Source organism: Vipera ursinii, assembly GCF_947247035.1.
Source record: "Vipera ursinii genome assembly, chromosome: Z".
In the NCBI taxonomy this organism is placed as follows: Eukaryota; Metazoa; Chordata; class Lepidosauria; order Squamata; family Viperidae; genus Vipera; species Vipera ursinii.
Genome location: NC_139517.1, coordinates 21,752,083 through 21,890,456, shown reverse-complemented (window position 1 = coordinate 21,890,456; position 138,374 = coordinate 21,752,083). Strand labels below are relative to the sequence as shown.

Here is a 138,374-nt window from a genome sequence, read left to right as displayed (position 1 = left end):
TTTTAAGGATGTGTCTTTATTTTTGTAGCTGCGAAGGCGAAATGTGGCCAAGGGTGGCAAGTCGTGGTGAACCTGCGCCGCCTGGAGGTCGAAGGTCCCTCCCCATTTGGGTGGGAGGGAGAAGCGAGCAACATCAATCCGGAGTAATATTAAGAACAACAGCACGTACGCACGCACAGCTGTTTCTGCTTGCTTTTAGCATATTTTCCCTGACGTACAAGGGGCTTCTCTCCCCCCTCCACCCTCTACCGTATCCTTCAGTCCAGCCACAAAAGCGCCTCGCTTGGTGCGGTAGGAAAGGCGGAGTCCTGTTCAAGCGGCGTGAGCCTTGCGCACAAATTAGCGATTAGGAAGCAAAGCAATGTTTTTCCTCTCCCCCCCCCCTTTTTTAATAGGAAGCCCTGGATTACATTTTCCACTCTGCAGCCTGTTATCAGTTCATTTCTGTTGACTGAGTGGGGGAAACCGAAGGCAGTTTTTCCTGTAATTTCTCATAAATCTCTCTCCTTTTGTCACTGGCCATAATGGCAAATTTCAGATATGGTTTGCCATTTGCTGCTTCCTAGGACTGAGAGTTAAGGGACGCGGTGGCTCAGTGGGTTAGGACGCTGAGCTTGTCGATCAGAAGGTCGGCAGTTTGGCGGGTCGAATCCGGAGTGCCGCGTAGCAGAGTGAGTGCCTGTTACTCGTCCAAGCTTCTGCCAACCTAGCAGTTCGAAAGCACGTAAAAATGCAAGTAGAAAAATAGGGACCACTCCGGTGGGAAGGTAACAGCGTTCCGTGCGCCTTTGGCGTCTAGTCATGCCGGCCACATGACCACGGAGACGTCCTCGGACAAGCGCTGGCTCTTCGGCTTTGAAACGGAGATGAGCACCGGCCCCTAGAGTCAGAAACAACTAGCACACATGTGCAGGGGAACCTTTACCTTTACCTAGGATTGAGAGAGAGTGGCTGACTCAAGACGCCCATTTGGCTTTATACTGAAACTAGAACTCAGGTCTTCAGTTTACCCCCACTGTTCCATTAAAATTAAATTAAGCACCAGGATCCCGTCACTGATTTTAATGCATTGAGCAATTCTTTATAAAGAGCTTTAAGTAGAGGTGATCCTCAATGTATGATCACAATTAAGCCCAAAATTTCTATTGCTAAGTGAGATATTTCTTAAGTGAGTTTTGCCCCATTTTACAATCTTTCTTGCCGCAGCTGTTAAATGAATTGCAGTTAAATTAGCCAACAGGGTTGTTCGGTGAATCTGACTTTCCAATTGCCTTTTCTTGTCAAAAGGCTGACAAAAGAAATCACATGAACCCAGGACACTTCAACTGTCATAAATATGAGTCATTTGCCAAGTGGCTGAATTTTGATCATGTGACATGGGGATGCTGCAATGGTCCCGAGTGTGAAAAAACGGTCTTAAGTCACTTTTTCCGTGGTCATTAAATGAGCTATTGTAAGTTGGGAACTACCTGTATAGCTCTGTTTTTTTTTCAACCTGTTCTTTAATCCAACTTGTCAGGTAGATCTTTATTATTCCTGTTTGTTTGGATGTGAGATCTAATTTAATCTGTATTACTGGTCCCAAATTAGTTTCCTAAGAAAGGAAGGTGCCATTTGCAGCTGTCAGATGCAGACAGGAACAATTGCCTGTGGTTGTTTCCAACTCTTTATCTTTTCTTCTGGTTCAAGGAAGAGTGAATATCAGCATTTTTCAATCTTAGTCTGTTTGTTTTTCGAAGTACGGTGAGCACCAGTTTTGATGAACTCTACATTTATATTACTGAGACAGCTGATCACTAGAACGGATGTTCTGAATACCATATGTAATTGGATGGACTGATTTTGTGTGCTTGTATGTGTGTGCCTGTGAAAAAGTTTTGACTCTGGACGATTGCCTGGATGAATTCCTGCAGTGTTCTTAGCAATATTTTCCTTAGGGCTTTGCCATTACCTGCTTCCTACTGCTGAGAGAAAGTGAGTGGCCAAAGTCACCTGGCTGATCTTGTCCCTAAGGAGTGACTAGAACCAGGTCTTCTGATTAGCAGCCGGATGCCTTAAAATACTGCACCAAACTGACCCCATTTTTTAAAAAAACAGCGCTGATGATGTTACCTACCGGTAGTTAGGGTAGTGAAACGTCTGCAAGAAAACAAGCAAGCTCAGAGAGCACCAGTGACCCCTCAATATTAAATCTATCGGACTGTTCAGCTCTATAACAATTTTAGGCACATTATTTTACATTTTCCTCAAACAAGCCTTAAAACTGAGCCAATTTGACATAGACTCTAAACTAGAAAACGGCAGAGAAGTTCATATCATTACTTACATCTGTACTGTACAAGCCATTGTACATACAAAAGAAACAAGGCCAGCCACTATTAAAGGTAATCCTTGACTTAGAACCACAATTGGAACCAGAATTTCCACTGCTAACTCTGTGTGTGTGTTAAGTGAGTCACACTTGATGTTACAACCTTTTTTCTTATGGTTGTTAAGCGGATCACTGCAGTTGTTGAGTGAAACATGCAGTTGTTAAGTGAATCCCGCTACCCCTATTAACTGCTTGTTGGAGCCCAGCTGGGAAAATTGCAAATGGCAATCACATGTCCTTGGGAATTCGCAACTGTTGTAAATACACACTGGCTGCCAAGCACCTGAATGTAACCCTATGACAGTGAACATGCTGTGACGCTTCTGAGTGCGAGGGCCAGTGGCAAGTCACTTTTTGAACAGTTGGTAAACAAATGGTTGTAAGGCAAAAACTATCTGTACTGAATATGTAGCTTTATTTTAGGGTGTTGTCAGTGTAAAATCACCTTTACCAATATGAGCTTCCTGGAGAAAAAAAACCCCAAAGAAAGATCAGCTTTTTATTTCTTCTTCCAAAATAAAAAGGAAAAACAACAACACTTTTTGACTGGGAGTAAATAGGAATTATTCTAGCCATATAGCTCCCTAAGATTTCCCCCATATACCTAAAGGCTTGTATTGGCCAGTAGCTAGAAAGATTCTGGGGAACATTTTAATTCCAAATGAAACAATAAAAACATAAATGCACTGTTATATATAAGTGCCAAGCATTCGTTAATCAGCTCAATGCATTCTTCTTTGGATAACTGAAACACTGCATGGCTGAAGCATACTGTATTTATTTTAAAAGATTAACTGGGTAAAATATGCCCATGTATGTCTTGGTATAGCAAAAATTGGTTTCCAAAATAGAATGCAAAGAGATCCCAATGGGAGTAATCAGAAAAGAGCAAATAGGGACTATATTTGCTTCTGTCCTAAATTATTACTTTTTCCTTATAAAGGGATAGAAGGTTTTCATTTTTCTGAGGAAAAATGTACATTTAAGAACCATGGGTGTAGAAAAGGCTTTCAACTATGATGCTTAAAGTATGAAATCCTTTCCAAGGAGAGAGATTAAACTCTTCTCTCCCTATTTTTGTTTGATTAGGCAAGAGTTTTAACTATTCCTTATAATTAAGGCCTAGTATTTATTTATTCATTCTTTTTAAACCACTGCAATTGAAAGTGTTTATTTAAACTTTTATCTCCATCGGCAGTTCCTGGATGTTCGAGTCCCCTCTTGTGTTGCTGCCAAGGAGAAGTTTAACTGTTAACTTTTGGTCTCTACTAGCATCAGTTCTCTGCAAATGTCTTTTGCCCAGGGAAGTTGATTAAAATGCAATTACAGTATAACCTAACACCCCCACCCCCACCCCTGAAGACCATCTTTGTTCTTCCAGAAAGCTCAAGGGCTGATTTTGGCTCAGTCCCCTACCTTACAGGGCAATTGTGCAGCTAAAAGGCAGGGAGTGGGGTTGTGTCTGAAGCTTTTAGGAAGAAGAGTGTTATGTAACAAATTATAACAACTCTTTTGTAATTTCGGAAACACCTACTCTGGCCATGATCCTGTTCTCTAAAAATAAAATAGAGCCCTTAACTTCATTGCCTTGTTCTTCTCTGATCAGACTACTAAAGCCAAATGGACTTATTGTCCAAGAAACTGAATTCAGAGCCCAGTATCTGTTTCTATCAGAAATTAATGTGATAGAAATGGAAAATTCTGACATATATAATTGGAGCATAATCATAGAAGCCACATTTAATTTTAATGACATTTAAATGTAAATGAGGGGAATCAAATTCACATTTATTTAATGCTCTAGTTTTTAATTAACTCACTACTTTTGAAAAGATGGCTTCAGTCCATCACTCAAGGACCACATAAATCTTCCTGCTCGGAAAAAGAGGTGCCGGTCTGGTTTATTATGCTTAAAAGTACACCACTCACATCATCTTCAGTTTTTACCAGTCCCTGGAGGGTAGTAAAAGCAAAGGGATTAACAAACTCCCTACCCCAGTGGGATGCCAATGCTTATCTGGGCGTTTAGCTTGTACTGGGTCAAATGGCTGTCTCTGATAAAGTCATCCTTCTCCATGTCTTCGATCAAAGTCTCATTTATTTGATTTGGGCGTAGCATGTTTTGTGAACCCAATCTTTTCAGCTTCTAAACCATGCTTTGACATAGCAGGCTTTGTAAGTCCATCTTACAAATCTTGGCTTATTACTGTACAATATGTGAAGTAGACCAGTGTGCAGCTGCACCCAGAACCAACTAAGCATTGTTGTGTCTGAAGCATGTACTTTGGAGACAACTCCTTTGACTCTCAGAAAAACCTTCCTTTCTGAGCTTTCTACTTTATTTTCAGTTTGCGGTCAGTGACTGTATATTTTCCTAATCCATCCACTTAAATGCTGCTTTTTCTGACAGAACTGGGTGGGACTGTTTTGCCTGGCACATTCCTTGGACATATCTATCTGGTCAAACCAGTTAGGCCCTGTGCTGTTTGCATCCTGGTCTGGACTAATCCCAGGGCAGGATCTCTTTGAGCTACACAAATCAGTCTTGTCATTCTCTAGTTAATTAACAAGGCGTCTGATACTCTGTATACTTGGGCAAGTCTCTGTTTGGGATAAAAGGTCCCCACACTCTCCCACTCTCTCAAAACACCTTCTTTGTTTGGTATAAAAGGTCCCGCATTCACAAAACCATTCCTAAGACTTCCCTCTCAAATCTCTTGGCGTGAAACTTGCTACCTTCTTTAATGGCAACAGATAAATGGAACTGCCCAGAACTTGCTTTCAATCAGGAGCTGGAGAGTGAACCAGAACCAAAATAGAGTTCTGAGGTTTGTAAACCACACTTTGTATCAGATGCAGAGACCTGATAACAAACTGGACCAGAATAAGCAATCAGCTGAGTTAACTCTTTCTTTCCTCTCTAGAAATGGCTATTTCCATTGGAGAATCCCATACCCAAATGTAGATGTATTGTGTAGGCTGTAGCAGGTGAGGAAACAGTTAAATGCCCCACCACATACTGTACTGTATGCAGTTATAATATACATCCTTGTTGTTGCAATTAATGAACAAAAAAACTGCTGTTTCCAAGGAGTCAGTTAAAGTCAAATCTAGTTTCTCCTGAGTTCCTTGCACGTTGCGATAAGCCCTGATATATATAAATGGATAGAATTTTATTGATCTCTGGCCATGTGAAGAATGCTTTTCATTGAAAGATAAAATGCTTTGGATGGCATCATGGTTCATATTGGAAATTGCATGTATGTAGAGGTGACGAGATGGGACACTTTGTATAGTGTGAAAATAGTGGCATTTTTTGTTAGAAACTGGCAGACAATATCACAAATCGTGATCACAAGACTGCAGGCACTGCAACCTATTATAAATATGAGCAGGTTGCCAAGTGCCTGAATTGTGATCGCATGACTGTGGAGGGGCACTGCAACAGTTTCCGATGATCATAATTGTGAACGTAGGTTGGGGTCGTTTTGCAATGAGAGAGGGCATTGAAATAGTTGGGAGAAATGCATATATACATGTGCATACAGGCTGACTCTATCCACTGCCAGGAGTTCGATCCTAAATGGCTCAAGGTTGACTCAGCTTTCCATCCTTCTGAGGTTGGTAAAATGAGGGTCCAGAGTCAGTAATATGCTGATTCTGTAAACCGCTCAGAGAGTGCTATAAAGCACTATGGAACAGTATATAAGTCTAAGTGCTATTGCTTTTGCTAAATATGTCATAAAGTAAAAAGGTAAAGGTTCCCCCGCACATGCGTGCTAGTCGTTTCCAACTCTAGGGGCCGGTGCTCATCTCCGTTTCATAGCCAAAGAGCCAGCGCTTGTCCGAGGACGTCTCCGTGGTCATGTGGCCGGCATGATTAGATGCCAAAGGCGCACGGAATGCTGTTACCTTCCCACCGTAGTGGTCCCTATTTTTCTGCTTGCATTTTTACATGCTTTCGAACTGCTAGGTTGGCAGAAGCTGGGACAAGTAACAGGCGCTCATTCTGTTATGCGGTACTCGGGATTCGACCTGACAAACTGCCGACCTTCTGATCGACAAGCTCAGCATCCTAACCCACTGAGCCACCACATCCCTATAAAAAAATATAAATATGTCATAAGGTGGGCCTTAATAGTAATCCCCCCTGGATATGAATTATGAAATTCATTTCCAGCTGAGATGCAGAATTATTCTTTATTTTTATTCTGAAATCTAGTTAAATTTTGTCTTTCAGATGGGCTTTCTAGACAACCTGGCATTTCTTACTTGTGCCCTGGGAGAAATAATTTACTTCCTGAATTAAAAGCAATGCCATGTTTTTGTACTTATACCTGAAAGCTTGTTTGTAGAAAAATCTTTCAGACCTCCAAAGGCTGCTGAACCCTAATCTCATCCGTCCCAGATAGTACAGGCAACTGATACTCGGAAAACCTCAAGCTCTCCACCACTTTAGAACATCTGTGATGCTGTGTGAATTGCTGAGGCAAAACATACAATTTCCCTTACAATATTTGTTGAATTACTGTATGATTTTTCACACAGCTCCAAGATGCAGAGAAGATCTTACTGCTTTGTCTTCCATCTTGTCTACAGGAGACTGATGGAAAGGAGGCAAAAAGAGAGCAGTGAATCAGAGAGACTGAGTATACAGACAACTCTGTTGATGGTTGCTTTGTGCTTATGGGAAGCCTTTAATCATTGCAGCTGTAATCTTATGTGCACTTACCTGGGAGTAATTCTCAATGAGATTTAATCTGGAGTCGATATACTCGGGCTGTCCATTTCTCACTGCACAGTTGTGGCATGACGCATGGTTCTGGAATTATTGCAATAAGCCTGTAAGCCTTTGTGGGATTGACTGGGCTTTAGCTGCTAAGCTATGGTTCCAGATGTTTTGGTCTGTAGCTCCCATCAGCACCAGCCAGCATTGCCATTGGTAAGGGAAGATAGGAATAACAATCCAAACATCTGCAAGCACCCAAATTTGCAGAGATTCTTGTGCTTATTGTTACTTTGTGGTTCTGTTTTGGAATATATTTTTTATAAGAAGGAGGTGGGTTTTGTTTTGCTTTGTTTTTTTTTTTGCTGTAAACCACTCTGAGCTTAAGTGGAGCATGTAGGATAAAAAAAAATTCCCGTTAAATTCAAATGATCATTTTATAAAAAATCCATTTGCATGGATTAAACAGGCGACACTGTTCAACTGTTACAGAGATTACCTATTACCTCAAGCTTTTTTCAGCACAGATCTTTATATAATCATTTGAGCAACTTTATATTCTGAATTATATAGTGTGCTTGTAGTATGTTCTTCCATTGTTATAGAATCTTGAGGTTTATTTGATATGTGTGCTTAAGAAAACACGTATTTTTTATTTTCTGTAAAAAACCAAAGAATACCCGAGCTATTACAAATTTTGCATTAGAGATGGTGGATGAAATCCATAGTCTTCTGATACCCTATTCTCATTTTTATTTGAGCCAGATTGCACTTCTCTTTCCCTAGTCAAAGAAGAGCTAAGAAGACATCACCAAAGAGAAGGGGGCAAGCTATAATTATCTGTACAAGCCTGCCCAAAGATATCTTTGGCATGTGAAATTAAAAGTCCTGGTGGTACCCTGATAGTACATTGACCATGCATTGTTCTTGAACAGGTTTCACAACCTGCCTTAATTTGCCAATCGCCACAATTGTGACTCTCAATATCCCTTTTGTGGTGTCGGAGCCAAGCCTAACTTAGCCTCGGTTGTCTCTTCACACAAATACCAGATTAGCTTTGACCATCGCTTATAAATTATGTTCTTTTCTTTTTCCTCTCTGTCTTATACTCCTTCAACCCTATTCCTCCTGCACACCCTGGACTCACTTCTGGAACATTTTGTTCCTGGCCCATCAGAGCACTGCAAATTGCCAATCTCGGCTCTCCTTTTCCCCCTGTCTCTTGCTCTGTAGCTCTAAAGGAAAGCCCTTGAAGAAAACAGAAGGCCTCTAGGCATACAATGCATGGTTTCTCTTCCTTGGCTTCGTTGAAAGGAAGTGTGTGTGGGAGGGAGAGAGTCGCTTGGACTAGCTTAGGAAGGGAGGCAGCAGCCTACAGTTAATGACCACCAGAAGTGAGGGAAAGCATTTGTGTGTATCATTGTGTGCTGGAAACTGTCTTCAAAGTGATCTGGTGTGCAATTGGACGTACTGCTAGAACTTTCCTCATGGGGAAAATAAAGGGTGCAATGTGGTCATGATGCCACTGAAGGACAATTTCAGAATGGCATGGGGATATTTACCTACCTCACTTGGTCCAGGCCTCAAAGAGGCTGGCAAAGGAAACTGTGAAATAAGGCAAGTGGGGGGGGGGTAGCTTGGACACTAGGAGCATCTCTAAAAATAGGACACTTGGCAGAGCATGTGAGGCCAATGAAGACTGATTTAAAGAGACACCAGAACAAACATGGGGCGTGGGAGACACTAACCCTTTTTTATAAAATCCAAACATACTTAACACCATAACATCACATTTAATGTTTCTCCATTTGGATGGAATCAAGAATTGCCAGAGGATAACAGAGCTTACTTTGTGAGGGAGGGGTGGAGAGCTAAGGGTACTTCAGCTCCTCCCACATTTTGAAGAAAATAGGTGGTAGTGGGATAGAGAAAATAGGATTTCACTGGATTTCATGTGATTTAACTGGGTTTTCTGTGAAGAAATTAGCTTGAACCATTGAGTTAAGATATTTAAGGCTTTATGAGTAATGTTGAATTTAATTATATTTTAAACTTGGTAGTTTGAGAAAGAGAAGGTATACGTAAAATAATCATTTTAACATGGATTCAACTTTACATACTGGCTTCTGCAGTCCTTTGAGACATTCCTTGTAACACTTCTGCTCTGTTCCAATGAAATAGGCTCGTTCAAAATCAAGTGAAAGTAGCTGCTACAGATTAACAGAAATATATTGTTTTATCATAGCTTTCCCTAATCTCTTAAAGATGGTTGAATTTCAACTCAGCTCCCACTATCTTGCAATTCTGGCTAAGAACAATGTCTAAGAACAGTTAAAGTCAGGATGGAGCAGTAGCCTGTTCTAGGGCCTTCAACAATATTGCCATTTCCACTTCCCACTGCCTTAAAAAGCTTTGTAAGGTTGGTACACAACCGTGTTCATTCCCACCAATCTCAAATGTAGAAAACAGCATCATGATAAGAAAAAGGAACAGAGAAATAGGGTTGGGGGTAGCTTCTGCCAAGGGACTACTGCATTGTACAGAAGCTTATACAGTGGCACACCTAGTGGAGGACAGAGTGTTTCCATGGTAGCCAATGAAATCAATTAACATAACTTTATTCCAAGTTTTTTTTTTAATCCAAGCAGAGGATGGTGAAAAAATTAAAAATGGAGCTTGGAATATTCTTGGCTGGAAAAAAAAATGATGGCAGCTATAGCTGCCCCTAATCTACTCTTGGCTGGGAATTTGCAGAAAACAAGCTGGCTGAAATGGCCCACATGTTTTTGTGTCAACAAATGAGAAACACAACATGCTTTTGACACATGTGAGTGTGAGATGATGTCACTGCATAAGCAAAAGCTGTTGCAGCAGCAATGCAAAGTAGGCATATGTTATGTATTACTGTACGAATTAACGATATGTATTAACGATATGGTTGGTTATGCATTAAGATCTTAAAACCCATCTCTTTAAACAAGCTGGCCTGGCCTGATGGGACGGGGTGGGATTTTTATAAATGAATTTTAATTTTAATTTGTATTAATTTTATGGGCATTGTTTAATCATGTTTTAATAATTTTAATTTTTGTATCTAGTTTTTATGTATTGCCCTGTTCACCACCCTGAGTCCCCTGGGAAAAGGGCGGTATATAAATTAAATAAATAAATAAATAAATAAATAAGTGTTTAAGTACGTGAGGTAAACCGGCAGCTTTTGACAGCTGTCAAAAGCTGCCGAGGGCTAATGCGCAAGCGCGAGGGTTTGACAGCTCTCAGCTGTCAAAGCGCTCGCAAACAGCGCAGGCGCGGCTAACAGTGACAGCTCCGGCTGTCAAAATCAGCTGCCGCCGATTGGCCCTCGTCGACCGCGGGAAACCGGCGCGGTTTGGATTGGCTAGTCAGCGTGCCAGCTGGGGTATAAAAGCAGGCGCTGGAAGACTGTCAGGTGCCCGGTTCCTCACCATTAAAGGTTGTTAAACTTGAGCCAGCTGTCTCGCATGATCCTTACCTAAGACACTTCACTAGCGACAAAGGTGGGATTCACTGCCGCACAAAGCTGAAGTCACTAGCCGGGGAAAGAGAATCTCTTCTGTGGCTCAGAGCTAGTCACAGCTGAAGTCACTGAGCAGGAAGTTCAACTTCCTCAAAAACGCTCGCGAAGCAGTACCCAGATCCGGGACAGCATGGCCAACCTCGGGCATATCCGCGAGTTTGACATTTGTCACCCAGAATGTTGGGAGTCGCACTGGGGCCAGCTCAAGGGGTTCCTGCTGGTCAACAAAATCATGGACGATCGGTCCAAGGCAGCGGCACTCCTCTGCCTCAGTGGACCAGCCATGTATGATGTGGCCGTCGGACTTTTCAGCCCGGAACCCATCGCCTCAGTATCATATGCGGAACTCACGGAGGGGCTAAGTAAGCATTTCATGCCGACTAAATCTGAACTCTTCTGGCGTGTGAACTTTGCACGACGGTGCCAACTCCCGGAGGAATCAGCCACAGATTTCATAGCGGGGGTCCGGCATGCCGCACGGAGATGCCGGTTCCCGGATTTGGAGGACTGCATCCACGACCAGATAGTCATCGGGCTTAAGGACGAGTGACTGCAAAAGAAGCTGGTTGCGAAGCCCACCTTGAGTTTGGCCAAGGTATCCATGGAAATCATGGCTTACGAGGACAGCCACCGCAAAACAACTGGACGACCAGGGAATGGACCATTCGGGTCCGTACACCAGGAAGACATAGCCCCCAGCAACTTCGGGGACAACGACGTGCTGACCGATGTAGATGCCGTCCAGCGGAGGTTCGAAAAACTCCAGACCCGCCGTGACGGCCGCGGGGGCTTGCCGAGCAACAAAACCTCCAGCAAAAACCCCAATTACCAAAGGGGCAATCCCCAAGAAAACCTGCCCAGATGCACCAGCTGTGGAGGAAGCCACCCCAGGGCCACCTGCCATTTCTGTAGCGCAAAATGCCATGGCTGTGGCAAAACTGGGCACCTCAGGGCCGTATGCCGAAACCAGAACCGGGAGAATCTGCACGAGCTTGAAGTGACGTCTGCAGGTACCAATAGGGAAAGGGCCCCGGGGTCCCTAGTGCAAACCGTAGCTAGGTATAAGGGGTCACTGGCGGTCCATCAAATACTTAAACTGAAGGTCAAAATCAAAGTCCAGCTCCAAGGGGTCCCCTGCAAAATGGAGGTCGACTCAGGGTCTTCGGTCTCCCTCATTTCGTTAAAAACCTTTCGGGAAATTTGCCGCCAATGTAAGCAGCAAATTCCCTTACAACCCACTCAAATACACCTAGCCGATTTCCAAAAAGCCCCCATCACACTTAAGGGAAAAGCTAACATTCAGGTGGAGTTTAAACATTTCAAGGGATTTTTAACAATTCTAGTAACCCAAGGGAACCAAACTAGCCTAATAGGCCTCGACTGGTTCGAGGCCTTAGGAATTGCCCTAACCAGAGTTAACGCAACCCAGGCCGCAAGCCTCGAGGACGTATGCAATCAATTTGCGGACGTCTTCAATGGCTCGCTAGGGAGGTATACAGGTCCCCCAGTATCCCTAAAATTAAATTCCGAAATATTACCAATAAGATTAAAAGCCAGAAGAGTCCCATTCGCGCTCAAAAGTAAAATTGAGAGTGAACTAGACCGACTGGTTGAACTCGGGGTTCTAGAACCGGTCGAGGGCGGCACTTGGGAGACCCCTATAGTAACCCCAATTAAACCTAATGGCCAAATAAGAATTTGCGCCGACTATAAGGCCATCCTAAACCGAGCATTGAATTCGCACGCTTACCCGATCCCAGCAGTGAAAGACGTCCTCGCGGCTATACGATCAGGCGCCATCTTCGCCAAGTTGGACTTGGCGCAAGTGTATTTGCAACTACCTGTCACCCAGGAAACCGCAGATGCGCAGACTATCGTTACCCACTGCTGGGCATTCAAAGTGAAGCGCCTGCAGTTTGGGATTTTGGCAGCGCCGGGAATTGTCCAAAAAATTATGGAAAAAACCCTTAAAGGAATTCCCGGGGTCTGCCCTTACTTCGACGACATACTAATAGCAGGCGAGTCAGAAGCAGACCTAGCAGACAGATTGCGCGAAGTCCTAGGCAGATTCAGAGCAGCGGGGCTCAAACTAAAAAGAGACAAATGCTCTATTGGGGTACCCTCTGCAGAGTTCCTGGGATATAAGATCGACTCCCAAGGAATCCACCCCACCGACACAAAAATAAAAGCCATTAAATCCTCCCCCACTCCGAAAAACAAACAGGAATTACAAGCCTTTTTAGGGCTGTTAAATTTTTATCATACATTCTTGCCCCATAAGGCAACGATAGCGGAACCCCTGCATAGGCTACTGGACAAGGGAACCCCCTGGTCCTGGTCCCCCCGGCACGACACCACTTTCCAGCACTTAAAAAGTCTACTCACAAGAAATGCCACAGTAACGCTATTCAGGGAAGAACTTCCCCTGTGCATGGCATTCGATGCTTCCCCATATGGGATTGGAGCAGTTCTAAGTCACTTGACTGAGAACGGAACTCAAAAACCAATTGCATTTTACTCGAGAACACTGTCAAAACCGGAGCATAATTACGTGCAAATAGATAGGGAGGCTTTAGCGATAGTTGCCGGCGTGAAAAAATTTCACGACTACCTATACGGTCGGCAATTTACAATCTTCACAGACCACAAACCACTGTTAGGAATTTTTACATGGGATAAGCAGACGCCCAAAATTCTCTCTCCCCCAATATTAAGGTGGTCTACCTTTCTATCTGCGTATTCGTTTAAATTAATCCACAAGGCAGGGAAAGAAATGGGGCATGCTGATGGGCTTAGTAGACTTCCCCTTCCTACCAATGATCCTGCCCCCGCCCCAGTGGGCAACATCTTTGCCATTTTAGAACTACCAGAATGCCCATTATCCGCAAAGGATATAGCCACCGCCACAGCCACGGACAAGACCATTAGCAGAGTTCTAAACTGGGTCACCTCCGGTTGGCAAATAAAATCCCCTGGTCTTGAATTCCTGCCATATTTCTCCAGAAGACAGGAACTGTCTTCCCATCTGGGGTGTGTTCTATGGGGAAATAGGGTCATAGTCTCTGACAAACATAGACCCAAAGTTTTACGCACATTGCACGAATGACACCCTGGGACAGTAAAAATGAAGGCATTGGCGAGAAGCTACGTCTGGTGGCCTGGCATCGATAAAGATATCGAGGCACATGTAGCCGGATGCTACCCCTGCCAACTAACCAGACCTGCACAACCACACGCCCCAGTTCATAAGTGGGAGGCAACAAAAAATCCTTGGTTTCGGGTGCACCTAGATTTTGCGGGACCCTTCCAGGGTCAAGTATTTTTGATAGCAGTTAATAGCTATTCCAGGTGGCTGGAGGTCGTCCCTGTCAGTAGCACAACTACAGCTGCCACAGTACAAGTTCTGAGGGGGCTTTTTGCCACACATGGCCTTCTGGATGCAGTGGTCTCAGATAACGGCCCCCAATTTACTTCCCGCAAATTCCAGATTTTCACCAGGGAGAACTCTATTAGGCATGTCACGTCGGCTCCCTTCCACCCCTCGATGAATGGCTTGGCTGAGGTTATGGTGAAATCCACAAAAGATGCGCTATGTAAAATCATCACGGGAAACTGGCACCGCAGGTTGGCCCAATTCCTTCTTGCCCAGCACACCACCCCCTGCACGGCTACAGGGAAGTCACCAGCAGAACTTCGTTGGGGGCAACGCCTGGTGACCAGACTCGACCGATTGCACCCCGACAGGGCAACAGCGGATCCTGAACAACCTCTGCCACACAGAACATTTGCAAGGGGTCAAACTGTCTGGGCAAGAAACTATGGGGGAGGGAACAAATGGATTCTGGGGGTTGTAACTGAGCAAACAGGGCCCTTATCATACGTGATTGACGCTGGCGATAATTGCCCCGTACGTCGGCATATCGACCAACTTCGGCAGCGCGGCACTCAAAACATGGGGGAAAGGGACAGCGGGTCATTTCCAATGCCCAGCACCATCCCCGAATGGAATGACACCCCCTGCGCAACACCCCCAATAAGCTCGAGCAACAGCGGAAACCAGAGATCTCTGGATCCAGACCCCACACAAGGAATGGCGCATCCAGAACCGAGGGAAGGGGAACTGAATGCAGCAACACCCCTTCGCTGTTCAGTAAGAACCAAGAAACCCTCGGCATACTTAAGAGACTATGAATGGGGCATAAGTAAACGACAACCAAAAGGGGGTAACCCCACCAGTTCAGGGGAGGGGTAAGGGGTGTTATGTATTACTGTACAAATTAACGTTATGTATTAACGATATGGTTGGTTATGCATTAAGTGTTTAAGTACGTGAGGTAAACCGGCAGCTTTTGACAGCTGTCAAAAGCTGCCGAGGGCTAACGCGCAAGCGCGAGGGTTTGACAGCTCTCAGCTGTCAAAGCGCTCGCAAATAGCGCAGGCGCGTTGGCCCTCGCCGACCGCGGGAAACCGGCGCAGTTCGTATTGGCTAGCCAGCATGCCAGCTGGGGTATAAAAGCAGGCGCTGGAAGACTGTCAGGCGCCCGGTTCCTCACCATTAAAGGTTGTTAAACTTGAGCCAGCTGTCTCGCATGATCCTTACCTAAGACACTTCAGCATATGTTAAGCAGGGACTTGTACATAATGTCACTGTGGGGTGAAGCTTTCCATAATTTGCCATATTTTGCTGCAGACATTGCAGGGGTTTTTTTGTGGGGAGGGAAAGCAATAACAAATTTACTGCACTTTTATGTAAACTATGACAGAGTTAGTAATAAAGGCAATTTTGAGCCAGTTTTGAGCCAGTTCAAGGTTGAAACCAGGAGATATTGAATTCTAGTGCCACCTTAAGCATGAAATCCACCTGGGTGGCTTTGGACAAGTCTCTCTCTCAGCCCAACTTACTTCACAGGGTTATTGTTAAGGGGAAAACAGGAAGAGGAAGGAGTATTAAATATTTACTGTCTTAGGTTATTTATACAAATAATGCAGGCAAAATATCTGGACCGGGACGCCCTACGCACAGTCACTCATGCGCTTGTGACCTCCCGTTTGGACTACTGTAACGCTCTCTACATGGGGCTGCCCTTGAAGACCACTCGGAGGCTTCAACTGGTGCAGAATGCGGCCGCGCGAGTTGTAATGGGGGTTTCCCGATACTCCCATGTAACACCTCTACTCCGCGAGCTGCATTGGCTTCCGGTTGCCCTCCGGGTGAAATTCAAGGTGCTGGTTATCACCTATAAAGCCCTACATGGCCTGGGTCCGGGTTATTTGAGGGAACACCTGCTGCCGGCATCAAACGCCCTTCGCCCAGTGCGCTCCCCCAGGGAGGGTCTGCTCAGGGTTCCGCCGGTGAGAGATTGCCGGCGGGTGACACCCAGGGATAGGGCCTTCTCAGTGGGAGCGCCTGCCCTCTGGAACCAGCTGCCGGTGGAGCTGAGGACTGCCCCCGACCTCCGATCATTCCGCCGGGGCCTGAAGACCTGGCTTTTTCAGCTCTCGGGCCCAGACTGAGGAAGAATTTTTAATTTGGGGTTTTTTAACTGACTACAGGGTTAATTTAATACTTTTTAATTTGTTCTTAATTTTTGTATTTTGGATTTTTAATTCCCTGTAAACCGCCCTGAGTCCTCAGGGAATAGGGCGGTATATAAATATAACTAAATAAAATAAATAAATAAAATAAAATATAAATAAATCCATCCAGCTATTGAATTCTGCTAATATTATGACAATGGACACATCTGGAGCCTTTAAATTCTTGGGTGCCATACTCAACTGAAAAATATGAAGGGTCTAGAACAGTTATTCCCAAACAATGTTGTTTCAGATGTATTAGAATGATAAGTGAAGGGATTTTATTGTGCTTATGATGTTAGTATAAGTTTGACATTAGCAGCTATTTTATATTGTAACCACTACTAACCATTTTATATTGATATTTGCATTGTTATTATGTAATCATTGTTTTGTTATTTTGTAATCGTTGTTTTGTAGTCAGATGCTTTATGTATTTTGGAAAAGTAAAAGCCTCATGTTAAAGGGGAGGGGAAAAAGAGCTGTGGTGGAGCCTGGGTGGTTGTGTATGAGTCATCATCTTGGAATTATTTTTCTGTACCTTTTGGTTCCTAGTACCAAGACCAGATCTCTTTGTTCTGAAGGGGTATAAAAGGTGGAAGACATCTTTCCTGGTTGTTGCCTTCATCCCTCTACCAGCCACGAAGAGAGATGTGGCCACCCAAACTCTGTTTTGATCAAAATAAAAGTTGTTTGCTTGCTGAAACCTCGGCTCAGGAGTTTCTTTTGGCTCTTTTAAATTCCTGAGTAATGCTGGGGCAATTGTGAGGCTAAGTGTAAAACCTTACATCCTTTACTTTTCCAAAATACATAAAGCATCTGACTACAAAATAATGATTACAAAATAACAAAACAATGATTACATAATAACAATACAAATACCAATATAAAATGGTTACTAATGGTTACTGTATAAAAGAGCTGCTAATGTCAAACTAATACTAAAATCATAAGCACAATAAAATCCCTTCAATAACACTCAAAACATTTTTAGCCAGCATGGCCATTGAATAATTCTGGAACTCTTGTCTCAGCCCATTTTGAGGGCCCTAATTTGGGGAAGGGAAAGCCAAGGATTGTTGGAAAGGAGGAGAATCCAGATCTTGGAATTGATATTTCCTCTCTTTTAATTACCAAAGCAAAACATGGTTCCAGAGTCTAATTGTGAGTGAATTTTTCAGGGATCATAAAGGATATACAAGGAATATGGATTTAAATTTTCAAATGTCTACTGTGCAGATTGCAGGTAGTTTACATTAAATGGTTGACCCTCCCCCCAAAACACCAGCAAATATGAATTTTACAGGACATTATCTGACTCAATAGGGACGTGGTGGCTCAGTGGGTTAGGACGCTGAGCTTGTTGATCAGAAGGTCGGCAGTTTGGTGGGTTGAATCCCGAGTGGAGCATAGCAGAGTGAGCACCTGTTACTCGTCCCAGCTTCTGCCAACCTAGCGGTTCGAAAGCATGTAAAAATGCAAGTAGAAAAATAGGAACCACTACGGTGGGAAGGTAACAGCGTTCTGTGCGCCTTTGGTGTCTTGTCATGCTGGCCACATGACCACGGAGACGTCCTCGGACAAGCGCTGGCTCTTCGGCTTTGAAACGGAGATGAGCACCGGCCCCTAGAGTTGGAAATGACTTGCACGCATGTGTGGGGGAACCTTTACCTTTACCGTTTATCTGACTCAATGGTCCTCCTTTCCCAGATAGTTGTCTCCAGTTAACTGGCACCTTCTGCCCTGAAGGCTTGTTGGAAGCTTTCACTACCTTCTGAAATGTTAGCCAGAAGGGGCTATCCTAATACTGGAGTGAGACTATTTGAGCAATTGGGCTGCTACTGAGAAGACTTGCTTCTGGTTACTCTTTCCCAAATATCACAGGAAGGTGAATTTTCTGTATATCCTCTTGACTAGGATGTAATGGATTCTACCTTGCTCAGAGGCTCCTGAAAGTACTAAGAACCTGAGTTGCAAAGGGCTTTGTAGAGAATATCCAACATACTAAATTAGACTGAGAAGCAGACTAACAACCAGTGCAGGTCTTTTAATTTCAGTGTTTTTCTGCTACATCCAGGCTTACCAGTCAGCAAACAGAAAAATACATTTTGTTCTGATTGAAGCTTCCAAACAGGCTTCAAGGCTGTCCCACATTCTTTTTTAACCTACATAAGTATTATATTTGTCTCCTTTGAAGTACCCCTTCATGGATACTGTCTTGTCGTGGCAAAGGGGCTTGCATAATTCAATGAAGCTATGAGCTATGCCGTGCAGGGCCACCCAAGATGGACAGATCATAGCAGAGAGTTCTAACAAAACGTGATCCACTGGAGAAGGAAATGGCAATCCACTCCAGTATCTTTGCATTGAAAGCCCCATGGAGAGTACCAAAAGGCAAAAAGATATGACGCTGGAAGATAAGCCCCTCAGGTCGGAAGGCGTCCAATATGCTACTGGGGAAGAGCAGAGGGCTAGTACTAGTAGCGCCAGAAAGAATGAAGCAACTAGGCCAAAGCCGAAAGGACACTCAGCTGTGGATGTATCTGGTGGTGAAAGGAAAGTCCGATGCTGTAAAGATTTTTTCTCCATAAGAACCTGGAATGTAAGATCCATGAATGAAGGAAAGCTGGACGTGGTCAAACAAGAGATGACAAGACTGAACATCGACATCTTAGGAATCAGCAAACTAAAATGGACAGGAATGGGTGAATTTAATTCAGATGACTATCAGGTATACTACTGTGGGCAAGAATCCCTCAGAAGAAACGGAGTAGCCTTGATAGTCAATAAAAGAATAGGAAAAGCAATACTGGGATACAATCCCCAACATGACAGAATGACCTCAGTTCGAATCCAAGGCAAACCATTCAATATCACAGTAGTCCAAGTCTATTTTTTTATTTTTATTTTTATTTATTTTAATTCCATTTATATCCCGCCCTTCTCCGAAGACTCAGGGCGGCTTACAAGCTTAGCAGTAGCCTTCATTCTATGTATATGCCTGCTTATTAGGGCTTTCACACACCCCCAAGCGGCATTATTACAAAGTCAGCTTAATTGCCCCCAACAATCTGGGTCCTCATTTTACCTACCTCGAAAGGATGGAAGGCTGAGTCAACCTTGAGCCTGGTGGGATGCGAACCTGCACTAATTGCAGGCAGCTGGTGTTACTTAAGGAGGCATTAGCCCACTGCTCCACCAAGGCTCTTATGCCCCAACCACCAGTGCTGAAGAGGATGAAATTGACCGGTTCTATGAAACCCTACAGCACCTTATAGAACTAAAACCAAAAAATGATGTCCTTATCATCATGGGGGATTGGAATGCTAAAGTAGGAAGCCAAAAGATAACCAGAATAACAGGCAAGTTTGGCCTTGGAGTACATAATGAAGCAGGGCACAGGCTGACAGAATTTTGTCAAGAGAATACGATGGTCATAGCAAACACTCTTTTCCAACAACTCAAGAGACAGCTCTACACATGGACATCACCAGACAGTCAACACAGAAATCAGATTGACTATGTGCTCTGCAGCCAAAGATGGAGAATCTCTATACAGTCAGTAAAAACAAAACCAGGAGCTGACTGTGGCTCTGACCATGAGCTTCTCATTGCAAAGGTTAGGCTTAAACTGAACAAAGTAGGGAAAAAGCACAAGGCCACTCAGGTATGAACTAAATCATATTCCTGACGAATATACAGTAGAGGTGACAAATAGATTTAAGGAATTAGATCTGATAGACAGAGTGCCTGAAGAACTATGGATGGAGGTTCGCAACATTGTACAAGAGGTAGCAAGTAAAACCATCCCAAAGAAAAAGAAATGCAAGAAAGCAAAATGGCTGTCTGAGGAAACTTTGCAAATACCTGAGGAAAGAAGGGAAGCGAAAGGCAAGGGAGAAAAAGAAAGATACACCTAATTGAATGCAGAATTCCAGAGAATAGCTAGAAGAGATAAGAATGCCTTCTTAAATGAACAGTACAAAGAAATAGAAGAAAACAATAGAATAGGGAGGACCAGAGATCTCTTCAAGAAAATTGGAGATATGAAGGGAACGTTTCATGCAAAGATGGGCATGATAAAGAACCAAAATGGCAGGGACCTAACAGAGGCAGAAGAGATTAAAAAGAGGTGGCAAAACTACACAGAAGAACTATACAAGAATGAGCTTAACATCTCAGATAATCAAGATGAGGTGGTCACTGACCTCGAGCCAGACATCCTAGAATGTGAAGTGAAATGGGCCTTAGGAAAGCTGAGCAACAACAAAGCTAGTGGAGGTGACATTATTCCAGCTGAGCTATTCAAAATCTTAAAAGACGATGCAGTAAACCGTCTTGGAAGACAGCTTTTATCTCTTTGATTCCGAAGGAAGACCAGGATGCTACTCAAGTTAAAAATTACAGACCGATATCGCTCTTAAATACAGATTATAAGATATTTGCTAAGGTTTTGGCTAATAGACTGATGAGGGTTCTGCAACAGGTGATTCATGGGGATCAAACGGGGTTTATTAGTGGTAGGCAAATGAAAAATAATGTGAGACATATAGTTGATGTGTTAGAGTTTTTGGAAAGGCACAACCAGATCTCTGCAGCGCTAATCTTTTTAGATGCTGAAAAGGCTTTTGATCAATTGAATTGGCAATTTTTGTTGAAAGTGTTAGATAAAATGGATTTTGGGGAAAATTTTTTACAGCCGATTAGGGCATTATATCAAAAACAAACTGCCCGAATTATAGTTAACAATAGCCTGACAGCAGCATGTAATATTGAGAAGGGCACAAGGCAAGGGTGTCCGTTATCGCCCTTGTTATTTGTGTTAACATTAGAGATACTATTGGTTAAGATTCGGAATTCGGAAAAAATTAAGGGGATACAAGTTGGAGATCAGGACTATAGATTGAGAGCATTTGCAGATGATCTGGTTGTTACAGTGACCCAGCCAGAGAACTCTGTTGTGGACCTGATGGAGATAATAACACAATATGGGAATGTTTCTGGATTTAAAGTAAATATACAGAAAACTAAAATTTTGGCTAGAAATATGACAGTTTCACAGAAGGCTCTCTTAGAAGGATTAACTGGATTTGAGATTGTTAAAAGGGTTAAATATCTGGGGGTGATTTTGTCGCCCTCTAATACAAAGCTATATAAAAATAATTATGAAAAACTATGGGGGAAGATTCAAAAAGAACTGGAGAGTTGGCAAAAATTGCAACTGTCTTTGTTGGGACGGATTGCAGCAGTGAAAATGAATGTCCTGCCCAAATTTTTATTTTTGTTTCAAATGATACCGATTCTTAAGAAAGATTCCAACTTGGAGGAATGGCAGCGTGGTATCAATAAATTTGTGTGGGCAGGGAAAAAGCCACGAGTTAAACTTAAGATAATGCAGGATACTCGTGAGAGAGGTGGCCTTAAACTGCCTAATTTTAAATTATATTATGAAGCTGCTGCATTAGTAGGAATAAGCGATTGGATTAATTTGACGCAATTGAGGTTATTAAATCTTGAGGGCCATGATTTGTTGTTTGGCTGGCATGCATATTTGTTGTATGATAAAAAGGTAGATACTGTGTTTAGGATGCATATTTTAAGACAGGCATTGCTGAGAGTTTGGAAGAAGTATAGACATAAGCTAAGCAGCAAGATACCATTGTGGGCAATTCCAAAACACGCAATAGAAAATATACATGCTGGTTTCAAACATGATGTGACTACGTACAAGGAAATTTTAAGCTTGGAAAGGAACGTTTGGTGTTTGAAATCATATAGCCTCTTGCGAGAAGAGAAGGTTGTTCAAACTTGGTTTCAATATATTCAATTACAGGCCAGGTGGAAAGAAGACCAGAAAAATGGATTTACAATGACTGATGAAAATTTGACAAAGCAGATTAGAAATCAGGGACCAGCACATATTAAACGGATATATCTTGCATTGATAGAGATTGACTCGGAAACAGAGCTTGTTAAGGATTGTATGATTAAATGGGCCCAAAACATCCAGGAAGTTATTACAATGGACACGTGGGAAAAGATTTGGGTGAGAAACGTAAAATTTACTCAAGCTCAAAATCTAAGAGAGAACTTTTACAAAATGTTTTATAGATGGCATCTAGATCCTAAAAAGCTTGCAAGTATGTATCCGAATTATCAGCCTAAATGTTGGAGGTGTGGTGATGAGGATGCAACATATTTTCACATATGGTGGACATGTAAGAAGGTTAAGGCTTTTTGGATAAAAATCTGGTGGAATATGCAGAAGATTTTTAAACAGAGGATAAAGTTTTGTCCGCAACTTTTTTTGCTGGGAATAATTGCAGACGCTACAGTTGTGGACACCAAGCTGATGTTGAACTTAATTACGGCGGCAAGACTTTTGATAGGCCAATATTGGAAGAAAGAGGAGTTGCCGACCATAGAAGAGTGGACTTTAAAGGTTTCCGACCTGGCAGAGATGGCGAAGATTTCGGCCTATTTGAAAGATCATTCGCAAGAACGGTATATTATGGAATGGAGAAAATGGATTGAGTTTATCCAGAACAAGTATAGGGTTAAGAAGTTTTATGTAGCATTCGAATAAGTCTTCTTTCGTTTCTCTTTCTTTTTTTATTCTAGTTTTTTATATATATTTAATATTGTTAAGGTGTGTTTTATCCTATATAAGCTAGAGAGTGATGGATTTTAGAACTTATAGTTGTTAGTATATGGTTGTTTATGATTGCCTTTTTATATATATATACCTTGTATTTAGCTCTGGGAAGTCGGGGGGGGAGGGGGGGTGGAGGGAGGGGGGGAGGGAGGGAGGCTGGGGGGAGGTAGGGGGGGTATAGGGAGGGGGAAGGTGGGTTTTTTAAAGGAAAACTGTATTTTAAAACTTTTCAAAATCTTAAAAGACGATGCAGTAAATTTGTCAGCAAATTTGGAAAACTCAACAGTGGCCACAGGATTGGAAAAGATCAGTTTACATTCCAATTCCAAAGAAAGACAGTGCCAAAGTCCTACTTCAAACTATTGCACCATTGCACTCATTTCACATGCTAGTAAAGTCATGCTTAAAATCCTACAAGCTAGACTCCAGCAGTATGTGGATCGAGAATTAACAGAAGTACAGACAGGATTTCGAAGAGGCAGAGAAACTAGAGATCAAATTGCCAACACATGCTGGATCTTAGGGGATCAGGGGCAGCTGCTGAGAAGGCACACTTCCAATATTCTGCCAGATGACAGCATTTAAGGGAGAGGTGTGTCCACCTATTGGACCTGATGGTATGGGTAGATACCCTTAAGGAAGATGGCCCCACAAATAATCTGGCCCCATGCCATCCAGGCCTTAAAGATGACAATACTGAGCTGCATCTAGAAAGAAATGGGAAGACAGTGCAGCTTGTGCAGCATGGAGTATAACATGGTCAAATCAAGAGGCACCTAAAACTGTACATGCCACTGTTTTATGGCTCAGTTCTAGTTTTGGGTCCATCTTCAAAGGCAGTAATGTAGAGCACATTGCAGTAATCCACTGGGAAGTGACCAAGTCGTGGGTAACTATGAGCAAGGCCTCCCTTTGTGTTTTTTTTAAAAGCAGTGTATCCTGAATAAGACACTGAAGCAAAACAAGGTTTGGGCTCCTCATATGGGAGCGTGGATGTTCATGAAGGGACCAAAGACTAAGTGATGACATGTGGAACACAGTGCCGTTATGTAAATAACCAGACTTCTGTACTTGTGTCAAATATGAAAACAGAATTCCATCATTGTGTCATTTGCACTATGACCCTATGATACATAGGCCTTATTATAGATGCTGTCAGCAGGGAGATTGGATTTGTAATATTAGAAACAAATAAGTTATGCTTAAAATCCTACAAGCTAGACTCCAGCAGTATGTGGATCGAGAATTAACAGAAGTACAGACAGGATTTCGAAGAGGCAGAGAAACTAGAGATCAAATTGCCAACACATGCTGGATCTTTTTGGTCCTTTATCATGCCCATCTTTGCATGAAACAAATAAGTTTCTAAGTCAGAAAACTAGAATGTACCAGGAAAAAAAAGGGCTTCCTTGCAAAATATTTAGCATCCATTTGAAAAGTTAAGAAATCTCAGGGACTTATGGAGATTCATATCGATAACAAAGTGAAGTTGCTTAAAACCGATAAAAATACTCAACGTACGGCCACAGTAAGCCCAGAAATTTGGTCATAATTCATTGCGGTCATAAATTGAGGCACCATATGACTGGACTTGATTTTAAAACCATTTTACAGTAGTCATAAAGTGAATCACCATAGTCATTAAGCAAATCACATAGTTGTTAAGTGAATCTATTCTCCTAAATGGGCTTTTTTTTGCTAAAAACTGGCAAAAAATGCTAGAAATGGGAAAAAAAGTTACAAATTGCAGACATGTGACTGGAATGCTGCAGCTGGTCATAAAGGCGAGCTGGTTGCCAAGCTCCTGAAATGCAATCATTTGATCTCTTCGGGGCAGGGATTCAAAATTGTGAAGTAGAATCATAAGTAGTTTTTTTTTAAGTCCGTTGTAACTTCAGACATCAAAACGGCTGTTAAATGCCTAGTCATAAGTGAAGGACTACTTGTATTGATGATGTAGTCCGGAGAGAATAATCCAATAATCCATGCAGACATCTGGTGGACATCTAGTTTCTTCAAGTCATGTTTGACCGGATACGGGGTCCATAGCATATCTTTCTATTATTGGCTATCCTCCTTGTGTTTTAACAACTGCATCATAGCCAAAAATTCAACAGATGCTGTAGCAGGAAAGGCCTTGCCTATTGAATTTCTGCCTCACACACAACTGTCAAGGCTTCAGGGAAGTAAGTGCCAGGCCAACCTGAGGCAGCTGCCCTTGCAAATCCCCCTCTGTTCCTTCTTTCCTCCCACCCGTGTGAGGCTTTGGCTGGTTACTCAGCCAGTGCCTTGGGTGAGGCGTTTTCCCAGTAAAGGAACAAAAGATCCAATGCCTGGTGCTGTGAAACTGTGTGTGTGTGTGTGTGTGTGTGTGTGTGTGTGTGTGTGTGTATAAATCAGAGAGTGAGAGACTTCTCAATGCCCCTTTGTGAAGCATGGTTGGCCTGCCAAGACGTAGGACTTGCAGGCTGACAAACAGCCACCCTCTTACACTGTTTTTCAGTTCAGGTCCCTCTTGGGACTCCCCCTGAATGAGATTTGGGTCAAGGGGTGCCCTGTGGAGGGAAGACCTCTCGAAGGAAAAGCCTTTCAGAAGACAAGGAGGCTGAGAGGGGAAGCTGAGTGTGGGGAAGGTTTCCATGGCAATTTAGGGAAGGGGGAACAGGCATCCAAAAGGAACTGGCCTTGAGCCTGGAAATATGTTGGCCCAAGAGGCAAGTTTCCAGGAGCTTCTGGCCAGGGACCCATCTATTCCACCCTTGCAGCACCTCAGGCTGCCAGAGGATCAAAGCAGAAGGGGAAATCCCCCCAATTTTTCACCCTGAACCATCTGGTTGCTCTGACTTGGGGAGAAAGGGTGGAGGAGAAAAAAAGGCAGGGAATGGGCTGGGCCTAGTTTTCTTAACTAGCTTCCTCCTAAGCTTGCCAGGCATTAAGCTTGGATGGAGCTGTTTGCCAGAGGTGGATGAAATCCTCTCACTTGCAACATCCGGTTGTGCACGAGCAAGGAATTAAGTCCTGTTGCAGCCGTCCAGTCACAGGTCATCAAATCACTCATCACTCAGCCAGCGCAGCTTGCCAGCTGTGTGAATTTCACAAGCACCCAGCCTTTTCCCATTTCAGAACTCACAGCTATTCCCGATTCTCTTTGAATGCAATTATTTTCCTTCAAAGTAGCTATCCAGAGAAGGTTTTGTTCACACACAAAAGAGGTATGGTTTGTTTGTGGTCTTTGGCTAGAATAATTCTATGAGGTCCCCATATTTAGAGGCAATATCCTGATTACCAATTCCCTTGGGCCAAAAGTGGGGTTTGTAGGGGACTGTTTTTGCTTTTAGGTGGATGTTTCCTTAGATTGGATACCCTAAGAAGAATAATACTAAATTAACTGATCCTTTGGTCTGATTTAGCAGAACAATTCTTATACGCTGATGGATGATCTCTCAGGCAATTACAATACAGGTGGTCCTCAAACTGACCACCACAAGTGAGCCCCAAATTTCTGTTGCTCAACAAGGCAATTGGTAAGTGAGTTTTGCCCCATTTTATGACCTTTCTTGCCACAGTTGCTAAGTTAGTAACATGGTTGTTAAATGAATCCGGCTTCCCCATTGACTTTGCTTGTCCTAAGGTTGCAAAAAGTGATCACATGACCCTGGGATGCTGCAAGTGTCATAAATACATGCCGGTTCCCAAGCATCCAAATTTTAACTATGGGGGTGCTCAACTCTCAAAAGCATAAACAACAGTCATAAATCACTTTTTTCAGTGCGGTTGTAACTTTGAATGTTCATCAAACGAAAGTAAGTCAGACATGTCAAACTCGTGACATCACATGATGTGCAACATATCGGGATGGTTTTGCCATTGCCGGCAATGGGGAGGGTGTGGCTGCTGGATGACGCGTCCGGCCCACGGGCCGGCAGTTTGACACCCCTGGTGTAAGTCAATGACTATCTTTATTTGTGGTTCTGAAATCCACAGTTCATATCAGCACAAGCTTGATTTGACCTATACTTGGGCTGCTTGTGAAAACATCTAGCTGTGATGGAAAAGGAAAGACCACATAACAATTTCATGCTGAATAGATACTCACATGGCTTACTTTCATCCAGGTCAATTTAATTCCGAAAAGATAAGGGATGAACAAAGATTTATGATTTATTTATACCCTTTATGGGGTCAATGGCACTTAGGCTCACATAAATAGCAAAATTATAGAAATAACCCCCCCCCAATGCTGTTGCACTACAGTTCCCAAAGGCCCCTCTAGTGCTATCTATGGAAAAAATTTGGAGAGCTAGAGATACCCATGCAAGATCAGGAAATCTATAAATCAAAAGATGCTGAATAAAATTCCAACATGCTTCACCACTTAGCTGTGCTGGATGGGTCTGAAAGACATTGTGATTTCACCAATAACTGTTCACAGGTTTTCTACTTCTGCCCAACAGTATATTTCTACTATGGGCTGGAAAAATGGGTGAATAATACTATTGGGATCTGAAATTCTGTGACTGTCCAGGAATTTCTCACCTGTGTTTTTTGATAACAATTGCTAACATTTTGAGAGGAATATTTGCATTACTTGTTTTAAATATAAAAACATGACAGTGATTTTCTGTTAACGACCTTCCTAATTGGAAGATTTGGAAAAGAGGAGAATGCCATGAAGAACAGATTGCCTCTTCCTCCTGGCAGTTAAACCTCTTGTTAATGTTGAGTCCTACCCTTACAATTCATGTGTTTTTAGCATAGAGGCACTATTACTTCAGTCTTTTTAGGATATATTGACATTTCAACAGGTCCATCTTTTCCTGACAGTGTTAGAGTCCTAAAAGACATTGCCAACTCTATTAAGCACTGGGTACATTGCTGGTATTTACATTGCTGGTAAATACATAAAACATCTCATTGGTGCAGGAATATCTTGATAATGTGAACCAGAACATGTTGGTCTAGCTCATTCTTTCTGTGCAAATTTGGTGGGCAGAGATCTTGGCATAAATAAACTGTTAAACTCCACTTGATGTTTTAACAGTCAGAGAAAAGTGGCCCTAATTAAAGATACAACAGTACAATCCAATTGGTTGTGAAGCCATGCCTAAAGAACAGGAACTAATAATAAGCCATATGGAGGAAGTTCAGTGGTTTGGAGTTTGTTGTCCTTTAACATGAGCGTCGAACCAAAGTAATTTGACAAAAAATTGGGGAAACTGCGAAAGAAGGCTGGATCAAAAGTCAAGCTGAAGTGCATTAAACAATAGCATAGTACTCTTAGTAACATTTGTGAAAGACCAAAAGAAAGATGTCATTCCCATGGTGATTAGAGACCAAAGAAAGAAGGAGGAAGCAATTTGTTGAGGGAAATGTCAAGATTTTAACAATTACAATTAGCTTCCTCCCCAGAGTTTTCACACATAGCTGCATACGGATGAAAAGGTACAATAAGCAAGGGTATCACCTTGAAAAGAAAAATGAAAAAGTAAAGATGAGATATAAGCAATGTTGATGAGAGAGATCTCTGAACAGGTATTCCTGTTAAGTGCTGAAGATTCCTTGCAGCATTCATTTTTACAGGTTCACTTTCTACCTAACTAAAATATAAACAATCCAAAGTTCCACTAATGAAGATTTACAGTTCATAACAAGTTGCAATGAAATATGAGTCCTTAACATGCCGTTGCTATAAAACAACCTAAAAGCTGCGTCTTGTCTTCAAAATGTAGGATGCAAGAAAAAAGAATGCAAGAAAAGGATGAAAAGCTTTTACCCTTTTTTTTTCCTCCCAAGGGAAAAAAACTCTTTCTCTTCTTTCTTTCTTTCTTTCTTTCTTTCTTTCTTTCTTTCTTTCTTTCTTTCTTTCTTTCTTTCTTTCTTTCTTTCTTTCTTTCTTCTTTCTTTCTTTCTTTCTTTCTTTCTTTCTTTCTTTCTTCTTTTTCTTTCTTTCTCTCTCTCTCTCTCTCTCTCTTTCTTTCTTTCTTTCTTTCTTTCTTTCTCTCTCTCTCTCTCTTTCTTTTTCTTTCTTTCTTTCTTTCTTTCTTTCTTTTTCTTTCTTTCTTTCTTTCTCTCTCTCTCTTTCTTTCTTTCTTCTTTTTTCTTTCTTTCTTTCTTTCTTTCTTTCTTTCTTTCTTTCTTTCTTTCTTTCTCTCTCTCTCTCTCTTTCTTCTTTTTTCTTTCTCTTTCTTTCTTTCTTTCTTTCTTTCTTTCTTTCTTTCTTTCTTTCTTTCTTTCTTTCTTTTTCTTGTCATCAGAAGTGACTTCTGCTTTTGCTGATGTACAGTGCCATGTGGGTTTGCTTTCCTGGCAAACATTTGACAATAAAAACCAAGCTCTTGCTTTCTGTAGTTGTTCATTTGTGACATTTCCTTATTTCAGTCATTTGTCCTAGGCTAAGGCGACAGGGTCTGGCTAGCAACATGATGAAATGAAATGTGACTTTTAATATGTGGGTGAATCTAAAAGATAACTGTGGCTTAATAGGTGACTAGGCCAGCAAGAAAACACACCCATGCATGATTAAGACACACCTCTAAAGAACTGACTATGTGCGTCAAATCATCTTTTTTATATTGCTAAATATCATTTGTAACTTGCAACGAGCTTGTACATGCAGTGATCACAGCAAATGGAAGCTAAGCTTATATTCAGTAAACCTTGGAAAAAAGAGAAAGTTCCAATTTTTCAATGTTTTCTTTCACTGCTATATACGTATCTGTGTCTTACAGAGTTATGAGACCTAGTATGATATAATGACTAGAGCTGCTGAATTAGGCCAGACCCAGAGATAATGAATGCCACACCTGTTCTTGTAATAAATTTAATATCCTGAAAGGGAAGGAAAGAAAACCAATTTACTGTTTTAATATTTACATAAACATCCCTGCCTAGTTGCCTCATAGTAATTTCCAGGTGTCCAAGATGAATATAGTAACAACTATTGGATATAGATCTAATTTAAAAGTTCAGTAGGTTTAAAACAAAATGTAATGTGGCAGCTTCCTTAAAAATAGATTGCTTGGCATTGGCAAGGCCTCATCTGGAATAAAAGCCAAGTTTTGATTGCTTTATTCAAAGAACATATAAACAATATGGAAAGAGAGGGATTTAATAATGTGAGATTTTAAATGCATGAGCAACTCAGGCACAGAAAATGGTTAATAGAGGAATTAGGCATGTTTAATTTAGCAGAAAGTAAAGTTAAGCATAGATATGATGGCAGTTTTCAAGTATCTGAGAGCAGGTTATGTAGCTTCATATGCCAAAAAAGACTGAATTACGTGCCAAGAACAATTGTGCTGGAAATCATAGGTTGCACATTTATAGTCAGTAATACCAGATGTACATCATTTTCCCCAGGTCTGAAGATTCTGTGCAGAAGACTTATTTAGTATTCCTATAAGGGAAGGAAGGATGAAAAATCATTGTCACAATGAGTTGGATATCTTGATCAATTGCTTCATAAAAGAAGGCTTGGGAAGATCTATCCTTAATTTTATTACATTTATGGTTATATTCTGGTCTTGTGACCCATCCAGCTGAATGTAGAATTCAGTCATCTCTTGTAGTCTTTCAAATGCTTTTGCAAACATGAGTCCTTAATAGTCCACCTTGCATGAAAGGTCCACCTGTACGTAGTTTAGGAGGCCAACAGATTGCAGATCTGTTGTGTGGACAACACAGTTTTTCCATTTGCATAAATAAGCAAATGTGCCTCTTTGTATTAGAAGAGGGAAATGCTATCATTTTTCTAAAGAAAATCACAAAGAAAAGAGAGATCAGCTGTTCATCAGTGCTATGGATGGAAGGAAAAGAACTCACTAGTTCAGTTTCAGAAGGAAGGAAGGAGGAAAACTATTAAGGTTGCAAAGCTATATGCACTTACTTTAGAATTAGTTACTAAACTCAGAGGGACTTACGTCTGAGTAAATAAGCATGCACCGGTCCAGCCAACATAGCCTGTCATAAGGATGATTGAAAAATGGAATTGATAATATCAAACATTGCAGCAATTAAAGGTTGTGAAAGCCTATTATTTTAAGCACTCGAAACAGGCAACTCCCAAGCTTCCACACTGTTGGCATGGTTAAAAAGGTAGACTTTCCTATATCTGGCTTTCCAAATAAAGCACAAACAGCAAAGCTAAACCTCTTTGAGAACTATATGAAACTGAAGGAGATCTATCCACCAGAAGGTAGCAGGCAGGAAACCTTATCAGCCAGGTTGACAGGGAAGGTAAACACAAGCAATAACCATGGCATGTAGATGTGCTTAGCTTAATTATGATAAATATAACCAGTGCTTTTTTTGTAAAAGAAAAAGGTGCCGGAACTCACACATGTCATACAACCTGCCTTGCCTAACCTACAAGGTTCCATCCAAAAAAGGTGCCGGAACTCCGTTTTGAGCGTTCTATGAGAAAAAAAGCCCTGAGTATAACTGGAGACTTAATCATAGGCTTGGTCTGAAACTAGCTCTTTTATAGTTAAGCAGCAAATAATTAAGTTTACACAGGAGGGTGTAGGATAAGCAGCAAAGAACTGCGGTTGCAGAACCTCTTCTGTGGTGTTATCATAGGTATCCACAGCAAGGAAATAAAAAATGGCAGCTGCAGCTTTGCAAACCACGCCTCACTTCTTGTGACATGCAAAAAAGAGGTGGGGTTCTGATAGTACATACGTTGACTGTCGCTATCCCTTAGACTTATATATCGCTTCGCAGTGCTTTACAGCTCTCTCTAAGCAGTTTACAGAGTCAGCATTTTCCCCTAACAATTTGGGTTCTCATTTTACCAACCTCGGAAGGATGGAAGGCTGAGTCAACCTTGAGCCAGTGAGAATTGAACTGCTGGCAGCTGGCAATCATCAGAAGTAGCCCGCAGTACTGCATTCTAAGCAGTGCGTCACCGTATTGAACTACTTGACATTCCCTGTAGATCTCACTACCTCTTCCAGTTCTGTTTTTCATCTCCTCCTGTCTGTATTTTGGAAGTAAAGAGGCTGAAGGGAGAAAGGATCAGGTCCTTATGGGTTAGTTAGCTTGTTTGTTTTAGAAATTCAGTAGTGAAAATAACAACAGGTTAGTGCTGGCCAGCAAGAGATTGCTAGGGTATCTGGCCTTAGCTTCAGAAGAACCTTTTTGGGTGATAATTAGGACAACCCTCAGCTTAGTCCCTTAACAAGGTTAATACATAGCTTAACATGTTGAGAAAAGAATGTCTCTGATAAATGCTTCAGCATAAGTTTCCAGTAGGCCGCAACTTTCAGGTTTGAGTTTTATCTCATTGGTGGGGAACCAGCAACACCCATCTGGCAGAACCAGCTTCCTTCCTGGCTTAATCTTCCTTCAACAACATGCTAGTCCTGTTTTTAACTACAGGCTTAGGCCTTCTCTCAAGAGAAGGCTCAATCTGCATTTATAGGGACCCTGTGTAAGGCCTGGCAAACATTGCAAGCATTAGCTAGGCTGATATTTCTCTGGAAGCCACCCACCCAATCTCATCTGCAGGCCAAGGGCCCAGTGATTAGAGAAGAGAGGTCATGCCTGCTGCAGCTTAAAATGTGTAATTGCAGCTGGGCAGAGATGCCAAACCTTGACTGTGGCATCAACCACAACATCATCAATGAAGCAAGCCATAAGAGTCAGTTGTTGCAGAGAAGAGAGAAAATAAAACTGAAATGGTTAAAGAAATGTTAAGTGTGAGCTAATCCTGAGAGGAAGAGATTCTTAGGATCTGGCAAAACAATTACTAGATCAACTTCAAGTTGTGGTTAAGGGGCACATGAAGATCACCCCGTTTGCTTTTTCAGCCGAGAGGATGGATGAATTTTGTTCTAGACTGGGCACTCCCTTAGTTTCCTCAAATGTAGTGTTCTTTGGTAAACCTGTCATCCTATTTGCTAAGTGGAAGAATTATTCACACAGCTGGCATCTTCTAAGAGTTTCAGGTCTGTGGGGTTCACTGATGTTTGTGTGAACCAATAGGTATAAACAGACATTCCGGGAATTAAACATTAGAATAAATTTAGAGGAAAGCGAAGGAAAGCTTAATCCCCAAACCTCCCACTGAGCCTTCTAGCTAGTTGCCTCTGTGATTTGGACAAGTTTTTACTTTTGGTTTTGGTAGTGAATATGGATAGCATTCCTATTTATTTCCAGATTGTATTAAATGGCTGGGATTCCTACATTCCCTGGGTTAGAGTGCCACCTAGTGGCATTTACTGAACATTTCACAGCAGCAATATTTGCCTACAGTACTTTCCCCTGTTTCTTTGGTGTGTTATTCACTTAATAATCATTATGTATATTTTTTTAACTAAGAAAAAAAAATAAAAAAGATTGGTGGTATTTTTAAATATATGAATCCTTTTAAAACTGTTTTTTGTGTGTGTGTGCTTGTGCCTTTGAGTCACAATGACACCTGGCAACTGCCTGGAAAAATTTCTGCAGTTTTTCTTGGCAAGGTTTTTCAGAAGTGGTTTTCCCTTGATTCCATTCTAGGACTCATGGAGAATGACTGACCCAAGGCTACCCAGATGTCTGCATGCCTAAAGGGCAGACTAGAACTCACACCCCCAGTTTCTAACCTGATGCTTTATCCCCCACACTTAACTGATTTTTAAAAAACTAACTCAAAACTAATTTAGAATTAGGACAAGTTTAGTCTAGGAAATTACTGTTCAAGAGGTAATTTTGTTATCCTTGCAGTATTTTCGTCACAGCCAGTTTTGCACCATCAGAAATATGCTACAGAACAGTCCATATCAGCAGGGCAAACCTTATTATTACTGGAAATAAAAAAAAAATGAGCTGTCTTCTCTTTTTTATAATATATTTTATTTTTTTAGCATGGTCATCTTAATATTTGGTAAACAGTGTGTTGTTTGGGTTTACATTTAAAAAACATTCACTAACAATTGGTTTCTCTGATTCACATAATAGCTTTACTTGATTTCCTCTTCTTCCCATAATGTTCTCTTTTACCAACCTTAAGTTAATACAATTCTTATTGTTTTGATAGATAACAGTTGAGTAAAATCTTTTTTCTAATATTTTCGCAAATAATAATCACATCAATATAATATTTCTTTTCTATCTAGTCATTCTGGTTGCCTCATCATAGATCCCGTTTACAGTTCTTGTTTACATTTGTTTTTCCTGCAATGTACAAGACATTCTTACGGGTTAAGATTTACTCAAAGTTAATTACATTTAAATATTTGATTCTATTTTTTTCTCATGTAAACCATCCCATAATGTTTACCTTACTTAAGGACTAAAAAGAGACTTAGAGAAAAAAAGAACAAGAGTAAAGAGGGATAAAAAGATAGTATGCTACCGAAAGTCCATGTTTCCCCTAAGCCAGACATGTCAAACACAAGGCCCGGGGGCCGAATCCGGCCCGCAAAGTGGTTTCATGCGGCCCATGAAGCCATCCTGGAAGCAGTGAGGGAACGGCCCCCACTGCCTTGGCCCAGAGACCCTCCTTCTGCCAGAGACTCTCAGATCTGTCCCACTCCTGCCCAGGCCCCCAGAGGCACCCTTGATGCGAACAATGTAGAGCTGGCCATGCCCACCCGGTAGGCCATACGCACTCTAGCCACATCCACCCAGTAGGCCACGCCCACCCAGTAGGCCACACCCACCCTGGCCATACCCACCCGGCCCCCTGAGGGCAATCGCAGTGCTAATGCGGCCCTCAATGAAATTGAGTTTGACACCCCTGCCCTAAGCTAATACATATTTATTTCCAAAATTTTTCCATTCAATTGCTGAAATCCTTGTAATCCTTTTCTTTCAATAAATCCTGATAAGAATTCGTGAGAACTGTAAGAATCTTGCTTTGAGTTAATTTATGTCAGCCAAAACCCTGACAAAAAGTAAGAATCCATAGCTTAGGAATACTTGCATGTGATATTCCAGTGAGTGATAATTGAAGCACCAGAAGAATTTTGGGGAAAAAGTTGTGCAACATTCTGAATAAAGGTATTTATTTATCCTGGAGCAGAACATTTTGTTAGATGACCTGAATGGATGGAAGATAAAATTACAGAAAAAGTGAGTGTGTCAGGTGGAGATCCAAGAATGAATACAAATGGCAACTGCTTGGGGAGAATCTGCTTGGAAAATGTTTGTTTCAGATACAAGGTTTAAGCCCAGGTTTCTAGAGATGAACAACTGGAAAAGGAATGTTTCATAAGGTGTAATTTATTTGATTGCTTATTCTGAAAGAGTAAGAGATTTAGTGAAGGTATACAAGAGGGATGAAAAATTCTAAATGTGAGGATGACCATAATTTGATAATGTCAAAAATGGATCTTGGGAAAGCATGGACATGGGTAATATGTGAAAGAACTTAGATTGAAAGTGGTATAATCTCAGGAATAGAATAGAATAGAATGAGTATTCTGTATTCTGTAGCTTCCAACAAAATAAGGAAAATGAACTTTAAAAGGTGAAAGCTGCATGGAAGAAAATGAAAATAATTACAGGTAGTTTTTTTTAACACAATTGGGACTGCAATTCAGTCATTAAGCATAGTAGTTGCTAAGTAAAACAGTGACTGTACCTATGATCTTACTTTAGCTTTCCTTTTCTTTACAGACCTGCGAAAATTATAAATGCAAGGACTAGTTGCAAAGTTTCTCCTTCATCACTGCTGTAATTGTGAATGCTCACTATATGAGGTGGTCATTAAAAAAGATTACTTTTACAGAGTGCCATATGTGTGTGCAGTTAGCTTATAGAAAGTATGGAAAAGGATGTTTATTGAAAGGAATGAAATAAAAGAGTTTGTGGAGGAGAAACGTAAGATGTAATCAAGAAACCATGAACATAATAAGCCATAGGTTAAGTTATACGAACTGTATGATCAGAAATCCTGCTTATTCTTTGTTTCACTGGAAATGGGTTGTTAAATTTCTTAATACATTTTACTTGAACTTTTCTGCAATAAGACTTATTATGTTGTGGGCTCTGATGAGCAGGAATGAGGACACGCAGATGAGTACAGACAAACTCATACTTAATTTAAGCAGAAACTGTACTGAGAGATTGGAGTCACCCTGCTTCAATATATAGCCAGGCCCTATGGTATTAACCAATCAGATTGAAGCTATGGTTGCCACCCAAAGTTGACCAATTGCAGGACCGGAGACGTCCTGTCTGAGTTGCTGGAGAACCTTTAGTTCTCCAGCAACCTCCTGGTGATATTCCAAAAGCCCAGTACATAACACCCTTCCCTCCTAAGATCAGACTATAATAAACTTGACAATAGTCAAGGCTTATTAATCACTCCCAACAACCAAAATAGTAAAATAATAAATAACAATAATAATTGTAATGTTTTGTTTTTCCAAAATAGTTAGAACTTTACAGACGTGCGCGACCTTTACAGACGTGCCTTGTAGAGTGGACTACAAAGAGATTAAAAATAGCTTGTCAATGCCATAAACTATAAAGAGATAAAACAACGTCTAAGTGAACATGCTTGACAGCAGTTATATTTTACCCCCAATTTCTGTATGTGTTTCTTCCCACCTATGAACTGGGGCCTGAGACATTTCAGGCCTAGACCTCTGAAAGGTATAGCAACCATGGACTTGATCCTCCACAGCCTTGTCCAGGCCGGGCCACCAAAAGTAGCTTCTAGCTAAGGCTTTCATCCGTACAATGCCTGGATGGCCTTCATGTAAGGAATGTAAGACTCTGTCCCTCAGTGATGTGGGGATAATGACTCTGTTGCCCCATAGACTGCTGAGGCCATCTGCATGGCCCATTTCCTTCCCAGGTTTGTGAACTAACTTAAATTTGTATGCAGCCAAAAATATACACCATCTCAGCATTCTTGGAGACAGTATGTGGGGAGTTTGCTTATCTGTGGTGAATAGGCCCAAAAGGGATTTGTGGTCAGTGAAGACAGTGAAATCCCTGCCATATAAATAATCATGAAATTTTTTGACTCCAGCCACTATGGCTAAGGCTTCTTTATCAATTTGTGCATAATTACACTCAGCAGCAGATAAAGTTCTAGAATAGAATGCAATAGGAACTTGTTTCCCATTCTTCTCTATGTGGCTTAAGACTGCCCCCACCCCGTAGGGAGATGCATCACATGCAAGACATACGGGTTTAGACTCAATGTAATGAGTTACACTGGACTTTTCTGAAAGAAGGGCCTTTAGATCCTGAAAACATTTTTCATGTAATTCAGTCCACTTCCAAGGGGCTTTTTTTTAATCAAGTAGCCTGTGGAGGGGCTCAGCTATTGCAGCCTTATGAGGTAGAAATGTGTGATAAAAATTCAGGAGGCCCAAAAATGCTTGCAGCTCTGCTTTTGATTTTGGGCTAGAAGCCATTTTGATGGCCTTAACTTTTGACTCAGCGGGGTGAATCCCACTAGCATCGATACGGAAACCTAAGAATTCCATTGAAGAAACCCCAATACTACATTTGTTTTTCTTTAACTTGAGGCCCGCATCGCGAATCCTTTGTAACACAGCCCTGAGCCTGTTGGCCAATACTTTTGGGGATTCCCCGGCAATGAGAACATCATCAAAATAAGGACAGACACCCTGAATTCCTTTAAGTGTGCGTTCCATAATCCCTTGGGAAATGCCCGGTGCAACACTAACTCCAAACTGCAAGTGTTTGACTTTGAATGCCCCTTTGTGAGTCACTATTGTTTGAGCTGCGGCTGTGGCCTAGTCTACCGGCAGCTGCTGATACACCTGCGCTAAATCAAGTTTATCAAAAATGGTTCTCCCTTGCAAAGAGGCCAGAATATGGCTGATTATCGGGACCGGGTATACATGTTGATTTAAGGCTTTATTTAACGTGCATTTGTAGACTGTGCAAATGCGAACCTCCCCATTGGGCTTTAGTGGGGTGACAATAGGAGTTTCCCACTCCCCCCCATCAACAGGCTGCAATACACCTTGCTCTACTAACTTATCGATTTCAGAATCGATTTTATGTTTTAAGGCGAAAGGAACTCTGCGAGGTTTGACTCTTATCGGAACAATGTTAGGATCTAATTTAAAAGAGATGGGTGGCCCAGTATAAGTTCCTAGTTTAGACTTGAAAACATCTGCAAATTCCTCACAAACAGCCTTGAGGTCTGCTGTCTGTGTCCGGTTAATGCCTGTTATTTGAATGCCCAAAGCCTCAAACCAATCAAGTCCTATAAGACTTGTTCTAGGGCCCTCTACTACTATGACATCCAGGTGCCTCAAAAACCCTTTAAATTTCACCAATAAGGTGGCTTCACCCTTAACTTTAACCCGAGCATTCTGAAAATCTGTTAAAATGATGTCTGATGGTCTTAATGTGGCCCACTGCTGCGTCTGCATACAAGTTTGAATGTGTTGTGTGAAATAATTGAGACTGCCGAGCCGGAGTCCAATTCCATTTTGCATGGAATTCCTTGTAGTTCTACTGAGAGCTTAAGTTTAGGCTTAAGGGGACGACGAGCCCTGGTGCAAGAAACGCTTCTCCGGCTCCTGAAGAACCCCACACTGACTGGACCCAGGGCCCCAGTATCTTTACTAGTCGGTTCCTCCGACTGGTGCTTGGGTGGCCTGTCTCTCTGGGGAGCTCTGCATACCACCGCGATGTGCCCGGTCCTACTGCAAGCTCTACACGTGGCCGAATGGAATCTGCAGTTTGCACGGGAGTGGTTGCCTCCGCACCCTTTACATCTAGGTAAGAGAACTGCCTTGTAATTGTTCTCTCTTTGTTGATTTCTGTGATTTTGTGCGCTTGACTGTCTCTGGAGCTTGTTGATTTCGGGTTCCTCTTATTCTGATGATTCTCTGTCGCAAATGGCGACCTCGTGGTGGACGGAATCTTCTGTCTTTGGGGCTTTGTTGGGCTGTACTGTTTGTACTGCACCTGCGGCTGCTTCATCAGCCATGACCTCGTCTTGTGCTTCAGTGAATGTGAGATTTGGTCTGGCAAATAATCTCTGCTGCAAGGTTCTGTCTCTCAGTCTGCAGATGAGTCAGTCTCTCAGGTGCTCCTCTAAATTCGAAAATTTGCAGAGATGTTTGGCCTGCCTTAGGCCTGTGATAAACTTGGATGCTGTCTCACCGGGAAGCTGCACTTGGTCGAATTTAAACCACCATGCCATCTCCGACATTTTTGGCTGGAAATGCCCGGTCAGCTTCTTCTTCAGCTCAGTAAAAGATACTGCTTCGATGGGCGTTGGCATGAAGAGGTTCTCAGCTAGATCGAAAGTCACTGGCCCACATACACACAGCAACGTCGCAGCTTTAAGGCCTTCCTCTGCTATCTGGTTAGCTCGTAGGTAATTTTCTACCTGTGAGAGGTAAGATGGCCAATCTTCTGGGTGTTTAATGTCAAATTCTCTGAGTTTGCCGACCTTTGGCATTTTTCCTCAATTCTTGCGCTGCTGTTGAATCCTGCTTCCAGTCTCAGGGAACGCTTCCTCTGAGCATGTGGCTGCTAGCGTACTTTACTAGCCGGCTAGAGAGGGGGGCAGGGAAGATGCCTCTTCCCTCCAGCGAGTAATGCCGTCCCCTCTTGACTTCAGCCCTCAGGCGGAGAAGTAGGATCCCACCTTCGTTGCCACTATTATGTTGTGGGCTCTGATGAGCAGGAACGAGAACATGCAGATGAGTACAGACAAACTCATACTTTATTTAAGCAGAAACTGTACTGAGAGATTGGAGTCACCCTGCTTCAATATATAGCCAGGCCCTATGGTATTAACCAATCAGATTGAAGCTATGCTTGCCACCCAAAGTTGACCAATGGCAGGACTGGAGACATCCTGTCTGGGTTGCTGGAGAACTAACGGTTCTCCAGCAACGCATGTGGTGATATTCCAAAAGCCCAGTACATAACATCTAATATTCCATCATTTACATATAATTGGTTGGACTTTTGAGTGCTGAAACACTTTAAAAAATAAGAATTAAATTCGGAAGAGAACAGTCAGACCTGATAATTAGACAGAGGAAAATATCTGAGAGGAGAAATAGAAGTTTGAGGCGTGCCCACCTAAACAACTCTTTCCTTCTGGCCATCACAATTATTGTATAAAAATGTTTTGATGTTATTTTTATTACTACCATATGGATCGAGAACTTGAGGCTGTGTTCTGTTTCTGAACTGTTTTTCTCTGGGTCCTTGAGCTCTGTCTCCAACCAGCAAAACCAATGCTATAGTTCACCACTGTGTCTACCCCTCAATGGTTTCTACCAAGTTATCTGTCTAAATGTTCAGCAACCTATTTGTCTCTTACATTAATTTCTTTAATGTACTTTAATCATGTCTTCTAGTTGCCTTCTACTGTTCTAATAGCTTTCTTGCATCCATTTCTTCCAATATTTTCCACTGGTCTATTTTTCTCCTAGTTGCTGTGGTACATGCCATTATTGGTGAAATGCCTTTGTAACCCAGATTTTTTTTCTAAAGAAAATCTGATTAGTATGGAACAGTAGATTTGTCATTTGGAGTAAATTTGGAAACAGAATGTGAGTCCATAAATTATCATAAAACAGACTAAGAATTCTGTTGTGATTTTATAATTTTTACTCTCGCCCACCCCATTTAATATACTTTTGTAATCCGATATCACCATCACCATCACCCTCATCATCACCACAAGTGTGTAATATATCTTAGAGATTTTCCTAATAGCTGCACCATAGTGAATGTGTTGAGTTTGTTACAGCATGGCAATGAAATAATTCCTGCCCTTGTTTCTTACTCAAAGGTGGGTTTTTTTCTTCAAAAGGCAACTGGACTGTTTTTTTCTTGAGGAAGAAGAAAACGTTTCACTTCTCATCCAAGAAGCTTCATTACTTCTGATGAAGTGTTGGGGGGATGGAAGGATAGGTACTGATAGGATGTGTGTGTGTGTGTGGGGGGGGAATGGAAGGAGTGTATTTCTTTGAGGTCATCTGGCTGTTAGCACTCTCTGAGAGCTGTTGAGGTCACTTGGGAGTTTATCTGTGCCTGAATCAGAGTGCAAATGGGTGTCAAACCTTCTTGGGAGTGCTGCAAGGGCTGCATTGTAAACTGGAGATAGGTGGTGTCTTATTCCTCCCCCTCTGTTGTTCCCCCTGTGTTCTTGTGTCTGTGGATGTCCTGAAATACCTTCCATCTGGATTACTGAAGGCAGACAGTGGAGGAAGGGATGCACCCTAGCAAGCCAACATTCAGAAAACAGGTAGATGTTTGTCATAGACGTTTTTCTTCTTTCTCCTCCCCCAGTAGTATGGTGTCAGCAGTTCATTACTTTGAAGGGATGAGAGGAAAAGAGTGCTGAAACAGCTTCTAAATAGACTGATTTTCCCTGTTTATTTCATATCAAGTTAATATAATGGGAACAATTGCTTGCCTTCTATTAATCCATCTGAGCCTTGTAAGAACCCTGATAGGGATAAGAAGAAAAGAGGCTGTGGCTGCTCCCATTGAAACTAAAAAATAGGAACAGTAGTTGGAAAGCCCAAGAGTACTGCCAGCAGAAGACCACACTGTGCAGGCCCTTGCAAAATTCTGCAAACAAGGCAGGACAAAAGTCTTCATTTGGAAGCAGCCATCATCCCAAGAAATGATATTGCTAAGTAAGGGTTTCAAAACAGGCCTTCCTGTTTTTTACAAATCAGTGTCTGATTTTTATGTTGATTATGTTGATTTTTATGTTGATTACGATCATGATTTATCACTGTTGCTTGTATGTACACTGAGACAAATTCTTTGTGTGTCCAACCATACTTGGCCAATAAAGAATTATATTCTAAATAATAGCAATAGTACTTAGACTTATATACTGCTTCACAGTGCTTTACAGCCCTCTCTAAGCATTTTACAGAGTCAGTATATTGCTCCCAACAATCTGGGTCCTCATTTTATTGACCTTGGAAGGATGGAAGGCTGAGTCCACCTTGAGCTGATGAGAAACGAAGTGCTGGCAGTCAGCAGAATTAGCCTGCAATACTGCATTCTAACCACTGCATCCCCATGACATGGCTTGATTTCACAGAATATGCTAAATTTCAAGTCAGAGTGACAGAGTCATAGTCGCTTTTTACAATAATGTGATCGGTTGTTTGACTTAGTATGTGGGGGACAGTTTCCTTGCTGTCTGCTGAATCCACTCAAGTACTGAGTTCACCTGGGGATATATGACCTCTCATAGCACACCCTTATTATTCTGGATTTAACAGAATAACAAAGTTGGAAGGTTCTTTGGAGGTCTTCTTGTTCAATCCTCTGCACAAGCAGACCCTATACCATTCCAGACAAATGGCCAACCACTCTCTTCTTAAAAACCTCCAGTGACAGAGCACCCACAACTGCTGAAGACAAGCCATTCCACTGGTTAATTTTTCTCACTGTCAGGAAATTTCTCCTTAGTTCTAGGTTGCTTTTCTCCTTGATTAGTTTCCATCCATTGCTTCTTGTCCTGCCTTCTGAAGCTTTGGAAAATAGGTTGACCGCTTCTTCTCTTTGGTATTGAAATACCGCTATCATGTCACCTTTAGTTTTTGTTTGGTGCTGATATTGCAACGGTGAAGTTGGAGAAGCCAATCCCTTTCTCCTAAATAGTCTTGCCCCTCTGTCTGCCCACTTTGGTTCTTTTCCTGCAGAGATGGATTGGGGGATCACTGGCTATTCTGAAAAATGGCACAAAGAATGCCATAGATATAAAGGAAATTCAAATTATGAAGCATGCACAGCAATATTGTGATGTAAACCCTGCTTCTTTTGTTCTGTTCTTACATCCTCACATACCATTTGCCATTTAACAAAACTGCCACCTTGCTGGGGTGACTGGAAAGAACTCTCTAATATTTGCAGATTTCCATTCCAATGAAATGAAAAGCTGGGTTTTCCAGCTTTTGCCAAATCCCACAAAGATTTGAAGATTCTGCAATGGGAAATGGAATGGCTTTGAGACTGAATTATGACCATGGATAATAACTCAGTTTACTATGTGGGTGATGACAGAATCCAATTTAGCAGCCACTCATATGCTTGAATCATTTTATGATCTGCCTGTCTTATCGCTAAACTTGGCTGCGACTGAATAAACAGTAAGCCTTCAAATTAATAAGTTACAGAAACCAGGTTTCCTGCAACAAAACCATATGAGATTGGGCTTAACAGTTTCCAAAAGAATTATCTCAAGCTTTCCATGTTCAGCTGGCTAAATTCCATGAGAAAATCCATGATCCTTTTACACTCTTTTTTTCTCCACTTAAAGCTTGTCTTTATGGTTCCTTTAAAGCCTTTTATTTAAAGTTCTTTTTAAAATGTTTTCCAAAGTCAAATTCAGTGTTCACTACAGGTAGTCCTTGACTTATGACCACAACTGAGCCCAACATTTCTGATGCTAAGTGAGACATTTATTAAGTGAATTTTGCCCCATTTTATGACCTTTCTTGCCACAGTTGTTAAGTGAATTACTGTAGCTGTTCAGTTAATGACATCGTTGTTAAATGAATCTGGCTTCCCCATTGACTTTGCTTGACAGGATGATCACATGACCCCAGGACACTGCAGCCGTTATAAATATGAGTCAGTTGCCAAGCATCTGAATTTTGATCATGTGACCATGGGGATGCTGCAACAATTGTGTGAAAAACTGTCAGAAGTAAAAAAAATTTAGCGCCATTGTAACTTCGAATGGTCACTAAATGAACTGTTGTAAGTCAAAGAATACCTGAATTCATTCTTGATGATCACATTTCTTCTTTTCCCTGTGGTATTTATTGGGCAGCCAATAAATTTAATAAATAAATAAATAAGCTGTCCCCATGTATTTCCAGTGTGCTGCACAATTTTGCTAAAGAGGGATTTCAAGAGGTGTAGTAGAACCTGCACACCTGTCTGAAATAAAATATATTGTTTTTATTTATTTATATTTCACATTTCTAAACTGCCCATCTCCCTTAAAGAAGGACCTATTGTTGACAAAATCTTGCAAGGTCATAGAATTGCTCTCGGGGCAACCTTTGGGAGACTATTGCTCCATATTCTGTTTTAAGAAAAATAGAATTGATGATGACTGCCTTAACTATACTTTCCTTAGGCACATATTTTAAAGAAGGAACATAGATAGTCCTCCTTGATAAATTAACCCTAACCTTATTGAAAGGATCTGTTTCATCTTCTGATCTCCACCACTATCTGAACCCATCATATCATCTTCTCCTCATGGAGGCCTGGAAAATTCTGAAGAAAGTTGTTATTGAGTAGAATTGATTTATCAATTATGTGGCTAAAGGAGGAAGTGAATGAAGAACTTGAAGGAACTGTAAGAAACTCAATTCATCAATTTGTATTAGACCGTTAAACCAAGAACACTGTATATTAGATATATTTCCCTGTAGCATTTAAATGTCACTTTAGTTTGCAGAAGAACGTGTGTGATTGTGGATTATTTCCTGTCCATTTCCCTCAGTGCCCTCTGATATAGCTATAGATGGCCAAAGTTTGTTTTATAATTTATTTCTAGTTATGATACCAAATACTGATTTTTAAGTCAACAAAGGTCATGCATAACATTCCCCTAGTTTTTGTAGTATATTTTCCCACCTGGTTTACTGTATAAAAAAATGTTCAGTAGCTCTTCTACCAAAATTCCTTGGCAAGATATGCTTATTTTTCATTCAATCCAGTAGGTTCCACTACAAATGTCTAGCATATAAATTTCTGATTGTGCCAAGCAGACTAATTGGGTAATAATTAATTGGATCAGACTCATCCCCTCTTTTAAATGGTGGCTATAATAGTGGTCCTCAGTGAAGTAGCCGAAGGACCACTCGGACGACAGGTTACTTAACTAGGATTTATTTTAGAACAAGGCAAAGAACAGAATAACTTGTCCGGCTTTTATAGCCGGCAGCTGTCAGTGTAGTCCAATCAGGTTCGTTTCTTTTGGCGCCGCGTCTGGCCGGACCAATCACCGCCGTCGCGTCTTGACAGTTCTTCTTTCCGCGTGGTGAGTCGGCTTCGGTGTTTTGACAGCCGCGAGCTGTCAAATGGCTGCGCCTGCGCCCTGGCGGGGAACTTTGACAGCTGTCAAAGTTCCTGCGTTTCCCTGTCAGTGGTTTTTACCTCATAGAATAAAACGGAATAAATGGTTCTAACTTGTTAATAACGTTTGTACATATACATCACACCCCTTACCCCTCCCCTGGATTGTTTCCTCCCCCTTGTTGGTTGTTGGAGCCGGCCCATTCATAGTCCTTTAAATATGCTGGTGCTCTTCTGTTTCTATTAGAACGTCTTGGGGTGGTGCGTTTTCGTGTTCCGGTGGTGGTATGTTTTCTTGCTTCCCTTCCGCCTGATCTGGTGCAGGTATGATGTCTGGGGGGGTGGGGTTTGGTTGTCCGGTGGGGGAAGGTCTGGGTGGTGTTGTGGTTGTCTTGGCCTGAGCTGATCTATGTGCCTTCGTAGGTTGCCTTCAGTAGGCGTGTGTATTAAATAGGAAATGGGTCCTGTTTGTTGTAACACAGTCCCTGGGACCCATTTGTTTTTGGATGAGTATGATCGTGCCCAGATCATTTGCCCAGGTTTAAATGTACGGGGTTGGGGGGGTGATCCGGTTCTGCAATATAAGTGTCGGGATGCAGTCTATCGAGCCGCGTTATCAGTCTCCTTCCCCATCTTAGCTCTGCTGGCGTCATGCCGGTTGCCGTACAGGGAGTTGTGTGTTGTGCCATCAGGAACTGGCTGAGTCGTCGCTGCCAGTTCCCCTTTACGAACTTTTTTAATGCTTCTTTAGTTGAGCACACCATAATTTCAGCCATCCCGTTCGTCGATGGGTGGAACGGTGCAGACGTGACCAGCCTAATACAGTTCTTCATAGCGAACAACTGAAATTCACGAGAGGTGAATTGTGGTCCATTGTCTGAAACCATGGTGTCTGGGAGGCCGTGGGTGGCGAAGATCTTTCTAAGGGCTTGTATGGTGGCTCCTGAAGTGGTTTTCCTAAGGGGGATTACTTCTAGCCATTTTGAATAGCTGTCAACTATTATTAGGAAACTCTGCCCTTGGATTGGTCCTGCAAAATCTAGATGTATGCGTGACCATGGGTTTTTTGTTGTTTCCCATCTATTTCCTGGGGCTTGGGGTGGTTCGCTTCTTGTAGTTTGGCAGGGGTAGCACCCTCCCACATGTTTTTCTATATCCTTATCTATGCCTGGCCACCACACATAACTCCTGGCTAGGGCTTTCATTTTAACTATGCCTGGATGTCCTTCGTGTAAGGTGTCTAGTGTTTGTGCTATGTTTTTGTGTGGTATCACTACTCTGTTCCCCCACAGAAAGCATCCCAAGTGTGATGACATTTCGTTTTGTCTGTTATAGTATGGCTGGAATTGTGGGTGTGGATTTTTGGCTGGCCATCCTGTGATTGTCCACCTAAGAATCCTGCTCAGTACTTTGTCCTTAGCTGAATTTTTAGCTATGATTTTAGCGGAAAGGGGGCAGTCTGGAAGTTGTGATATTGCCAGAATGAGTCCTGCAGGAGCTGGGTCAGTGTCATTGCTTTGAATGGGCAGTCTGCTGAGGCAGTCTGCGTGTCCTAATTCTTTCCCTGGTTTGTGTATTAATTTGTATGAATATGCTGACAAGAAGGTGGACCAGCGCAGTATTCTTGGTGATAGAATATGTGGGGTTGTTTTGTCCCAGGTGAATATTCCTAGCAGGGGTTTGTGATCCGTGAATATAGTAAAGGGTCTGCCATAGAGATAGTCATGGAACTTTTTTACCCCTGCGACTATTGCTAGCGCTTCTCTGTCGATCTGCGCGTAGTTTTTTTCAGCTTTTGAAAGTGTGCGGGAATAAAAGGCTATGGGTCTTTGGGTGCCATCCTTGTATAGGTGACTTAACACCGCCCCAATTCCATAGGGAGATGCATCGCAAGCGATGCATACTGGTGTGTCTTCTCTAAAGAGTGTGACAGTTGAACTGTTACAAATAATATTTTTTAATGACTGGAAGCTATTTTCATGCGTTTTGTTCCAGGACCGGGTAGTGCCCTTGTCCAGGAGCCTGTGGAGAGGTTCGGCTATAGTGGCTTTGTGGGGAAGGAAGGCATGATAGAAGTTTAATAATCCTAAAAAGGCTTGGAGTTCTTGTTTATTTTTCGGACTGGGAGCTGTTTGAATAGCTTTTAATTTTTCTGTAGTAGGGTGGATGCCCTGGGCGTCTATTTTGTACCCTAGGAACTCTGTGGTAGTGACTCCGATGGAGCACTTTTCTCGTTTTAGTTTGAGACCGGCTTCTCTGAGCCGGCTCAGCACAGCTGACAGTCTGTCAGCTAAGTTTGCTTCGTTTTCTCCGGCGATGAGGACATCGTCGAAATAGGGACAAGACCCCGGGTATTCCTTTTAAGGTTTTCTCCATGATACCTTGGAAGATACCCGGGGCTGCCAAGATGCCGAATTGAAGTCTTTTCACTTTAAAAGCTCTGCGGTGCGTGACAATTGTTTGAGCTTCCGCGGTGTCATTTGTGACAGGCAGTTGCAAGTACGCCTGCGTCAAATCAAGTTTTGCGAAAATGGCGCCGGAGCGGATGGAAGCGAGGACGTCCCTCACCGCTGGCACCGGGTAAGCATGGGGGCTTAGAGCTAGGTTAAGGGTCGCCTTATAGTCTGCACATAATCTAATTTCCCCATTAGGTTTCATTGGGGTGACTATTGGTGTCTCCCAGCTTCCCCCTTCAGTAGGTTCCAGTACCCCTAGTCTTACGAGGCGTTCTAATTTGTTCTCTATTTTTTCTTTGAGAGCGAATGGAACCCTCCTAGCCCTTATTTTTATGGGTTGGATGGTTGGGTTTAATTTTAAGGAGATGGGAGGGCCGGTGTATTTCCCCAGTGTGCCATTCGAGACGTCTGCATACTTGTTGCAGACGGCTTCGAGGCTTGAGGCTTGCACTGTGTTTACCCCAGTAATGGCGATGCCCAGGGGGCTGAACCAGTTCAGCCCGATTAGATTGGTGCGGTTCCCTGGAGTCACTAAAACTTCTAGGGGTCCCTTGAATTTTTTGTATTCTACTGCGACCTTAGCCTTCCCTTTTAGTGGAATGGGGTTTTTTTGGAAGTCTGCTAGGTGGACCTGGGTTTTTTTAAGGGGAATCTCCCTATTACTCCATTGGCAGATCTCCTGATATGTTTTAAACGATATTAAGGAGACTGCTGACCCGGAGTCCACCTCCATGTTGCAGGTGACTCCTTGAATTTTTACCCTGATCTTTACTTTTGGGCTTAGACTGTGCACTTTGTCTATCGTTTCCACTAGGTCCCCGGTTGTTCCTCCCCTGTTGACATGGGTGGTTGGCCTACCTGGGGGGTTGGCCTCCAGATCATGCACATTGTCGCGGGGCCGGCTTCGGCACACTGGCTTGATGTGGCCGGTTTTACCGCAATTGTGGCATTTTGTGTTTCGGAACCGGCAGCTTCCCCTGGCATGGTTGCCCCCGCAGCTGGCACAGGTAGCCCGTTGATCTTGTCGTGGTGGCAGGGGGTTTCTGGCTCTTTGGCGGTCTGATGTGTCATTTCTTCGTTGTTGTCGTCGCTCCATCCTGCGTTGTAGGGCCTCTCCGTCGGTGAAGTCTACTGACTCATCGTCGTCACTGAAGGTTGCGTTTTCGTGGTATACGGTTGCTGGACTTTCCGGTGTTGATGTGGTTGGTTTTTTCTTGTGGTTGTATTCATAGGCCATTATTTCCCGGGTAAGTTCGGCTAGGCTCATGTCGGGCTTTGATGTAAGTTTTTTCTGGAGACGTTCATCCCTTAAGCCTATTACCACTTGGTCCCGGATGCAGTCTTCCAGGTCAGGGAAGCTGCAGTTACGAGCGGCATGCCTGACCCCGGCGATGAAGTCGTTTGCGGGCTCGTCCGGTCGCTGCTTCTTCTGGGCGAATTGTACTCGCCAGTACAGCTCTGAGCGAGCTGGCATGTAATGTTTGTTGAGCTGGTCGACCAGGTCCGCGTAGGAGACTTCAGTGATGGGCACCGGGCTGAACAGCCCGACGGCGTCGTCGTATACTGGGGGCCCACTGATGTACAGGAGGGCGGCGGCCTTTGCTCTGTCGTCGGTAATTTTACTGACGAGGAGGAAACCCTCGACCTGCCCCAGGTGTGACTGCCATCTCTCCAGATGGCGGGTATCGAATTCCCTCACACGCCCGAAGTTGGCCATGTCGTCCGGTCCTGGGCTCGCTCCGTTCGGAAGTTAAAACTTCCAGTGACAGCTCTTGGCCGGGAATTCCCTTCCTCGGCCATGACTTCAGCTCCGGAGCGATCCCACCTTCGTCGCCAGTGAAGTAGCCGAAGGACCACTCGGACGACAGGTTACTTAACTAGGATTTATTTTAGAACAAGGCAAAGAACAGAATAACTTGTCCGGCTTTTATAGCCGGCAGCTGTCAGTGTAGTCCAATCAGGTTCGTTTCTTTTGGTGCCGCGTCTGGCCGGACCAGTCACCGCCGTCGCGTCTTGACAGTTCTTCTTTCCGCGTGGTGAGTCGGCTTCGGTGGTTTGACAGCCGCGAGCTGTCAAATGGCTGCGCCTGTGCCCTGGCGGGGAACTTTGACAGCTGTCAAAGTTCCCGCGTGTTTCCCTGTCAGTGGTGTTTACCTCATAGAATAAAATGGAATAAATGGTTCTAACTTGTTAATAACGTTTGTACATATACATCACACTCAGTCTTCCCAAATAATTACTGTTGTCCAGAGAGGTAAGCAGATATGTGCCTAAAATTAGTAATCTTTAATCTACTCCAGAGGTCTACAGTCCCCTACAGTTTTGCCAAGTTTCAATTCTGCAAATAATTTATATACTTTAGAGTGAAAGCAGCCCTTGGTCTACGCATCTGAACCAAGATTAGGAATACACCTAGAATCCTATTCAGCTGCTAATTTAGATAAACATTTTTTTCTTTTTCTGCTTCAAATGAGAGAGTGCTCCTTTCTTTGCTCCCCGAATAACTTACTGTATTTGCCAGAATCTTACATTATTTTTTTGCCAAAATTTAATAAGTGGGTAAATATCATTGGGTTATCAATATATCTGTTTTTTTTAAAAAAATAATGCTTATTAAATCAACATTTTGATGCTTGACATTGACTATCCTGCTTCTTACTAGGAAAGACAATTTACAAGATGTAGCAGATTTGACAGCATAAGACAGGAACAATTTTTAAGTATTAGTATATCTGTGCAATAATTGTCTAATCTCTAAGTCTCTTTTATTCTGATATAACCATTTTCAGCCTGCATTGCAAAGACACTTCAAGATGAATAACCCCTTCATAGAAATTCATAAATATCAAACAAAAACAAAACTATGGAAAGCTTGTCACATCCTATTTTGAGAAGCTTTATTAGTTAATTCTTTCAATAACCCAGTAAGTATGAGCGGTCACACTTCAGATGGAAAGTACATGAATTATGCCATTTACAATATACTCAGGTCTACTATTCTGGCTACTGAACTAGAAACAACTATGATTTCATTCTTTATTTTTAGATTGGATAGTTTACCCTGAGTCCATACCTTCTTGACTGGAAATTATTCTATGAAAGTGTGCAAAAGTGTGCAAAAAAGCCTAAGATCCATCGACTTTTGTTTGCTTCAGTGTTTGACACACAGCATTATTTGTTAACAGTAGCAGAAATGGTGTTTTCCTAAAACCAAGCTGAAACTTCCCTTCTTGGCATAAACTTCAGCTTGGGAGTCCATAGATTTGATAGTTAATGATTCAAAAGTCTATTAACTTCATAACTAAGCAGTTTAGAAGGAATACAGCCTATATGTTGTACTCCATAATGGCAGTTATTAAAAGATTATAATCATGGTTTCAGCTGTTAACTGGCATAGCATTTATTTATGCATATTTCCCTTGAGGTAAAGAATATACATTAATTACTATCAGGCTCTCTTAGCTTGACCTGGATCTGAGCAAGTCAAATACATGAAGGCCAACTATGGAAGACTGTACTTCTGTTGATGTCAAGAAACTCATGCTCCTCTTTGTCCATCTTTTTTGATTCTTTACTCAAAGTGGGTCCTTCTCAAATTTCATGCTTCAAAGGGATTGGAGAAAAGTCCCTATTTTTATTTATCAGAAGAATCAATGTTTACGAATGCATATTCCAAAGCACTGTTGATATCACAGAATTTAAACTGCAAATTAAAAGGTAAAATTTGCAGGTGAAGAACCAGCCTTCATTTCCATGCTTTTTATGAAAGGGTTTTTTTCCACCTTGCCCATTGACTTGATATATATCTGTCTGTATCTATTTCACAATTAAACCTGTATTTATAAACAGAGTGCTTGTCTTATAAGGTACTGATTGAACAGATTGAGATTGGGAATTTAGCACGTTTGCAAACAAGAGAGCTAAAAGCTTTTAAAGCAGGGGTCCACAACCAGCAGACCTCGGACAGCCACCAGTCCTACACACGTTGGGAACTGGGTCACACAAGTGAGAGAAGCTTCATCAGTTCATGTGCAGTATCTAGGTAGCATGAGAAACCATGCCCCCCCCTCTGGTCCATGGAATTTTCCCCCCCTGCAGAACTGGTCCCTGGTGCCCAAAAAGTTGGGGAGTTGCTGTTTTAAAGGATAATTAATGTTGTAGTGAGGATGGGGGCAGCAAATCACATTTTAGCAATAACAAAGGCTTAGGATAACTCAACGCCCCCAAATCTGAGGGCTCACACTGCTTCCCAGGACTGCATTACCAGCTTTCACACACTCAGCCAGCTGATCTCCTGAAAACAAAGAAACGCGTGTTAAAACCCAGTATAATTAATGTGCTATCGTCTGCCATATCATCTTCCAATGCCAATGAAGTAAATCTGGATGCACCCCATGTTTGTTGACTTTAATTTCCAGAACACTTAGCAATGGCTACAGTGGCAGGGACCTCTGGGAACTGACCAAGGAAGGTAGTAATAGCCCATTTTCTTTGCCACGATATGGTCAATATAGAAAAAAAGGATCCTTTCTGTTAGTCACACGGCCAAAATCAAAAACATATTAAACCCTCTTAAAATATTAAAAGACAAAAACAAATTAATAGGCAACAATCAAAGTAGAAGGGGATTTAATATGTAAGATAGTCTTAAGAGAAATGAAGCAGTTCATGCACTGAGAAACCAAGAAGTGGTCAACAGGAAAGTACACACATTTAGGGCTATCAAATCTGGGCTGCCAAATTCCAAAAAACATACCATAGCACTTTCAGTTTCTCTTTGCAGCCATGTGCCAGAGGTGCTTTTTCAAAAGGCAACTGGACTTCCCTTTGTTTTTCCTTGAAGATGTTTCCCTTCTCATCCAAGAAGCTTCTTCAGTTCTTCTTCAGCTTCTTTAGTTCAGAACTGAAGAAGTTTCTTGGATGAGAAGCAAAATGTCTTCAAGGAAAAACAAAGTCCAGTTGCCTTTTGAAAAAGCACTTCTGGGACACCCATGATCAGGATGAGAATCTCCATAGACAATTTGCAGACACGAATGTTCTCTGGATTTTTTTCATATCAGATCTAATAGCCTCAGCCAAGAGAAGTTCAAGAAGATAGCAGAGGAAGTTTTGGAGAATGAATAAAGGTGGTTCTGATGTCTGAGCTCTTTAATCCAGAGGATACCAAACAGCTATTCAAGATAGCACGTTAAATTGATAAATAGAATTCATAGTAGTGTATATCCTTGACTAACTGACCCCCACCACAATTATCCTGTGAAATAGATTAGGCTGAGAATAAGTGATTGTTCTAAATTATCTAGTGAGCTTTCACAACTGAAGATAGATTTGTTGTCTTTGGTCCTATTCTAGCACTAGAACCACTAAATCCCAGTGGCTGACATTGGGGCAGGGCCCAAAGGTTAATAAATATAAAAAACAAAAACAAAACCCAGTACACTATTTAGTCAGGCAGAAGGAAACTTTTATATATGAGTATGCTATTCTTTTAAGAAAAAGGGTATTGACTTGTATGGTAATTGTACCAACGTTTACTGTAATGCACAAAGATCCAATTTTTCTACTTTAAGAGTTACTGTCAGAATCCATTTATATCACATTCATAAATGTATGTTTAAAACATTATCCCCCCCATGGATTCTGCCATCTCCCGAGGAAGGAGGAGCGCATGTGGATTCAGCCTGCCTTAGGTTATTTCAAAGACCAAGGGAACCTTTTGAACTGGGGGGAACAAAAGGGAGGGTTAGAGAAGAAGGCATCTGGCCTGTGTCTTCATTTAATTCTGTAGAGGAAGAAGGCAATAACCATAAAGATTCGAAGTTCCTTTTTCCCCACAAAAGGGATGACATGAAGTAAAATGATGGGGGCTGACCAAATGGGGTTGAGAGAAGGGGGGTTGAACCGGGAACCCATTATAAAGTTTCAATTTGTAAAACAATACTAAGTCCTGTCTTGTATTTCCACAACCAAGTATGTCCTAGTAAAAATTCCTTTTGGACTAGAACTGACTCCAAGAGTTTTTGTTTTCCTAAGACGTGGGTTGGGGTGGGTCCTGACAGTTACATTCTGTGCGATGCAGGGAGGGGGTGGGTAGGGGTGGGAGTGTCCAAAGAGAGGTCCAAAAGATTCCTCAAGGAATTATGTTCTTAATAAGGGCTTAGATAAAGTACATACAGTACATAGGAATAAATAAGGTTAATGGACACTACCATTGGAATTATATTCACCAAAGTGTCATTTCTATAAGAGGTGACTCTGTGGACACACATCCATATATTTTTCTTGGCAATAGTTTAGAACTGTCCTGACATTCTCTTCTCTTGGTATAGTTTTCTGACTTCCAGTATGACTAGCAAACCTAGTTGTTTCCCATCCAAGTACAAACCAGATTTGATATTGCTTAGTTTTTTTCATGGTTGCTCAAGGTAGGCTAAGTGGTGCCACAAACCACTGTTTCTTATCTCAGCACTGACTTCTCTTAAACAGCTGTCCACAGTATCTCACCTGCGTTCACTTGGAGCCAATGGACAGCTTTTCCCTCCAGCAGCTCCCACTCATCTTTCTGCTCTGCAGCATTCAAATGAAGCCAGAGAATAGCCAGGACTGTTGCCCATATATCTGGGGCCACCTGAAAGCAATGGTAGGGAAAAGACTCTGAATGAGCTTTACATATTACATTATTCCTGTACAGGTATGTATAATGTTTGGCCAAATGATGTTTAGTAACTATTTAACAACTAAATATTATTGTAAATGCAGGCTGTTGCAGAGAATACAGAATAGTGTGTTGAAGAAGGTAATGGATGCCATAGTTTCCATTGATAATAGTTAAATTCCATATTTTCCATTGAATGACGACCTCTCCAGCACTGTTTATTACTCAATTCCTGTTCCATTCTATGTCCTACCATAGATAAATCTTTGCTTGGTCATCTGAATGCTCTGTATTATGTATGAAATCTTGAAGTTAAGATGCTAGAGCAGACATGTCAAACTCGCAATGTCCCATGATGTCGCACAAGGTATCAGAGCTTTTTCTCCATTGCTAGCAATGGGGTGAGCATGGTTTCCTGATGACGCGTCCTGCCTGCGGGCTGGCAGTTTGACACCCCTGTGCTAAAGGCTTTAGGGGAAAAGACTGCATTCTTCCCTTCTTGTCCTCATCATGGCAAAATCAGGGATTAAATGCAGACTAAGCATCCATTGACTTGGCTTCCCACCTATTTTGACACCTCCCAAGTTCACAGAAATGCTGTTTTACCCTCTATCAATATCATGACATTTTTAGTAACAGCTTAGTTCAAGTCCTGGAATTTTATGCCTTCCAGACCTTTTCGATCACAGTACATCTAGAGGGTTCTAGGATGTGTAATATAACCATAATCCTGTATTCCATTCCTCCGAACTGTATAGCCTTTTCTAATCATAAAATGCATTCTTGCAAACAAATGAATCCCACCTGCAGTAGATGCCATAAAGTCTCCACAGACTTACATGGGCTGGTGCTGTGCCTGAGATCTCAGCCTCATTCCGATTTAGTATGGCGGCTAGGGCAGGCCCATGAGACCAGGAGCCATCTGCATTCTGCAGGGATACCAACTTCAAAAGAGGAGATTCTTCCTCCTTAGGTCTGCAAGGTTCTGGCTCTTGAATTATATAAAAAATAATAATCTCAACATCACAGCACATTGAGAACCCATCAAGGTTTATACAGTATGTATCTTCAATTTTCTATTGGTTGATTTCTTCATACTGAACATGGCATTTTAACTACTCCTCTTGCTGAACTGAGAAATTCTGGCTCGAAATATAGAGGCAAAAATCACAGCTTCAGAGGTAAATCTATTTTTTTACACAACCTCAGGAGTCTTTGTCTTTTTAGGCCTAAGAACCATATTTATCCAAAATATATTTTTTTAAACCCACTTTACCAGTATAGCTTAGTCAAGGGAAGCAATGTCTAAACAAATTTATCTAATAAACAGAAGACCTTTCACTGGGTATGAGAATAAATATTTACTTTTTTTAAAAAAAATTAATCTAGACCAGGCATGTCAAACGTGTGACGTCACGTGACATCACATGACATATTGCAACTTTTCCCCCATTGCTGGCAATGGGGTGGGTGCAGTTTCAGCATGAAGCATCTGGCCTGTGGGCCGGCAGTTTGACATGCCTGACCTAGACTACCTGTTACTGAAACATTACATTTCTAGTTTATTAATCTAAGTTGGAACCTTGGAATAATACTTTCTGTGTTATTTGGCTACCATATGGAACTTTAAAGAGATTAAAAACATGATTTTTGAGGACAAAATTTCTAGATTTCACACTTATCTGACACATTAAACAACCTGTTTCATCCCCTCTTTCTTGTCCCCCCCACACTACTTAATTTTAACTACAGGTAATTCTTGATTTACAACCACAACTGGGAACAGAATCTCTGTCACTAAGCGAGGTGGTGGTTAAGTAAATAATGTTCAATTTTACATTTTTGTCACAATTTTTAAGTGAATCACCTTTAGAGCAACTTCAGAAAAGAGATTTTGGGAGACACAAATCCCAGGTATCCCTTACAGTTTTTCCATCTCATTCTCACAAGATCAAATGTGGAATCAGAAGTGGCTGCAATATAATCCAAACCAAATGCACATATACAATATCCATCTTTCCTTATTTTCACTATAGGTTTAGGAGTTACTACTGAAACAAACTAATCCATTCCTTGTTTGACTCTTCCATTCAGTAAACAGTTTGTGAGATTGGTATTATTTCATTAGCTTTGTAAATTGATTGGCAGGAATTACCTAGCTTGCACTTCTGTGATCTGATGTTCATACCTGCTAGAGGATCACATCCGTCCTCAGATGATAGTTCTTCAACATTATCATAAAGATGTTTGCTTTCGAAGGCACATTCATCTCCAAAATCATCTTAGAGGAAAAAAAATATAAGATAAATTCTTACAGGAGAAGCCAAAGTACCCAAGACTAATTTTTTCCTTCTTGTTCTGTCCATCCATTCTTCCTTGACCTCTGGGTGGTCTAAATTTCAGCAGATGTAGGGTGATTCAGGTGAGAAGTCTGACGTTGGAACACTAACTGTTAAACTCCCAAAGAATTATTGACAACCTGGATTGTTACATTATATTATAAATTGATCTTGGTTTAAAGTTTTCAAAACTTATTTGAAACAACAATAGGCAATCTGCATTCCTCAAAATTGTATGTTGCATTAGGGATGTCCACAAGGAAAGAGGTAAAACAAATCAAGATGGTGTCTATAAGTACGTGATTGAAATGTCATCCTTTTTTACATCTATCATGATGCATTTAAAAAAGGGGTGGGGGCTTTGATTTCATGGCTGTGACTGTCACCTTGACTTTTTTGACCTCCCCGACTCCTCTGTTGTGCCCCCCCAGATTCCCCCTTTTCTTAGACTTTCTAATTAAGTGGGATGAAATACATAAAAGTCACTGCAGAAGTACTAAAATAATAGCAAAAATAAGGGACTAGAAAAAAATAGCCCCAAAAAGCCGTAATAGATTTTGTAGGTACTTACTACTTTCTATAGGTGGTAGGGAAGTTGCGGCAAAACAGGATTTGTTGTTTTTGCTAAACTGATAGACAATGCTTACTAATCTAGCAGCCACATTTTTGTGAGCACTACTTTCCAAGTTATCTTCAAGGGTCACGCTAGATAAAATGAATTTCAGTAGGCTAGCTGAGTCATGCCAGTAGCATATGTCTTATATGCATTATATGTCTTATATGCATTATTTAGCTCTTCTTCCAGTGCATCACTAATCAATTATTGCAGTTTTCATCTCCCTTCCCCCCCAATTAAATATGACTATCACTCAATTTTGTGCTTTCTGCTTTAAAGGAAAGATGCCTGCCGATTGTGGTTAAAAAAACAACAAAATAAACTGCCTGCAAGGTGAAATTGAGTATGTTCAAAGAAGTATTATTTTTCTTTCAGGATTAGAAGTTTAGTTCATTGAAGGAAAGAGGAGATGCTTTAAAGCAGAGGTGGGGAACAACGGCCCCTTTATGACTTATGGATTTCAACTCTCATGGCTGGCTCAGGAATTCTGGGAGTTGAAGTCCACAAGTCTTAAAAAGGCCATCATTCCCCACCCCTGCTCTAAAGCATTGTTTTTCAACTTTGGCACCTTTAAGTTGTGTGGATTACAATGCCCAGAATTCCTTATATAGGAAGTTGTTGCAGTTGAAATTCACACAAATTCAGTTTGCCAAGGTGGAAAAAACCCCTGCACTAAAGTATAACTTACTCTTTATAATCACTCACTCACTGAATAGCAGGTTTATAGAACTTAAAACTGCCTTTCCTCCTCCCCCAATGTCATGATATTTACATTTTGTTATCTGCAACTTCAAAATAAGACTTTCAGAGGTACAAATGTTAGGCATTGTCCTAAGGATCCAATTTTGGATTCCCAACAGTTGTTTCCACCTCAGTTCTGCCAGCCTCATAAAAATAAGAGGTTACAACATAACCCCAAATAATCTTATACAAATACTATTCTACATTTATCTGTTGTATTTATTGATACAAATGAATGCATCCAGTGGTGGGATTCAGCCGTTTCACACTGGGTCAGTAGAACCGGCAGCTAATTTTTTGTTGAATTCGGTGAACCGGCTGAATCCCACCACTGGATGGTGCCCACTGAAAAGCCCTGGCCCTTTTTTGCAAGGCTCAGAACGTGTTGTGATTCAGGGTCAGCCTGTGGGTTCGGCAGTTGGGTCGGACGACTCAGAGGAGGAGGGGGGTGTTGAAGACCTTGCTGAGGGGGTTGAAGATCTTGCTGATGATAGTCCTCAGCCAGGCCCCTCCCACTTGGTCACCACGGAGACCCAGCTGTGTGAGCCTGACAGTGTGGATGAAGATGACCCACAGCTGGCCCTGTTCAAGGACGCCCGACGCAGGAGGCAGTCAATTAGGAGTAAACAGAGGAAGGCAATGGGGCTTCTCGGAAGGAGGCAGAGAGAAGCCACGCCCTGAACTCTATATAAGGGGAATGTTTGGGAGGGCTGGTTTGCTGAAGGCAACGGCTCGGATGGTTCATGTTTGTTAAAGCTCCTGTTTCTTGGTTCGTGTCTTGTTTGTTTTTGTAGCTATAAATTTGGCAGGCGTTATTCTAGCCTCTTGCCGTTTGTAGAGGGGTTGTCCCTGCCGTTTCTGCAGGGCCGGTAGCAGGCTGGTACAGAACAGAACGGCCCTTCGGAAGTGCATGGATGCCATTTCCAGAAGTCTTTATTTCCATACAGAAAATAAAGGAAGTCAATGAGAACAGCATTTCTTTGGTTTGCACAATGACCAACATGAATTACTTTGCCCGATGAAAAAATAACTTGCCCACCTGAATCTTCAAGGAGGTCGCATGCCCATTGATTGTTAAATGATGATGGCATGGCACAGCAGAATAATCCTAATGATGCCTGGAAAACTGCAGACATTCCAAAGTAAAGCAGAGTACAGGAAAAACATTTTGCAATAGAAACTGTATTAAGACAAGATTAATTTTTCCTTCTCTTTGTGCCCTATTTTTCCATGAATTCTAGATGGACTAAGTCAGCATTTCTCAGCCATGGCAATTGTAAAATGTGTGGACTTCAACTAGTCAGGAGAAACCTACGTATAGTATCTTAAAGTTGCTAAGGTTGAGAAATGCTAGCTTAGATCCCAGCAAATGGAGTGTGAGTTATGCAGCAATTTTGAGGCTGGAATACAGAAAAGTTTCCTGAGAACCTATTGGCAGCCTGGATTATCTACCTTACTTCTTAGAATGGCTAGAAACCAGGGGACATGAATTCTAGTCCCACCTAAGACACAAAGCCAGCTGGGGGACCTTGGGCCAGTCACTCTCTCTTAGCTTTGGGAAGGAGGCAATGGCAGATCGCTTTTGAAACTTTGCGAAGAAAACAAAAGACAATAATCAGGAGTCAACACTGACACAAACACACACACACACACACACACACACACTTCTTAGAATGAGATTGTAGCTCTCATAACCTAGGAAAATGGGGAATATCGGTTAAATTTATGTGCTTTATGTGGCTTCATTCATCATTGCCCAATCCTTGTACCAGCCATTAATCATTAAATTCAACCCTGAGCCACTAAAAGGCTGCCTTTTCCCCCCCAAAATGGAGGTAACTTTCCCAAGAAATATTTGCAGCTGCCTACAAGAGAAATTCAGAAAGATTCCTGGAAATGGAGGATGTAAGGAAAGAGGAGATGGTCTAATTTAGAAAACATTACATCCTCGATTTACAACCACAATTGAGTCCAAAATTTCTGTTGCTAAGCCAGGCAGTTTTTAAGTGAGTTTTGGCCTATTTTACGACATCTTTTGCCACAGTGGTTAAGTGAATCATGCAGTCATTAAGCGAATCTGGCTTCCCCCAATGACTTTGCTTGTTAGAAGCTGGCTGTGAAGGTTAGAAATGGTGATCACATGACCCTGAGTCAGTCCAACTGTCATAAATGCCAATTGCCAAGCATCTGAATTTTGATAGCATGACAATGGGGATGCTGCAATGGTTGTGAGTGTGAAAACTAGTCATATGTCACTTTTTTCGATGGTACTGTAACTTTGATTGGCCACTAAACAAATGGTTGCGAGTCACCGACTACTGGTATTGTATTCCTTTCTATAATATTACAATCAATAATTCCCATTCAGAATTGGAAAACCAACAGCTCAGGAAGGAGGTAGAAAACCAACAATCCAGCTAGGTCATTACAAGAATATGATATGTTGACGATACCTGGCAATCAATAAGAGTGGATACCTGCCACTTGCTCCACCAATTGCTGGACTGCTAAAGTCCCGGGAGCGATAGGCTTTTTAACAGAAGCTCCACCAGGCAAGACTCCAGACTATCTGAAGAAACTCAGCTGCAAATCAGTCCCTCATTTGGTTCAATGACCACTCAAGGCCTGGGACTGATCCGCCATATTTTGCTGCCAACTCACCTGAAAGGGGGACATCTCGGTGGAGGAGAGCTCCTTGAACCGGCTTGCCCAGCTCTGTGTTCACACCCACGTAAGCCGTCTGGGAACACACCACCCCAGAGCTCAGGCTTGTCTCTAGTGCCAGGAGCTGCTTTTCTTCAACCTTCTCCTTGTCCTCCTCTAATTCCTGTAACAGCGCCTGAGCTGCAAGACGGTGAACAGGGAGCCTGCAAAGAAAGGAGAGGGATGGGCAGAGAAAGGTCTGCCATCACGCCACACACCAAGTCTTAATTTGTTGTCAGCTCCTTTTATATCGTGGGTTTCTCTCCGGAGGATCAGCTGACAGTAAATATAACAAAGTTAATAATGACTAAGTGCTTGTGTTGGATTTTAACTCAATGAAGCTGAAAATCTGGAGCAAAAAACCCCTTTCCTTGTTGTCTCTTCCCTGAAAAGAGAAAAGGCAGAGCCTGAATGTACCCTTGGAGAAGCACTTCTGTAGCCTGGAAGTAACATAAAAGAACACAAGTGGTTTGTTTTGCATTGGCTTGGGCTATTGGGCTTTAGTCAATATGTTCTTAACTATGTTTTCACAATGAAAACTGCCAGAACAATGATGAATCTAGTCAAATCTCTGGGTCCTTGGCTAAAGGTTTGTGACTCCAGAGGGCAAGAGGTGACACACACATCTAAGCAATAAAGTTGATCAAGGTGGTGGCTTCCTACTTTCACTTGGCATTAACATACAAAGGACACGTCATCTCCAAGGGGAAATGGCTCTGCTAGGTGAAAAGCACCTCTCTCTGAATCAGCAAAACGGCTTCATCTTTTTCTTGGTTCATAAGCTACTCCTGGCTGCATTGTATGTGAAGAGATAGCTGGGAGTAGGACATGAAGAAACTCTGTGAATCTGAAAAAAGAGGCATCTGCTTCAGGAGTCAGAGAAATATTTTGGATGTGCTCCCACTGACTCATTCATGTGCCTCTTTTCAAGGGTTTCCTCAGCCTTGGGTTATACCTGTCTGTCTTCTCAAGTTGGAGTGAGAACTTGGTTGTTTCTGTGGAAGTCTCATTTTGGAAATTATACCGAACAATGGCTGCCCCCTCCATGGAGCCCGACGCCTGTATAAAAACAAAAGTTGTAAAGGAAGGAAGGGGGAAAAAAGGGAAATTCTTTCCGAGGATCAGGACAATTCTAGGATTAGAGCTGCTGAAGGAGGGCAGCACAGGGTATATAGTCTGCACCACAGGAGGGAGGATTTCTCAGGTTGGTGGGCCTCAGGTGGATCACTTGCCTGAAGTTGCCCCCGGATCTGGGCATAGATGAGGCAGCGCTGACCTTGGAAAATGACCTGAGGGCCTGACCCCACCAGTGTGGCCTCAAGGCCAGAAGGCAACTCCCAGTTCAGAGAGATCCCCGTCATTGCTGGCTGAAGGGCCTTCTTCAGACTTTGCAAAGCCTGCAGGAAACAGGAATCTTATGAAGAAGCGGTATAAGATTTCAGGATGCTCTGAGAAATAAAAGGCAAAATTTACTTTGAAAATATTAAGGTTGTCACTGCTCTAGCTTTGAGATTATAAAATAGCTTCTGCAAAAACAATCAAAATTTTGACTGCACAGTGTTCTATTCTCCCACTCCTCATGATAAACAGTAGCTTTTGGCTGCAAAGAAGGTAAATGCAGATTTATGCTGCAACTGCAGAAGATTAATTTTCAAATAATTATTCAACTGTATTCTGCTTTGTACAGCTCCACCTTGAATGCCATGTCCAGTTCTGGCCTTTACTCTTTAAGCAGAAATGAAAGAACTGAGCAAATTCAGAGGAAGATAAGAAAGAAGATAGGGGAATTAGCATCTAAGCTCTGTGAAGGCAGACTGAAGGCGCAGAGTATGTTTAGAACTCAGAAAAGATGGTTGAGAAGGGATACAGTGGCACTCTTCAAATACCCGAAAGGGATTGCAGAATTAGTGATGAATTGGGTGGACTTAAAACATTTAAATAAATGTATACATTGCCTTGAGCTCCTAAATGAAGGAAACAAAGAAGACATTATCTTTTATTCCAGAATGCAGGGTATGAAATAGTGGATTTAATTACAGGAGGACAGATTCTGATTTGAAGTTAGACAAAACTTTCTGATAGTTAAGAGCAGTTCTGCAGTGGAATCAACTACCTAGAGAAGTAAATAGGCTTCTGATCATTTGATGTGTTCAGATGGAGGTGAAGCAAGATGTTTTAATGAGGGCACCTGCTCTGAAAGGGAATTGGACTGAATAGCCTAAACAGTACATTCTGTGATTCTATGAATTATATCTTGCAACTTTGGTTAATACTGGACAACCTATGCCTGACTGGGTCATTGTTTCAGAAATATTTCTAGCATACAGATAGATTTTATCCCATCTGATGGCTTCCAGTTCAGAAAGAGATGTCATACAGGTAATCTTTGACTAACAATCACAACTGAGCCCAAATTTTCTTCTGATAAGTGAGATAATTGTTAAGTAAGTTGTTTGCCCCATTTTATGACCTTTTTGCCATAGCTGTTACGTGAATAACTGCAGTTAATAACATGATTGTTAAGTGAATTTGAGTTCGCCACTGACTTTGCTTGTGAGAAGATCACAAAATGTTATCACATGATCATAGGACACTGCAACTGTCATAAATATGAACCAGTTGTCAAGCATCCAAATTGTGATCACAGGACCATGGGGATGCTGCAATGGTTACAAGTGTGAAAAATGGTCATGTCACTTTTTTCAATGTCATTGTAATTTCGAACGGTCACTAAACTTATAAGTTGACTGTTGTTAATTTCCAGGTTCCAAATAACAATGACAAGGCTGTATATCTGCTACCCCAAAATATGTTCCTATATTTGTGCCTCATATAGAACATGTATTATAAATCAAAATAAACAGTGGGTTTTCACATTAGTTCTTGTTAGCACTAAAGAACTGAATCCATGTAATTTCTGATGCCCCCCTATATCTCAAAGATATTAAGCCACTGCAGCTGAAATATTAAAAACATATAATAATGTGGCAGCATAAAAGATGCTAAATCCTGGAACTATATATCAGTGACATGCAGCAAAGCTAAAGCCCGTGAAGAGGAAGAGACCTGACCTTGGCCTGCATGCGTTCTTTGCCAGTGATGAATTCGGCACTGCCTCCACCCGCTCGAGCAATGCCTTTGACCAGGGATGTGGAAGCCCCTTCCCCAATGCCAAAGGAAAAGCACCTGTTTGGTGAGGAAGGAAGAGGGCAGAAGCTGATGGAAACTAAGTGACAAGAACATCAAGAAAATAATTTCAGCCTCTCTTCTAACCCGTTCTGTGTGCCTCTGACATTTAGCCATGCTGGCTACATAACCATGGAAATTGTCTTCGGACAATGCTGGCTCCCTCAGACAAGATACGGAGATGAGCATGTGCACTAGAATCGGACACGAGTGACAGGGAAACCTTTACCTTTACCTTTTCTTACCTGTGGCAATGACTGTTACGTCGAACTTCAGCAATGACCTCATCTGTATTGAACACTTCTCCATCAGTGAACACAAAGATCTGTGGAGATAGAGAGCAACTTGAAGTGAAAACTGTAAAGGGCAGAGAGAAGAAGATTGGAAGCAGACAAGAAGAAATGTAATTTGAACTTCCTATGGCTAGTCAAAGAGACAACAGGACTGGAATGAAGCCAAAGCTTTCCTAAATGGTTTGGTTCGAGACATGGTGACCGGCTGTCTCTGTGTATAGTTACTGTTTTTGTTCTACCAATGTTGGTAAGATCTGAGTAACTGTATGTTGGCTTGCGAAGTAGTCTCTAGATTAGAAATTTGACTTGATTATAATAGCACAAGCAAATTTAGTTTTCATCTTGGTTTTCTTGATGGCATATTGACCAAAATATGCCCAAACTAGTCAACGGTATTTACCATTAATAAAGAATGCTGCATGTAATGTTAGTATAACTGAGACTGATAACCTAATTCAGTAGTCCCCAGCTTTTGCGGCTTGGCAGCCTGACTGGAGGGGGAACTGGGCCATGTGAATGGTGGGGTACTGTGTGTGCACGCACACAGCTCCACTCATGCAAGAGATAAGAGAAGCCTTTTGGGCGTGGTTTCATGCTGCTTCATGCTTTCGCATGCCAAAAGCTTTTGCAAAGGGATGGAAGGCCTGAAATAGTGTGAGATCACTCCCCTGAAGCCTTTCATCTGTTTGCAAAAGTTTTTGGTGCAGAGAAGACTTTGAGGGCAGGTCTTGTGCTCTTTCAGACTCACAGAGGCTGCCCGATGCTCCAAAAGAGAATCGGGTGTCCTGCTCAGCCAGTCTCAGTCAGTCAGCAAAGCTGAGCAGGGCATGCTCATCCAACTCAACCTCTGCTCTCACAGCTCCGCTTTTGGAGCATCATGAGCAGATGGATTGACAGCCTGGCTGGGATGGAGAGGGGAACTTGGCCTTGTGAGTGGTGGGCACACATGCACAAAGCTCCACTCATGCAAGAGAGAAGCCTTTGGAGTGTTCGTGTGAATGGAGCTGCGAGTGCGCACTGGCCCACTTCTCACATAGCCTGGTTCTGAATAGGCCATGGCCCAGTAATGGGCTGGGGCCTGTGGGTTGGGGACCCCTGACCTACCATATTTTTCCATGTATACGACGCTATTTTTGCCTGCAAACACCCTGTTCAAAAATCAGGTGTCTTATACAAGTGCAGTGTCTTATACACGGAAAAATAATGGTAACCTCCGCAGCCCAGGCCATGCCTGTGTGGGTTCTTTAAATGCTGCTGCCATGCTGCCTGGTGCTGGTGTCAAGCCCCTGTGGGCTTGCCACTAATGGGAGGGGGCAAGATTGTCGGATGGTGGTATCTGGAGGCAGCGGTTGGGACCAGCAGCATGAATGGCAACGACAGCCCTTTGCCTCCCTCGTACCTGTATGTTGGCCGGGGAGCCTGTGGAATGCAGCTACGAGGCCGTCCTGCTCAATAATAGCAGCAGGCCGAACTTCCAGATTTGCCGTCTCAGCTGTTCGGCGCTCCACCGAACAGCTGATCGGCGCAGAGAAATGGTGGGGAGTTTAAAACCTGCCTTCACTTCCCTTGCCTTGCTGTCATGCCTGTGCTCACACTGGTTTGTTTATCAGGGTCGGAAGGCTGCTACTGTGAACTGACTATGCATGCTCATCATGCCGGCTGTGGTTAGGTGGGTGGGGCCGGCCAGGAGGCGTCTATTTAGAGCGCTGGGAGGCGGTTACTCCCAGCACTGACTTTGTTCGCTGTAAGCTTGGAACTCGCATGCCAGAGTGTCTTATACAAGGGTGCATCTTATACATGGAAAAATATGGTAGTTTCTATCCTCCCTATCTTTTAAAAGTGGCATGTGAAGACCTTAATGATCTAATGCCATGATGGGCATTGGGTGTCAATATTTATGGACCCACCAGGTGATAAATCATTACATTTGGAAGAATATAAGAGTAGTAAATATAGAGAATGCAGATTAATGAAATAAATGGAAGAAAACAGAAATGTATCTGTGAAATTAAGAACAAGAGAAGGATGTAATAGATCTAAGTGAAGGCGTTTTGGTCTTATAGAATAGAATAGCTATATATACAGAAATGAAAATGAATATTTAATGATGGATGAAAGGTCTCAATTGTATGTTACAAAATATGAATTGGTCTCATCTAAATCTATTTGAAAGGTTGCAAACCACGACTGTGCTTGTAACACTTACAGCATATAATAAAAGTAAAACTTCCTTCTAAGAGTCTTTATTTGGTAGTTATGGGCATTATTATGTGCTTTTGTATAAATCTTTTTGTGCTTATACATAAATCCTGATTCTATGTAAAAAGAAAGATCTTATTAGAATTGAATACCTGTCGAGGATGTTCTTCAAGGCATGGCTGGCTGTAAATGGCATTCAAGGGTTTTACAATCTCTGTGCCTCCCAAGTCACAACGCAGCTCCTTCACACGTTGGACAGATGTATCCATGGTCTGCTGGGTATACTTAACACTCTGCCTGTGGAAGGCGCCAGAGGGTGAAAGCTATTACTAAGCTGAACCAAGTTCTCCCAAACATATATTCCTCATATCCACAAGAATCTACTCTTCATCATCTCACTTTTCATAGCCTTAAAGCACAATCACACAGACCAAAGCCATTCTTTGTAATTTATTATCCTTAATATGCTAAGAAGCATAGAGAACCCAAGGGCTCTATATGGCTATCAAGAAGGTGAAAGAAGACAAGGGAACACCTCCTTAGGACCCAATAGGAGATCTCAAGGTCATGAACTTTCACCCAATTATAATTTCCATTATAATTCATGATAAATGAGGAAATTACTAGAAACATTGGGAGAAATTAAACTATGCTTACTTAATGTTTCTTGATGTCAGTAAAATTTAGTTTTTGTATTCACATTATTTCTCTTTGGATTGCAGACTCTCAAAAGTGAAGTGGGGCCCTATAATCCGAAAATTCCACATATCTGGTCTATGATAAAGCTTTCATATGATATTCAAGTTAAGAAAAGGGATTTCAAGGAAGTGGCACATGCAAGACATTGTGTAATTTTTTTTCTTCTACTCCTAATTTAAAGACTTTGGAGTTTCTCCTATTTAACCCTGTATTTCTTTTAAAACCAAATTATCCATTTAATTCTTTCCAAATATTCTTTACATAACAAGTAGGAGCTGGAGAAACCAAGAAATAAAAAGATGGACAAAAGACATCTTTTAATACTCACGGGTAAAATGAGTCATAAGTAGAGCCAAAGCCATAGATGTTGAAATAACATCCCAGAGGCAGACTCTTTAACAAGAAAATCAAGGTCTCCTGAAATGGAATGGGGGAGTGAGAGAAACATCTGGAGTCACTTTAGATATCCCAGCACATCCTTTCAGACTCAAAATGTTTCCATGTTTATCACCTCCACTTTTCTGTAGTCCTCCCTTTGCAAAGTCAACTGTTGTGTTTGGATGTAAGTTATAGGGATTTGGGCTCCAATTATCATCACAGCTCTCACTTTGTGACCTTCCCTAGACACTAAATCCAGTTTACTTTACAGAGTTGTTTTAAGGGTCTGAAAGGTCAAAGGGAAAGGACCATGTACAGTAGCATAAGCACCTTGAAAGATTTGAGGAAATTCTGCACAGGCAATAGATGTAGCCTATAAATATTGTAGACCATTGGTTCTCAACCTTTTCTTCACTAAAGACCCCCTTTAAATAGCTTGGCCATAGACCCTCCAAGACTTAACTCAAGATTTAAACCATGACATTTCTTCAAGCCTTCATGAATCCCCTGTGATAACATAGCAGCCCCCCAGGGATCCATGGACAGCAGATTGGGAACCACTGTTGTAGACCACTTTTCATTCTCCATCTTCAACAATCCAATTGATTCATGCACTTATCTACCTTTAAAGTACCTTAGCGCTCTCGATGCGTGCTAGTGAGCCAAAACTGGTACCCATGATGGTACCCATGCTGCCAGAGCGATCCAGTAGGAAGATAAACTCTCCAGGAACATGCTGACCTGCTTTAGCAGGTAAAATCTTGGGGTACAGGCTTAGCAGGAGGGCTGGGTCCCCCATCAGTGAACCTATATATTGCAGGAAGAAAAGCAGTCAGTAGGCATTTCACTCAAGGCAGGGCTCCTCCAATTCTTAGGACTTCCACTTCAGCCACATGATAGCTTATGCCAAAGGTGAAGAACTCGTGTTCCTCCATATGTTGCCTCCGGAGCTGTGGATAGCCCCTGACCTTCGGTCCTTCCGCCGTGACCTGAAGACGTGGTTGTTCCAACAAGCGGGCCTGGACTGACTACGATTTTTAATTAGGCTTTTACTGGGTTAAATTGTTTTGTAATTTTGTGTTTATTGTTTAATTTTCATTTAAATTTTTTACTCTATGTTTTTTAATTTTTATTGTTGTGAGCCGCCCTGAGTCCTCAGCGAGAAGGGCGGCATATAAATTTAATAAAATGAAATGAAATATGTTGCCGAATTGCATCTCTCAGCATCCTTTGCTGATAAGAGGGATTGCTGAGTACTATAGTGAAGAGGCATAAATTCCCTCCTTTGTCTTCAGCTTTGCTCACCTGGGGCAGCTCCAGATTTCCCAGCCTCCAAAATGGCACTGGTCTTGTGAACATCTTTATAATATACCAGCAGTTCCACATCACGGTCAAATTGGTGCCCTTTAGCCAAGGAGACCTTTGGGAAGATAAGCAAAACCAAAGTGCTTGCAGGTTGCAGTTCTAACCCTGCTGTGGAGCCCAGGCTATGAATTCTCAAAGTAAGTGCTATGCTAAGTTGCTAAGATGCTACAAATGCTGCCTTGCCTTAAGTCTTCCATTAACAGAGGATCCATTTTAATTCTGATAGGAGCACTGATAGGAGCAGATCACCCAGATCCCTAGCCATTTGGCCCACTCTAAGAGGACTTTCAGAGGACCAGTTCATCCTTGCAAGCTCATTTACTCTTTGCGAGAAAGATCATTTATAAAACCCGGTGTTCTCCCATTTGCATAAACCTTGCTTTCTGGGAATGATGGGAATGGTAGCACAACATATCCGAAGACTACCTGATTGGGGAACAGGCACCTGGGAATCTTCTGGCCATGTATAGTCAGCCCTTGGAGCCATAAATAACTTCATCAAGGCAAGTGAGTTAGGGATTTACTCATTATTTCTAAATAAATAATGTGTATTATTTATGTACAAATAATTATTTGGGAAACCACATACGAGTAGCCCTTGACTTATGACCACAATTAGGTCATAATCTCAGTCATTGAGCAAGACCCCCATATGACTGCTTTGCTCATTGACTACAATCCCAGCAGAGAGACACTTGTGTGCAGCATGCGCTGGTCCTGCCTATGGCACTCTTCACTCCTTTCCTTATCAAGCTGCTTCTCAACTCAGGAGCTGAATGTCTTTCCTGCCAAACTCCAAGCAGGATTTTCAGACCCTGAAGAAAGAGACGTTTGTGCAAGGCTTGCGCTGGGCCTCTCCCATCCATCAGGCACCCACACTTTTTGCCTTACCACGCAGCCTCTCTGCTTAGATTTTGATGCCCTCTCGTCTCTGGGGGCTGGCTGAAAGAACTGTTTGCCAAAGGAGTTCAGATCCCCTTGATACACGAAAGGGAAATCCTTTGATTGGGTGCAAGAATGTAGTTTTTTTCAGCCAGCACTTATAAACCAGAGGGCAGATGCAACAGCTTGCAACTACTGACTTTCTGGGAAAGGTAGTAAAGAAGATTGCAAATGACACTTACTGTACATGATTAGAAGGTGCTTGGCAACTGGTTGTAATTGTGAATAGGTTGTCACATGACTGCTGGGGTTTTGCAATGGCCAGAGATGCTTTATGGCTGTAAAGCATCTTTTCTAGGCTACCGTAACTATAAACCATCATTAAATGAAGAGTTATTAAGTTGAGGATTATCTGTAGCTCTACTTTTCAGCAGACCATTTTTTTCAGCAGTTCTAAAAGGAACTGCATCTGGCAGCTCCTAAGCATTTAGAGCCCTCTATTGGGGCAGCAGCACCATTGCTTTTCAGCATCAGTCTTAATCCCACATCCCATTTCCGTTTTTTTCTTCTAAAGGTCAGTTCAAATGGTGTGAACAATCCTGTATTTCATTTGGCTGTTAGGTTCATACAGGTTACAGGTAGTCCTCGACTTACCATAGTTCGCTTAGTGACGGTTAGAAGTTACAATGGCACTGAAAAAAGTGACTTATGGCCATTTTTCACACTTATGATTGTTGCAGCATCCCGAGGATCATGTGATTTACATTTGGATGCTTGACAATTCACGTTTATGATGGGTTGCAGTGTCCTGGGGTCATGTGATCACCTTTTGCAACCTTCTGACAAGCAAAGTCAATGGGGAAACCAGAGTCACTTAACAACTGTGTTACTAATTGAACAACTGCAGTGATTCACTCAACAAATGTGGCAAGAAAAGTCATAAAAAGGGACAAAACTCAGCAAACTTCTCACTTAGCAACATAAATTTGGGGCTTAATTGTGGTCATATGTTGAGGGCCACCTGTACTGATGAGGTGTATGAAGTGTGCAGGTGATGGAAAAATACTTTTTTACCCAAAGTTTCTCCCCATCCAAATCTTTAGGTCCTAAGCAGCCTTACCTGGGCAGCAGTGCAATCCTCCGACATATTTTGTATAAGACTGCATTTTGAATCCACCCGAATGATGCCATAGGGGGACTCCACCTTGGCGTTGAGGCTGAGGGTGTAGGGCAGAGCTTCTCTAGACACTCTTGTTATCTGCTGGGTAACGGTGCCCCCTTCTGAGCCTGATAAGAGATAAGGGATTCCTGGGGATAGCTGCCTGAATCTGGGGGCAGCAGGACACCACCTGAAACAAGAAAGTGGCACTGGGGTGCTGGGATTATTGAGCTGGACCAAGACAGGTTCAGAGCCCTGTATGGCCACAATTCTCACTCTGATTTTGGATCCCAGTAGATGCTTTACTTGGACTTCAAAGCTAAGCAGGGAGGGATATGCTTACTACTTGGCTACCATGGAAGAAACCAATGGGAAATCACTCCTGCCAAGAAAAGGAAGTGTCCATGAAGTCACAAGGAATCCTGCTCAAAATTGGAGAATTTGTCCTAGTCAAACCCAGCCTTCTTCATGAAGATGGTGTGAGAAGAGGAAGGGAAGAAAAGCACTTTATATCAGTATTTCTTTTTAATTTGGAAAGGAAAATAATGGGATGCGATAACGGAAGGTCTCTGAATTCTTTGCACCTTCTTATACTCATTTGGTGGGCACCATCTTGCAAAAGTCTGGTCTAGCAACTACACACCATTTTGAGCTCTATCCATGAATAAAAATAAAGAAAATGGTAAAGTTAAATGGAAAGGATCAATGGCAGCATGCCTCCTTCTCAAGCTTCTTACTTCAAGAGTTTATTGTTCTAATGGCAAACTATAGCTGTGTTTGCACAATGTGACTGAAACACTGCTTAACTGCACATCCCCAAAGAATGTACAGAATACGTCGACTCCTATGCAAGTATCGTACATTATGCCTTCATGTCTTGTATGAATAGAGCCACAACTATTGGTTTTTAGGATGAAACTGAGTTAACTGTCCCAGTGCGTGACACCATTGAGCAAGGAAGGCAGGGAAGGTGCCTATTGGAGTCCTTGCTTTGGGGGCTCCATGCTGAATTTAGGAATATAGTTGGTTACCTTCAGGATCATAGCGGGGGTTCAGGACAGCTGGCAGGACAAAACGGACGGCCTCATCTGGTTCCACAGCTAGAGCTTGAACGTAGCGCAGTTTCAGTGTGGCCTTCGCACCAGGAGGAAGATTGCCCAGGTTGCATGTGAAGATGTCACTGGTATTTTCATCTCTCTCGAGCAGAAAAGCCTGGCGGCCTTCGCTTAAGGCATCGTCGTATTCTTGCTTTGCCTGTCTTGAAGAGGGAGAAAGAGGACAAGATCACTTATTAGAGTGGTCACAAATAAAGAGTCTCTGGGACTTCGGGTTTTAAAATAATCCCAGCCAGCAGTGGCAATTCACTTTCATAATGTTCTCAAGAAGACTGCATGCACTTACTCATGAGTAACCTTTCCAGATAGTATTCCTTTCAAATGAAAAACACTTTCACATGTTTGGGCAGTTACACTGTTCCTACCACCACTTAACTTTTCACTATGGTAGAGGAACAAATGTCATCAAGAAAATACATCAAACCCGAAGGAAATGTATTTAAGTCTGTTTAGCATAGCAGACTGTGATGTGTAGATTTCTTGACACAATCTGGGTGCAGTGATATAGCCTCTTATGCCTTCCCAAAACTATACCCCTGTATTCTGAAATGTTTAGTCTTCTGCACCTGCTTCTTCTCTCGGATCTCGGCCTCAATCCGTGTTCCACCAATCAGACCCTCAAAGGCATAAACTGCAGCTTCATCATCCAGAGGGAAGACAAAGGTGACCTCCACTGGATTCTCTTCCTCATTCTGGTACTGGAGTTCTGATACTACGTCAGCCACGAAACCTCGTATAATGACATCCACAGAAATGCTTTTCAAAGGCACTGGGGTGTGGAAATAGCAGAAAGAGGATGGTTAATTCAAATATCTAGCCTGGCCTAGAGCAAAAAAACTGAACTCAAAGCTAATGCTAAAGATACCAAGACCACATTCATTGCAGGCATTGTACACACCTCTCCCCAAACCTCAAAGCCATAATTCTCCTCTCCCCAAACCTCAACATTCATAATTATAGCTGGAAAGCACCTTAATTTCATTGTTAAGCAGAATACTACTGGCTGTTTACCAACCAGTAATCATAGACACTCAATTTACCTGGCACATTAGAGGATGTGAGGAAGCCATATCTATGTGCATCTGATGGCCACATATTGAGAGAATTCACCTGAAGAAGACAAAAAATATAATTCCATTTTTTATTTTGATTAATTTATTGAAGAAGACAGAAAAGACTTTGGGACAGTTTTCAGCTGAGTAATTTTCTTATGGCTTGTCTGGCTAATTCCAGATATAAATTGCTTTATTTATAGCCATTGGTGTTTTGCATTTCTGTCACTTAGCTAGAGATTTGATAGGCACAAAACAAACTAGAAATAAGACAAGGAACAACCTATCTGTTTCACGTAGCATTATACCACATCTATGATCAGGTAGCTAACAAAGGATAGTTTTCTGACCCTGTACATATATCATGATAAATCAAAATAGTTTTGTTGGGACTTGTTTTTTCTTAAAATCCTTTTTTAAAGAAAGTGTTGTGTTTTTATTCTTGTTCATTGCCAGAGCTCGCTGGGGGATGGGTGGCTTTATAAATTTCTTAATATGAAATTAAATTAAAAAACAGGCTATATCTTTTGAAGGATTTTAAAGGGAAAAAAAGTAAGCAACTATAATATCACCGAACCACTGCAGAAGAGATATAAAGCCTACCTGTTTTGGTACAATGATTGTTAAACGGAGGCAGCAGCCATTCACATGTCACTGCAAGTATGGTTTGAAGATGCCTTGCTTGTTCAAGTACATGTTGCATAATGCAGTCTATCTCATCTCCAGCCCATAGTTGAGGTAACGTAACGTTATTTTTTCATTTCTGATTCAGAACTGTTTTTCTCTTCTCCTGACATGCAAATTTCTGGTACTTTGGTGGCAACTCTGGTGATGATACTATGGGTGCTAGGACCTGCCCACTTTCCATTTTCATCTGTTGCTGGCATGTCCCCTCATCTCTGGTCATTGCTGATTTTCCTTTATGGATTTGACTTGGGCAGAGATCAGCCCTCAGGCAGTTGCCCATGTAATGTCAGCTGGGTACTTTGTAAAGTGCTGGGCACCATACACTGGGAGAGTCTCTCCTGCCTAAGGCTTAATGGAAACCATTTTTAAAAATGGTCCTTGGTCTCCCACAAAAGTGCCAGGCTTGTGTAAAAAAAAGTACCTCATCTGACATTCACAGGCAGAACTTCCTCCTGTTTCAGTCATCATCACACTATTGTTTGATCTACATTTCTCCTCAGGTTGGCAAGATAAAGTTTCACTAGGTAGCTTCCATCATTTTATCCCAGTGGATCAGTTAGCTCCCACAGTAGTAGTGGATGTAGGAGAAGAATTGCTTCCTAGTTAATCCAGTTTCATTCCACTGTCCAAGTTGCCTGTCAGTCAGGGCATTTCTCCCCAGACTGGCAAAAGAAGGGGTGGGGGATAAATGGCTTCTCTACTTCCTCCTTCTCCCTGCCTTCCTTACCACCAGAAAACAGAATGAGAGTCCCACCACCATCCCTTATTGATCAGACCGCAATTTGCAGATAATGAACATTGTATTGTCTTGCCTATTTTATATTCCAATTAAACATATTCATGGTGATACATTAACTTGGCCAAGTAAAGATAATAGATACCAAAATATACCCCCCACCATAATTTGAAAGGAAAAGTTAGCATTTGGTTTTTCTCATTTCAGGTCTATTGTAAGAATTAAAATACATGAAGGCAGATGGATCAGTGGTCAATGAATGAATCAAAACATATCAAAAATTATTTTATATATTATTCAAGCTCAGGTAGTTTTCTCCTGAAGCTTAGTGGGATAAATCTGAGAGCTTTGCAATCACTTTTATTTTTATGAATGGGGCTCTTGACTTATCTGGTAGGAACTCTGATGTCTACGTGGGGGTCACTATGTCAAAAATCCTTACAAGATTTGTAACAATGCCATTGATACAGAACACCCTTTCCCAATTAGCCTGGATTCAAGAATGTTGGACTATGGAACAACTTTTCCATCTCCATCAGGGCTTTTTTTGTCATAGAACGCTCAGAACGGAGTTCCAGCACCTTTTTTGGATGGAACCTTGTAGGGTAGGCAAGGAGGGTTTATGACGTGTGTAAGTTCCTGCACCTTTTTCTTTTACAAAAAAAGCACTGATCTCCATCAACACTGTCTGGAAATATGGAGTCTAACACATCTTTCCAGGTAGGGAACAAAGAACATTTAGCATAGAGCCTATTTTTTTCCCCTGTTTATTGAAGGGACCTAAAGTAGGAGAAGAAAGCTGTCAGTTGTGATTCGGGAAACAGGACACCAGCTGCCTGCAATTAGTGCAGGTTCGCATCCCACCAGGCTCAAGGTTGACTCAGCCTTCCATCCTTCCGAGGTAGGTAAAATGAGGACCCAGATTGTTGGGGGCAATAAGCTGACTTGTAATAATGCCGCTTGGGGTTTGTGTGAAAGCCCTAATAAGCAGGCATATACATAGAATGAAGGCTACTGCTAAGCTTGTAAGCCGCCCTGAGTCTTCGGAGAAGGGCGGGATATAAATGGAATTAAAATAAATAAATAAAAAATTCCTCAAACAGATGGAGAAGCAAATGTGCTTTTGGTTCTCTAAAGATACAAAATGCAAAAGCAACAGGACAGAAAGTAACCTTGGAAGAAATAAAAGGTATGTTAGAAAAGGGAAGGGAAACTCTCTCTTCCAACGGAGCTTGGCCTACCTGCCTTCAAAGATGGGAAGCTGCGCGTCCCACTTCCCTGAAACAAGAGCGAAAGTAAAACTTTCCGGGGAATTCCCCGTTAAGGCCTCCTCTCACTAAAGAACGCCATAGAATACGTAGATTCTTCGACCAAGCAAGCTCCAATCAGCGCGATCCTAACCTTGCTCGGTCCGAAAGTTGCGTGTGACGGGAACCAATGGAGCAGCGGAGAAGACCTTTTGGTCGTGTCGCTGCCTCCGCCCTTTTGGATTCGTTCCTGTTGTGCCATTTTTTTTTCTCCTCCAGGGGCTCTGCAACCTCCCCAGAGGGTCTTATTCTCTCTCTCTCTCTCTCTCTCCCTCTCGCTTTGGTAAGGAAGACGTGCAACCGATATCCCGCAATTCCCATATTTGACGATCCTCGGCCCTGCTGCAAAGACGTCTGGATGACAGCTCCCATAATCATTCACAGGCTTTGCTGTCAGGATTTGGGAGCAGGTGAAGCCCAAAATCTACCACGTTATTTACCCAGAGCGAAACGGAGATTCAGTCTTCCTCAAGCAGTGGGTCCTGTAACTTCAGTTTTTGTTCAGCGAGGAATTTCGCTGAAGGGGGAAGGAAGATTAATCCCGCCTACCGCTTGCACGAACTGGATCTTTCAGAACTTCGTAGCCGCGCGATAATCTGCTAATAATCCACCGAAGGTGCAGTTTGACTTGTATAGTTCTTGTTGGGTGTGCATTTCTGTGTATAACACATTCCGCTTGCCTAAACCAACTACTGATGCTGCTGCGTACAATGTTTGAAATGATGCCTGGAGTTGGATAATCTGTTCCGGGCATATTTCCGCTCCCCAACAGACCTGTTGTTAGAACAGACTTCACCTATATGTTACAAGTGACCAAAAATCGGGTATCCTATAAGAGCATAAAAAAGGCTGAGCGCCAAAGAATTGAGGCCTTAGAACTGTGGTGCTGGAGAAGACTCCTGTGAGTCCCTTGGACTGCAAGGTGAAACCGGTCAGTCCTAGAGGAGATCAATCCTGACTGCTCTTTAGAAGGCCAGATCCTGAAGCTAAAACTCAAATACTTTGGCCACCTAATGAGAAGGAAGGACTCACTGGAGAATAGCCTAATGCTGGGAAAGGTTGAGGGCAAGAGAAGAATGGGACGACAGAGAATGAGGTGGATGGATGGAGTCACTGAGGCAGTAGGCGTGAGCTTAAATGGACTCAGAAGATGGTAGAGGACAGGAAGGCCTGGAGGAATGTTGTCCATAGGGTCGCAATGGGTCGGACATGACTTTGCAGCAAAAAAATATGGATAGTTCAAAGATCTGGATAAACTCAATCTTTCAGCAGGCACAATGCCCAGGTGAGTTTACCTTTAAAATGAAATTTGGGCGCTAAAATAACTATGCCCTGATTTCTGCCTGTACAGATGTTTAATGAAGACAGGAATGCCACCCATTTCAATCATTGACCGTGGGCGGCTTAGAATTCCACATCCTCTTTCTTCCTCCCTCCTGCTTCTACAATCTTTTATTTTTATATGGCAGGCCATAGCCTCCACCATCTCTGAGTCAGCATGACAACTGGTGTCCAGTAACCAGTCTGAGTCTTCCATTGACTGCAACTGTTTCAAATTGCAATCTGAAGGATCTCCTTTCTTGAAGAGTCTACCCATCCGAACACATCTAGCAGGATGGGCATGCTGCAGATCCTGTCAGCCAAAGAGTGTAGACTGGCAGGGACTGGAAGATGGTCTTTTCCCAGAGTGTCCCCTGATCTATGGAACATCCTTGCTTCAGAGATTAGAATGGCCCCAACCCTGTTAGTCTTTTGTAAGCCTAAAAATCTGACTATGTTCCCATACCTGGGGTGCTGAAAGTGATAAGGGCCCAGTTTCCTGGCTGTACTGTTAACTTGCCAAGTATCTTGGCTGCTATGTATATTTATTTGGATGTTTCTATTTTTATTATTTTAAAATGTTTTAATATTTGGATTGTAATATCTTTTTGAAGGATGTGAGATGGCTCAGCAGTTAAAGATGCTGAGCCTATCAGCTGGAAAGCTGACAGCCTGGGATTGAGACCTGAATGCTGTGCGATGGTTTGAACTCCCGTCCTTGCCCCAGCTCCTGCCCACTTAGCAGTTCGAAAGCAGGCGAACGTGAGTAGATAAATAGGTACCACTTTGGTGGGAAGGTAACAGTATTGTATGATCCTCAGTGTATAATCATTCTGGCTACATGACCATGGAAATGTCTTTGGGCAACATTGCCTCTCTCAGCTAAGAAACAGAGATGAGTGCCATTCCCTAGAGTCATGCACAACTGGACAAGGGAAACCTTGGCCTTTAGCTTTATATTTTTTGAATTTTAAGCCACCCAGAATCATTGATTGAGATGGGAAGCTACAGAAATTGAATAAATAAATGAAGTTACTACAGTTACCTTTTTTGTTTCTTAAATAAGCACATTTGCCCACTTTGAGAATGCACCTAGACTGTGACAGAATAAGGGGTTTGTGCAACACTGGATTTGAAGGGCGAGGAAGTAGACAGGGACACTCAGGTTGTGTCTGTCAGCAACTTGTTAAAGCAGTGGCCTCATTTACAGAATGGCATGATTTTTCGTAGCAGTGGAATCCCAGGAAAAAGGCACTTTTGGTTTTATGGAGTTGCTGACAGTTGCTGACAGATGTGTTCTGAAGCATCTTTTCATCTTTTTTAATATAAAGAACATAAAAATTAACAGAAATGGATACAGAATAAGCAGAACAAGGAGAGAGAGAAAAAAGTGCAGAAGGGATAAAGAAGAAAAAGAAACAAGAAGTTTCCGATTTCCTTTGCAGCAAATACAAGTGTGATTATGACTACAAAATACCTACATTTTTCTGTTATCCAACTTTAAATCATCAAATCATAACTGCATTTTTTCCTGTTTCATGCAAGAAGTCTATTAGGGGTTTCCAAGTCAGCCATAAATACAGGAATTGTCTTTTCTTTAATCAAAAAAGTTATCTCTTGCCATCTCTGCAAGTTCCATCATCTTCATCAACCATTCCTCCATTGTGTGAAGTGTCTAACCTTTCAATTTTTAAGCATAAAATAATTTTGCTGACATCTTTCCTCCTTGAATACAAAATCCTGCACATTGATACAAAATGCTACTTTAACTAAATCTGATTTGAACTTCATTAACTCATGGGCTGGAGATAAGATGGACATGTGTGATGAAAGTTGCCATGTCATGTCAGCGTCTTGGTCCATGGAGAGAATAGAGAATGGTATGTAGATGCCTTTGGAATCCTTAATGATGCTAAAGACCTACACCATTGTGTCAGAATGCTAGATGAAAGCTGGCCTCCCATAATCAAACATTCCTGAGAATTTGTACAGATGTGTGATAGAATCAGGCTTCACACATGTCATCAAAATAAGGAAAGTCAATAAAATTGGTTTAATATTAGTTTGGCACTGTAAGCAAGTTCAGTTGGAAAATAGCTCATAGAACATCTTAACAATCAAAGAAACCATATGTAGGTTAATGATTGTGCAAATTCAACCTGTTGTGCCCACTACTACCTTGTTTTTTAAACTATTGACTTCAAGATGGTGTTGATTTTTAGTAGCCTCATACACCTTTTCCAGGATGATCTGTTTCCAGTTTGGACCTTGAGATCTTCCACACCCATTACCATTCTAATCAAGTGCATCCACCTTGATGCTAATCATCCTCTTCTCTTTTCTTCTTTTTAAAATTGTAATATAGCTGAATTAGAGTATGTCCTTTTCTCTTGAGTTTTGAGCATCCTCTTTCTCCATCACTAAAATAGGATTCAGCTAGTAGTTTATCAGGCTCTGTATCTGTAATGGAAGAAGATGCTGTCTTGTCTTTAATGTGACAACAGTTTTGGGCTAGCCCTGGTTTATCATAGCCCCATGAATTTGTATGGTCCCTGCAGAATTTCTTCTCAGCCCTATTATAAAAGCATGGTACGATTGTGAGCTTAAAATGTACACATATGAGAAAGTGCATCAGCTCTTTTTGATATTGAAGCATTGGTTTTAGAAGGCAGCTGTGTACCAGTAAAGAATAAAACCCACAAGATTAAGATTACAGAATCAGTCTATAGCAGGAGAGAAAAATATCATCAAATTACAATAATTATGTAGTTAAAAGTACTGACAGTACTAAAGAAACAGATAGAAACTCAGGAGATTCCTTAGATATTAGCTTTTAACATGGCATGCTTAGCTTTCAAACCAGATTAGTAAGGTTTTTGCACCACCATCTTACTTCCTGTGGCAGGCAGCTGTTTAACCAAAGTGTAGTTTTGCAAATACTAAACTGTAAGTTCACACAAGATGCTAAGCCAAACTCAAACAAATTATATAATAATAGCTCTCTTTGGCTATTTTCTATGAGACATTGAAATCAGGGCTCTGCAAAAGTTGAACTAATGGAATAAACCATTGACTGAGCTCATCCATATTAAATTAATGAGTAAAACAAACTATGGTTTGATATCTATGAACACATTATTTTGCTTTATAAATATTGGTGTATTTATTTTTTTCAATTTAGGCACCACCTGACAGCAACTGACTTTTGTTTATGGCTAAATATTGTGTGAATAGCTTATTCCATAAATCTTACTTCAATAATTATAATCCATTCCTAGAATCGTATTAGAAATCAAACCACAGTTTATAAAATTGCCTTTCCTAGGTTGGTGCCTTCAATGTGGCTTCTGCTCCCATCATTCTTAGCCTATCATAGTCAATGACTAATGGAGAATAAAACTGAACTTTTCCATAGTACAGCAAAGCTTTAAAAAAGTAATAGGTACAGTGGTCAATTCCTTTATTGCTACAACAAAACATTGTTAAGGTTTTTTGGGAATTTCAAACTGAAATCTATCTGCTATCAAAACTCTCCTGTCTTTTGAGCCCAAACAGTGAATTGTAGTTTAAACATTTTTGAATCAAGATATCTCAAGTCCTATGATTTAAATATGTACAAAATCCAGGTCCCATTCCCATATAATTGAAATTTCAAGGATCTTCACACCAGTTGTATTCACAAACATGTGGCTACTGCAGTATCACTGTGGTCATCCACAGTTCAAGATACCATGATTTCTGATGTTCTTGCCAGCTTCCAATAAACAAAGTCAATGGGAAAACTTGCAGGAAGTCAAAAGTTGCTCCTACCCCCACTGCTTTTTTGCCTGCCAAGTGGTCATTCAGTTTCTCTGTTTAGGTAAGGAAGTATCCCTGAAAGGATGACACAGAGGGTCATGGGTCATCTAGCTGAAATCAAATGCTTTTTGAACAAAGAAAATATTTTTTCACACAGCACTTAGAGTACTGTAATTAAACTGTGGAATTTGCTAGTCATAATTGTGATAATGACAGCTGATTTGAGTGGTTTTAAAATGGCACTAGACAGATCTCTACATGGCTGGGATTAGTGGTTACTAAGTGTTTAGACAGGCTGGATGAACTAATGGTTTTATCCAGCAGGGCTCTTATAGTTTTGTGGGCCACTCTGCCAGGGCCCAGTGATTTTTGATATCACAGAATGCAAATCGTTGAGGGTGCAGTGTCGGTTTGCATCAGATCATGAATTAAATTTGTTAAATTTTCTGGAATTTTGTGAGTCAGTAGAAGAGCTGAACTGAGCTTCCGTGCCTATGGCTAACGATACAACACAGAGTAGCAACGATGCTGGCAGAGCCAAGTCTTAAACATTTACTAGAACCTCACTGGGTTTTTATGTTCCTAAATGAGTAAATCATTCCTTGAAATAAAATTGAACAGAAAATGTATATAAACAGTTTATTATATGTGTCGCAAGAATGATATAGTTTCAAGAACATAAACCAACTCGGATGTTAATGTCTTTCTGTATAATTTATGCTGACAGTTTTTGGCTGCGTGCTGATATGACTCATAGACTTTTCAATGTGCACTGTCGGCATGGTGCTAATGTTCCAAATTAGCAGCACTGTTGATGGGAAACCTGCTCTTCCAGTGCTTTGGATTTTGGTTGCTCTCCTGGGAGGTCAGTTAGGATAGGGAGGGAACAGAATGGAAATTGAATTTTTATTTACATTGCATTGGAGGAACAGTGATTTCAAGATAGTTTTTGGGTAATGATGCATAGTAACTCTGTGCTGTTGATTTAAGTGAAAGAAACAGAAAACTAATTCTGGTAAAGGATGGGTGGAAATATCCACATTTATAATAATTAGATAGTGGTCATGAATGGTCTGAATTGATTGAACTGTTAGTGAACTCTTGAGCTTCAAGTAGTCATTTAAGCAAGGTCTAGAAATATAACTCAGAGTCAGAGGAAGTAAGGGGGAAAGGGGCAGATAGTATGTGGTTAAAAGATTACTACTTTTTATGAATTATGGTATAGAAAAAACCCATTGTCTTCTGGTATGAATTATGGTGTGAATTGTGAACATTTACATATGTTATTGGATAATATATAATATATAAATATGCCATTTGGGGCATATTTATTTACCTTCTCCTAAGGTAGAAGGTCTTATTTTCTTGAAGGAAAAAAATAAAAGTTTTGCTTTACCAAATATTGTTAGATTTTTTAGGCTACAGAGCCAGAACCCTAGGAGCCAGCTAATTACCTTCAAATCTTAGTTAGAGATGACATAACCCTAACCTAAAAATGTAATATCAAGGAGTCTGCTTATTGGTTGATCTGGCTTTATCCACAATACTGTAAACTAGCAGCCAAGTTTGAAATTCTAGGTAGTTTGCAGGTCACGTTCTGAGCAGAGCTTTATTTATTTTTATAAATAAAGAGCAACAAAGATGATTGGGGGACTGGAGGCTAAAACATATCGGGAATGGTTGCTGGAGTTGGGTATGTGTAGTTTAATGAAGAGAAGGGTGAGGGGTGACATGATAGCAGTGTTCCAATATCTTAGAGGCTGCCACAAAGAAGAGGGAATCAAACTATTCTCCAAAGCACCTGAAAGCAGGACAAGAAGCAACAGATGGAAACTAGTCAAGGAGAAAAGCAACCTAGAACTAAGGAAAAACTTACTGACAGTTAGAACAATTAACCAGTGGAACAACCTGCCTCCAGAGGTGGTGAATGCTCCAACACTGGAGGTTTTTAAGAAGAGACTGGACAGCCATTTGCCTGAAATGGTATAGGGTTTCCTGCCTAAGCAGGGGGTTGGACTAGATGACCTCCAAGGTCCCTTCCAACTTCTACTTCTTCTTCTTCTTCTTCTTCTTCTTCTTCTTCTTCTTCTTCTTCTTCTTCTTCTTCTTCTTCTTCTTCTTCTTCTTCTTCTTCTTCTTCTTTATTTTTACAATAATAACAACAACAATAATAACAACAACAATGAAAGCATTAGCAAAGGATGATGGTTACAAATACCTAGGCATATTGGAAGCAGATAACATCTTGAATGGAAAAGTCAAAGAGTCAACACAAAAGGAATACATCAGAAGAGTGCAAAATACTAAAATCAAAGCTGAATGGTGGAAATATAATTAAAGCCATTAATACATGGGCAGTCCCAGTGATACGCTACCCAGCTGGAATTATCAACTGGACATTTGCCGAATTGGAACACCTAGACTGGAAAACACGTAAACTTTTGAACATGCACCATGCTCTACATCCACGAAGTGACATCGACAGATTGTACCTGCCAAGAAGAATAGGGGGCAGAGGGCTAATGCAAATCCACCAAATTGTAGAAGAAGAAAAATGAAGTTTGAATGAATATGTGAATCAAAGTACAGAAAAATTGCTGCAGGCTGTGAAAACAGAGAGCATTATCAAAATAACAGAAACAAAGGCAGAATATAAGGAAAAACGGCTAGATGATAGATTAAATAGATGGAAAACCAAAGCTTTGCATGGACAACATTTGAAAAACATTGAAGGAAAATGTGATAACAACTTGACATGGCATGGCTTAAGATGGGAACCATCAAGAAAGAAACAGAAGGTTTAATACTGGCTGCTCAAGAACAAGCACTACAAACTAATGCCATGAAAGCAAATATACAAAAATCTACTGACAATCCAAATTGCGGACTTTGCAACAACAAAGCTGAAACTGTTTCACATTTAATATGTGAGTGCAGCAAAATCGTGCAAACTGATTACAAAGCTAGACATGACCGAGTTGCTAAACGAATCCACTGGGCATTGTGTAAAAAATATGACTTGCCTATGTCTGAAAAGTCGTGGGAACATAGGGTGGAAAAAGTTGTCGAGAATGAGAGGGTGAAGATCTTGTGGGACTTCCAAATACAGACAGATCGTCATTTGGAACACAACACGCCAGATATCACAGTTGTAGAGAACCGAAGCATACAGCTGATTGATATTGCTGTACCAGGAGATGGCAGAGTTGAAGAAAAAGAATTGAAAAAAATTATGAAATACCGCGACCTGGCCATCGAAACTACGCGATTATGGATGAAATGCGTAACAGTGATACCCATTGTCATCGGGGCACTGGGAACCATGTCCAAAAACTTTACAAAACACATCAAGAGATTGCAACTTCCTGCAATAACTCCAGCAAAGCTACAAAAAACTGCTCTACTCGGAACATCTTACATTTTAAGGAGATACCTGGTTGATACCTAGGATGTTTGCTGCAGCCCGTGTCAACCATTAGTGCCAGTCAATTTGAGTGTTCAGTTGACTGAGTTTCATGTTTTATGAATAAAAGTTTTAAAATTGGCAACTGAGCAAAACTAAATGATCTCTGTGTTAGAAAAAGACCATGAATTCAGTGCTCAAAACAAAAACAAAAACTCATTCCTGGATAAAAAATTACTCAAAGGATCATTTGAGTGTGTTCCTTGATTCTTAGTTTGTGTTTGCTTACCTAATTCATATTTTATGTTTCTGTAGTATTCTAATAAAGAGAAATCTATTCAGCAAGCTTAAATTCAGCTTACCTCTGTTCTCTGTTCTAGAGTATGATAAGTCTAATAATTGAATTTAAAGAATATTAAGACTCATTCCAATAGGTTATCCAATTCTTTGATAGCAAAGCTTATAGGATATTATATTACAAACAGGGCTGAAGTGAAATAATTGAGGCTGAGAAAATAATGCTTTGTAAAGGTCATTACTGAGTTGGTAGTTACAGAGAGATTTAAGCTATGGACAATCTGTGATATGCAAGCCAGCTGCTACCCTCCATTTAACGAAGAAGAGGACACAACTATTCATGGTCAAAGATACCTTCAGCTACATTCCTATAACAGGTAGGTTGGGGAATTCTAGGATTTGAAGTCCACAAATCTTAAGTTGCCAAGTTGGAAAAACATTTGTGCAGGTAACAGACTGAAGAGACCCAAATTCAAATCTACCCTCTGACATGGTAATATTGATAGCATTGAAGAAGGTATGCATTATATAACATCAACTGAAAAGGAGGAAGAGTTAAGAAGGAAATTCAAGATTTGTTCTGTCTTGAGTTTCATTGGTGTAAGAGGGGGAGATAGAATCTCTTGTCAGGTTTGCAAGTTTCTGTTATTATACCCTTTAATAAAAAGTGCCTATTTCCAGGTCTGGCCTACCTCACAGGGCTGACAGATATAGGAAATTCAGTCAAGTTATTTTCTTTCAGCCCAGCTTAGCCCATATACCAGAAGCTTAATATTTCATGGAACACATGGAACACATGCCAGAAGCTTAATATTTCATGGAACGTTGGCTTGGTTGTATGAACTCAGTTTTTGTGGTCTATAAATGATAGCTTAATTATTATAGAGTCCCAACTAATTATTGCTTAGTATGATATCTGAATTAGGTGTTAGTGCCATGTTACCATGCCTCATTATGACTTGAACTTAAAAAGGGATAGGTTTTCTAGGAATAGATTGTTCATCTTTAACAAGTTAAGGCAAATATATGTGTCCCACGTGTATCACACCTTCTGGTGAGATAGAAGTCCCCTGAGGATGGGCTCTAGCACGAGTCTAAAAGCTCGGAAGATTAAACCTCTGGTCCTAGTGACTGACCCAGATTGGATCCTGTTCATCTTTGAGTTTGCAAGTTCTACGCACACCTAGACTACATCTTCCAGGAATTAAAAACGTTATCAGCACCCTCCATGGTGCCTGAAAACAGTATAACACTAATTCTTGAAGTAGAAATTGTAAGAGATACAGCTTTTTATCTTACCTTCAACAGCAGATTGCTATAAGATAATTGTTCATATTACTCCAAATTACTTACAGCATTTCACCCCACCCAGAGGTGGAGATAGAATAGTTAGGATACTTGATTTCCGGCCTGTGAGTAGGTTGCTCAACTTGCCCCACTGAAAAGCTGGGGGTGGAGTGAGAGAAGGACATACACACCTGCTCAGGTCTCTTTGGCAGTCTGCTTCATATTGAGCAACATTCAAGAGATTGCTCCTTTGGTCCTCTGCAAGTCTGCAAGGTGCTTGACTTGAACATCACAGTCCAATGTGCTGTTCCTCTATACCTGATCTGCACTAGGGCTGGATGACTGAATGCTGCTAGTCCTGGACAATGTTGTGTCTCTGTTGCTCCCAGATTGTGTTTCTGTTTCTGTTGCTGAAAGGTGGGTAGCCAGGACAGAAAGTGCTCATTCTCTCTGTGTGAATGTGTGAGAGGGTGTATAGGTATTTTGTATAGTAGTATATATTAGTGTTGGGGAATGCGGACACAGCCTCTGTTCCATTTGAGCCACCAAATCCTCTATTGAAAAGTAAAGATGCTAAACCAGTAGGTTCTCTGAGCAGATGGAGAGAAAGATGACAATATTTGGGAGAAATCTGAAAAATTGGTGAGCTACAGCAAGGGATGTGGGATGAGTTTTAAAACCTGAGACATTTGAAGCATTGCTTTCTGGGAAAAATGGGAAACATGGATTCTTGCAGTGCATTAGAACCAGGAAATCTGGAGCATGGAAGCTGAAACATCTAGCAAGTATTGCTTTCCTTCTGATTATGTTAAGGAAAAAAATGCTGTATTTCAATTGTCAGATACAGGTAGTAATCCAGCTTTGTAAGGAATGTGCGTATATATCTAGATTTCTACACTTGGAATGCAGATGGGTTTTATTTTGTCTCCCTGTAGCCATTACATAACAATCACTTTGATGTATTTTGCAATTGACCAATTACTAGACTGAAATAGATTGTGTGTATGTGGGTTCAAAAGAGGTTTGGGTTATTGTTCTCTTCCCATTTCTATTGTTCTCTTCCCATATTCCTATGACAATATGTTAGAGAGATCAGATTTGCTGCTTATCAGTCTTCAGAGAAAGATCTATTGCAGTTACTGACCAAGGAATTTTCTTAGTAGCATCTCTTTTACCAAATTGGTCTTATGTGCCATATTTCAGGCCTAGACTCAGTTACATATCCCTAGGAATCCAGTTTGGGAAAAATCTCTGCAGGCTTTTGATAGAATGTAAACCCATGCCATCTGATCTTTCATGTTAGCCTTTTGGATCAAAAACAACTAAAAGGTTTGTAGCATGGATTAGAAATACCTACAGATATTGTTGAGAAAGGAAATGGTAAGAGGAGAAGTGACAATGTAAAATAATAAAAAATTGAGTTCATTAACAAAGAAATAGCTCAACATAGTGTTATGTCACAGATGAGCTGGTTACACATGCAGAGAGCCTTCATAGAAGATGCTTAATCTGTTTACAGATTTAACAACTTCTCTGGCTTTGCATAACAAGCTAACCAAATCTGGGTTTTCATAACCCAAAGCCACTAAAAAACAAACAAACGTTAGCACTAGCTAACCTTATCTTCTTGTATAATTATGACTACTAGGTCTTTAACTGACCCAGTTAAACATTTTACACGTGGTCCATTTTACACGTGGCTGCCATAGCTCCTAAAGCAGTGGTTCTCAACCTGTGGTCCACGGACCTCTGAAGATGTGCAATGTCTTGGGGGTCTGTGACTATAGCCTGTGCCCACAAAAGGTATTTAAGGGGGGGGGTCCGTGATAAAGAAAAAGTTGAGAACCACTCTCCTAAAGAATTATTATTCAGCTGTTTTATAATAAAAGTGATTATAATTCTTCCCCCCCCACAAGGATAGCAATCTTGCTGTTGTTGATAGTGTATTCTGGGAAGTAAAAATATTGACCTAGTGTTTTTTGGTAATCTAACTCCTGATCTCTATCTACTAATAGTAATGGTTTTTCATTCCGTCTCTTTGACTTTATTTACGGTATTCTGTTTTTTAGGTGTGGAACACACTGATGCTCAAAAAGGTAAGAACACACTCCGAGTAAAGGATAGTCAACCTAATAATGGGGAAGGGAAAGCCTAGAGAAGGGATAATGTCATAAAATTGAGTTCAAGCCTCTCAAAATAGAGTTTTCCAATAGATGTTTTATTCTTGTGTTATTCAGACAAAAAGCAAAGCAAGTTTGCAACTAAGCTTAATTATTTCTTTTATATGTGTACACATACTTGTCTAATTTCAAAGTTATCTTATTAGAATAAGCTATGCCCATATTCAAATAACTACGCCTGACAAGGCTTTTCAGGTTACTGTGCCCAACAAGGCTATTCAGGTTATTGTGTCCAACAAGGCTATTCAGTTAACTATGCCCAACAAGGCTATTCAGATATCTATGCCCAACAAGGCTATTGAGGTTATTGTGCCCAACAAGGCTATTCAAAGAACTATGCCCAACAAGGCTATTCAAAGAACTATGCCCAACAAGGCTACTCAAGTTGCTGTAAGTATTATTGCCCAAGTAGGCTACACATTCACACAATACTCACATACACTGTCCACACAGGTGATCAGGCCATGTTAGAGTGGGCTGGGAAACAGACTCAGGATGTCCCCTGCTCCAACAAGAGTCATCTCACACTACAGGGGTCTGGGTTCATTCCACTCTTTTCTTTATACCCAGCTTTTTTACTATGAATCCATATGTATGGTACATCTTGCCCCGGTCTTGTCAATAACTTCACATTTTTACTCCCTGTTCCATGACTCCATGAAAAATGCAATCCATTGCATTTCTTATGGTCACTAATATTCCACTTGGTATTCATCAGCAATAATTCACTCATACACACATCCAGGATTTCTGTTGTCAGTAATACACACATTCTAGCAACGTGAGTTTCCCAGCGGGTTCAGGAAAAGGCTAGATATGGTTGTACTATAGCCCCACTATACCCATGATTTATTTTAATATGTTATACTTTATGCATCATATTTAATATCTAAAGCTTCCTCCTTCCATTATGTATTCAAGATGGCAGTGATTAATATTTATATGTTACTTATATGCAGTGGTGGGATTCAGACAGTTTGCACCACTTTGGCAGAACCGGTAGCTAATTTTTTGTTGCCCAGGCCCAGAATGGACTTCCAGAAGCAGCATCCACACAGAGAATATGTTCACATATTTGAATCCCACTACTGCTTATATGTAAGGGTGTAGGTCTATACATATCTTGTATATAGTATGTTTAAATGTGTGTTATGTATGTGTATACTTTGAGGGCAAGCAACTAAATTTCATTTTTAATGTGTGCAATTGTGCCCACAGTAAAAAATGACAATAAAGGTTTTCTTTCTTTCTTTCTTTCTTTCTTTCTTTCTTTCTTTCTTTCTTTCTTTCTTTCTTTCTTTCTTTCTTTCTTTCAATGTATTCATAGCTAACATAATATGTAACATAAGGAATAATTTTCAGACTTATAAATAAACCCTTACATATATAAATTTGAACGTGGACACTTCTCTATTTACACTGTTTAAAATATTTCTTTCTTATCATAAGTTTTAGGTTATGGCCCGGAAATTTAGAAACTGTGGAAGTTTATAAAGGTTTCTTTAGTTTAGTAGGAAATCCATACATATTTGAGCCTCCTTTTTCCAACCATCTGTGATGGTCCACTTGGTGCAAAAACTTACTCATTTTCAAGATGAGCATTTATAGAATGCATATGCTTCAATATAGTGCAGAAATAGTCATGAGACAGAAGAGTGTGTGTGTGTGTGTATATGTATGTATGTATATATATATATATATATATATATATATATATATATATATATATATATATATATAGAGAGAGAGAGAGAGAGAGAGAGAGAGAGAGAGAGAGAGATTAAAAATGTACATACTTGCAAATGCAGTATAGCGTGGGGCCTGCAGACTTCCATTGGGCACATCAGTTGTACATGGATGAGAAAAATCCCTCTGTAGGCAAGTTGTACATGGATACTGTGTATTTTATGGGCCTTTTATGCATATTAATAAACATCCCGGAGAGCTAGGTAGATAACACACACATATATACACACATCTTCCCCCTTTCTCTCTTGTATAAATGCTACTCTTCATTTAATTCCACTGTTTACATTTCTGTAGATTATGCATGGCATAGAACCTATGAATATAGCTGAACTCCAGTAGAAATTTCAACAGAAATTCCAGCATTCCTTATAATTGGCTATGATAATTAGGAATAATAGGAACTGTAATTAGCAAAATTTAGTTGCTGCCTCCATCTATTTATTGTTGCTTGATCAACACCCATCTACCCACATTCTTTCTACAGTTCTTTCTTTCTATCTAGTTTTAGATATAATTTGTTTCAATGTAATTACCTTTAGTTATGACTCATCCTACTCTGTAAATGTATGGCAGTTGTCAACAACAACTAAAGTAGAAAATATATGACACCTGGCTAGGCAAACACAAAATGTTTTTAAATATCAGTAGATAATTTGGTACCCTTTAAATATATTTTCCCTCATTCCCAACTAATGGAATGGCTAGTGATTAAAAGAGTTGTCTAAATATCTGGAGGAGATATTAGTTTGTCTATTAGTGTCTAACCATTTCTTTAAAAATGTGTGTAGACCCCAGGTATTCTATCATTATAAAATTAATTGGAAAGCCCCTATTTTTCTTTTGTACCTATAAGCAAAGGTTTTCCTGCTGATTATCAATAAATGATAACATATTCAGGTACATATTTAACATATTTGTATTACTGTATGTGCTCATTAATCTACTGCTATTCTCGTATGCCTTCCTAGTAATCATTTTTCTTATCTATATATCTGGGATATCTTTCCTCACCCTAACAAGTATCCTTAGCTCTTGCTACCTGTAAGAGATAACCAGGCTGAGCCTGAGGGAGGAGTCAAATGTGTCATCAGTCATGAGTCCCTTCGTGTCCACAAGGGATCCAAGTCCAGCCCACCTTGAATTCCTTCTACTCTTATCTCCTGCTAATTTCCCTTGGCCTTTAGTAGTTCAGATTCTTGTAGAGAGCTCAAGCTCATAATAAATCTTTATACCCATTTGAAATGTCTGGATCTCCTGCTTTTCCTGGTGCTTGACACTACTCCATCACATGCTGTAACTAATCACAATCCTTTAATTTTGTTGATTCATTCTAATCATTTCATGCTTCCACCATCTGATTACAAATTCACTACAATATGTAGGGTGTCCACCTAAGTGGAATAGGACCAGCTTATTATTTGGATGGAAAACTGTCAGGAACTGGGAAGATGAAAAAAAGCAAAAGACAATTGCTATCCATTTTCATATTTTACCCCTGAAACTGTCTGGATGTGCCTGTGAAATGATCAGGAATAAGCTTTCCCTATAATTTGCTTTACCTATAATAATTTACCTATAATAATAGTGGGACGCGGTGGCTCAGTGGGTTAGGACGCTGAGCTTGTCGATCAGAAGGTCAGCAGTTTGGCAGGTCGAATCCTGAGTGCCGCGTAGCAGAGTGAGCGCCTGTTATTCGTCCCAGCTTCTGCCCACCTAGCAGTTCGAAAGCACGTAAGAATGCAAGAAGAAAAATAGGGACCACTACGGTGGGAAGGTAACAGCATTCTGTGCGCCTTTGGCATCTAGTCATGCCGGCCACATGACCATGGAAATGTCCTCGGACAAGTGCTGGCTCTTTGGCTTTGAAATGGAGATGAGTACCGCTAGAGTCGGAAACGACTAGCACGCATGTGTGGGGGAACCTTTACCTTTACCTTTATAATATGCTTTAGGATTGAATTGAAATGAAAACACTCAGCATTTAAATCTTAGATCTTCTGTTCCAGCTATATTTTGAAACAGAAAGTGAAAAATATCATCTATTTATCAATCATGGATAAAAGAATAAGAATTTGAAGCAAACTTATAATATGTTATTTTCACTCATCCAAATAGCTTGTGGCTTCACATAACAACAACAACAACAACAATACAGACAAGCACCTGCTACATAACACCCCAGACTTGACAATTGTCGATAAAAAAGACAAAAAAATCTGGATGGTGGATGTGGCAGTGCCTGGAGACAGCAGAAGAGAAGAGAAAGAACTGGAGAAGATAACAAAATGCAAAGACCTACAAATAGAAATAGAATGACTGTGGCAAAGGCAAGCAAGGGTAGTACCAATAGTAATAGGTGCCTTTGGTGCAATCCCAAAACAACTGGAGCACTACCTGAACACCATTGGCATTGACAAATTCACCATTAGTCACTTGCAAAAGGTGGCCTTACTAGGAACTGCTTCCATCCTGCGACAATATCTGTAATACCATCAAACATCCACATCTGCCTATCCCAGGTCCTTGGTAAGGACTCAATAGGTAGACAAAAGTGCCAAATCCAGTCTGAACATCTGGCTGACTGCGATGATCAATAACAACAACAACAACAACAACAGCAACTGCAACATAACACCCTGGACTTAACAATTGTCAATAAAAAGACAAAAAAGTCTGGATAGTGGACATGGCAGTGCCTGGAGACAGCAGAATAGACGAGAAAGAACTGGAGAAGATAACAAAATACAAAGACCTACAAATAGTAATAGAAAGACTGTGGCAAAGGCAAACAAGGGTGGTACCAATAGTAATAGGCACCTTGGGTGCAATCCCAAAACAACTGGAGCACCACTTGAACACCATTGGCATTTGAAAATTTGCCATCAGTCAACTGCAAAAGGTGGCCTTACTAGGAACAGCTTCCATCCTGCTGCAATATCTGTAACACCATCAAACTTCCAGATCTGCCTATCCCAGAGGTCCTTTCTAAGGACTCAAGGGCATCACTGGACCCAACCCAGTGATGCCCTCACCGTGATGTCCCGTTGCTTGGAGGCAGTCCGGGTTTGGATGGGGAGAAACAGGCTTTGTCTCAATCCTGCCAAGACTGAGTGGCTGTTCATTCTGGCATCTCAGACTGACCAGCTTTTTCCATCATTAACAATAGGGGGTGAGGTGTTACCCCCCGTTGATAGGGCTCGCAACGTGGGTGTCCTCTTGGATTCACGGCTCAGTTTTGAAGATCATATAGGAGCCGTGACCAGGGGGGCTTTTGCCCAGGTTCGCCTGGTGCTCCAGTTGCGGCCCTATCTGGACCGAGATGCCCTACGCACAGTCACTCATGTGCTCGTGACCTCCCGGTTAGACTACTGCAATGCCCTCTACATGGGGCTGCCCTTGAGGACCACTCAGAGGCTTCAACTGGTGCAGAATGCAGCCACGCGAGTTGTGATAGGAGCTTCCCGATACTCCCATGTAACACCTCTTCTCCGTGAGCTGCATTGGCTTCCGGTTGCCCTCCGGGTGAGATTCAAGGTGCTGGTAATGACCTATAAAGCCCTAAATGGCTTGGGTCCGGACTATCTAAGGGAACACCTGCTGCTGGCATCATCTTCCCATTGTCCTGTGCGCTCCCACAGGGAGGGCCTTCTCGGTACTGCCGGTTAATGAATGCCGACGGGTTATTCCCAGGGGAAGGGTGTTCTCTATGGGTGTGCCTGACCTATGGAACCAACTACCTACGGAACTTAGGACTGCCCCTGACCTTCGCTCATTTCGCCGGGACCTGAAAACTTGGCTCTTCGAGCTTTTTGGCCCAGACTGAGGGGTTTTTAATTTTAGTTGGGTTTTAGATTTACTTTTGGGGCTTGAATTTAATTAATTTTTTAAATTGATTTTAATTTTTGTATGTTATGGTTTTACTGTGTAATGAACTATAAAAATCAGCTTGTTGTTGATTAGGAGCATACAGTCCAACCAAAAGCGTTTTTTTGCCTTCTAACAACAAATCTATTATAACATATCTTCCTTGTTTGTCTGCTTCTATTAACTCCGCTGTCATAGTATTCTTGACATAAATAACCACTCCATTCTTCTTATTCATTGCAGAAGCAATAAATTGTGTACCCAATCTAGAGTTCAATAGGTACTTTTGGTCCATAGCCCTAATATGTGTTTCTTGTAAGCAAATAACATCAGTCTTAAATTGTTTTAAGTATTGAAAAATTTTCTTTCTCTTCTGTGGTGAGTTTAAGCCATTAACATTCCAGGTTAGAAACTTAATCGCCATCCTTAGCGACCCGAAGCTTCTGGAACACGTCTGCCAGGAGTCCCTTAACTTCCTTAGGCCGCGCCCCTCCCACAGCTTCGCTATAGGTACGCTTTGAAGGTTCCATAACTTTCTGTTGATCCTGCTCTTGCTCTCGTCTCGCTCGTCTCAAGGCAGCACCCGTCATCCTCTGATCTCTGGCATCTTCCGATGAAACTGTAATTTGATCCACTCCAGTAGCTTTCTCATCTGCCTGCGTTATTCCTTCAGCATCTTGAGGCTTTCCCTCGCCATTCTTCTTTGTAGATTCCAAAAGTGGTAAAGGGGTTGCTTTTAAAACATTGCTGTAAAAATCACGTGCCTGCATCACTGTGACAAGACGATGTCTCGTACCTTCATGCATCACCACCATACCCACTGGTATCTCCCATGTAAACTTGATATCACGTCTCTTAAGTTCCTGTGCCAGAAAAGCAAAATCTTTCCTTCTCCTTAAAATTCTTGGAGGGATCTCTTTTAGAACCAAAACTTCTTGTTCAGCAACCACAAGCTTAGTATCATAAGAAACTTGGATAACTTCATTCCTAATTGCTCTCTTTGTGAAGTAAACAACCACATCTCTAGGTAACTTCCTTTGCCTTGCAATCCATGAATTCACACGAAAGATTTTGTCTATATTTCCCACAATTTCAGCTGCTGACTGTCCCAGTACCCCTTCCAAAGCTTCAGAGACTATCTGCTTCAAATCTTCTTTAGGGTTCTCTTTTAAGCCTCTGATTCTGATAGCAAACTCCATCTGGTGGTACTGGACCAAGGTCAAGTCGCTGTCCATTTTATCCACCACATTTTCAGTCTCTAACACTTTTGCTTCTAATCTGGAATTATTTTGGCTAAGATCTTCCATTCTTTCGTCCAAGCGTTCAATACATAAAGCCATACCTTGAAGTGCAGGCAAGATGTCTGCCCTCATTTCTGTGAACTTCTCCTCCAGCTTTTCATCCATCTTTTCATCTATAATATCTGCTATTTGTTGTGAATGCTTTTCCAAAGCATCCTGTAAGTCTTTAACTGTCAGTGCTGGAGCAGGTGCAGGAGGCAATAAAGCTTGCAGCGAGGACTGTTGCACCGGGGAAGCCCCCGCACTCCTGAGAACTTTGGAAGATTTAGCTGCCATCTTCCCCCACTTTCACTTGCTACGCACTTTCACTTTCAGAGTCTATCAAATCCATTGAGCTAGAGAACAAAAATCCACTTTCACCTTGATCTCCTGTATCGCTCTGCCTGCGTCTTCACACTCCAAAGTCCTTTCTGCTGGCAGGGGTGGTTGCTAACGCTTTGTTCTGTACCCAAAAACACGGGGCAGAAACGCTGCGCAGCCCGGAGCAAACCCAGGCTTCAGGGGGGCTCAATCCTTCAGCCGCCCGAACTTAAAGCTCAGGCGGCCCCGGAGAGCTCAACCCCTACCTGGGTACTCACCCCCTCCTCTTCTCCCGAGGAGGGGGCTTCCGAACTGCATAAACAGCTGATCGGTGCTGTTTTCGGCGGTTCTACAAAGCCGCGGAGCAGACAGCCTAGAAATGGCTGTCTTCAGCGTCGCGTCACCACCGGAAGTCTGTATGTTATGGTTTTAACTGCCCCATAAACCGCCCTGAGTCCTACGGAAATAGGGCGGTATACAAATTCAATAAATAAATAAATAGGTAGACAAAAGTGCCAAATCCAGTCTGAACATCTGGTTGACTGTGCAATGATTAACAACAACAACAACAATAATATGTTTGCTGAATTATGAGAAGATTGGCTGTATTGGTTATAGAAAAGCAATAGCATCAACCGTAATATCTCAAAAATTTCCTACAGTTCTCATCTACTTCTCACATTTCTCTTTTTTCTTTTATAGTCTGTGGGCGCCCCAAAGTACATTCCCCTCGAATTGTCGGTGGGAAGAATGCTGAAGATGGGGAATGGCCATGGCAGGTCAGCATACGAGAAAACAGACTCCACGTGTGTGGTGGAAGCCTCATTTCCTCCCAGTGGGTGGTGACAGCTGCTCATTGCTTTGACGGGTAAGTAGCAGATTTGCATTAAAGAGACTGTATCTCAGCCAATTTCTCTTCTTTAAGGGAATCAGTAATTGAAGACGGAGTTATAGCACTAGGGAACAATGGCAATTCAACTAAGTTAAAAAATTTGGCAGTGGACCAACTTTATCTTGCTCTTATGAAGATAGCATTAGCATTAGATCCTCCCCTGCTATGTAGCTGATCGGGCAGCTATATGAAGATAACAAGAATATAATCAAATATTAGGATCAAAACCCAGGAGGGAGGCATATAGCCAATTAAAAAGCATAAAAATACATCAAAATCTAAAATATGATTCACTTAATGACTGTGGCGTTTGTTTGATGAGTGCAGATTCATTTAAGGATCATCAGAGTCACAGGGCATTGTCTCTCTTCCTGTATCGGCCTCAAAAGACAGCTGAGAGAAGTGCATGACAACTAATGGCCTCTAGTAGTTAGGCTCTTTGAGGCTAGTTGAATTAAATTTTAAATTTGGGCTAATGTTATATAATTCTATTTTAATTTTAACTGTATTCTAACTTTTGTACTGTTTTAACTGTTTTTAACTTTGCCCTGTAAACCGCCCTGAGTCCTTTGGGAATAGGGCGGTATAGAAATCTAATAAATAAATAAATAAATAAATAAATAAAATATGTGATAGGAAAGGCCTGTTGGATTCAATGACAATAAAAGGTTGGAGACCTGGCTAAATCCAGTTGTTGCTCTGTTTCTGTCACACACTGTTTAATGAGCGCTTTGGCCTGATTGTATCCCACGCTGAATAGAAGACTGAGGAGAAGCCTAAGGATGAGATTTTAGTGGCCATTGCCTTTTTCCACGAGGACTGAAAGTCATGCCTCATAAGTCAAGGCCAAGGGAAAAAAGAGATAGTTTGAGTACATTTGCTCACATCTAGTCTCTACTTTCATGAGGCCTGTCTCTAGTCTCGGTGGCATTAGAGATACATTTTGAGACTTGAAGGGCCAATCTTAGAAATCTGAATTTCGACTTTGACTGTACCCCTCCCTCCTTATGCTCACTGATCATAATAAAGATTTGATTTGATGGCATAAATATATAAATGTTGCCCTCCATGATGCTCCATGAATGAGACAGAGCAACTACATGGTAAACACATTGCCTGAAGCACCTTCACTTGAGAGCCCCAGATTTCCTGTTGAGTTTCAAAGCTGAGCAAGGATTATAGAAGACTGATTTTTCCCCCTTGGCTCCCATAGGCCACTAGTTACATCTAAGTATCGAGTGCATCTGGGGGAGTACGAACTCCCCAAACCAGCATCCACCATGGTCTCATCTGCTGTAAGCCTGATTGTAGTACATCCATACTATGCTGGAGTTGGGCTGAGTGCTGATATTGCGTTGGTGAAACTAGAGGAGCCTGTCCATTTCTCCCGAACCATCTTGCCTGTCTGCTTATCCACTGTTGCTGATCCTGAACCTTTCCCTGCAGGGATGATATGCTGGGTCACTGGCTGGGGGGACCTTTATCCAGATGGTAAGAAAGAGGTGGGGTCTTCTTAAATCAAGTGCATAAGTTAGGCTTCTGTAAGACATAAGGAATGTGGTCTCCATTTGGGGGTGGAGGATTTTCCCCCCCCCATGTTTTGAAGGCATTAAGCTGCGTGAAACTTTATGGAGGGTTAACAAATTTATATTATTGCTTATTGCTGTAAAAATATTATTTTTGCAGTAGTGATTTGACAATGAATTGTGATGCCATGATTTGGCTGGCTCTGTAATAAATGAGTTCTATGGCACATGTAACCCATGACTTACAGTCCTCATAACAGAGTTAATTACACCCATTATTTTTGCAGTTGCAGTATTTGTTTGTTTTTTAATCAGCCACTTAGTGGCATCAAGAATGTAGATGTTGGTGCAAAGACATTATTGCAAAGGGTGTGGAGCCCAAACATTTGGTAGATGGACTGGAGGAGTTGGGAGACATTTAAAATGAGGCTCATAGATTAAAACATCACAGATACTTCCACTTACTCCTTTGATCTTTAAAAGCACACAGAGGACGACTCCACCCTTAAATGTTTAAAAGCCGATGTTCAGTCTCAGAATCTCCCTTTTTTTTGCACCAGCCTCTTTCGTCACTCGGATTTTGCAGAAATTGGAAATGCCAATCCTAGATGTTGATAAGTGTGATGAAATGTACCATAATGACTCCAGCAGCTCAGACACAGATACTGAAGTTCTGCCAAAAGACTATAGGCTAATCTACGATGACATGATCTGTGCTGGATATCCAGAAGGAAAGAAAGATTCTTGCCAGGTAAAAATAGGGGATAAGAGCCATGGACCAATTATGACTTGTAGCAGATATTACATATAGAATTTGCTTGTTTATCGTGAGTTACAGCATGTTCTTGAAGGGACGCGGTGGCTCAGTGGGTTAGGATGCTGAGCTTGTCGATCAGAAGGTTGGCAGTTTGGCAGGTTGAATCCTGAGTGCCGCGTAACAGAGTGAGCGCCTGTTACTCGTCCCAGCTTCTGCCAACCTAGCAGTTCGAAAGCACGTAAAAATGCAAGTAGAAAAATAGGGATCACTACGGTGGGAAGGTAACAGCGTTCCATGCGCCTTTGGCATCTAGTCATGCCGGCCACATGACCACGGAGACGTCCTCGGACAAGCGCTGGCTCTTCGGCTTTGAAACGGAGATGAGCACCAGCCCCTAGAGTTGGAAACAACTAGCACGCATGTGCGGGGGAACCTTTACCTTTACCTTACAGCATGTTCTGGGAACTAGGCCATTGCAATTTATTATATAACCATGCTGAGTGAAATGTGTGAATCCAGCAAATTAATATTTTCTTCCATTCAATAATGCCCAATTTTTGGAGACTGCCTATTAGTCCCTGCAGTTTACTTGGCAAGGTTCTTCAGAAGTGGCTTGCAATTACCTCCTTCCTAGGGCTGAGAGAAAGTGACTGACCCATGGTTACCCACCTGGCTTTTTGCGCAAGCAGAACTAGAACTCATGGTCTCCCAATTTCTACGTTGATTACTATACCAAACTGGTTATCCAAGTAATATATGATGGAAAAAGAAATCACTGGAATCTTAATATTGACCATGAATCATAGCGATCATAATAAAAACAGGTCTTCAGTTTGTAAGTCAGGGTTTACCAGTAATATGAGTAACTATGATTGACAGTTAACAATTGACAAGTAGCAGCAATGCTGGACATGAAAATGGAAATAAGCAACTTAATACAACTGAAAGACTGATACTGTAGCATTAATTTCAGTCTGAACTGTCCACTTTTTTTTTTTGCCAAGCCTCCTATTTCTTTCAGTGAGGCCCCAGAAATGAGCTACCGTATTTCTTGAATACGGCCTTTGATAAAAGAAATGGCTGCTTACACCGGCCAATTGTTGATCCTTAGTTGGCTAAATGCATGAAAATAGCAATTTATTACAACTAAGAAGCAAAAGGTTTTCTGTATTTACAAGAAAAACTAAGTTAGTGCAGTAAATTGCTGTAGATGTGCTTTTGTTTAGATCCATTCCACCAATCCATTTTTCCCCTCCTGTCTATAGTGTTGTGTGATCAGTGAGCATGCTTTCAGGTCATTAAGTCTTTACCTGCTCCTCCCCCCAATATATTTTTTAATAATTTTGTTTATTTATTCAATTCCTAAACTATGAGGATTTTAACAACAATAACACATTTTTGCACATATACAGTATTCTTGTAACTACCCATTTAAAATAAGACTAATCTAGTTCCCCCTCCAAATTTTTTTAACAATGAACAATTACTTTAAACATTTTTCTTTATTTCATTCTTCCTCTAAGTAGATAATGGCAGAATTGTTTCATTTTGTTTCCTGTTGATAACATGTCTTAGAATAATGACAGCCTAAAGTAAATTTGATAAGTTATGTGATGAAGGTTGACTTTAAACTACAGCTTCTCAGTCTAAAGAATGCACTGTTCTTGCAGTACATTCTTAATGGCAGTGTATTTCGTCCCATAAAACAATTTATCCAAAGTTTCGGTTTTGCATACTCCTTCTGAGGCAGATGGTGCAACAAAGCAGAAAGGAAATTTTCTTCAGTATGTCTCCAGTGATGTCACGAATTACTGAAAGCAGAGCAGCAAAGGCTTCTAAGCATGTGGACAATATCCTTAGCTAGCCTTCAAACCCATATCAAAGACCTTTAAGATACAACATTGATTCCCCACAAGATTGTTTCCACCATTATTATTTCCCGCTTTTCAGTAATGGAAAAGGCTTGGCTAAATAACATTAAGAAGAACTGGTAAATAGCCACATTTGTCTCATCTGCTTAAATTTAAACTCAAAATGCACATTATTTCCTTAGGTTTTACTTACTGGAAGAGTGTTCCTAGTTAACCCCTGACTTTCTTTTTAGGGTGACTCTGGGGGACCCCTGGCCTGCAAGGTGAATGGTACGTGGTTTCTAGCTGGCATTGTGAGCTTTGGGGTAGGTTGTTCTGAACCCAACCGACCCGGAGTCTACACCAGAGTAACTTCTTATATGGACTGGATTCAACACACTATAGAAAAGAACTCAGCTTCCAGTGGTGGTGTCCCTCATCCCAGTGGGACTTCTGTTGTCTTCTCGTTATTAATTTTTCTCCTGAGCACTTTCCATATAAGTGCTGTTCACTTATAATCTGTTGGAAATTCAAGTACAATGTAAAAATACCTAGTTTCAAAGGCAAAAATATAACCCCCACTGTGCATAGTGGAAAATTTCCTGGAGATCTGACTACATTAACCTCCTGTTACCTCTTGTTAATCATTTTCAGAATTCTGACTTAGGTATACATTTGATAATAAATAAAATATTTAAAAAAACCCTCAGATGGTTTCCTCGAATCATTACAGGCAAAAAAGAAGTGCTGGGTGCCATGAGATAAGGACTTTCTGAGTAAAATGTTCCCCTTCCCCAAATCTCATTCTTAGAGTCTCTTCTACCATCTACCCAATAATGGACATGTTTAGACAGCATGGAAACAACATAGTAACCTCTACCTTGGTTTGCTGTGAATGTGTGATTATGGATTAGGTTGATTTCTTTTACAGTTCTCTCATCCACCGTTGATTTCTGTTTGTGTGGAACAGTTTTGGAAAAGAGAAAAATAAGATACTCCCTAATATTGTTGTGGAACTAAATATACATCTCTCCACATGTATAAAATACAAGGAAAGTTGCAGCTGGCCTCTTTCTCATTTTTGTAATCTCACCACAGAGTTAAAGAGAGAAAAATTCTTCAGCAGGATCTATAATGTTTCTCACAATTTTCACCTCTAGGTAGAAGATGGCAGTTGGGACTGTCAAGAAGCTTGTAAATAGTTACAGGAACAAGAAACCAGAACAACACTGCAAGCTGATCAGAGTTGCTTTTTATTGTTGCCTACCTATTTACAAGAATCTCACCAGACTGACGACATTCTCTTGGGAACAGCCAGATAAAGGCTTCAGGAATTCAGGGGGTGGGGGGGAAGGCGGCTGGCCTTTGTCAGTTTGTTCTCAGCAAGCTCACCAGCCTTTTCACTCATTCTCCTATTCTACCTGGAGATTCCTCCATACCACTTGACCTTGGAATACTGTGATATTGCAGTCATGTGACCACAAGGGTGCTGCAATGGTTGGAATTTCAAGGATCAGTAATAAGTTTGAAAGGTCACCATACAAGCTATCATTACATGAGAATAACTTTTAGGTAATCATCAGAAATTCCTACTTGATTTCATGGACCTGTGTACTTTTTTCTTCCCTTTACTGTTCTTCTAAAGAACAGCAATCTATTTATAAAGTTATGTAAAGTCCTAAGCACATATCAATAGATTGGTAAATATATTTAACACAGCAACAGATTGGAACATTGGATATTTATGATGAAGGCTACTTCCTGTTTAATATAGGAAGCATCAATGGAATTAGTTAATCTCTTATTGCTCAGGAAAGCAGGTTACTCGGTGTTGTGTACTGGGTTCTTTGCAGCGAGCAGGAGATGAGGCGAGAGAGTTCACGCAGGAACATGCTTTATTGAATGCAGGAACTGAACTGTTAACCAAGGCTTCTATGCAGCTATTTATAGTGCTGGCCACTAGGCAGCAGCCAATAGGGTTGAAGGAGCCTATTGCTGCCCTTGAGCCAACCAATGGTGGTCCTGGAGACTGTTTGTCTGAGGAGCCAACGACCGTTACTCAAATCCCTGATTAAGCAATCTCCAACAGCAATCAAGACACGTGGTACAGTTCAAGCAAAACAGGCCCAATACATTACACTCTGCTTATATTTTTAGTCTGTTTCCTCATTCTTTCCAGCCTCTTCTGTGGCAAGCACAACTATCAAGATACTTGAGATGACAAAACAAGAAGATAAATGAAGAAAAATCCCCATAATAAAACAACAATAGAACAAGGGGAGTTTCCCTCACCAGACACTTCGAAGATGGAGGCATATGTTTCCGTCACAGCAAGCTGGAAATAAAGTTTAGTCTAAGTATCTAATGTTTTTTTCTCTGTTTGTTTTAAGGGAGACAACCACACGTGTTAGAACCAGAGCCAATGATTGCTAAGGCATTTTTTAATTATACCTTTTTTTGAGGCAAACCTATTTTAATAAGGTGAAACCATATGTTGTAAAACTCATTTTACAAAAGGAGTTACGATAGATGCATATGTATCAATTATATAAAGGTAAAGGTAAAGGTTCCCCCGCACATGCGTGCTAGTCATTTCCGACTCTAGGGGCCAGTGCTCATCTCCATTTCAAAGCCGAAGAGCCAGCGCTTGTCCGAGGATGTCTCCATGGTCATGTGGCCGGCATGACTAGACGCCAAAGGCGCACGGAACACTGTTACCTTCCCACTGTAGTGCTCCCTATTTTTCTACTTGCATTTTTACGTGCTTTCAAACTGCTAGGTTGGCAGAAGCTGGGACGAGAAACAGGCGCTCACTCTGTTATGCGGCACTTGGGGTTTGACCCGCCAAACTGCCGACCTTCTGATCGACAAGCTCAGCGTCCTAACCCACTGAGCCACCGCGTCCCTATTATATAATTATTATAATTATTATAATTATTAATTATATAATTATTGACAAATGTGGTAAAAGGACAACCAGGTCATTGCTGTACAAATTTCTGAAAATGGTGCTTTAGTTAAAAGAGCTGCTGAATTGACATTTTCCTGGTGGAATGAGCTATACACCTCAAGTAAAGGCTATAAATCAGAAATATTTAGGCTTTAAGTCAGTATACAGGACATTTTGATTCTTAGAGAGAACCACCACGCATTTTTAATTTCTGAATGACTGGTGAAAGGACATAGAACTTGCATCTTGGAGACACCACTAATAATTATAACTAAAAAAAGGTTGAGAAAAAAGAGTTTGCCTTCAACTACAGTTTGAACAACTGGCTCTATGGAATATGAATGATGCTTTAATTCAAATAAAATATTATAATTAATTTTAAGGTTGCATGCTGCCATTTTTGGAGATCCACATCCTCTGGCACAAAGTATACCCATAACGTAAGAATGGATTGCAAAGATGGTAGAGCTTGCAGAAATGGCTAAATTGACTTTTTTTATTGGCAGAACAACAATATAAAGGAATGGAAACCCTTTATGGACTTTTTGTTGTAAATGGATAAAAAAGAATAGGTGATGTTGGAATTTATTGGTTAAGCAGGTTTGTTTATGGAAAGAAAGAATTATAATATATATTAAGAGAGGTTGGAGGTGGAAATTACTCTGTAACTATTGAAAAGAAGCCTGGAAGTCATTCAGATAATTTTTTTCTCATTTTTTTTCTTTTATAGCTCCTTTTTTTCTACTTTTCCTTTTATATATCGGCAGTTTTTAATCTTACATAAAATCTTCTTTTAATAAAAATATTTATTAAAAAATAGATGCTTCACAGGGGCACTGGAAAAGGGATGCTTAGTAAAGTTCAACTTTAGGAAACACCAACCTTATAGCCGTACTTTGAATCTTCTTGAAGCATGACTAGGCTATGCATATTCCTGAGATTGATCTTAATCCTTTGTAATTTTGGCATTAAATAACATGGGCTCAGTATATAGGGGGTGTTTGTGTTAAGTTGTTAATGTTTCGTTTAGCAAGTTTCCAGCTTGACTCTGGGAACTTTTCTGGGATACTATTGTGAGCTTCTGGTGGGGGGGACAAGAGGAGGGGGTACAAATGTAAAATACCAATATATTTAAATTTTTCTTTAAAATAAACTTACCTGTAAGTTGGTTGACAATAGTTTAATGAGCTGGAAGGAGGCTTTTGTCGGTATACTTAGTCAGAGATATAAAAATTACAGTCATGGTTCAGGAGCAAAAAACAAAACAAAACAAAAAACCAAGCACCTTAACTGACAGATAACTGCTACTTTATTTGAGCAATAACTTCCCTTTACTGATGGTAATTATAATACAGTATTTTTTTATGTCCTGCACTGCTCTCTGCTGACAAGCTTTGATATTTACTCAGATGCAAAAAAAATCCTCAATGGGAAAAATTGCAAAGAGGTGCTGGTTGAACTATAAGTGATTCAGCTTACAACCAGAAAGGAGGACCGTCAACTCAGGCTTTCTGTACCAACCTCTTCAGAAAATAGGAAATGAAGGAAACCCCAAATAAACAAATATCTCAAAACAGAGATATTTAATACTTGGAAAATCAAAATTGCCTTTTGCTTATTTGTGTACGTTTCCACTGCTGAATTAAAACCAAAGGATCTCTTGAGCAAGATCCAAAGAGTTCTTTTCATTTTCATTCCTTTATTGCTTATATGCCAATATTTCCAGTTTACTGATCAGTAGCATGACTCGTATATCCAGAACTAAATGACCCAAGGGAAGGTAAGATGATCCCCCACTTGGTCAAGACACAGGGCTACAGTTTGTATCATGTCGATTGACCACCCTGAAATTTAATGGAACAGCACTAAGAAAAATTCACACATTATTAATTTAGTGGAATCAGCTTAGGTGTGAAAAAGCAGTATTTTCAGGAAGAAGCAGTATTTTCAGCAGTATTTTCAGGAAGAAGAAAAGGAATGAGACTTTACATACTGGGTAGGAAAAAAAGAATCAGGCCACCATCATGTGATCAAGGGACCTTGAGGTTGTCAAGATGTAAATGGAAGATTAAAGAAGGATGTGAAACCCTAACCCTTGTTAATTACAGTCTTTGAGGGGAAAAAATCCCAACATTAATTTTGCTATTCACACTTCTGCCCCCTTGTTTCACGTTTTGTTATTCAACGTCCAGAATGATAAAGAAATCTGTAGAATGCTAAAGCTTTCCCTTGACTAAATGCCATTTTAGTTGCAACTTAAAAAAAAAACCTCTAGAAGAAAAGACATTATTAACAAATTGGAATGAGTTCATAGATATGCAATAGAGCATTATCATAGCAGGATTGGTTGAAAAGAAGAGATATGAACTCAGCCAATGTCTTCTCATTCTTACAAGCACACAAAACTGTCTTGCTATCTCCTGAACTGGAGGGGGAGATAAATTTCAGCCATCTTTGCTCATCATCTATGTCAGTGGTTCTCAAACTTGGCAGCTTGAATATCTGTGTACCTCAACACCCAGAATTCCCAGATGCTGGCTGGGGGAATTGTGGGAGTTGGTCCATCCATCTTCAAGTTGCCAAGGTTGAAAAACCCTAGTCTATATCCTTTGGAGCACACCATCTCAGTATTACCAGATGTTAACCTTCTTGAAATATCTGAGACACATTGTTATAGCAACCCACTTGGAGAGGCCTACCCAGAGAAAATACTGAATGAAGAATCACAAGGAACATCCACAAAAGTCATAAATGCTATTATAATCTGACATATTGCTTTGTTAAAAGAAACCACCAAAAGCAGATGATTGATGACCTTTATCCTTTCATAGGAATCTTATACTGAAATCAGGCCATTCAATATTTTCTGCCATACCATTTCAGATGATGGAAACTTGGGTTCCTGTGATCTGATTTCATCCATCACTTTAAGCCATGATGAAGTGTATCTGGGTTGCTTTAATATGTCATATTAACCCAGCCATTGGTTGGGTACCTCTCCAATCATATTTAAAACAATTGCTTCTTATTACCCTTGATCAAGAAAACATTTAAAAACAAAACAGATAAAACTCCAGTGAATTAACTCTAACAACACCAACTAATATATGAAGCCTCAATGGAACAGATTTTATTTTAAATCCTGGCCTAAAAACCAGTAGTGAGCAGGAGAAGAATTCCAGATGTTAAAATACCACTAAAAATTGCTGGACCAATCTGATGGTTCTGCAAGAGAGTTTCCCATGCATCTATCATTCCATGTAATTGCACATTTTCAGTGCTAACCCTATCTATCAGCTGTAGCCTGAACTAATTTAGCAAGAATGTTTGGTTGACACTAAAGCTATAGGGCAAATTGAATTTTACTAGTAATGTAGAATTAAGGGGTTGATTAAATTTTTAGAACTGAAATAAGACCTATGGCAAAATAAGCATGCTGTGGAGTCTGCCTTATTTTTTCAGAAGATATACAGTATCTTGCTGGCTTTGAAGATTCTAAAAGCAAGAGAAGTGTTCAGCTGATGTCTTCAACACTATCCTTGCCTACATCAAAAGACTATTTATTACTAAAGAGCCTTCTCAGGGCAGCCTTTACGTCCTTATTCCTCAAAGTGTAGATAAGGGGGTTGCAAAGTGGAATGATGACTGTGTAGAGCAGGGAAAGTAGCTTGTCAATCTTAACAGAATCTGTCGTTTGGGGATGTAGGTATACCAACATTCCTGAGCCATAGAAAAGACTGACCACAATCACATGAGATGAACAAGTGGAAAAAGCCTTCTGGCGCCCCATGGATGATGGCATGTGCAATATAGTCCTGGTGATATAGAAGTAGGAAGTTAAGATGACAACTAGAGGAACCAGAGCAAATATAACATTCTCCATATATACTATCAACTCATTGGTGGAGACATCAGCACATGCCAGACTGAGGACTGCCGGCATATCACAGAAGAAGTGGTCCATTTCATTGGGGCCACAGAAGGGAAGGGAGAAGATGAGTCCAATTTGTACCAACTGCATCGGAAAACTGAGAACAAAAGAACCACACACCAGTCCTATGAGCATTCTTTGATTCATTATGGTCATATACTGCAGGGGCAGGCAAATAGCAAGATAGCGATCGTAGGCCATGGCAGTTAGTAAGAAACACTCAGCACCACCCAGGAAGAGCATGAAGAACATTTGGGAGGCACAGGCTTCCAAAGAAATGGAATGGTCTCCTGTGGCCAGGCTGGCTATCATTTTGGGAAGAGTGACTGAAGTGTAACATACCTCAAGTCCTGATAAACTTCTTAGAAAAAAATACATAGGGGTATGGAGGGCAGGATCTCTTGTTGTCACAATCACAACAAGGCCATTGCCTAGAATGACAGTCAGATAGATAGCAAGAAAGGCAGCAAAGAAGAGCATGGGGTGCTCACGAAATCCCAGTAATACAAACTCATTCACAGCACTTTTATTCTCCCAGTGCCTGGCCAGCTCAGCATTCATCTAGAAAAGACCAAAGGGAAGTGAAAAAGAAGGACTTCAGAGAGTGTGAATTCTTATCTAATTAAAAAATCAAAACTCTTAAACTACCCTTCCAAAACCTAGTATTTTCAGATGTGTCAGACTGAAACTCTCAACATTTATCTCACCACTTTGGTATTAAGACATTCTTGGAATTTCAGTCCAGCAAGTTGTGAAATGTTGTTCTTGATCCCTTCACTTCACTTTTCATAGGAAACTGAAGTTGCCTACAAAATTTATTCATCAGCACATCTAATTCCAAATCACTTTTATAGGCTAAATCAAATAAAATCTAGCCTGAATAAATCCTCAGGAAGGAAAGCAAGAAGCAATCTTGGGTCAGAAAATAACAAAAATGCAGAAGTCATTTCAATAATTTCAAGTTCCTAATCATCAGCTTTTGTGCCCACCTCACTTTGACATTGAAAAATGTGTACTATTATACAGATTTCTTATAGATAATTGTATCTAGGATCAAATGAAATGCTGTGCATCTTTTGGTGTAAAGATCATTGGACCTTTTAATAAACTTCATTGTTTCTTAAATTATCAATAATATTGGTAATAACTTGTTAATTTCAGTAGCGTGTTCATGTAAGTGTGATCAGGGTAATATGTTTATGTTCCCTGAACCCCCTCTTAGCATCCTCTGAAATTTTCACCACAGGATGTTAAGAAAACTGGATAATACTAATTTGAGCAGGGAAGTCTTTCCTGTGCCTTTAACTTTAGAGTATCCTTTTTAAAATGAAAAATATATATATCCATCTTATAATATAGGAAAAATGCAGTATTTATTTATTGTTATGTTATGTTGTTATGTCATGTTATTTGTATCCTACCTTTATTATTTTTACAAACACATCTTCATCCTCCTATTTTCCCCACAACAACCCTGTGGGGTGGGGTGGGCTGAGAGAGAGTGACTGGCCCAAACTCAGTCAGCTGTCTTTCATGACTAAGGCGGCACTTGAACTCATGGTCTCCCACTTTCTAGTCTGGTACATTAATCATTTAATAATAATATTGTACTCTATGTATCTTTGCTGTGCATTTTTGCAGAATTAATCATTTCTAGCACATCTAGCATGCACTACATCTAAAGTCCAAATATATTTCATTTCTTTCCCACTAGTATCATCACTGTTACTTTAGAATTATACTATGCCGTAAATCTTGGCAGTAAATTAGTCTCTGGAAGCGGACAAAATTCATTTGACTTCCTATTGATGAGCTATGAAAGTGTACCCTGATTTTCTTTAATTATATAACTTACCTTCTTTGTTCAGGGACTTTCATGAGGTTTTTACAATCAGCTTCACTTTCCATTTGCCATAATTTTGTGTTTTCCTTCTCTCATTTCTTTCCTACTCTTAAAAACTTTCAAGAAAGGTAATTAGCCTGTATGCACAGTGCTAGGAACTGGAATCACTTTTTGTCTCAGAACTTGGAGCCTCTAGTATCTAGAATTATGTAAGATTGAACGAAATCATATGCCACAGAGGAACGTGCCACAAATTGTTACAAATCTCTATCTTCTATCTATTTATTTGAAGTGATATCATTCTACCATTGCATATCCTTAAAAAAAAAGAAGTCCAGTTATTTTTATTGGATATCCAAATACCAGCCAAGAAAGTAGAATGAAATCACTTACCTCTGATGTTGTCACCCTTAAGGGCTAAACAAACTTATGCTATCTTCAAAAGGAAGAAATGAGAGACTGATTGCTTTGATTGGCAATCGTATAAACAAAGGAAATCAAAGTAATGGATGAATAAACTTTATGGGAAAAATAGACTTGGGTTAATTTCTCTCAAAAATTCTTACTAAAGTACCAAAGAGAATGAGGAAAATTTACTATTTTTATAGCTGACATGTTTCTATTTTCTGCTCTAGGTGCATTTTGTCCTGATGGTCCTCATTAGCAAATTTTTCCTGTCACCTCTTTACAGAGATCAGTAGATATCTAGAGTCTGTATAGGTGTTCATCGTAGAAAAGCTGTCTATGGATGTTCCATAGGAATTGATAGCCCTTGGGAACAAGAGACTAAGATAAGGGATGAAAAAAAACATTTAAATGTTCTCAGCTTTTTCCATTTGAGAGCATGTTTGTGGTGTATAAAGGTATAACGTATCCCCATGGTAGCCAAATACCAGCCAGGTTCATAGTACAGAGAGAAAAAGCTTCAAAAAGCTTAAGCCATTTAAAGTTTCATCTGTGTACAATATTTGTGTTAAGATACTACTAAAGCTTATATATGTAAGGGGGGGGAGAGATAACACTGTGTAAGAAACAAGGTTGTTCTTATGAGCAGCAGGAGGAATAAATGCACCAGTTCTTTTTGGCTGCCACAGCTCCCAGCCCATGTTCCGGGTGGAATAGGACAACTCACCTTGGCCAACTTGCCATGAGACAATTCAACAGTTCAATTTAATTATTTAAAATATTTTTTTATTATTTTTGTCATTCACATTTCATTTTGTCTATTGTTTTGTATCCTTTCTTTACTGATTCTATTCCACCATTTCTTCAATATTGTATAACTTTTGTCCTGCAGTGAGTTGTCCTACAGTGATTTGGCTGCAGTGAGTTGTCTGCAGTGAGTTGTCCTACCTAGACAACAATTCTGGGGATTGTTTGTTTGTTTGTTTGTTTGTGTGTGTGTGAATGGTTCAGGTTTATAGTGCTTACTGCTATAGGAATAAAATAGATTTAAGTTTATTTCACCTAGATTAAATAAACAAATTGCTAACAAGATATTGAGGTTTGATCACAAAAATCCAGATTTCTGAGGAATTTTGGTTTATCAGCCTTTTTGAATGTAGCTGAATAAGTAGTTAATCTTCTCAAATGTGATCAAGAATATGAATAGCTCAGAAGAGATCTTGGTGTCCCAATGTTTTCTTGCCTACCTCAATAAAGGTAGAGGGTCATAATGTTATTCCAATGCATTTAATATTTTCCCTTTCTCCTTTCTATTAAATAGAAATTGCAATTCAGTGAGAATTTTGGAAAGTCCTCTGGAACTACATCCAAAGTTTAGGAGAAGGGCTTTTGTTTGCTTTAATAAATGGCAGGTGTTTCACATGATGGGTTTAATTGGGTTAGACTGAGTTATTACTGTACAGGAATGTCATAATTTTCTCTGAGAAAAATTACAGGAAGCTTAATACCCCATACAGTGAGGAAATTCCAATATCACCCGGAGTTCAGATCAAGATATCTGGAGATGCAGCTAAATGGATACCAGGGTGGCTAGTACATTAGAAGAATATTCATCTGTTTTATCTAGACTAATTTAGCTAATCTAAGTCTAGCTAATATAATTTAGGTTATAGAAAATCTAAATCCACAATCTAAATTTATCTAGATTAGGGTTTACCTGTTCCTCTATTCTATCTACCTTTCATCTCTTACACTGTGAAAAACATACTTTTGAATGTGAATGCCTGCCTTTTTATCCCGGTTTTATTATTTTTATAAATAACTCAAGACAATGGACGTACTTTATACTCTTTCTTCCTCCCATTTTACCCAGCCAGGTTTTCATTCCTCAAGTGGACCTAGAACTCACAGTCTCCTGATTTCTAGCCTAGTGCCAACTACTAGACAAAATCAGATCTCTAGTTAGATTATCTGCTTTTCATAGTGCAAGAGATGAAAGGCAGATTGAATGGAGTAATATGCAGATCCCTTTTAGATTTCTGGATATGTGTTTCCAGGAAGCAATTGGAATGGCAACTATGGATGAAAAAAGATATGAACACTTGTATTGCCATGCCTGGACCAGCTCCCCTCCCTTATATATAATGCATAAATAAAACATAGCACAACAAAGCCAACTGTTCTCAAAAATCTGCTATACTGAATCTTGAAGGATTAAATTAAAAATATAAAATAATAAAGATGTAAACCATTTTTTTCAATTGGCGTACAAGTGAACTTTGTTTAAAACATCATCTTAACTTAAACCACCTATTTATTGAGGCTACCAGAGCTATGCTGCAAAAAATGTGATAATCACTGAATTGTAGCAAAGAGAGTTCCTATATCTTCTAGTCATTCAGATTTTTGTAATACAGAGCACATTGTCCTACACGAGAGAAGGGAAAATGCACCACTTGGTTTACAATACAGATATATTTTTCATCTTTGTAAGGTCATTGTAAACTCACACGAAATTAATATTAGGGAAGAAAGCCTAAAGCTGCACTCCAGTGTTTTGAAAACTATATTCAAATGCCTGGAAGCAGTTGATTGAAACACCTTTTGTGACAGTGGCTGGGAAAAACTGCTGAGCGTTTTGTCAATAGTAGACGAACTAGGACAAGAATAAAGGAGATTTGTGATAATTGTAATCTAGTAAATTGAGAAGTAGGTTTGTCTGGAGCTTCCTTCATGGTGCAGAACTTGATACACATAATCTGATTTTAGTACAAAGTCAAGGTGCTGGTGATTACCTATAAAGCCCTAAATGGCATGGGTCCAGATTACTTACGGGAGCACCTGCTGCCGGCGTCCACTTCCCTTCGTCCTGTGCGCTCCCACAGAGAGGGCCTCCTCAGGGTGCCGTTGGTCAGAGAGTGTCGGCTGGCGGCCCCCAGGGGGAGAGCATTCTCTGTGGGTGCGCCAGCCCTTTGGAATCAGCTACTGGTTGAACTCTGGATGGCTCCTGACCTTCGCTCCTTCCTCCGTGATCTGAAAACTCACCTATTTGAACAAGCTGGCCTGGTCTAATGGGTTTGGGGTATTTTAATTTGTAATTTGTAATTATTTATTGTAATGGGCTAGTTCTATTTAATCTTATTTTTAACTTTTGTATTTTGTACTTTTATTGCATTTTTATTGCCCTGTACACCGCCTTGAGTCCTTCGGGAGAAGAGCGGTATAGAAATTAAATTAATAATAATTAATAATAATAATAATGAAAAGAAGCCCAGAAAAAAATAAATTATATTGCTTGTAGGTGAAATGAAGACTTTTAACCATAACCTGGGGACCTCCATTAGTAATACTTATTTTGTTTTTTTAAGTGTAATGTAAAGGCCTATTTTTTTTTAAAAAAGTGGATTTTTTTAAGAAAAGGCATTCAGGGTAGGTTTTTGTGGTCTTACAGTAATAATTACAATAACTGTCTATTTTTGATTCTTGGTAATGTATGTTTCCTGCAAAGAAATCAGCTACAACTCTTCCTTCCTTCCTTCCTTCCTTCCTTCCTTCCTTCCTTCCTTCCTTCCTTCCTTCCTTCTTTCCTTCCTTCCTTCCTTCCTTCCTTCCTTCCTTCCTTCCTTCCTTCCTTCCTTCCTTCCTTCCTTCCTTCCTCTACATACCTGTTTGGGGATGAGTAGGGAGGAGCATGCTATTCTCAAATATGGCACATCAGATTTATTGATTATAGCTCCATTAACTGATGCTTGTTAATGTTATTAGATTAATACTGCAAATTGCTCATAATATACAGAAATGGTGCATCACATAATGCTAATATTACTAATTCTAATGCATCATATAATAATATAAATATAATATATTAATATATCAAGTTTATATAGCCAGCCATCTCACAAGAAGTGATTCTGGGTAGTGTATAACAAACAATAAGAACAGATTTAAAACCAATGATTGTAAAATTATAAGTCATTAAAAATAAATAACAAATTTAAAATATAAAAACCCCACTGAAAGAACAGGAGATCAACCACAATGGAGCCAACTAAGAATGTCTCTGGTTCCCTGGGACTCCTGGGCCATTTGCTATAGCAAATTCTTCAGGAAGTTCCAGCATGATTGCAGGGCTGGGGCTAACCTGATTTTGGGAAGGGGAAATAGTCCACGGGGCAGATGCCATGGCAGAGAATTCCTGTCTTATGGGATCCACTGAATATAGGTTCATGGAAGAGAGTACCAATAATATGGGTTCCCAGCCAGATCTAATGGGATAGGCAAATGTAATTGGGAAGCTAATGCATGTCATGAAAGGCTTTAAAGAGTAAAATCAGCACCTTGAATTGGATCCAGAAGCAAGTTGGCAGCAGCAAGAAGAGACTAGACAGTCACTTGTGTGAAATGGTATAGGTTCTCCTGCTTGAGCAGGGGGCTGGACTAGAAGATCTCCAAGGTTCTGTTCTGTTCTACTCTACTCTACTCTACTCTACTCTATCTACTCTACCCACAAAGTAGAGGTGTACTATGTGCTCTTCAGAGAACATACATAACTGTCCACATCACTGCATCCTGAATCAGTTGAAGTTTCTGGATACTCTACAAGAGCAGCCCCATGTAAAGTGCATTGCAACAGTTCAGTTTGGAGGTACCTAAGGCATGAGTGACTATGAGTCAACATCCAGCTTGAGAAACCAAATAAAACTCCAGGTTCATTCTGTCTCTGAAAATCTTACTGTTTATTGGATACATTGTGTGGGTATGTCGAAGCAAAACTAACTCTGAGGTTCCAACTCCAATTCATGGACTTAAACAATAATTTTCCCAGCCAAACCCCAATGTCTTATAAGTTCACTTTGTTATGGGAGCCATCTGCTTCAAATCCACACCTAGTCTGGTGCCCTTGAAAAGGTTTCAGACTGTCATGGTCTTCAGCTGAATTGTAGACATTTTATTTCTCCATCTAACCCACTTGAAAATAACACCTCCCCCCCTTAATCTAAAGGCAAGTTGAACTGCAGAGGCACAAAACTGCCAAGGTTTCCTTCTTGACACTATGAGTAGTGCAAAAAGAAGGAGACCTTGAAACTATGTGGGACAAATGCTAGGAAGTGCCAAAATAACAGATATTCACAAATCATCATGACTGTTGATTGGTTACAACTTAAAATGCAATGTCAGAATTTTATAACATGAAAGGGGAAGAATGAGAAAACTTTGCAAGAGGCAGAAAAAAGGAAGCACATGGACAAAAATCTGCAAACATAGGAATTATGTAGAGAAACGGTCTGCCAGAAATCTAAAATTTAAAATTGGTACGACAGGAAGACTCCAGGCTAACAAGAAAAAGTAGAAGTCTCCTTGGGCTCACCTTGTATATTGCTAACCAGAGTGTGTATATGCTGTGCTGATTTTAGAGGCTCTGCTCTCATCTTATCTTCAATTCATCCTGAACCTACCACAGAGGAAACCTAGGGCTGTATTTAGTTGTTCCAGAATTCCTCAGACAGCATGGATTATTTGATCAGGGACTAGGATATGCCTAATTTATATTGCCCATTTTAGGTGCTGCAGGCATGCTCTCTTGGTCATTGTGCTCCATGACCATTTTGGCATAGGCAACTGAAGAAACCAAATAATTGGCTCTAGTGGATATCATCTGTCCATGAAATGCCTGACAGGCATTACATAAGATTCTTATCTATATGGAGCTGATATGTATTCTGACAGTATACCACGTGGAGTTACCTTAATCTGCGAGATGGGCAGCATATAAATTTAATAAACAAAAGAAAATTTTAAAAAGCTATTTTTAAATATATATTTAGCATTTATTTATTTATTTATTTATTTTTTATTGAAAAGTTTTACAATACATTTTTTAGATAATATATTTAGCATTTATTTAAAGGAGCATTAGACTTCTCTTTTTTTGAAAAGAGGACTGGATTGGATGCTTTAGTTAAGAATTGTTTAGTTTTGTCTTGTGTTATATGCAGTGTGTTATATACAGATTTTCTACTGCTTTCGCCAGCAAAGGTTTCACATGGTAGTATTTTTTGGAGGACGTGTATGTATGCCATTTTGCTTGCTTCAACATAATTTTGATTCCTCTATGGGTTGCTGCCAGCTGCTGCTAGTTGTGACCACTCATTGCCATTCTCTTTCAGCATTTACCAGTTTGGGATAAATGGAAAGTGGACCGGACAAAGCAATGCACTTTCCTCTTTGTAATCCAAGTGACAAATGACAGGTGCAGCCAAAGGTCATGAGATGAATTGGGTGTTTTGGCCAAGGCCACTTATTGCCAGCACATCTATTTCTTGGCAATGTTTGCTAATTGTTCTTTTCTGTTTAGGCCCATACTTCCTGCATTGTATGCAGCAAATATTTCCCCTGTAATCTATCAGTTGAGCTACTTCTGACACATATATAGTGCTTGTGTGACACATATAGAGTGCTAAACTTGTGTTAACAAAAAACAGCTAGGTCAGGTCCATAAATGAAAGGGTACTCAATGAAATGGGAAAGAACTTGAGAGACAACTCCCTCATTCTTCAGTCTGCATTCCTACTGCTGGGTATGCAACCTATCAGCTGGGCTAATATTTTTTGGTATGGATTTAATGCATTTCCAGAAGAGTGCTGTTCATGTCCTTAAACAGATCCAGCTCAGAAGAATAGTAGATCTATGTGCAGAAATTGCCCAAATGAGAGGTCACCAGCAGTGTGCAAAACGTTGCACCTCTTCATATGAGTACATTAGGATGAACTATTACTTAGGATAGATAAACCTCTCTCCTAGGTACCTGTCCCACACATAGTCACTCAATATGGCCCACTATGCTTTTAAAACTAGTTGGTTTTTTTTCTCCTAGCAGGTATCACTGGGCCAAAGGGGAATTGCAGTGGAAGAATTCATTAATTGCTGCCCTTGAATTCTCCCATATTAAAACTGTAAGGATGGTGTCATCATTGAGGCAGAACAGGGCCTAACCAGTGGGGCAGTGTAGCTTAAAATATATGTCCAAGTCAGGAACTGGAAGAATAAATGTTAAGATAATGTTGAGAAAGATCCCTAAGAAAATGGGTTCTTGCTTAGTATTCATTATAGTACAGTGTATGCATTTACTGTGTGTTTATATGTAGACATAATACAAACAGAAGCTGACCAACACTAGAAAAAAGCTTTTCAGCTCTTTGACTTCTAAACAAATGTATTCTGAGAGGAAAATTCCTCTGCTTTATGGGTATTACCAAGGAACATTACTGATTAAAAATACACTCTTTCATAAAATTAAGTTGCACTAAAATCTGATGTTTGCCCCATGCCTAGATTGGTCAGAACACATAAGTGTGCAATGCAGAACTGATTAAACTGGCCTGCATTGTGTTGGTAGGTGTGTGCGTGCGTATAAGTTAAACTGAACTATGCTTTACCTTTGTACATAATAATTTTGTGCACAACAACACTTCTGTGTCTCTTCTGACAGCAGCTTGACATTTGCTTATTGCTTTCATTAAACAGCAAAGCAAGAGAGGGAACAGCTGTGGACAAGGGAATTGAGAATTGGTCTCTGGGCTACTAATCAACTCCTTGTCAAAGTTCAATCCAAACTTACTTTGTAAGTCTGACTCAAGATATAATTGAGTACCTGGTTGCATCTGCTTCTCAATTATAGCTAATTGCAGGATCTTGACTTGGAATGTGCTATTGGGAGAAGCCACTTTGGGAGTTGGCACTAAATAGTGAGAGTAACATTCAGGTAAACAAGGTCACAACAAAGGCCATTCGCTAAGTTAGGAAAGAGTTCTGAGTTGCCGTTTCAATATACTATAATAAATATATAATTAACATTTTTTCACTTAGCATTTTCTCTTTTGATTCTTTTAGCCTCTGATAGGATGAGGGCACTGGATATTTTGGCTCTTTAAATGCAAATCATGTCCTAAAGCAACATGCATTATTAGATATTAATAAACAAGACTCATAAAACACAATTATTTGTAGGAATTTTCCCTTTCCACAATACTTTAATGCTTCTCCCCCATCCTAATTTTTGTTGTCTGTTCCCACCCCACCTTCTCTGCCTGTTAATGCAAGGATGGTTCTGTTATGGAAAATACATATTATACAGCCATGAGTTAAAAAATCACTTTGTCTGTTTTTTCTGCCAACTTTCTACATGCTTATAGACAATTATTTTCATTATTTTTAAAAGTCATATTAACTGACTGAATATTGATTGAAAGAAGTTGTCAGCCAACTCATGATTGTGGTTTTTCTGTGCAGCTGGCCAATTCAAGAGACATTTAAAGGTCGTTTATGTAATGCAAAGGACAGTATTAATGGTCTCTGAACATCTAGGTGATTGTGTTTGGAAGATGCTTTCTCTCTCCTAATTTTGGAGTGAGAAATATGTAGAGAAATAATCATTTGTTGTGACAGAAACATGTCAAAATTGAGGCCTAGCATGTATAATAAACTGATCTCTGACTGTAACAAATAAAGTGCATGATTTTTAACCTATGTAAAACAAAAGAAGCACATCCTATCACAAGAATCTGTACATATCATACAATAAAATTATTTTTATATATGCCACACTTTAATTTTCTGAAGCCTGAGAAAGTATGTAAAATTCTCATGGCTTTTATATAAGATTTTTTGATCATAGTCTGGTTTAGCTTATTTATAGTAGTGGTTGACCAAGTACAGCCATGATGGCACAGGGGTTAGAATACAGGATTGCAAGCTAATTCTGCTGACTGCCGATTGCCAGCAGTTTGGCAGTTCAATTCACACTGGCTCAAGGTTGACTCAGCCTTCCATCTTTCTGACTGTAATGTATTGGGCCTTGTTTTACTGAGTGTACCACGTTAGTTTTAAATGCTGGAAGGTTGCTTAAGCTAGAAGCTGGCTAACGGCTCCCAGCTCCTCAGACAACTCATCTCCGGAGCTGCCATTGGCTGCCTCTAGGGTGGCAATAGGTTGCTTTAAACCTATTGGCCGCCACCTAGAGGCCAGTGTATAAATAGCTGCATCACAGCCCTGTTTTTCTCAGTTCAGTTCCTGATGTTCAATAAAAGCATGTTCCTGCCTGAATTCACTCACCTCGTTTCTTCCTTCAAGAAAAGAACCCAGTACACCACACTGAGGTTGATAAAATGAGGACCCAGAATAAACTGCTTAGAGAGGGCTGTAAAGCACTGTGAAGTGGTATATACAGTAAGTCTAAGAAGTGCTAAGTGCTAAGATCAAGAGAGTAGTGAGTGTGTCCTTCCATGGGGAAATGATGTCATCTGCTTTAAAGAAAGTAGTAGTTCTTTTCAGTGGTAGGATTCAAACATGTGAACAATTGGTTCTCTGTGTGGATTCCGCTTCCAGAAGTCCATTCTGGGCCTGGGCAACAAAAAATTAGCTACCGGTTCTGCCGAAGTGGTGCGAACTGGCTGAATCCCACCACTGGTTGTTTTACTTCTTTTTGAATCCACTGGAATAGAATGAAACAACCTGGTTTTGAAGCTCTGCAGAATGATAGAAATGATGGAAAAGTACATCGTGATATTGGTACTACTTAGCTTACAACCACAATTAAGATCAGAATTTCTATTGCTAAGCAAGGTGGTTCTTAAGCAAATCATGCCTGATTTTACTACCTTTTTGCCTTGATTGTTAAGTGAATTGCTGTAGCTATTGAGTGAATCAAATTGTATTAAGTAAATCCAACTTCCCCCATTGACTTTGCTTGTTGAAAGCTGGCTGGGAAGATTCCAAATGGTTATCCCATGATCTTGGGACACTGCTGATGAATGAATGAACCTTTGTTGTCAAAGTACAACCATGTATACATTGAGATTGGCTGAGCCTCCCTTCGTGCCCCCACCCCCAACTCACAGTGACTCACACTGGCTGATGCCAGTTGCCAAGGGCCCAATTTTTGGTCATGTGACTGTGGGGATATTGTGATGCTTGATCAGTCATTAGTCACTTTTTTCAGAGCCAGTGTAATTTCAAATGGTCTCTAAATGAATGGTTATAAAGAAAGAACTACCTGTACTTGTTAATTTCCTTTCTAGAATTTTCTATTTGTGTAATCTTATTTTCTCAGTGAAGGAAACCTGCTAAAATGATTCTTTAGATGGAAATCTGAAGTTTTCCTATTGAATTTAATCTATAGGCAATTTGCAAATTCTACATAAATCTGATTACTTAGCTTTGTTCTATATTCAGCTGAGTAGTAAAATGACACATATTTTCCCACCAATTCAAAGATGTTTCAGAAAGAGATGTGACTTCTCATGAACAACTGTAGACAGTAAATGAATAAATTTATCATAAAAATGAAAACTATATTGGCTATTGTTGTTAGACTGATGAAAAAGTTATGAACCAGGAAAAATATTTATTCAGTAAGAAAACTGGAAAAAAACTCAAATACTAGAGAATCAACCTAAATTTTATTTGTTAAATGTAAAAAGCAGTTTTATTTTGTTTTATTCTTCTCTTACACTACTGTTTAATTGCTCTGTCTTTTCTGCAGAATTATAGGTTCGGATGTTTCTACTTTGAACTTTCATTGTCTTTGTGATTGTATAAAATATCTTTTAGGAAACAGTTGTCTTCTTCAACAAATTTAAAAACCACTTTATTTATTCCTCTCTTTACCTATGTATATCATTCAGAAATAAGTTTGATCAAGAGAAGCAGAATGTAGCCTTGAATATTTTATTTGGTTGCAAACACTGTAAGACAGATATGAGCAGGGGGTTGGACTAGAACAGGGGTCCCCAACCTATGGGCCATGGCCCAATACCAGGCCATGGTCTCTTGGCCAGGAGGCCATGGAAATGGCTGGCCAGTGCGCATGTGTGTGCGTGTGCATCCCCTACTCGTGCTAGCCCATGGCCCTGTTTGTGCATGTGCATGTGTGCAAATGGAGTCATTAGTGCTGGGCAGGTGTGCTAGTGGTCCATTTGCGCATGCGTGAATGTGGCCGCTAGCACCAGGTGAGTATGCACAGCCCATTTGTGCATGAGCTAGTGTTGCACCAGTGAGCATAGTTCCACGTGTGCATGTGTGCATGCACATACCAATTTGGAGGCTGCTCTTCTTCTCTCTGTAAAGGTTGGAGATCTCTGGACTAGAAGACCTCCAAGGTCTTAGCACAACTCTGGTATTCTGTTGTTCTATATCAGTGATGGCAAACCTTTTAGAGACTGAGTGTCCAAACTGCAACCCAAACCCCACTTGCAGGGTGGGCATGGCTGCAGTGGTCATGGCAGATTGGGTGGGTGAGTCCAGGGTAGGCATAGCCACCTCAATGTTCCTTGTAGGGAGGGACATCTGTGGGGGTTGGCAAGGTTGGGGGAGATCCAGAGGGTCTCTGGTGGGTGGGATGGTGGGCAGGAGGCTCCTCCTGTGGGGTGAGGTGACGTGAGGCAGGGGGCAGGGGGAAGGGCAGAAGTGCCATTGCCACAGGGCAAGGCAAGGCAGGGGCCGGGGCAGCTGCTGACTAACACCATTGCCCCCCACACACACAGCAAGTGCATGAGGGCCAACTATGTCTGTCAACAGCCACAGCTTGCCGGCCTCTTGACCAGCACAGTCTGGGGCTCTGCAGCCCCCTGCGAATATCAGGCCAGCCCTCCAGAAGCAGGTGGAGTAGGGGAGGGGGGATCTGGTATACTGGTTCCTTACCTCCGTCTGGCTTGTTCTGCAGCCTCATGGTAGTGGCATTGGGCATGACGCATGAGGTGGCAAATGGCCAGTTTCAGTGCAATGTGGCTATTTGCCTCCAGCCACGGCCATTTGCCGCCTCGCATGTCATACCCAATGCCACTGCCATGAGGCTGCAGAACAAGCCAGGAGGAGGTAAGGAACCGGTATACCGGTTTCTTACCATTGCCTTGCATGTTCCATGGCCTCATGGCTGTGGCATTGGGCAGGGGGCAGCAAACGGCCAGTTTTGGCGTGATGAGGCTAATGCCGCCTCACATATTGCGCCCAATGCTGCTGCAATGAAGCTTGGCTGAAAGCAGCCATGGAGCAAGTGGGGCAGGTTTCCCCCTTCACCTGCCCATTCAGCTACAGCTTTGGTGGCTCTGTAGGCAGAGCTGCAAAGAGAACTTCGCAACTCTGCCTACAGAGCCACCAAAGCAGCAGGTGGAGTGCTGGGGGCTCGGGGAGAATGGGTGCTGAAGTGGGTGGTTGGGCCATTGGCAAGAGCAATGCGATTGAGCAGAAAGTGGCCTCAGAACAAGTTGGGCAGGTAAGGAAAGAAATCCTCGCTCCACCCAGAAATTGCCTTTCTTTCCTTACCTAAATCCATCAGTCTTTCTAACTTCTTGAGATCTCATGAGAAGTTAGAAAGTCTGATGAAACATTTTTTTAACTGATACTCCCACAAACATGGAGTGAAGGCTGAAAAGCAAACAGAGAAAAGGAATGCAGCTGAAAGGCAGGTTAGTAAAAAAATTCTTGGGGGAAGCGAGGGCATCTGGGCAGGGGCAGGTGCGGCAACCTTACCCTGCACGGCTTTGGCAGGTATCTGGCAGGGGGAGGGAAGCAACTTATCTACCACCATGCTAGCGCTGCCACGTTGCTTCTCCATCCCATGCACAGGCCCCGTCCCACCCCTCGCATGGATTGCCCTGCTACTGATGCTCCCCCCACCCCACGCATCATCTTCTTTCCAGCTGTGATGTATCACTTCCTCTGCCACTGTGTGGGACTAAAAATAAAGTTCAATCAATCAATTCCAACTTTGTGAGATCTTTTTTTCCCCTAAAAATCAGGTCCTGTTCCAAGCTGGGAATAAAAAATGGAGACTGCTTAGGAAAGAAGTTCAGTTTATTGAAGAACAGAACCAACAGCAGTATGTGGTTCTGGGACAACTGACCATTGATTTGATGAGTACAAGGATTTTAATAGTTTTATAGCATTTCATAAATTGCTTTGTGTACTTTTTGTTATTAGATTTGCAAATACTTACTTCCTTGGTCCTAATACTTACTTCCTTGGTCCTAACAAAGGTAATTAATTTTATCCCCTTATTTTTAGTCTGTCTATTACCTCCATTGAGCTCTCTTCATGAATCAACAGGCCTGATTCAATGTTTCTGTTTTTTGCAATAACCAGGGATTTCATGAGTGAAACATTGCTTCTGTATATCTTTTCCTGAGTTTTACTCTTGTGATTTTTTGCGGGGGGAACATACTAAAAAGGATTGGGGGGTGGTGCGTTCTTACCCCAGCAGTATCTTGCTCCCAGTCCAGAGCTTTTCTTTTTTTTTTAATTGAAAAGTTTTAGAATACATTTTATCTTTAACAATCCCCCCCTCCCTCCACCCACCCCTACCTAACCCTCCCTATCCCTCCCCCCCATTCCCCCCTCCCCCCCCCGACTTCCCAGAGCTAAGTACAAGGTATAAAAACAAAGAACAATCATAAACATCCATATGCTAACAACAATAAACTATTAAGTCTATCGCACTCTAGCTCATATGAAATGACTACAAGCAATACTAATATTACATAAAAAAGGAAAAAAAAGGAAAAGAAAACTTATTCAAATGCTAGGTGAAACTTTTTAGTCCCATATTTGTTCTGGATATAATCAATCCACTTTTTCCACTCCATAATATAATGTTCTTCCGAATGATCTTTCAAATAAGCCGAAATCTTTGCCATTTCCGCCAGGTCAGAAACCTTTAGAGTCCATTCTTCTATAGTCGGCAGAGTCCAGAGCTTTTCTTAATGACAGACAAAGGAGGAATTTTTTTTTAAATGAAATCCTTTCGATTGCTAGCTCATTTCCCCCCCTGAACTCTATTCTTTTGCAAGGAGCAGAACTTTAATGGGGCTTTTTGTCTGTCTGTCTCCTTTCCCCATCCAAGCCCCAAATGCCTTTTATATCCAACTTCTGTTTTTTCACGTTTTGCGTCATGTTGCATTAGGCTTGAAGTGTCGCTCAGGAAAGCAGAGAAGCTGACGCCCCAAGTAGAAAGGACTCCCAGAGAATGGGTGGTGGTGGGAAGAAGTGCAGCTGCTCCACCCTTGTGGATCCCGCTGCTGATCCAAATGAGGTGCCGTGACATCACCAGCATCTCACTTCCCCAGAGTTCAGTTGCAGGAAGGCATAAAATATTAATTCATGGAGGTGTCCACTCCCTTTGTCTTTTTTGTGAGTATATCTTGTCCCTAAATCCTGAGATCTTGAGTCACTCTCACTCTCCTCTCAGTGAAAGCAGGATGTTTAAGGGTAGGTCCAAGCTAAATTTAGAATGGACTGAATAACAGAATAACAGATTTGGAAAGGACATTGGAGATCTTCTAGTCCAACCCACTGCTCAAGCAGGAAACCCTATTGCATTTCAGACAAATGATTCTCCAGTCTCTTCATAAAAACCTCCGGTGTTGGAGCACCCACAAGTTCTGGAGGCAAATTGTTCTAACACTCAGGAAATTTCTCCTTAGTTCAAGGTTGCTCCTTTCCTTGATTAGTTTCCATTCATTGTTTCTTGTCCTGCCTTCAAGTGTCAGAGAACAGGTTGATCCCCTCTTCTTTATGGCAGCCCCATAGATATTGGAAACACTGGTTTTTCAGATTTTGATGTATAATAACCATAATAACGGTTCATGAAGATCAGTAGCAGATATATTTCACACCACTGCTATGTGGGCTAAAATAAGTATTTCTTTTCTATCATTCCCTTTAGACATTTTTGTTTTGGAATTGGTGAAGGGATCTCTACCCACCTAATAAAAGTTATGGCTGAAGCAGGCCATGGCCATGCTGAATTCATCAAACTCAAGAAGAAAATGCCAGTGAGTTACAAGCATTTTGTCTTCCTTTCCAAAATCTTTTAGATCTCACCCAACTTAACCAAGAGCTAAGATTTCTGGGTGTAAGAGGTAAAAATATATATACAAATATATAGATTAGAAATTGCTTAATGACATTTAATCTTAATAATTTTAACTAAAAGTTAAGGAGTGAGTTTATAAAATGGAGTAACTTAGGCTTTTAACTTTAGGGGCTTTGGCACATGCAAGATAAGCTGTTGTGGTTTATATAAATAGGTTAACAGAACATAACTGCAATTTTGTGACAGTTGGAACAATTAATTAGTGGAATAACCTGCCTCCAGAAGCTGTGAAATACAGATAGGCCTAGTGTCAGCTCTATTTTCCTTCAGATTTGGGATGATTTTTTTTCCTTTTTAATGATATAAACGTATTAAATTTACTTTAAAACTCACACTACAATTTATTGGGTTTGCTACTTCCTAAAGTGAGAGATAATTGAAAAAAAAATCAAGGGAGTTCTAGTGACCTTGGGCCTCAAGTTGCCATATCCTGATTTTTGATTTCTCATGATGCATAAACATAGCCACTGGATTTGTAAATCATGCTTTGTGGCCCAGTGTGTTATATGGACCAGACTACTAGAGTCTGATCTGCAAAAAACATGCAAATTTAGCTGGTGCCCATGTAAACTAGGCTAGATGAGATGCCACCATAATCTCAACTGGTAAGATATTTTCATATCACCTGGTTTTCTGAGCCAACTAAGAACAAAATATGGTATATACCTGGCATTCTTCCCCCTAAGATAGCATGAGAACTTTTTACTGAAAGATCTTTCTTATACAGGCCTTGACTCTACGAAGCTAGCCTTACAACCAAAAGAGAAGGACATCTTTCTTCATTAGGATTTGCCTTCTAGGCTTGAGGCTATGCTTGTGCGACCCACCCCACAGGTCATATTTGCAGGAGAATGTTATCTATGCTCAAATCAGTGTGCCACAGCAAGCAAGCAATTTCTCTCATCTAAAATATTAGAAGTGAGAAAAATGATGTGTCTGTGCTGTAATTGTAAGAGGTAAACAGAAGTGTTAAGTCGGGTTCGCAGATCGATGAGACACAGGCGTGAGGTGTGCAAGATTCTTTATTAGGAGATAGCGTGGTCCGAATTGGGGAACAAAGGTTACCTGCCTTATTTTATACCTGACCAGGTGAATGCCTGGCCAATGGGTTTAAACTCAGGTTTCCCGCTGGTTGGGCAGCCAATCCCTTTAAATCCGGCTTTCCCTCCAAACACTGTTCCTGCAAGGAGCTGTCCAGCTTCGCGCCTCCTTATTCAGCTATCACACATGTATGCTATGCCAGCATACACTACACCCCTTCCCCCATAAGCAAAGACAATACCCTTTTCCAATTTCCAACCTTCCCCCCCAACATAACTATATACACTTTAATTCTCACACAGGCTTTTCCTGCCACCCCTCAAGATCGCACATACTCTGAGAGGTAAGCAGGAGGCCTGTGGGATTGGCCAGAACGTCTCCAGGGTTCCCCCCTTCAGGCCTGGTGTTACTTTTTGAGTTGTTTGAGCTGGAGTTGTGGTGTGCCCCAGGTGCAGGTGGTGATGTTTCAGGTGTGGGGATGCCCCTGTCCTCCTTGGACCTGGAGTTATGGGGACTTCCTGGGCTAGTACCAGATGTTGTAGTCCCGTTACTCAGGTCCTGATGTTGGTGGGGTCTGATTTGTTCCAAAACCCACGGATTGGGAAATGCTTCTCTGTTTACTGTGTTTCGTTGGTCCCTCTGAGTAAGTTCACGTCTGGGTAGGGCCTCCTGAATGTTGCTGGCTGGCACTATTTCAGGTGCTCGACGCCTGAGCTGGTCAACATGTCTCCTCCATTGGAGGCCCCCCTCCACCCTTACGATGTATGACAGCGGCCCTGTTTTCTCAACCACTTCTCCCTGCACCCATGCTTCCCCAGAACTGTAGTTCCTTGCCCAAATGGAGTCCCCTTTTGAAAATTCCCTAGGGGCTTTTGGGTGTACCACGTCTGCTGCCACTCTGTCTGGGTGTAGTCTGTCCAGAGTAGTTATGAGACACCTTCCCCAATGAAGTTCGGCTGGGTTCTTTCCGGTAGCGGTGCAGGGTGTGGTGTGTTGGTTCAGTAAAAACTTGGCCAAACGTTGTTTCCAGTCCCCTTGGATTATGCACTTCAATGCGTCCTTTGTGGTGCGCACCATGCATTCTGCCAAGCCATTAGTCGAAGGATGGAAGAGAGCAGAGGTGACGTGTCTAATCCCATTGGTCTTTAGAAATGCCTGGAATTCTGAGGAGGTAAATTGTGGACCATTATCAGAGACCAATACATCAGGAAGGCCATGAGTGGCAAAGAGTCCCATGAGCACTTGGACAGTCCCTGTTGTGGTCATGCTACTCACAGGTACCACCTCCGACCATTTGGAGTGGCTGTCCACCACTACCAAGAATGATTGGTTGTGCAAGGGGCCCGCATAGTCAATGTGTATTCGGGACCAGGGGTGTGTGTGTTTCCTCCCACTTGTGGACTGGGTTGTACGGCTGTGGTGGCCGAGATCTTTGGCAGGTGTAGCAACCAGCTACCTGTTCCTCAATGTCCTTGTCAAGGCCCGGCCACCACAGATAACTTCTTGCCAACGCCTTCATCTGTACCACCCCTGGGTGACCCTCGTGTAGTGAGTGAATGACCCTACAGTATCTCTCAATGTTTGTGGTATGATGACCCGGCATCCCCACAATAGGCAGCCCCTGTGTGAGGATAGCTCGTGTCTCCTGGTGAAGAATGCATGAATTCAGGCCCAGGGGATTTGTCTTGCCACCCCATGTGCACCCATGTCTGGACCCTACTCAAAATCTTGTCTTTTAGTGTTTCAGCTGCAATGTCCCTGGCACTGAGAGGACATTCTGGCAGACCTTGAATGGCCAATATTTGGGCTGCAGGTGCTGGATCTGGTTCAGCATTGTTCAAAGGAAGTCTGCTTAGGCCGTCAGCATGGCCCATTTCCTTGCCTGGCTTTTGCACTAATTTACATGAGTAAGCCGAAAGGAAAATGGACCACCGGAGCATCCTGGGTGACATGATCTGTGGGGTCTGCTTGTCTGTGGTAAACAGACCAAGTAAGGGTTTATGATCTGTAAAAATAGTAAAATCCCTACCATACAAATAGTCATGGAATTTCTTTACTCCAGCAACTATTGCCAGGGCTTCCTTATCTATTTGCGCATAGTTCCGCTCAGCCGCTGACAATGTCCTGGAGTAATATGCAATAGGGACTTGTCTGCCATCGTCTTCAAGGTGGCTCAACACAGCCCCCACTCTGTAAGGGGATGCATCACAAGCAATGCAGATTGGTTTGTTTTCAATAAAATGGGTAATGGTGGCATTGCTTGCCAAAAGGTTTTTTAGAGACTGGAAACTGGTGTCATGTCTCTTTGTCCAGTTCCATGTGGAGTGCTTGTCCAACAACCTGTGCAAAGGTTCAGCAATAGATGCCTTGTGGGGTAAAAAAGTGTGATAAAAGTTAAGTAACCCCAGGAAAGCTTGCAGTTCCACCTTGTTTTTAGGTGTGGGAGCCTCTTTGATTGCTTGCATCTTGGATGCTGCAGGATGAACCCCCTGAACATCAATTCTAAACCCCAAAAATTTCGTTTCTGGCACCCCAATGCTGCACTTATCTCTTTTAAGCTTAAGGCCAGCAGCACGAAATCTTTCCAAACAGTCTGCAGTCATTCTGCCAGAATCTCCTCTGTGTCCCTTGTGATGAGAACATTGTTAAAGTAGGGGCAGACTCCCGGTATACCTTTTAGCATTTGCTCCATCACCTCCTGGAAGATGCCTGGAGCTACACTAACTCCAAACTGCAACCGGTCTACCCGGAATGCCCCCTTGTGGGTGACTATTGTTTGTGCAGCAGCGGTCTCTGGGTTGACCGGGAGTTGCAATTAAGCCTGAGCGAGATCCAGTTTGGCGAAGATCGTGTCTTCCTGGAGTGATGCAAGGATGCTGCTGACTGTGGGCACTGGGTATGCGTGTGGATTTAACGCTTTATTGACTGTGCATTTATAATCAGCACAGACTCTTACATCACCATTTGCCTTGAGTGGGGTAACAATGGGGGTTTCCCACTCAGCTCCCTCAACCGGGTGTAAAACCCCCTGCGCGACTAGCTTGTCGAGTTCCCGCTCGATTTTATGTTTTAATGTGAACGGTACCCTCCGGGGCTTGATTCTGATGGGTTGTATGTTGGGGTTCAATTTGAACGCAATTGGTGGTCCCGTGTATTTTCCCAGCGTCTCATTGAACATGTCTGCAAATGCCTTGCACACGGATTCAATGCTGAGTGTCTGGGTCTGGTGAATTCCGATAATGCGAATTCCCAGTGCTTGGAACCAGTTTAACCCTAACAGGCTAGTCCTCTGTCCCGTGACCACTAGGACGTCCAAGGGCCCCTGGAACTCTCTGTACCGCACAGAGAAAGTAGCCTCCCCCTGGACTTGTATTGGGGTATTCTGAAAATCGGTAAGGGTGATGCTAGATGGCCTCAAGGGAACCTGCTGGCCTGTTGCAAATTAACTTATAGGTCTCGTGTGAAATGACAGAGACAGTGGAGCCGGAGTCCAGCTCCATTTTACAGGGAACCCCTTTGAGCTGTACATTTACGAGCTGCGATTTATGAGCTCCTGTGTTACAAACCGCCGATCTGCTCTCGGTGTAGCTGATAGGCGCGATGTGTTTTGGAGCCCCGGTACCTGATGGCAGGTGAACTTCAGCATCCAGCTTGTGCAGTGTGTCTCGGCTCCGGCAAATGGACACGATGTGTCCCGTCTTGCCACATGCTCGGCATTTGGCTGTTCTGAATTTGCAGTTGATCGGTGATGACTCCCACCGCACCCGGCGCATTTCTGTTTAGCCACGCAGCACTTGCATCTGGAGCATTTCTTGTCCTAGCTGTTGGTTGCGGTTGTTGGCCATTGACCCCTCGGGCTGTCACGCTGCTCCGACAGATGGGTTGCTCTGCGATGTAGAGCATCCACCTCTGCCGCAAGTCCGTCCTCGCTGCTTCCTCTGGCCCCGTGCGTCTGATGAACGGTGCTTCCCTGGCTGCTACGGCTGGACTCGCTAGGCTCTGGTTTCTCTGCTAACTCCCAGGCCAGTACTTCTTCCTGTACTTCCTTGACGGTCAGTCCTGGTTTGGCAAACAATTTCTGCCTCAATTTTTGGTCCCTGAGACCGAAGACGATTCGGTCTTGCAGTCTCTTTTCTAAGTTCTCGAAATTACAAAGGTGAGCCGCCTGCCGGACTGCGGCCATGAACGCCGATACCGATTTGCCTGGCAGCTGGTCTCTCTTTACAAACTGGTACCTCCACACCAGCTCAGACATGTGCGGGTTGAAGTGCTGATTCAGCTTGTCAATGAGATCGTCATACTTCACCTCGCCAATGGCTGTGGGTGAACACAGACCCACCGCCAGTTTGTAAATGTCCTTTCCGCATGTGCTGAGCAGGGCAGCAACTTTCATGCCATCCTCCGTAATGCGGGTCACCTTTAAATAAAATACCAGCTGCCCCATGAAGGCTTCCCATTCCTCTGGATGGGCGCTATTGAAAACAGGAGTCTGACCGACCTGAGCCATTGTGTCTGATCCGATGTTCCTGCTCTGACTTCAACCAGGTTCCCGGTGGATGCTACTCCTGTGGGGTATCCTACAGCCCCTCGAAGCAGGATCCCACCCTCATCGCCAATTGTTAAGTCGGTTTTGCGGATCGATGAGACACAGGCGTGAGGTGTGCAAGAGTCTTTATTAGGAGATTGCGTGGTCCGAACTGGGGAACAAAGGTTACCTGCCTTATTTTATACCTGACCAGGTGAATGCCTGGCCAATGGGTTTAAACTCAGGTTTCCCTGCTGGCTGGGCAACCAATCCCTTTAAATCCAGCTTTCCCGCCGAACACTGTTCCTGCATGGAGCTGTTCAGCTCCGCACCTCCTTATTCAGCTATCACACGTGTATGCTATGCCAGCATACACTACAAGAAGCATGGTCTTACTTTGTGATAAAAATAGATTCGGTGATCCATTGGATATTCATTTAGATAATTACTTCTAGTATGCATAAAATGAAAAAGTAAAAAGTAGTATATATAGATATATAAACTGCAAAATGTATTTTTAAAAAGAAGATATAATTTCTGTATAGGAGTGTGTAGGCATTGGTGCAATGCTTTCCCTGTAAACCCATCTGGGATGGAAGGAATCTCAAATTGGTGTACCATGGAATGTGTATAGCCCTCCATGTAATTTGCTGTACCCACACTTTGTATTAAGGCATGGTTGTAGCCTATATTGAGTCTCTCAGCTCACCACTGGCATTATTGATGGAAACAGCACCAGAAGAACATCTACATTCCTAGTGTTTAGACAAGGACAGAGAGTGTCTTGCTTTTGCAGTGAGAGCTTCAAACTGACAAACTTCACCAGTCTTTTCCTGATGAAGTTTGTCAGAGGTTGTCAAAAGATGTTTCACCATTATCCCTTCCCCCTACAATCCTTTTTCATTATCTTTTTTTAAACCCTAACATCCTTGAAGCAGAAGGAGATGGAATCACCCCACTGTAATCAGACAAATTTCATTCATTGGCCTTTCCCTCTTGCTTTCCAGGTTCAAGGGGGCCACTGGATTTTTCCTAGTCCTTGATCTGGGTGTAGTTTGAAGAGGAAGGATCCATTCTTTATGTACAGATAAAATCACAAGAATCCAATGGGTCTGGTAAGCATTGTATTAGAGATTTCAGAGAAGGGGATCTTCTGCAACTCTGGGTGATAATACAGCTACTTGGCATACAACATATAATTTAGAAAATGTCTTAAAAATTTGTAAACACGATTATGGATACCTAAAAAGAGTGTAATCCATAGAGAATCCCTCCCTTCTCTACTTGTACATGTATACCTATAAAATTCTCTAAAATCATCTCCACCTCTGGCAAATTAAGTGATGCTGTGGATGTCCTATTCAGGTGTCCAGAGGGTATAAGGCTCTGGTTTCAACTGAATCCTGGCAAGACTAAGTGACTTTAGTTGTGAAACTTTATATCTTTGCTACTGGATGGGGGTTGCACTACCGTTAATGGACCCTGTGTGCAATCTGGGGGTCCTCCTGGACTCAGGACTCCTGCTTGTGACTAGGAGAGCCTTTGCATACTTTTGTATTGTGCACAAGTTGCACCCAGTCCTGGATCAAGGAAACTTACACTTGGTTACTCGTGTCCTGGTCATCTCCCAATTAGGAGGTACCCTTCCCCAATTTCATCTGCCTTGCCTATTAGAATGGGCATGTTAAGAGTCCCATCATCTATGGAGCTTCATTTGGCAGGACCTAGTGGTGTGTCTTTTCTGCTGTGGCACCCACATTGTGGAATCTTTTCCCCTTGATGTGAGGATGCTTCATCACTTCTAGGCTTCTGAAGGTCCTTTATGACCAAGGTATGCCAGCAGGCCTGAATAAATAAATAAATAAATAAATAAATAAATAAATAAATAAATAAATACAATAAACCTCCAAGTGAATTATAATATGTCCAGTTTAAGATACTGAACACTGTTTTAAGCTTGTCCATGCTATCCCTTGAGTACTTTGCACTATGATTTTCAGAGCAATTCAGAGAATAGGTGTGGAACATGCTATGCTTATGAAGTCTGCTATGTTTTGTTTGCTTCTTCATTTTCTTTCAGCCAGTGAATTGCTGCTTTTGAAGGTGGTCTCCTTGAAAATGCAGGTGGCTTCTGGAATTTGGATACCTGTTTGCTTAGCAGAGTGAAGCAGAGTCTTTGACAAGTAAACCTATTCCCATAAGCCTGGGTTTTCTGCCCTTCATAAAGACAGAAAACATTTATTTCACATAGATAGTATCTATATTTATAGGAAAACTGACAATGACCCTGACAGAGAGAGTTGGCATTATTCTGGTCAACTCTCCTCCCTTGTGTACAGTTTCAGGCCTCAGGAGCAATAATTCTTGTCACTCTTTGATTGAATGTTCACGCCATAGAGTAGAGGAACATCTGGAAGTATTGGAGCAAAGGCTTTGAATGACTCCAGGAAAAGATGAATGTGTGATCAGAGCATCTGTCCATCTCACATATACAGTAGTTGCTCTCTTGACACGAGACCCAAGAAGTATGCAAAATTAGAAAACAATATAATTTGTGGAAATAATGATGACAATGATGGCTATTACCAGGGAAAAGGAATATACAGTGATACTACAATCTATAGATTTCTGTTTTTATAGGTCCCAAAATAGCAGTTTTGGAGCTATACATACTGTACTTTATGAAAGGGAAGGGATTTTGAGGGGAACAAAGAAAGGGGCATCACAGATAAAGATTATAATTAGTGGATAACATTTGCACAATAGGAAACAAAATCCCATTTTTGCATTTAGAGATTATTATTTAGATGGTTGTAATCATTTCTCATACAAAGAAACTATCTTAGAAACTAACACCAGATTCAGATGTCATATGGCCTATGACATGATCGCACCAAAGAAACAAAGTAAGTACTCATATTTTATTATTTTTCTTTTACTATTCTTTCCCTGTTATTAAGCTGGGGCCTCAGAACAAGAATATAGTATTTAGGGAAACAAATGCTACCTAGTAGCCCAGCACTGGATGATAAGATAGAGAAGATCTCCACAGCCACCATGTATTTCCCTCTTGTGCTCAAGTAGGTTGGCACAAATGATAACCAAACACTGCAAAAGACCACCATGCTGAAAGCAATGAATTTGGATTCATTAAAATTGGCAGGTAGCTTCCTAACAAAAAAAGCAGCAATGAAACAAAGAATGGCCAAAAGACCCAAATAACCTAGCACACAGCCAAACAAAAAAATAGTTTGTTCATCACAAACTATTACGATTTTCCCTTTCAATGAATGCATATCCATATGTGGGAATGGAGGAGAAATACTTAGCCAAACCGTGCAAAGTCCTGCTTGGATAAGAGAGAAGAAAAGGACAACAAAGACTGACAATCTTTTTCCCAACCACTTTATCATCCAGGATCCTGGTTTAGTAATTGTGAATGCCATAACCACAGTGATTGTTTTAGCCAAAAGAGATGAGAGAGCAACAGAGAAGATGATGCCAAATGCTGTCTGCCGGGTAAGGCAAGTCAACATCTTTGGTTCACCAATAAATAGCAAGGGACAGAGAAAGCAAAACAGGAGGGAGATAAGAAAGATGTAGGTGAGGCCTCTGTTACTAGCTTTGATGATGGGAGTGTCCTGGTGCTTTAGAAAGATTGCAAACACAGTGGCTGTGATCAGTGCAAAGACAGTAGCAGATGAAGCTAAAGTGATCCCTAGGGGTTCATTATATGACAGGTAACTTATAATCTTGGGAATGCATTGGTCTTGATCCCTATTTGAATACTGATCTTCTGGACAATTGATACAAACATCTCCACCTGGAAATGGAAAGAAAAAAAAAGAACACAAAACAAAGTTGTTAGTGTAAATATATGAACTCCAAGATGGAATGTGCCTGACTTAGTGTTGCCTTAGTTAAGAACTCAGCTTTGACAGCCTATGACAAGCCATTTTGGGAATAAGGGAAACAGTTGCTGATCTGAAATAGCAATGAGGATTGTGGTTGGGGTGCAAAACTTCCCCTAAAAAGTATTATAGACAGATTATAATAATCTGGAACAGTTTCAAAGTGCGGATTTTAAAGGAAGAGGCTTATCTCTCCTCCAGAAGTGTTGAATGAATAATAACAAAAAGACTGTCTTATGGGTAAATGAGATACTTAAGATTTTTCTTCTGTGAAAAGTTTTTGAAAGAAAAGGAAGGGACTATTGTCATTTGACACTGTCAAGGCCATTGGCAGCCCCAATTCTCTCTGGGATCAACATTAGATGATATAAGGGACCATTATCTATTATTTTTAAGGAAGAAAAATAATCCTGTTAACTGGCATCCCACATTGCAAGTTAAAATAATGTGCACTATTTTAAAAAAACACACATTCAATGCAGAAATAAGATGAAAAATCTTTATAGCATGCAAACATCAAAAGGACAGAAAGAAACTAGACAAACTGGACTTCACTTCAGAGATTGCTAATTTCAGATATATGCAAAAAGTTTGTCTAACAAAAAGAGTATGATACCATGGGAAATTTTCATTCACTCCAGATTTATAGTTTACTAGATGTTAAAATGAAGCTCAAATATTCTACCTTTCTGATTTGAAATCTTCCCTTCTGGACATGGAGCACAATCATAACAACAAAATGGTTTTCCTTCCCTTGGTTTCTTTTGATAACCAGGTTGGCAGTTGTCATTGCACAAAGAAATGGGTACCACCTTCACAGAAATATCAGTAGAGAATGGTTATGCACAATACATACTGACATTTTAGATTTCAGACTTTGGGGATTAGAGAAGAAAGTGGACAAATGTTGAACTCTGAAATGGTATTCAGTTTCAATGGCCAGGGTTACTGGGGGAAAGTCATGAGAAGAAGTCCCACCAAAAGACATCAGGTTGAGAAGGGCTAAAGTAGAAGGCTGAGCTAAAAACTGCTTCTGAATATAACTAACCTAATCAAATCTAAGGTTTAGCTTTCTAAGGATAAATTATTATTATTATTATTATTATTATTATTATTATTATTATTATTATTATTATTATTATTATTATTATTTATTGAGTTTATATACCGCCCCATTCCCGTAGGACTCAGGGTGGTTTACAAGGCAATTAAAACATAAAATACAAAAGTTAAAATCAGTTAAAACAGTAATTAAATTTAAGCCCTAAAAATTAAGTCTAAAATCCAATTAAAAATTAAAAACCCCTCAGTCTGGGCCAGACAGCTCGAAGAGCCAGGTTTTCAGGTCCCAGCAAAATGAACGAAGGTCGGGGGCAATCCTAAGTTCTGTGGGCAGTTGGTTCCATAGGGCCGGCGCAGCCACAGAGAATGCCCTTCCCCTGGGAATAACCCGCCGGCATTTCTTAACCGGCAGAACCCTGAGAAGGCCCTCCCTGTGGGAGCGCACAGGACGATGGGAAGTTGATGCCGGCAGCAGGTGTTCCCTTAGATAGTCCGGACCCAAGCCATTAAGGGCTTTATAGGTCATCACCAGCACCTTTTTTGACTCCTCCACAACCTGCCCCAAGGTATCTACTATTTTGGAGATATGAAAGACTTGCAAGGCTTTTAAACACTAGTCCATGGTGCAAAAAAGGGAACTAGCATGGTGTAATATTTAAGATGTTGGGCTAGAATCTGGGAGACCCAGGAGATAGTCGGTCCTCAGCCTCAGGAGCCCTTCTGGATGACTTTAAGCAAGTCACACTCAGTCTAACCTACTCGGAGGTTTGTTTTTCTGAAGAAAAATGAGAGGGAGCACTTTGTATTCCACATTGAGCTCTTGTTACAAAAGACGTCATAGAAAAGCAATGGACAAATGCAGTCTTATACAATCACATCTCATGGTGTTATGTGAAATCCTAAAAAAAACCCCTCCAAATTTCATTATTTTAATTTCTCTGTCTTTTAAAGCAGAAACTTGTTAAAGAACTGAAAAGAACTGAAGGGTCAAATATAATATTTATTAACTCAAGTATTCTATATTCCAATGATCTTGTGACTTTTAACACACATCTGATCTCACCTGGTTAAGAGTTTTCTGCCACACAATATGCTCAGCCTGAATGGATAATTCTGTGCCTGGAGTAACATGAGGGTCCAGCCTTCCAATTCTGACTCTAGCAGAAGTTTTATTAGGGAAAGTCACCCAATTCGTAATGTCAAAGCCAGTGATTAATTCTCTGTTCTCATCAAAGTGCACTGTTTCTCCAGCACTGTTATTAAATAAAATATTCTTTAGAAAAGAATGTAACTATTTTGAAAGAGAAAAAAGGGAAAAGATTCAGAGGAACAAAGAAGAAGTTGAAATGCTTATAGTGAGACTGCTAAGCTGTAATTTTTCAGATTTTAGATTGAGCCTAATTCTAGCTCTAGCCCTTTGAGTGGTTAGACAGATGTTATATCAAAAGTCAGATTATTTTCCTTGTATATTTTTCAACTGATGGACCCTGTACAGTACATGAAATGATGAAAATACTTAGTTTTTTTTAAAAAGTCTTAAATAGCAAGCATTGAGTTCTATTTACACATATGTTATTGCTGACAATGTTTCTATATAAAATAGGAGAGGATCTTCGCTCAGATTACAATACTTCCAACATATGATTCCTGGATGAATCAGCAATAGACAGAAATATATCCTTGGGAAATACTGTAATATAATTTTGCAACCTGTGAAGACAAAGCATATGATGTTATTACCTGCCATGGCTGCAAATTCCAAAAATCTAACATCTTGCCAGCAGACCATGATCTGTGCAAGGATCTGGATTCATATATATTGTGCAGAGCATATGCAACAGCCAGGGCAGCATTATAAACATTGTAAGAGTGGCCAGTCATAATCATTTCAAAATAAGTACTTGGAAGGTTTTCAAGTATCTCTTTTCCAGTGCAGTGTTTTTTGGTTTTACTCTCCTCTTGCGCAATAATGTTTTTGAACGAACAGTTGAAACTCTGCTCCCAAAAGTCTTTGACAAAGCCATCTTCCTTTGCCCAGGAGGGATTTATGCTTTGAAGAAATGTCCTGAATCCTAGAGGTTCATTGGAATGAAGAGACAAAGATATGGCTCCATGGAAAGGTTGCATGTTACGATCTCCATGGAATGTACTGGATCTGAAATCCCAGTGTGATGTCAGAATCCACACCTTACCCAAATATGAATCCAAAATAGTCACACGAAGTTTCCAGCTCAAATTCAGCAGGGATGGAGGGGTGCCATATACAATGAACACATTTGCATTGCTTCCCATAAGAGTTGAAAATATTTTTTCCTCATTTGAAATCACATCCAGCATACTATCTGCAAAAGTCCATTTTAATGTTTTTTCCACAAAGGCAAAACAGATGCCTTTTGCAAAAATCATGGGCTCCAATATTTGCAAAAACCTATCCCCATTATCATTGTCTACAGTGAAGAGCCCAACCCAAGTCCATCTGAAATGCAAAAGCAACTGGATAACCCCAGTGCATTGATGGTATTCATCTGGGACCATTTGATACAAAGAGGATAGTGACATTTTCTTATTCATACTGGAATCAAAAGAACCATAAACAAGCTAAAAGAACATATTGAAACACTTTTTTGAAAGCGGTATAAGTTGTATAGTATATGATATGTCTGTTATTCACATCTCTTGCTACCATATTTTAACTGCTTAGCTAATATTTAATATAAAATAAAATCTATACTTTATATCAATGAGGTTTGCATAACTGGATATTTCTCAAATTTCTCTGTCCAGCTTGAGAATCCATAAAACTTCATTCCGTTTCCAAAAAATCATACTGTTTATTGAATACATGACATGGTAATCTTGAAGCAAAACTAACTCTGATGTTCTCAGACACCAGCTCATAGAATTAAACAATAATTTATCTGGACAAACCCCCACCCTCTCATATAGTCCATGTAAGTGATATCACTTTGTTATCGGAACCATCTGCTTCCTCTCCACATCTGCTGCAGTGTCCTTGGAAAGATTTCAGGCTCTCGTGGTCTTTAGTGGAATTATAGAGGTTTTGTTTCTCCATCTAAACCATTCTCAAGCAACACCTCCCCCCTTACTCTAATGCTAATTTCAAACGAAGAGGGATGCAGCTGCCAAAGTTTCATTCTTGACATTCTCATTTAGAGACAATAATGGGCAAAATTTTCTCATCTGAATATCAGGCTAGACAGGGGCACATTCTAAAATAGCAAAGGGTCCAGGATAAAAACTAAATTTGAATTCATTTAATTTACAATTAAATGTTCTTCAAAATATATTTCTTTAGTGTGAAAACTCTTCAGTGATGCATTTAATATTTTCTCTCTATCATTGCAACAATTATATTTATGATTTATTTACTATATATATTATTGCTACTACTAGAGATATTTTTAATATTTATATGTCTCTAGGGGACCCACTTGAAGGACTTTGGAGGGGATTCTGGCAGTCCTAAACCTCTTATTCAAATTGGAGCTGAAGTTACAGCCAAGCGCACACATGTTCTCAAGTGTATATGAATGCAGACCTTGAACAAAAAATTATCTCTAACTTACAATATATTTTACTTTTGTGAAATGAGTAAGCTTCTGCCATGACTCCAATCCAATATTAACTTTTGAATTTTCTAAAAAAAATAATCAGTATTGAATTTTCTTTGAATAAGCCTGGTTTGGGAATTGATATTATACGAAGAAAAAATGTGATAGGGATGAAATAGTGATCCATGGTGGTTAATAAAGACAATTTAATTGTCTTTTC

General features: G+C 41.0%; 3 protein-coding genes and 1 long non-coding RNA gene across 9 annotated transcripts; 2 read left to right on the top strand and 2 right to left on the bottom strand.

The window, feature by feature from the left end:
- Positions 1 to 49,576: 49,576 nt before the first annotated feature.
- LOC310650320 (von Willebrand factor A domain-containing protein 5A-like) lies at positions 49,577 to 75,438 on the bottom strand. The gene is made up of 19 exons (XM_083379209.1): positions 75,399 to 75,438; positions 72,723 to 72,792; positions 72,249 to 72,451; positions 71,599 to 71,821; positions 70,529 to 70,695; positions 68,467 to 68,581; positions 67,796 to 67,968; positions 67,112 to 67,200; positions 66,237 to 66,381; positions 63,838 to 63,917; positions 63,478 to 63,592; positions 61,639 to 61,803; positions 61,362 to 61,465; positions 60,365 to 60,570; positions 58,743 to 58,829; positions 56,196 to 56,288; positions 54,847 to 54,998; positions 53,857 to 53,980; positions 49,577 to 51,646 (listed from the first exon to the last, which is right to left on the bottom strand). The coding sequence occupies exons 2-19, from the start codon at positions 72,775 to 72,777 to the stop codon at positions 51,567 to 51,569; spliced, it is 2,376 nt and encodes a 791-aa protein (XP_083235335.1). The 5' UTR covers positions 72,778 to 72,792; positions 75,399 to 75,438; the 3' UTR covers positions 49,577 to 51,566.
- LOC310650366 lies at positions 53,839 to 67,802 on the top strand. Its single transcript, XR_014494351.1, has 3 exons — positions 53,839 to 53,992; positions 55,760 to 55,824; positions 66,807 to 67,802. It is a non-coding gene; the product is annotated as an uncharacterized lncRNA (long non-coding RNA).
- LOC310650327 (serine protease 27-like) lies at positions 75,249 to 100,683 on the top strand. Of its 6 annotated transcripts, XM_083379224.1 has the most exons (8): positions 75,275 to 75,346; positions 75,757 to 76,080; positions 77,399 to 77,546; positions 87,639 to 87,665; positions 95,666 to 95,831; positions 97,069 to 97,346; positions 97,942 to 98,132; positions 100,243 to 100,683. In XM_083379224.1, the coding sequence occupies exons 3-8, from the start codon at positions 77,474 to 77,476 to the stop codon at positions 100,504 to 100,506; spliced, it is 999 nt and encodes a 332-aa protein (XP_083235350.1). In that variant the 5' UTR covers positions 75,275 to 75,346; positions 75,757 to 76,080; positions 77,399 to 77,473; the 3' UTR covers positions 100,507 to 100,683. The 6 variants fall into 6 exon arrangements, with proteins under 6 accessions (XP_083235348.1, XP_083235350.1, XP_083235349.1 ...); XM_083379222.1 differs by lacking the exon at positions 77,399 to 77,546 and having other exon boundaries at positions 75,249 to 75,346; positions 75,684 to 75,874; XM_083379223.1 differs by lacking the exon at positions 75,275 to 75,346 and having other exon boundaries at positions 75,592 to 76,080.
- Positions 100,684 to 106,494: 5,811 nt separating this feature from the next.
- Positions 106,495 to 107,430, bottom strand: LOC310649169 (olfactory receptor 10AG1-like; the record flags this gene model as incomplete). Its single annotated transcript, XM_083377477.1, has 1 exon — positions 106,495 to 107,430. The coding sequence occupies one exon, from the start codon at positions 107,428 to 107,430 to the stop codon at positions 106,495 to 106,497; it is 936 nt and encodes a 311-aa protein (XP_083233603.1).
- Positions 107,431 to 138,374: the final 30,944 nt, after the last annotated feature.

Coding starts and splice junctions, on each gene's coding strand:
- LOC310650320 (XM_083379209.1), bottom strand. CDS start 72,777: ATGTGGCCATCAGATGCACATAGATATGGCTTCCTCACATCCTCTAAT. Junction 63,593..63,837: donor CGTAACAGTCATTGCCACAG/GTAAGAAAAGGT, acceptor CTCACCAAACAG/GTGCTTTTCCTTTGGCATTG. Junction 54,999..56,195: donor CGGATGTGATCCTCTAGCAG/GTATGAACATCA, acceptor ATATAATTCAAG/AGCCAGAACCTTGCAGACCT.
- LOC310650327 (XM_083379221.1), top strand. CDS start 75,595: ATGGAGCAGCGGAGAAGACCTTTTGGTCGTGTCGCTGCCTCCGCCCTT. Junction 95,832..97,068: donor GCTGCTCATTGCTTTGACGG/GTAAGTAGCAGA, acceptor TGGCTCCCATAG/GCCACTAGTTACATCTAAGT. Junction 98,133..100,242: donor GAAAGAAAGATTCTTGCCAG/GTAAAAATAGGG, acceptor CTTTCTTTTTAG/GGTGACTCTGGGGGACCCCT.